At 36.6% G+C, this 101,367-nt stretch overlaps 9 protein-coding genes across 10 annotated transcripts; 6 read left to right on the top strand and 3 right to left on the bottom strand.

Moving 5' to 3' along the window:
• Positions 1-3,208: 3,208 nt before the first annotated feature.
• On the bottom strand, positions 3,209-6,474 carry LOC137735425 (probable phytol kinase 1, chloroplastic). The gene is given in 6 exon segments (XM_068474846.1): positions 3,209-3,986; positions 4,302-4,417; positions 4,518-4,649; positions 4,782-4,849; positions 6,056-6,445; positions 6,448-6,474. Coding segments are annotated over 6 exon segments (1,035 nt in total). The 3' UTR covers positions 3,209-3,684.
• Positions 6,475-7,608: 1,134 nt separating this feature from the next.
• On the bottom strand, positions 7,609-13,673 carry LOC137734612 (probable U3 small nucleolar RNA-associated protein 7). Of its 2 annotated transcripts, none has more exons than XM_068473852.1 (9): positions 13,589-13,673; positions 13,059-13,153; positions 12,664-12,732; positions 12,493-12,582; positions 12,084-12,216; positions 11,119-11,237; positions 10,393-10,460; positions 9,560-9,608; positions 7,609-8,842 (listed from the first exon to the last, which is right to left on the bottom strand). In XM_068473852.1, the coding sequence occupies exons 2-9, from the start codon at positions 13,110-13,112 to the stop codon at positions 7,805-7,807; spliced, it is 1,620 nt and encodes a 539-aa protein (XP_068329953.1). In that variant the 5' UTR covers positions 13,113-13,153; positions 13,589-13,673; the 3' UTR covers positions 7,609-7,804. The 2 variants fall into 2 exon arrangements, with proteins under 2 accessions (XP_068329953.1, XP_068329954.1); XM_068473853.1 differs by having other exon boundaries at positions 13,059-13,159; positions 13,589-13,664.
• Positions 13,674-13,863: 190 nt separating this feature from the next.
• LOC137734611 (SEC12-like protein 1) lies at positions 13,864-19,317 on the top strand. Its single transcript, XM_068473851.1, has 10 exons — positions 13,864-14,241; positions 14,405-14,505; positions 16,238-16,370; positions 16,486-16,577; positions 17,328-17,427; positions 17,548-17,620; positions 17,709-17,829; positions 18,255-18,374; positions 18,622-18,692; positions 18,785-19,317. Exons 1-10 carry the CDS (start codon positions 14,056-14,058, stop codon positions 18,979-18,981), a joined length of 1,194 nt encoding a protein of 397 aa, XP_068329952.1. The 5' UTR covers positions 13,864-14,055; the 3' UTR covers positions 18,982-19,317.
• Positions 19,318-20,238: 921 nt separating this feature from the next.
• LOC137734610 (exocyst complex component SEC5A-like) lies at positions 20,239-33,419 on the top strand. Its single transcript, XM_068473850.1, has 21 exons — positions 20,239-20,859; positions 20,950-21,107; positions 21,196-21,284; positions 21,418-21,612; positions 22,136-22,263; positions 22,358-22,516; positions 22,883-22,987; positions 25,142-25,216; positions 27,027-27,164; positions 27,258-27,443; positions 28,633-28,776; positions 29,293-29,419; positions 29,497-29,707; positions 29,856-29,971; positions 30,048-30,273; positions 31,018-31,111; positions 31,577-31,654; positions 31,757-31,813; positions 32,115-32,264; positions 32,593-32,805; positions 33,073-33,419. Exons 1-21 carry the CDS (start codon positions 20,422-20,424, stop codon positions 33,286-33,288), a joined length of 3,303 nt encoding a protein of 1,100 aa, XP_068329951.1. The 5' UTR covers positions 20,239-20,421; the 3' UTR covers positions 33,289-33,419.
• A 1,161-nt stretch (positions 33,420-34,580) lies between these two features.
• Positions 34,581-36,770, top strand: LOC137734609 (uncharacterized). Its single transcript, XM_068473849.1, has 2 exons — positions 34,581-35,032; positions 36,529-36,770. Exons 1-2 carry the CDS (start codon positions 34,676-34,678, stop codon positions 36,556-36,558), a joined length of 387 nt encoding a protein of 128 aa, XP_068329950.1. The 5' UTR covers positions 34,581-34,675; the 3' UTR covers positions 36,559-36,770.
• Positions 36,771-36,869: 99 nt separating this feature from the next.
• LOC137734608 (SWR1 complex subunit 2-like) lies at positions 36,870-39,785 on the bottom strand. The gene is made up of 11 exons (XM_068473847.1): positions 39,520-39,785; positions 39,347-39,416; positions 39,161-39,232; positions 39,015-39,061; positions 38,687-38,936; positions 38,480-38,555; positions 38,232-38,351; positions 38,028-38,096; positions 37,895-37,937; positions 37,711-37,776; positions 36,870-37,566 (listed from the first exon to the last, which is right to left on the bottom strand). The coding sequence occupies exons 1-11, from the start codon at positions 39,588-39,590 to the stop codon at positions 37,377-37,379; spliced, it is 1,074 nt and encodes a 357-aa protein (XP_068329948.1). The 5' UTR covers positions 39,591-39,785; the 3' UTR covers positions 36,870-37,376.
• Positions 39,786-42,623: 2,838 nt separating this feature from the next.
• On the top strand, positions 42,624-52,065 carry LOC137734178 (uncharacterized). Its single transcript, XM_068473488.1, is given in 16 exon segments — positions 42,624-42,681; positions 42,866-43,122; positions 44,360-44,446; positions 44,939-45,042; positions 45,210-45,260; positions 48,297-48,468; positions 48,590-48,759; positions 48,761-48,905; positions 49,214-49,417; positions 49,507-49,603; positions 49,606-50,003; positions 50,135-50,348; positions 50,380-50,503; positions 51,038-51,190; positions 51,294-51,375; positions 51,455-52,065. Coding segments are annotated over 16 exon segments (2,706 nt in total). The 3' UTR covers positions 51,845-52,065.
• Positions 52,066-60,678: 8,613 nt separating this feature from the next.
• Positions 60,679-64,896, top strand: LOC137735297 (uncharacterized). Its single transcript, XM_068474711.1, has 5 exons — positions 60,679-60,728; positions 61,846-61,996; positions 62,868-63,936; positions 64,312-64,478; positions 64,584-64,896. Exons 2-5 carry the CDS (start codon positions 61,863-61,865, stop codon positions 64,690-64,692), a joined length of 1,479 nt encoding a protein of 492 aa, XP_068330812.1. The 5' UTR covers positions 60,679-60,728; positions 61,846-61,862; the 3' UTR covers positions 64,693-64,896.
• Positions 64,897-94,868: 29,972 nt separating this feature from the next.
• LOC137733258 (probable 2-oxoglutarate-dependent dioxygenase SLC1) lies at positions 94,869-97,527 on the top strand. Its single transcript, XM_068472405.1, has 4 exons — positions 94,869-95,298; positions 95,604-95,851; positions 96,196-96,538; positions 97,264-97,527. Exons 1-4 carry the CDS (start codon positions 94,999-95,001, stop codon positions 97,516-97,518), a joined length of 1,146 nt encoding a protein of 381 aa, XP_068328506.1. The 5' UTR covers positions 94,869-94,998; the 3' UTR covers positions 97,519-97,527.
• The last annotated feature ends 3,840 nt before the right edge of the window (positions 97,528-101,367 follow it).

Here is a 101,367-nt window from a genome sequence, read left to right as displayed (position 1 = left end):
AGGAATCTTCAATGGTACCAGGAATCCTCCCACATAAGATTGGTCTCTTTTAATACATTTATGTATTCGTTATGTTTTCTGCATTGCCAAAACTTTTCATGAAAACTTGAAATAACAAAACGCATGCAGTACACATCAGTTATGAAGTTTGAAACTACACCAAACAACATTGCTGCATAAATATAAATTCATTAATGTGAGTAAGGATAACGTACCTTACTCCCACATTCAAACATGATCAAGGCATGTTCGCAAACCCATGCTCGCAACATGCCTTTGGAAGGCCGTAACATGTATTGCTTTTGTCAAAGGTTCTGCCACCATGACCTTTTGCCACTAATCTGGCTTTGAGCTTCTCAACATTACCATTGGAATCCCGTTTGGTCTTGAAAACCCACTTATTCCCTATAGGATTCATATCTGTGCATCCCTCAACTAGGGTCCAGACTCCATTCTTTTCCATTGAGCACAATTCTTCCTGCATGGCAGCATACCATAAAGAAGCTTGTGCACTTTCCATGGCCTCTTTATGGTTAGTTGGATCATCCTCATCTCAAATATCATACTCAATCACATTAAGATAAGTCACATAATCACTAGACAATGCAGATCTTCTAGTTCTTTGTGATTTCCTCAGTGTTGCAGTAGTGGAGGATGCTGCAACATTGGATGGTCCTGCATGCTCAGTTGATGTAGAAATTGGAGATGGTACTGCTGGTTCTTGTGTAATTGAAACTGGTGTAGAACTAAATGAAGGAAGATTCTGATCAATGAGTGCAGAAGGCTCTATTTGAGCTTGTGTGAATGAACTATTGGATACAACAGTTGCAGGCAAAGTTAAAACTGTGGCACCATTGTCAGTATTCATTTCCATTACATCCATTTCCTCAAATACATAACTATTTTTGGAATGAGAAAGCATTGATTGGTACTCTTCAACAAACTTTGCATTATTGGTTTCAACTAACCTGGCTCTGATACCACATGTTAGAATTTAGACACTTAAAGAACCTGATCAACCAGATCACTAGACTACATTTATATATTATATCGTTGTCAACATGTAGTATTAATATACAAATATAGGAAGCAAGACTTACTTGCAGGAATAGCCATGAGATCCAGGCAACCAACACAACCTCTAATAAATTGATTGTAAAATTGCTGTGGCAAAATAAAGTTGCATTTTTCGTGGGCTAGATAGTATTGTTGGAAGTGGCGGCTAGCCAAATTAGTATTTGGGTTATTTGACTAGCTATAATAATAAAAATTTAGCTAGTATTGTTAGAGATACTCTTACATAAATTTGTTTCAAAGGATGGAGAAGGTGATTTAAACTCGGAGCTTTTTTCAATGATTAAACAAAAACAATAAAATATCACTAAACCAAGTGCGGTTAAAAGGTTTGATTCCTAATATCTGCTTGTACAACTATATTCATTAATTAATCAACGAGTGCTGAACTAACTATGGTTTTTAATAATTTACTTAATGACTAATGCTAACATATCTCATGATAAAAAAAAATGATAACATTTCTCGACATAATTCTTTTTTACATGAAACGATAGAGTGGCATTTCATTGCTCAATACAAATAAATACAAAGGTGCTAATTAAGTAGATTACTTCAGTGACCAAGAAATTGATCTGTAATGAATTTGCACAAAAAAAAACAAAGTAGAATACACCCTTACATGGCTACCACAAACACGAACAAACAAAACACCACCAATGCAGATCTATCACAGATATGATAGTAGCAACGAACCCTTAGTGGCGACCACATAGGTAGGGGTGGGCACCATTCGATTCCGCCCGGTTCCACCCTCAAATCGGAACTGGAACCGGAAAATATCAAAGATTCGGTTCAGTGTTGTTCCGTTTAAAACTACTACTAAAACAGTACGGTTCGATTCACGATAATTTTGGTTCGGTTCATGCCGGTTTACGGTTCGGAATACTAAATCATTAGAATACCAAACCAAAATGGTATTCAAAGTCTACTTGTTTTTTGCATGCTTGCATTTAAAAAGTTACAAACAAAACAAATCATTTTCAGATACTAAATCAAAACGCAAATGTCCGGTCCATGCATATAAATAATTAATTAAATTTATTAATTGTACACAGATGTCACCAGGTGAGTGAACTAGAAAAATTCATATAAACATTTTGTTAAATGTGAAAGGGGGAAAGGGGAAGCCAGGACTGGCTGTGGAGGTTGAGTAGTGGTCGGTGGGTGACTGGGGGTGGTGTTTCCTAGAGAGGAATTGGGGAGGGGTCGAACACATTTTGTTAAATATGTGAGGATACTATTGCCATTTAGTAACCTTCATTAAGTGGTTACCGCTCATCCGGTTTTGAGAAGCTGCTTCGGCTTTTCTGATTATTTTGGCCCATAATTTTGAACAAAAGCAGATTTTTTCATTACCAAACTCATTTTGCAACCCAGATTTTTTTTCACAGCTGCTTTTTGAAAAATTAAGTAAATCCCAAACCAGTACTTAGTATTGTACAAGGAAGTAGCTTTGCTAATACATTACATTGTCGTTCTCTTAGTCACCTACTGTTGGATTTAATATCAAGAATTGAGAATAAAACATTAAAGCCCACCATTGATATTAAATTTAAGAACGAGTGACCGTGTATTTCTTTATCACCTGATTATCAAGAGAGCTTTTTTGTTTTTATTTCTTGTGATATAATTACTTTAAAGCTGGATTACGAAGATGAGAGAGTGTTTGACAGGACACGGTGGGTTAAAGATGAAAACTTTATCTATCAAATCCATGGACCACATGAGGAGAACATTTCTGTTTACTAATAATGTTAGAGATGCTACTTAGCATTACGGTTTAATATTCCTCTTCACTTGTAAGCGAGAGGTCTTAGGTTCAATTCTCTCCAAATGTGAATTTAAACCAAATTATTGCTAGTCCATTGTAAGGCTAAGCTCATCCATTCCCTTAGTGTAAATAATATTATTTGTTTTAAAAAAAAAATGTTAGAGATAAATCATGTTTTTGGATCTTTGGGCTAAGCAAAGCAACCCCGGGCTCAGGCAACAAGCCCAGCTAAACTTTGTAAGGTCAAGCATTGTGGGTCGAATGCTTCCTAAAATTTTTGTTTTATTCAAAACCTACTCGATCTATATTTATGTATGTTCTTGAGAATAAAAAAATAAGATGCGAGAAGATTTTCCATGATTTTTTCTTTAATACAAACGACATTTTTTTGATACAACTAATACAAACGATATTAGAGGTGCAAGAATTAGAAGAAAATCTGCTATCTGATCCAAACTTCTCGGTTTTGGAATTTTAGGATCCAATCCAACAACAACAATAAAGCCTTTTCCCACCAAGTGGGGTCGGCTGCCCAATCCGCCAAAATACCAACACCAATCAAAATTGATCGGACCTTGAACATACAGTATCCACTGAAAATTGTTAACAAAGACACTTACCCAAGTCAAAGCTGGTTGGTTTTGTGCTTTGCTGTATGTCTTTGCTAATGTGTCCATAGAGCTCAAGGAATGTGGCTTGGACTATGTATGCAGTCGCAGTCCCTGCAGAGCTCGACGACAGCTGCTCCTCTGCTCCTCTAATCTCCATAGTACGTAATGAATCATCGAACCAGATGATATGGAATTTGGGAGATGAATTGGAGTAGAACAAACAAGCTACAAAGAGAAACTCAAATATGCTGCTGCCATGCTTGCCAATGGAACAGATATGTTGTCATCTAATACCTCTGTAATTGGAAGAGACTCCACAAGTGTTGCCACCAAAGCAACGAACGCTACCTTTTCAGCTGTCTGGATCCAATTCAGTTCGAAATATCCCAGAAAGGAGTAATAATAGAGCATCCCCATGGAAATCAAGAACCCAAAAAGAAACATCGATATGCTACCAGCCCAACTCTTTTTTGGATTATAAGGGATCTTTATCGACCCAAACTTTCTTCCCATGATATCAGCAACACCTATAAAGTCAACAGAGAAATTGAAATGGTTATAATTGCACTAATGGAGGGAGGAAAATTAACAGGGGTTTTTCTTCCGCACCATGAGTAGTATACAACCACTCGTCTATCTCTCTCATCACATGAGATGTCCGGACCAGAGAGACAAGACCAAAACTTTCCAGCAACGGGTTCACTATGAGGGTTGCAGATATAGATAGAGAGAGTGGTAGTAAACCAGTTGCATGTAAGTTCTTCTTGAGAGACAGACACAATGGTTGTATGGAAGAATGTGTAAGAGACGGGTGAATATGATGGAGAAACTTGAGGAGTTACCATCCCCACCGCACATCATTGCCAAGGAGATCAGTCCAACGGGAGACTCACGCCAAAACACAAGAGCACATAAGATCAATATGAGAACATAATACAAAGGACCTCTAAGCAACTCCCTGCAGATGTGAAAACAGAAGTCAAAGCACACTACCTTTATGAAAATAGACATGATCAGCTTCATAGAATAAGGTTAGATATTTAGAAACAAAAAATTACTTTGGGTTTCCTTCTCTCGTGACAGATTTGACGAGTCCTTCATTGGGGACCAAGGAGAAGCCGTGAAGAAGAAGCCTCAAGCAATTGACAAGGGGAACCACAGAGGCAAAGTAACGAGCATCGGTTGAGGTGCTATTCTAGGATTAAAGCGATGATCAGCTCAAGTAGTCAGGGAACCTTGTAGAACTCACTGTCCACTGGTGGTATAAATTAATGAACAAGAAACAGTACAAGAGATTTTGTGTCAAAAGAGCAAAAGGATACCTGAAAATTGGCCAGGAAAGCATGAAGAATATCCCAGATAATATATGCACCAATTTTCTGCTTAAATTCTGCATTCAAAGTAAGCAAAGAAGAACTGTAAACAACAATGCATGCTACTAATGATTTAGGTGTACAATTTAAAGAGTAATGCTAGAAGGACGGGATCCCTCCATTGTCTCCAGCTCTCGTTTCGTCAAAATTTACTTCTTTGTTTAGTTAACTCCGTTGATTGATTAATTCCTTTATTTTCTCCATTGTCTAGCTTATAGTTTGGTTCACTCTTCTTGTATAAACATTGGGTTATACTTATGCCCCTTATGAACAAGACCGAAGTTCCTCCATATCTTAGAATTAACGTTTCTTATTGTCCTTGTTTGGTATTGGATTGAATGGAACCCACTATATTCAAGGTATGTTCAAGGAAGAAATGGAAAAGTTGTGCCCCACTCAATGGTAGAAGATGGAATACTCGTTAAAGAAACATTAATTTCAATCCCTTCCAAAATGAAAGGATTAGAACGGGTAAGTTTTCTTTACGTCTAATCCCCTTCTAAGCTTCTAATTCCCTCAAAAGGAAAAATCATTCACCTCTACCTTCAGTATACGTTAAATATAGTGAGTTATCCATTCCAATCCAATCATAGAGACCAAACGAGACAATTATGTTTCATTTGTTTGTAATTGGACTTACCCTAATATAAAATCAACTATATTCAACAGCTATTCATACAAAAATGAAAATCAATTTAAACCTCAAATGAAAATCGAAGATTATGCCATTATTTTTCTTTCTATTTTCATATTATTTTCTGACAGGCAAGACAACCATCCTACTATTCACTTGCTAAAAACAAACTAGTACCACGTTGTCGCCGGTAAAAACAGAAAGAGTGAGAGTGGATTGTCTTCCTTCCCATTTTCATACTCTTCCTATACTCTTCTTATATTCTCATGTAATGTGTGATTACGGTTAAACCACGTCAATAATTTATATTAATTTTTTATAAAAATAATAAAACAAAAAATAATAAGAATATAAAATATTAACATAATTTAATTATGATCACACAAATAACAAAACATGAAAAAAGTATGAAAATAAGAGAGCAGACAACACAATCCCCTCGTAGCTTCAACTTTTCAGACTTTTGAAGCTGTGTGCAACTGTGCATGACCAACAGTAGCAAAAATAAAATAAAAAATATTTTAAATAAAATGGAAAAAATAATGGTAAACAATACATGAAGAAAATTAATGGGAGGGAGCAAAATCACCTGTCGGAGAAGATTTCGCTGCGTGAGATTATCGAAGCAGAGGACGAGGCCGTAGGCGCCGGCGAGTACGACGGCGGTGGCTCCGGCGTCCTGCATGAGGCCATCGGCGGGGGCGGGTAGAGCGGACGCGGAGCGGGAGGGGCGTGGGGGAGGGTGCGGCGCACGGTAGAGGACGTTGAGAGGTGACTGTGAGAGGGTATGTGGTGGAGACTTGAGGGTGGTGGGGTTGTGGCGACGGCGCACGACAGAGAAAACGGAGAGGTGGCGGAAAAGAGGAGTTGTTGGGGTGAAGGATAAGAGATTCGTCATTAAACTAGATCGATCTATTTGGAATCTGGATAGCGAGACTGACTGACTAATTGTTGAGAATTTAGAGAGAGAGAGAGAGAGAGGTGAGAATTCAGTGTGGAGTGTTGCATTAAGCTCAACTGTCTTTACGGCGTAGGCATATAGTTTTAAATGATGAACCAACTTGCCACTAGCTGATGTTCCAGTAATAAATCACGGATTGCGAGAACTTTTTTCAAATTAAAAATTAAATGTTTTGGATTTGAAATCCGTAGTTAGTTAACTTTCGTATTAAATAATACTTTTTAATTTTTGAAAAAACTTAACCAAGGTTAGGTTAAGTAAAATGATACGTTGTAAATGATTAGGTGTATGATGATTATATATCTAAATGAGGATGGTGAACAAAAATGCTCTCATAATGGATGACAATTTATGTGGTGAGCAAAAATGCTCTCATTATGGATGACAAGTTATGTGGCACAAGGTCATCATCACAAGGTGTCTAATGCTAATGAAATAAAGGTACGGGGAAAAAAAACTTTATGTTTTTATTTCATTGACACATAATGTTACCATAGCGTTATACTCATGTTATGTAAGTCATTTTCGAAATCATGAGTCTGTAAACATGATTTGATCAGTCCTCGAATGAGAAGTCTGTAAACGTGATTTGGTCATTTGGGTCTTTCTAACTAGTGGAACGACAGCAATCTTTTTCTTTGTGTGCTTTTTTTTTGTTCTACTTTCTGGTTCTCCTTATCATTCTCCGACGATGCACCGTAACCAGTACCACAAACACTTTAAATTTGGAATGAACCATATGAATCCAACGGATTAAGCGCTTTCTGATTTGGTTCAATTTTGAGAAGCATACGTGATTGAAAAATAGCCCTGCATAAACCCACCAAAAGAACAGAGGCTAAAAAGATCAAGCAGGTGCAAAGCAGGTCAGAGTAAAACCAGACTCACGAATCAATCTGCAAAAATTCTACCATGCTCCGGAGTATAATATAGAATTTCGGAGGGTGGAGGATTTCTGTTTCTGTACTTGTTCAAAACGTCCAAAGACTCTAACGGTACCATGCTCCACAGTGCATAGCAGAAAAACCTTCCAATCCGAATAACCACCAAAGATTGACTGAATTCATAGCCAGCAAACATGGATTGAATTCTTAATTCTGCCTATCAAACATCTCTTATGTCTCGGGTTCAAATCATATCCCTCCGCTTAGTGTAGTTTAGAACAATAATAACACTTGTAATAGAAAACAAACATTCCCCTTGGGATATAGAATTTCGAATGTTTATCTTCTTACAGAAAAGGAGAAGTTTCCGATATATAAAACGAAAACAAAATTTTGCAACACATTCTACCTCTAATACAAAAAGAAAAATCATTGACGAGTAACATTGAAATAAATAAAATACAACATAGAAACGATACCTAGATTAGCACAGTCATGTAGCTGCTTTCTTGCGAACAAACCGTTGCAAAGCTGTTGGTTGTTCTACTTGCTCGCTTACTTTCTGCTTCTTCCTAGTAGCTTGTTCTTCCTCTTTCTTTTGTTGCTCCAAGAAAGGCCTCTTGGCACTCACAATCATCTCTTGCTTCTTCTTGGCCCTCTTACTCGGCTTATTCCTCCCTTTTGTTTTCTTCTTCGGTTCAATGCCCTTGACAGCTTCCAAAGCAGCTTCCATCTCTGCCTCTTTCTCCTCCTTTGTTCGCTTCTCTTTCCTCCTCTGAGTCTTCACAGTGCCAAGCTCTGTGGGATTCAACATGATTGTTTCAGGTGGGAGCTTGTCGAGTAGAGAGTGCACTTCCTTCTCTCTTCTCTGTTTAGATGTTTCAAATGGATTCGCCACCCAGGTATCAAAGTTGGGTTCCCCAGAACCAGGAATTAGAATACTAGACCACCCCATGGAGTGCCCTATGCCCAGAACATCTTCGTAAGGTCGAAACAACACCTTTCCTATTTGGTAACCTTTAATCATTCCATGGCCCATATAATTCTCGTAGTTCTGAGACCCAGAAAAATCTCCCAGGATCTGCACATATGAATTACATCCACGAGCAAGCAGACCTTTCTGACTGAAATCCAAAGTCGATGCATGGCCCGGTAAAGTTTGAATTGGCTCATCCTGAAGTTTCCTCAAATCCCAAAGCATGATTTTCTTCTCTTTCCCAGCTGTGGCCATGAGATGGCCATTAGGATGAAATGCCATCGCTGAGATGGGCCCCTTGTGACACAGCCTCTGCAGGAGGGGAGCAGAGCTTGTAGGTTTCCACATGGAAACTTTACCACCCGAATGACCCAAAGCAACAACCCCGTTGTAGGGGTTCACCTGCATCACATCAGTACGGCCTAAGCCCGTCCTGTAACTACCTATCATCCTGCCCATTGTTACATCCTGATAACGAAGATGCCCAAATTTGTTTACCGATGCCAAGAGGAAGTGGTTTTTCAGAAATTGAAGCCTTAAAACTGCGCCATGTTCCTATATGATAAGAAGTATGACTTTAGTTCCATAACAATGCATCTGAAATCATCCACTTGACTATAAAGGGAGACAACATGATCACAAGGAACTCTTTGGTCTGTCAGAATATTACATATATGAGGAGCACTGATTCCTAGAACTCAAGGTCCAGAGCACAATTACACATAAAATCAAGGCAAGTACGCAACTGACTTTAAAGACTCTGGCCCAGTTATGGAGGCTTCATTTCCTATTACTTGACATGTTTAACCTGATCTGCCTAAGAATTTACCTTAACCACTATATTAACAGAATACCAGTGCTTTTTACAGCGGCAAATCACAGTTCAGAAAATTTCTTTTAGTTGTGAACTGAGGACAGATTATGCATCTATTTATGAAAAGACAAGGAATCACAGATTATGGTTTGAGTGCAATCTTAAAATGCTTCAACTCTCACAGACCATCACAGACCTATCTGGAGAGCTTTAAAACTCTATTCCATCTATAATACAGACTCGTCAGAAACATAAGTCAAGAAATAATTGACTAGCTGGTTCATAATACATACATTGTAATAAGACAACTCAAACAGAGACATGGGAAATGAAAATTGCACTTGCAATATTTAGAGTAATTAGTTATGTGTTGCTAATAGTTGAGGAAAGCCTTTAAAACGATTGCAGGATTGTGAGCCGAGTGTTGAGACACAATCTATTCATTACTGTATACTGACCTTTAAGCAGTGAAGCTCAGTACCATCGCGATTATAAATATATGGATACCTGTTGTTAATGAAAATGGTTAGCCATACTAAATAAGATAAACATCAATCTTATGTAGCACAACAACATTCAGGAAAACTTAAGAAGAACATAAACTAGTACAGACTACAGATACCAATTACAAAATGCGGGCTGCTTATAAATCCAACTCTTGTAAACATTCATGTTGCAAGACAAAATAAGCTGTACATGACCCAAAAAAACACGATAGATTGTAATGGATTGTTAAGAAACATGAGTGTTATAATGGTTGAATAAGTACAGTAGGATGAGCCCTACAGAACTTTGTTTGGAAATAGAAGCAGAAGGATAACTACAATGACAAAATAGTTTTCAGCAACATAAACCAAGCATTGCACCTGTATCATGATTGTAGTAGCATTAAGTGCAGAGTAAAATATTTTAAGCACTGCTAATTAGCAAGAAGAATGCCTCTTTATGGAGTTCATCGGCCAACTCAGTGTATGTAAAACGGGAGTAAAATTCATCATCACGCAACCACCAAGAATAGAAAAATATGGTTGCAAAATAAATGTATAACTCACTGAACCAACATGTAAGTTGAAAGGTAGACGACCAGGTTCTAAAAATATCTGAGTAGTCATCCGTTTTTCTAAATAAAAATAAATAAATACAAATATAAGACAGGGATATTAATGTTTGGCAATACAATCACATGCAACGGAAGCAAATTTCCATTTATAACAGCCATTTCATAATCTACCCGTAAATGTTGAAAGATTACCAACATAAATAACATTAAGTGCAGAAAACAGTTTTATACTTTTTCTGAGCAGCAGCAAAGAACAATTCATTGTGCAAGAACGCCACATCACGCACTGTTTCTCTAACCTGAACAAAAACAATTGGGTAATCGGTCAAATGTTCCAGTCAAACCCTGAGTTACAAATAAAAGAAGCTCCCAACACTCCAGCATATTCTTAAACACAGAGAAAAACATGTTTCACACTAATCGATAGTTTGACTCAAAACGTAACAATCACACAACTTTCATGCTACTTTCACATTTAGACAGTAGAAACTCCAATGACATATAACCGATGATTTGACTCAAAACACAACTTTCACATTTAGACAATAAAAAACTCCAATGAAATTGAACCAATAATTTGACTCAAACCTTAACAATCACACAACTTGATAAGGTGCAAAGATTAATTGTTTAAAATATACTTGCATAATGAATTTCATTCTTTCTTCCCACTACTTTTATACAAACTACAGAAGGTAACTAGTTTCAACAAACAATAAAAACTTAAAATGCTTGTTACAAAGTTCAGCATCCTATCTAGGCCATTAAATTCACCACTAATATATTCAAATTTCACATATGAAGACTACGACATGGGATCACATCTAAATCAATACAGCAAGAGATGGACAATTTTGTGTAACACAAGGTCACAACATCAGGCTAAGAAAGTATCTGTACTGAGTGTCAAAACTATAGTTTGGCTATTTTATTTTGAACTCATACTGCCCAAGATACCTGAATCTCTCTGATCAGGCTCATATTTTTCATGTCTAGAATAGCCAGATGGCCCTTGCGTCCACCAACTGCCATATATCGACCACTTGAGGTGAAATCCAGCGTGTATGGACCGAGATCTGAAGTCAAGAGTTATGGTTCAGTTACACATATTAGAGTAATTTCAGTGATGTGGGAGCATTTACAAGGCATTCCCAAGACCTAGCGGGTAACCACCTTGGCTTGGGTTGTAGTCAGCTTCAGATTTTAGTTGCTTATCTTTTATTTGAATTTTTTTGCATTTTATATTCCGTTCACTATTGGAATTGGTAGATGAAAGTTATGTCCCTAGTAATCTTTTAAGCAGCCATGTGATAGTCAAGTGAGTTTTCAATATCCTGGACTGGCTCCTAATTAGGCAGTTCAAAATAAACAATTTAAGCACAGTTATCCAGACAATTCAGTAATTAATTTAATCTCAAGCCTATGGATTGTAAGAAAGAATTTGTCTTACCAAAAATAACAGTGGTTCAGGTGGTTCGTATTACTAAATAAATTGGTGTACAATGAAGTGAATTAGACAACGACAATAACATGAAATGGAGTCATCTGCATGATAAGAGCTAATGCATAAAAAAGTAAGGAACTATCTGAGTCCAAGTTCAGGTCATTCTAAACCTAAATTTTCTTCGGCCAGCTAAACCAGAATTTGCATAACTGATATGAGAAAGACACACAACAAGATATAGTACATGCCGCCTCTTAACTTCAATAAGGTGAAGAATAAAGTTTCAATGAAAAATTCAGACAGACTAGTTTTGTTTAGACCAGGTGAACCAAAATTTTCGTAACTGATATGAGAAAGACACACCAGATACAATCCATGCAAAATTTAAACTTCAATAAGGAAAACAACAAAGTTTTAATGAAAAACTCCGACCGACTAAAACATCATTAGAGATCAATAATAAGGCTTGGGTTTCAACCTGGTAAGACAATATCATATTGACTTCTTGAGCTTAAGATATCTACTTCACGAGCAATTGATTCTTGTTTGATCATCCATGTCTTCTCTATGCCTTCAGTCTCCAAATAGCCTCCCTCACTTGGTAGAAGCCACTGATAATTTTGATAAAAAACAAAACAAACATTCAAATCAATTGTTATCAGTATTACATGGACTAAAAGAACAGGGGAAGCAAGATTTCATGTAGAAGATCGCTTGTATAAACTAAATCCAGTAAATTAGAGAAAAATGTAATACAACAGTGCACGACTGGAAAAGAGAGTGTACAAAGTCCAGTCTACTGCTAGAGCATGACTCTATGTAAGATTCTTTTCCCTTCCGTAAAAGTTTGAACAGACCAACATATCACATTAAGGAAAACAAATCACCTTCTCAGCCTTGGCAGCAGCGTGTGCAGATTTTCCATACAATTCTTCTCTAACAGCAAGTTGACCCTTCAATTTCTTATCTTTCAAGCCCTGAAAACACAAAAAATCCAAGATGCAGTGACAAATAAACACACATAAGTTTCATGAAAACTCAAAGTTTCTAGGCCATACCTCCAAATTTGCTTCTGCTCCTCTAAGAAACTTCTTCACTCTCTTATCTAACTCATCAGAAATCTTCTCCTGCAAATTAAGGTACTGCCCATTTTATTTTCTCATTCCCCTTTTAAGAAAATTATGTGCACATAAGATCCTAGAGTTCAGCTCTCACGTTGGTGAGTTAAATAGTGCAATGCACAAAAGGTGAGGGCTTAATCAAGAGCCATCATAACTAAAATACCAAAATATCAAAACTCGAAAATCTCCAAATAACAAAACATCTAACAAACATATTCGATGAGATTGAGTAGAATCATGACTGCAAGCAGATCTTGTGGGACTGCTACAAAAAAAAATATAACCAGTTGATTTCCGTAATAAAATTATAATCAGTTGATTTTCACGCGTACCTGTTCCATTGCAGGCACAATGTCAATAGTGCCACCGTCTTGTTTCACACCCATCTAGCTTACAGCAGTTTCGTATCCTTCAAACGCAAAATACCCTGAAACTTGATGAGCAATACAATTCAACGACGACATTCAAATTTTATTTTTCCAAAGAAAAAAAATGATAAACTGGTGCACATAAATCTTTTAGCTTGAAAACCCACATCTTTCACGCGCCACACCCACAAATCAACCCAATTCAAATGGTGAATTTGTTATAAACGAACACCAAAAGCACGAGAAAAACAACGGAGTTTGAGATAATCAAATTCCGGGATTTTTCAAGCATCGAAGGAATAGAAACCTTACCCCCATCACAAACGTAAGAAATTAAACAGAAACATAAGACAAAGAACTACGCAACAAGACACTAGAACATAGCGAGCAAGCAAAAAACAAAACACCAAGATTGGAAATGTTGACAGGACATATCATCATCCGACAGTTGGTATGCATTCTCTGATACAACGTTGGATGAACAAAAGCAATACCTCTATGACTCTGCGATTTAGTTGTTGCTGCTCGAGAGGGAGAGGGAGAGGGAGAAGGAGAAACGGTAGGGTTTTTGTATCGGACTAGGGCAGGGGTTTTACTGATAGAGACAAATGTTAAATTGCCTAAGGTTGGATATGGGCCGTTCCCAAACTATCAATGGGCCTTAATTGGGCCCAAGCCCAGAAATGTGTAAGGATAAAAGGCGTAGAATTTTGAGCGAATATCCATTACCGATAATTGGACAAGGGCGTTGACATTGTTCCACTTCCACCAACAACTTTGTCATCAGCATCACCGCCGTTGATGTACATTCGTACGTAGGACCCACAACGACAACAACGTGATCCTTTTCGATTTCGACCTTTTCATTCCTTCTATAAAACGACGACAACATAATAATAAAACGAATTCCTGAATTCCTTCTTTGTTTTTCTGTCTCTCTCTATCTCGGAAATAGAATTGAATGGCGGGTGGTGGGTCCGATCAGCAGGGTCCGGTCACGTGCGGGTCGTGGATCCGGCGGCCCGAAAACGCCAGTTGGGTGGTGTTCGGGAGGTCCAGGCCTAAGGGCTCTCCTTCTTCTTCTTCGTCAGTTCTCGAGGTCTTCTCCTTCGACCCCAAGACCACTTCTCACTCCTCCTCTCCCCTGGTCTCTCTCTTTCTCTCTCTAAAATCTGTGTTTTTTGTAATCTCTGTGAATTGGGTACTTATTGTTTTGTTTGAGGGGTTAACATAAGAGAGCTCGAATGAAGGTTGGGTTTGACTTTTCTGTTGGGTGGGGTTGACTGTTTTGGTGGTTTGATTGTTTGTAGAGCACATATGTGCTTGAAGAAGTGGAGGGTGATGTAGTTTCGATTGCGGTGCACCCAAGCGGCGACGACATCGTCTGCTCTACCTCCAATGGTGTCTGCAAGTGAGCTTCTCTCTCTTCTACTTGTATTTTATATTTCCAAATTTATCAACTTTTTTGTTGCTTTATATCAATCCTACCGTTGTCGGTTCTGGGTTATTTATTTATTTTTTTAAGTTTTATAGTGTTATGATAATTAAATAATGATGATTAAATCTTGCTCTTAACTGTAATTAATCTTCAAATTTGATACTGAATTAGTATTCTTAGAATATTTAGGTTTGGTGAGTTGTTAAGATATTCAAAAGAGAAAAGATTGTGGGGTCTGTTCAAATTTAGTATGTTTCTTATCCTCAAATTGAAGGTTTACATGTGCTTATCTACTCTTTCCAGGCATTTCTCATAGCTAAAACTTGTATCGAATAAAGGTTGAGTCTACAGATATAAGTTTCTAGTCAGAAATCCATCGCTTTAATTATGTTACACAGTCAAGTGACTAATTAGTGGTAATTAGGACCTGTATGATGTGATTTTAAGCCAAAAGCGCTTTTAGATAACCAAAAACTCTTCCAACATTGTTGGGCAGCAAAAATTCAACGTGCTTATGGGTTAGAAAAGCACCTGGAATTGTTTTTTACCAAAGAATTTGAAATTTTATTAAAAATTCTGACGCGCTTATGATAGAAACACTTCAAATAAAAGCACTTAAGAGCAGAAGGGCTTTCTAGAGAAGCATTTCCAAACGGTCCCTTACCATGTTCACAATTCATGTGCAGAGGGATATGTCATTCTCGTGTGAGCATGAAATTTCCATTTTATGGTTCCCTTGGAGCTTTTCTTTTTCCTTGACATGTGACGCATGTGCGACCCATACAAAATCAACGTAATCTCTATCATTTTGTATGTCTAACGTGGTACAGGTTAAACAATAGTAGATGTTCTAACAATATGATATGCAATGTTGATCATCACTATAAACCAAGTTTGGATTGGGTCTTGTGATAGTTAAAGTGATCCTCTTCTCTCTAACCGGTGAATTTCTCAATGAAGCCTTCACATTCTATGGTATCACAAACCAGTTTGGAATCTAATTAGGGACTCAACTTTGACATGGAAATGCTGTCTGATGTTGTTGGGCAAACTGTAGCTCTCTGTTTGATTGTTAAAAAGTTTACCACATGATTCACAGCTTGAATGTTATGATAAAAGTCGGAAGTGATTTTCACACCCTTCTTTTTTTATGGTCATCGAATTGGATAAATCAAACGGAATCAACGGCCATGATTTAAGAGGAGTGTGTAAAAGGCTAAAAATGGTGTGGGAAAATCACTTCCCTTAAAGTATACTATTAGTGCTGCAAAAGGATTAACGAGGTACACCGATCTGTGAAATATATTCCCGCGTTTCATTGGAAAGGATATCTTAGTCATTTGAGCCAGTTGGAATTTAGAACCCAAAAGATAATTTGGTCTTGTTCTTAGCGATTCTGTATTGTCCTGATATATCTGCTTTTTTATTTTATTTTATTTATTTTTTATTTTTTGATCCCACTGAAACCGATGAACATAATTTTCATATGAATAGAGAATCAAAAGGATGATGATGATACTTTCTATGAATTTCGTGTCCAGCTTACTATTGTTCATGGACTAGTCCATCGTCTTCTCTTTATGCTCTTCCTCCTGTGTTAGCTTGTACGTTTATTGACATTTTAGCTGAAATTTTATTGACATTCTAGTGTGTCAATGCCTCCCACGCAACTAGCCATTGAATGAGGTTTTTGTGGTGATTGCAGATTGTTTGAGTTATATGGCCAAGAATCAACTGCAAAGCTGTTGGCAAAGGAACCACCTCCTCTGGAAGGAATCGGTCCACAGAAGTGCCTAGCTTTTAGTGTTGATGGATCTAAATTGGCTACTGGCGGTGTGGTAAGCAATAAACTTTAACTCCCCTATTGTTATAATTTGACTTCTTGTGCTTCTATTTTAGTTAATTTTTATTTTGTTCCAAACATGTTTTTATTTATGTCCTAATCAACTATAGGATGGGCATTTGAGAATTCTGGAGTGGCCAAGCCTGCGAATAATCTTAGATGAACCAAATGCGCATAACTCTGTGCGTGATATGGATTTCAGGTGAGAAACAAGCTTGTTTTGCTTATGCAGGACAACGCCTATAAACAAAAAAAAATTTATAAACTCCGATATTTTTTTTCATCTCCTTGCATTGGGATATGACTGTAAAAGGAGTTGAATATTTTCAACAACGTCAATGTAGTTATGTAGAAGAACACCATTATGCTTTCTTGCAGTACTTATTCCACTCATCAAAGAATCTCTGAACTCATTGTTGAAGCATCTTAGACCTGGTTTGGTACTGAGGTGATTCTGAAAAAAGCTGCTATCAAAAAAAGCTGGGAGCTGTTTTTGTGTTTGGTAAACACTCAGCTTCAGTTTTTTTTCACAGTTTTGGATGAAAAAAAGCCAAAAACAAGAAGCTGCAAAACCTAGCTTTGAAAAATCGGCTTTTTTTCACATCTGTTTTACATAAAAGTTTACCAAACACTCTAATACTGCTTTTTTTTTTTTAAAAGCACTTTTACAAAAAAGTTTGACAAACACTCTGCTGCTTTATTTCACAGCTGCTTATTCTCACAGCACAGCAGAAGCAGCTTTTTTTCAAAGCACATCAATACCAAACCAGCCCTTAGTCTTGATTAAATCTAGTATAAAAAATTACGAGTTGGTAATATAATGAAAAATAATAGGCGTTAACGGATTTCTTTTTCTTTTGTCTATTGACTTAATTTTATTTGTAAGACGACTTCCATACATGTCCTATTCTAGATTTTGAATATTCCGATCTATTTTCATATTATATTCTAGCCTAGACACCGAATTTTTAGCTTCAACATCTACTGATGGCTCAGCAAGAATATGGAAGCTGGAAGATGGTGTTCCTTTGACTACTTTGACCCACACCTCAGTATGGATGATTTCTTTAACTTTTGAATATATATTGTGGATTTTCTTCTATATTGGTATAATATTTGTTTTTTCTTCCTTTGGTCGGATCGGCCTAATGTTCGGGGTTTTATTTGTGCAGGATGAAAAGATTGAACTATGCCGGTTTTCTAAAGATGGGACAAAACCCTTTCTGTTTTGCACTGTTCAAAAAGGTTTACCTCTCTGAACTGTGAAGCAAATAATCTAGACTGCTATATTATTGTTTCTTGGCATCTAAATGTACTTGTATGAATCAAACAGGCGATAAAGCTTTCACTGCAGTTTGGGACATAAGTACATGGAGTAAAATTGGGCATAAGCGGCTACTTAAAAAGTCTGCTTCTGTTATGTCTGTCAGCAAAGACGGGAAATATCTTGCACTGTAAGCACTTAACTTTGCATTTGATCCTTTTGTTTATAGTACTAGGCTTTATCTGACAATTTGTTAGACAACAAATTTCTATGCTGGTGCATCGATTTGAAAGTTAAAGATTGCTGGTAGGTGGATACTTTATTGATGGTTTGTTGATACTTATAACTTGATACACACATATTGGTGTGGTTACACATGTATTCGTTCACTGTTCATGCACACACGTGTAAGAGGGAGGACAACGTATATTCAATTTTCTATTTATTTATTAAAACAAAGTGATTCATTACGTTCTTTCTTCAATTCTACGATGAGTAACAAAGCATTAGGAGACAATGTTCTGATGACTTGGTAAATTTGAGAATGCCGCGTGTGTAACATGGTTTATGATATCACTTTGGCTAATATGCACTTGTTTAATCTTAAAATTGAAGGGGAAGCAAAGATGGTGATGTATGCGTGGTGGAAGTTAAGAAAATGGAAATTTGCCACTGGAGTAAGAGGCTACATCTGGGAACAGGCATTGAAACTTTGGAGTTCTGTCCAACTGAAAGGTAAGGCTTTCCAACGAGTTCTACACGTCCTGATTCTGTTGGTCTTCGCTGAACAACATTTGTCTTGATTCTTGATACTTTGCATTGGAATGAGTACTAACCCTTGCTTGATACGTGTAATGAAATTCAACTTCGAGATGAGTCTTTGTAGTATATTCAGATATTGTATCTGTCACCTGGAAAAAAAAATTATCTGCAATTTGCTCCCCTTTTGGTTCTTTTAGACTAACATATTCCTTGGTTTCAGGGTTGTGCTTAGTACTTCTAATCAATGGGGAGCCGTGGTGACTAAGTTAACTGTTCCAGCAGATTGGAAAGGTATCTCTCTCCCTCTGTGTCTGTGTGTGTGTGAGCGTGCGTGTGCGTATGTGGTTGACAATTTTGTTTACCCTCTGTTTCAAAAAATGCAGAGTGGCAGATCTATCTGGTGCTGTTAGGGCTGTTTTTAGCATCCGCTGTCGCATTTTACATCTTCTTTGAGAACTCTGATTCATTTTGGAACTTCCCTCTTGGAAGAAATCAACCAGCAAGACCGCAATTTGGAGCATTTTTAAGAGAGTCTCCGTCTTCTGATGATAGAAATATTTGGGGTCCGGTGGATATGTGATGACTTATCATCCATTCTGTACAAGCCACAGGAAGTAGCAGCGGCGACTGGACACAAACTATGCCAGTTATTTGAGGCCCGCAGAATGTATTCTTGTAGTGGTCTATGCAGCATTCACAGAAACGGAGAAGAGAAGCGTCTAGCTTTTCAAAATGCACATTTGATTTGTATTTGTCTTGGGAATCCCGGGGTTCTGTGAATGCATTTTGTGTATAAACTTTTTTTCGTACAACTAAGAGACGTTCTTGATTACGAAATAAATTTTGATTTTTCTTCTCATATGTATAAGGGAGTGGACCGCGCACACCAGACTTCCCGATGATCATCGGGTTTTTACTGCCCTTGTGTTTTTTTCTTTTCAGGCTGACCTATTTGAATTGACAATAACAGATGAGAAGTAGTAATATTTGAGAAGATTGATGGTCTAAGATGTGGAGATTGTTTAAACACCGTATGATTTGCTACATTTTAAGTCTCTCAAATTTTAAAATTTGTTCGACTAATTGTTTTTGGTAATTTGAAAAAAAAAAAAAAATTGAGAAAAAAAAAAAGGGTCTTGTGACTTAACTTCAGTTCTTTTTAATAGGGTAGGAAACCAATTTGTTAACACGTGGAAGAGCTTCGTTATGAGTTAATTACACAAACAATCATTGAGACCGTCTTACACCAAAAAAAAAAAAAAAAAAAAGAAAAAAAAAAGAAAAGAAAACTATGAAATGAGCATGGCAGGTGCTATTCATACAACTTATTTGTATTTTTCACACATCTTTCTTAATTTTCGGCCATATGATTAAATTTATTAACACTGGGAAGTGCTTCGTTATGGGTTAATTACACAAATATTCCTTGAGATAGTCTTTTAAAAATAAAAAGAAACAAAAATAAACTATCAAATGAGCATGGCTGGTGCTATCCACACACTTATTTTTATTTTTTACGCACTATTCTCAATTTTCGAACATCGAATCAAATTTTTTAACACATGAATGTGTTTTGTTATGAGTTAATTACATAAACACTCTTTGAAACCGTCTTCAACAAAATTTTTTTTTTTTTTTGAAATGAGCACGACTGATGCTATGTATACTTATTTTTATTTTTTACATATTTTCAACTGTAGATGAAATGATTTAAGCAAAATCAATAAACAAAAATTAACAAAAAAAAAAAATGAAAAAAAGTTGAAAAAGGTGTACGAAGAGCAGTAGCTAGTGAGCATAATATATAGGCTAATTGTTTCAGTACGGAAGACTTCTTGGTAATTTGAACTGAATGCGAAGCGCTGTAAACACATGGCTGTGTGATGTTATTGGGTCTCAATTTTGTGCTGGGAAACTTCAGATCCTTCCGCATTCACAATTTTTCTGGATTTTTCAGAAATTCAGAATCTGAAATCTGAAATTGCGAAAGTGTGTCGAGGTAGAAGCAGAATCCGCAGCAATGTCGAGCGACGGCGACGACCTGGACGAAGACGAGCTCCTCCAGATGGCTCTAAAGGAACAATCACAGCGCGACGTCAACTACAAAAAACCCACCTCCAGCAACTCCCGCTCTGCCCCCGTCGCCAACTACGTCCAGCAGCCCCACCAACAACCGCCGCGTAAACCCGCCGCTTCTCCTGCCCCCAACCAAGCCACCAGAGCCAGCAACACCGGCAACAGGCGGCGTGCGGTGGAGGAGGACGACGAATCCGATGTCGACATGCTCAGCATATCCAGCGGCGATGAGGACTCCACCGCCAAAGATCAGCAGCGCGCGCGGTTCCGAGGAGGCAAGGCTGCTTCTGCTGCTGCCGCCAGACGTGGTTCTCGAGGAGATGATGATGCCGCTTGGGACGGCGGAGAGCCTGGTTGCTGGAAGCACGTCGACGAGGCTGAGGTATACATTGATACACATTTGAAGAGAATTGGTTAATTGAATGCTTTGTGTTTTCAATTTTGGGAAATGATTTGGGGTTTGTGTTGTCAGCTTGCTCGTAGGGTTCGTGAAATGCGAGAGACAAGATCAGCACCAGTGGCCCAAAAGGTTGAGCGCAAAGTTTCCACAGCGGGCTTGGCACGGAAGGGGCTTAACAATTTACAGTCATTCCCACGGGGCATGGAATGCATTGATCCCCTAGGCTTGGGGTTAGCACTTTATTCCGCTATTTTCCAAATTTATTTAGTGTGAGGGTCTCACTCTTCACCTACATTTGCATTTGTACTGTTCTTACAGGATCATTGACAACAAAACCTTAAGATTGATTACTGAGTCATCCGACCATTCTCCGTCCAAGAATGACAAACTGGATAACAACCTTCGTGGTAATGTAGCATCTTCGTTCTTGCTATGCTGCATTATCTTCTTACTCTTTGTATCTAGTCGACTTTCAAGTTTCTAGTACCACCTTGCCGTTTTGCTTAACAAACACTAATACATGAGCTGAACTATTTACAGAGAAGTTGTTGTATTTCTCCGAGAAATTTGATGCCAAGCTCTTTATCTCACGGATACACCAAGATACTGGTGCAGCAGATTTGGAGGCTGGTGCTCTTGCTCTAAAAAGTGATCTTAAAGGACGAACTCAGCAGAGAAAACAATTGGTCAAAGACAATTTTGACTGCTTTGTCTCTTGCAAAACCACAATTGATGGTAAAAATTGTTCATATCACTTGGGGGCCTGGGCCATGTGTAATATCTAGACATAGTGTAGTTAGTTACTTGTTTGAAAGGTAAAACAGAAAATAGAGAAACATTGTTTGGTAGTCTTCCTAATTTCAGACCCAAAAGAAAAGGTAGCTAGTTGTCATGATCACTATGTCAACGTACTCCTTTACCTGCATGTTAATCTTGTGGAGACATCATGTTCATGTGGTAACTATCCAATAGCATCTAGCTGTAAATTATCAGCATTTGTCGTGCATTTCTGGAATAGCCACTTTTGTAAATTGGAGTACGTTGGTGGAAAGCACATCAAAATACGACAGTTGGTTTACTTTTATGTATAAGATTTGCTTGTGAGCTTAGTTCTATTGGACTGAGAGACAACTGCCTTGTGCATTTATTTATTTCTTCCTATTGTATAAACATGTGAAAGCTCATAGAAAGCATAGATACTAGTTATACTTGGGATGTTTTTTTATTTCTGACATGGAAGATATTGATACTTTAACAGATATTGAGTCAAAGTTAAAGCGGATTGAAGAAGACCCTGAAGGTTCAGGCACTTCTCATTTGTTTAACTGTATGCAAGGAGTGAGTTCGTTGGCTAATCGTGCATTCCAGCCTCTATTTGAGAGACAGGTTGGTAATATGTAAATATTTTACCTTTGGAGGTTTATGTGCGGTTATGCAACTTGGATGATATAAGCTTCATCTAGTTTTTGAATATTTATAGGCTCAAGCTGAGAAGATCAGGTCCGTGCAAGGAATGCTACAGAGGTTCCGAACGCTATTCAACTTGCCCAGTACAATTCGTGGTAGCATAAGCAAGGGAGAATATGACTTGGCAGTTAGGGAATACAAGAAGGCCAAATCGATTGCTCTGCCTTCTCATGTATGAAACAATCTGTATTAACTTTGACTTTGTGTTTTTTTGTGGGTAAAATTAGACAATTTTAAAGCTCTTTAAGTCGCATCTATGCATCAACTAATGTATTTGTTGAAAATCATTGTACATATGTTTGGAAAGAAAGTCGCATATGTGCTAGTCTTGTATTTAGTTTTTAATTCTTATGTAAATATTTAAAAAGATACTGATAATAGTTGTCACAACACTCTACTGACAGCTGATTCATTCCACTATCTAATTTATTTAGATTAAATACTGCTTAGTCAGGCTTTTAGGTATCTCTAATCTGTTCATTCATTTGAGTTAGAGTGCTCTATTTCTACTAAATTAGATATACCTTTGCTATCGCAGGTGGGAATACTGAAACGGGTACTTGAAGAGGTTGAGAAAGTGATGCATGAGTTTAAAGGGATGCTTTACAAGTCTATGGAAGATCCGCAAATAGATTTAACAAATGTAAGCAGTATATATAAATCTCGGTAATGTTGAACTCTTATCAGTAATGAAGGTAGCATGAGCTGTTCTGTCCTTAGTAGTGTAGTCTTGAATTCCAAAGCACAGGTTCTTCACTGACAGATGTAGAGTTTTTTGTTTATAACTCAACCCTACTTCCACGTTTTTGGTCATTATCTAGTATATTTTAGGGTGCAGGACCCATTGCTATTTGGTTTGTTTTCAGATTAAAACCTGAAAGATTACAAATACATTAAAGATTATTGGAAAATTGTAAAATTGATGAAAAGCCTAAGTTATTTCTAGTCAATGAGGCTGCCAGTCCTCATGTTCTTGTAAGCCAAGCTTGAATTTATAAGTTAAAGATTGAGTTGTTGAGCAGTGATTGAGTTTATTCTGTATAATTCAGTTAGGTTAAACTTGTTTGGACCAGACTCGGCATCTCCTTTAAGATGATGTTGTTACATGTAGTACTGAAGAAGTTGTTTAATGGAAATCAAGGGATGGTCTGCACCTTGGTTACTGTGACTTAGTTGTTACTTAAGAGTAGACCACCTACCACTACTATTGTTGTAAATAATTGTTGGCCTATGGTTTGTAGCTTAAGAATAGTTTTAACCAACAAACTGTATCAGAAGAGTTCTGTTGAAACCCCTATAATTGCAACCTCCAAATATTAAGTTGAATTCCATATGTTTAGCTCTATTGGTGGAAAGAATCCCCCCTTATAAGCAACAACAACAACAAAGCTTTATCCCGTTAAGTGGGTCGGCTATATGAATCCTAAAATGCCATTGCACTCGGTTTTGCTTCAAGTTTTCCGTTAGTTCCAAGTATTTCATGTCTTTTCTTAAAGTCTCTTTCCAAGTCTTCCTAGGTGTTCCCCTACCTCTTTTGCCTCTATCTCATAATCTCATTTTCTAACCGGAGCATTTGTAGGTCTTCGTTTCTCATGTCTAAACCACCCAAACCGATATTATCATCTTATCTTCAATTGTGGCCACTCTTACTTGACCTCGGATATCCTCATTCTTAAATGCTTGACCGCCCAACATTTCTGTGCCATAAAGCATCGTTGGCTTTATTGTCGTCCAAAAAAATTTCCCCTTGATCTTTAGTGGCATACGACGATTGCACAACACACATGATGCACTCTTCCACTTCATCCATCTAGCTTGTATTCTATGGTTGAGATCTCCATGTAATTCTCCCTTTTTTTGCAAGATAGTTCTAAGATAATGAAAACGTTCATTCTTTGGTGCTTTGTGATCTCCAATCCTCATCCTTATCTCATTTGGGCCCCCATTCCCACTGAAATTATGCTCATATGCTTTTTCTTTGACCTACTTAGGTGAAGATCTTTAGATTCCAACACTTCTCGTGAATGGTTAAGCTTCGCAATTACTCCTTCTTGCGTTACATCTATCTACATTCTGCACTATATCATTTGTGAAAAGCATACACCAAGGGATATCATCTTGAATATGTCATGTTAACTCATCCATTACTAATGCAAAAAAAGGAAAGGACTTAAATCTCAGTTTGTCCTTCATGAGGTCTTATTGCAGTTCTTGCTCTATCATACATATCCTTTATTGCTTGGACATATGCTACTCGTACTCCTTTCTTTTCTAGGATCTTCTAAAGAATTTCTTGTGGGATCCTATCATACGCTTTTTCCAAATCTGTAAAGACCACGCACAAATCCTTTTGCATATCTCTAATTCGTTCCATGGATCTCCGTAAGAGATAGATTGCCTCCATAGTCGAGCGCCCTGGTATTAACCCGAATTGATTGTCTGAGACCCATGTCTCATGCCTCTGTTTATGCTCAATTACTCTCAGCCAAAGCTCCATCATATGACTCAAATCCCCCATGTAAGCAAGAATGTAAAATATAAAATGATTCTGGCCTACATCATAACAACTTAAGATTTTCGAAAAAGTGGTAAACAGAAGACTTTGGTAACCACCTATTATATTTTCTTTTCTTCTTTCATCTGTAACTTTTTGAGAGGTGATAGGGTGATTTTAGCTAGACAAGATGATTCACATGCATTAAAGAGAGCTGTTGCGTAAGACTCATCATATCTTGTATTAACATTATTGTTTTTTGTTTGAATAATTGTCTAATAAGACTTTTTATACTTAATGCAGGTTGAAAACACAGTGAGGCTGTTATTGGAGCTGGAACCTGAGTCAGATCCTGTATGGCACTATTTAAATATACAGGTTAGTTAACTATACTTGGGATTTATTTATTGTTTCTTTTTAATTCCCTAATTGTAAACTAAGCAACGCTGAAGGTGATCTTAATCATCATGTTTATTACCATTAAAATTCGAAATTGCAGTTGCTTAGTTGTTGAAGCCAGTTTCGTAGTGAGAGTATAAAATATTTGTTGTGCCACATTCTAATAGCTTAAGCTTTTGGAAATAATGATAAACCAACCAAATTTAGCATGGTATCTAAGCAGGAAGTCTTGATTTGAATCTTTGCAATTGTAATTCCCAACGTATATTAAGCACATATTGGGCTCTCTAGTGATGGGAAAGGCCCACAAACATGTAAGCGGCAATGTTAGAGTAGGAAATATATACTGTCTCCATATCTTTGAATGATCTGAACGTCCATTTTTTTACTTTTCAATTCAAGGATTATCTTTGCAAAAGTCAATCAAAACAGAACCACCATTTGATTATTGTCATGAAATTTCAGTGTTTACCGTTAATACCAAAAACAACAGCAAAGTCTTGCCCCACTAAGTGGGGTCGGCTATATGAATCCTAGAGTGCCACTGCGCTCGGTTTTGCTCCAAGTCTTCCGTTAGCTCCAAGTACTCCATGTCATTTCACAAAGTTTCTTTCCAAGTTTTCCTAGGCCTTTCTCTACCCTTCTTGCCCTGACCCTCTATCTAATAATCACATTCTCTAATTGGAGCATATGTAGGTCTTTGGTTCACATGTCCAAACCACCTTAACTGATTTTCCCTCATCTTATCTTCAATTGGGTCACTCATCCTGCCTATTCTTGTGTGCCCACACATCAAAGAAGCATTCTCATCTCTGCTGCACTTAATTTTTGCACGTGGTGATGCTTGACCGCCCAATATTCCGTGCCATAAAGCATTGCTGCCTTGTTGCCGTCCTATAAAATTTCCCCTTGAGCAATGGCACATGAGACGGTCGCAAAACACACTTGATGCACTCTTCCACTTCGTCCATCCAGCTTGTATTCCATGTTTGAGATCTCCATCCAATTCTCTGTTCTTTTGCAACATAGATCGAAGGGATATCATCCTGAATATGTCCCGTTGACTCATTTATTACCAATACAAAAGGTAAGGACTTAAAGCTGAGCTTTGTTTTTTTTATTTGATCACAGTTAGGGTAAGGACTTAAAGTTGAGCCTGGTTTATTTATTTGATCTCAGTTACAAGTTAGATTTGTATCTTGCACTATGAACTGGGGTGGGCCTACAAGCTATATTCATTTCTTGCAAATATATGGGGACCCCTCTTCTGCACTTTGCTTATATGCATTTAAAGGGTCCACTTGAATGGATTACCGTTTTGTTGCTAGACTCTGAATCTGGACGATAATGGCAATAATCAACCTGATCAAGCGTCTAGATTTACGTTATGGCGTTATAATGGGGTGGTCCATATTTATTTAATATATATTTCTAATTGATTGGTCTTACGTGTTAATGGTTGATATTTATGTTTTCCTCTTAATTTGTAGATATCTCATCCTCTTATGTATGTCACTCTTCTCCTTGTTATTAGAATCTCGTTTTTATTAAAAGAGAGGTTCAACCCTAGTTTGTTTTTCAGACACAACTAACAGCTAATGGTTAACAGTCTCTCTCTCCCTTCACACCACCAGACAAAAAGCTTTCAGAATAAAAACAGAGGACGTGTTTTGTAATTTCCTTCTTGGGGAAACACCCTGATACTGCACCTGAATGTGACTATGCATTAAAAACTAGAGAGGGGACCATTGTCAACATACTGAATTCTTTTAGTTCGTTTCTTTTTCAGAATAACAGAATTCGAGGTTTGCTTGAGAAATGCACATTGGATCATGAAGCTAGGATGGAGACTTTACATAATGAGTTACGTGAAAGGGCTCTGTCTGATGCAAGATGGAGACAGATTCAAGAAGATATAAATCAATCTGTAAGTGTGACCCTTAGAAGGATCATCTTACACTGATTAACAGCTAAAGAGTGGGTCAGTGCTTAACACTTTGTTCTTTTACACTACTGTCAGTCAGATGTCAACTATTCTCTTGGGGACAACCACCTTCCAGTAGATTCTCTGCCAGTGGACTTGACAGGTGAAGAAGTTGATGCTCTTAGAGGGAGGTATATTCGCAGATTAACTGCTGTACTTATCCATCACATACCAGCTTTCTGGAAAGTGGCACTTTCTGTTTTCAGTGGGAAATTCGCAAAGGTATGGTTAACACTGTTAACACTTTATTCTAAGCTTTGGCATTTATGTACGATCTACTCTTAATTGTTGATAAAATTTGTCTTCTAATGATGCTCATGCGTTTTATCTTATATACCTTTAATAATTTTTGGGGTCATTTTATTTAACAGTTCCAGAAATCATGTATGTACATGGACATAGTGTACACATGAATATATTTGGTCTTCCAATGCATTAGTATGATAAGAGATACAGTTTCATAGAATTGATAATATAGCATGGCAAATGGTCTGTTATTATACCACAACTTGACTTTTATCACACACATTGATACTACTATATAACGTCAACCGTAGGAGGTAGGCTGGAAGCTTTGACCCGACTTAATTTATTTAGAAAACCATCAATATAAGATGAGTTTATCAATAAACAGCCAGCGTAATTTGGTAAAGTTACAAAGTTCCCCAGCAAATGTTTATCACCCACTTCATCACTCATTTATTATTTTACCTTCTATTTTTATATAACTTCTTAAATTATATTTTTTTTGTTTTTATGTATCCAATTCCCGTTGGTGTAATATATTCATTCATTTAACATCAGACTTTTGAATTCAAGTGAAGAATGCAATGGTAGAATTATAGATTGTTCTTAGAATACCTAGTCAATAGCTGCTATACCATGGAGTATGGTCATCCAATTATACAAACCTTAAAATTACCTTTTAACATAAATAACTCAGAAAAGGAATGTAAGCTTCCAAACTGCATGAAGATTGATGCGCTGTGGGTTTCTTTTTACTATTATCTCAAATGCAAAACCTGAGTTCCTTAGCCTCTGCATAATTCCCTCCATTTGGTTTAATTATTTCTAATGCCAGAGGTTGATTTCTTTACCTCAAACACCGTCATGTTTGTTCAAGCATCATAATATGAGTGTCATCATATTTAAGCTGATACATATTTATGCTGGCTGCTAATACGTGAGAATATGCACGGAGAACTTTAAGCCTATCGCCTGTTCACTAGTGAGGGAAGCAGTGGCATGCATATTCAGTCAAGAAGAACCTTATTTATATTTATATTTGTGTTGCTATATTTAAGAAATGATCTAATTTTTTTTTTTGTGTTGCTATATTTAAGAAATGATCTAATTTTTTTGTTTGTGAGAGATGATTTCACTTTTATTCTTGTGAATCTCAATCTTTCAGTCGTCCCAAGTTTCTACTGAATCAAATGCTAACACTCCAGCAAATAAAGCTGAGGATAAAGTTGGAGATGGGAAGTACTCCACTCATTCCCTTGATGAAGTTGCTGGAATGATACGGAATACCATATCTGCGTATGAAGTCAAAGTGAGTATGCCGGCTGAACCTGCTTGTTATCATTTAGCATTACATAAATGGAAGCCTTAGGTCATTAAGCTTAAGTACATAGATGACTGTGGATATGTTTGAGTACAAAATATACCAAATTACTTTGTAATTTTTAGTAAAACTGAGTATTTTCTGTTGTAATTGCAGAATGACAAGTTGCCTTGATCAACTCTATTCTGCATTCGTTGATACTTTATTTAGAGATAAGGTTACCTGGATAGTTTAAAGGGAAATGTGAATTTTCAACTTCTAATTTAAGTTATATTTCTTTTTTGTTTGTCTTGTGACTCATATGGGAGATAGGGAGCCTCAAAAATAGCTGCTCGAATATAAAAGTTAAACTGTATTTTATTATCATCTGCTGTATTTATATGCTTCAAATCAAAATTTAATATCAGCTCATGCCAAACTGCATTCAACTGTAGGTATTTGCATATCTTCAGTCTAAACCCAAGGTTTGGTAGGTAGTTATAAATTTATTTACTCTTGATGCAGGTTTGCAATACATTTCGCGATCTTGAAGAATCAAACATTCTGCAACCGTATATGAGGGATGCCATAACAGAGATATCTAAAGCATGTGAAACTTTCCAAGCAAAAGAATCAGCTCCTTCTATTGCTGGTATCTTAGCGTTCTCTTAACCTGCAATGTGCTGATTTCTTAAAGTGTTCTGAAGGTTGGACTTATTTTTGTAACAGTAACTGCAACTCGAGCACTTCAGTCGGAAATTACTAAGATTTACATCCTAAGGCTCTGCTCATGGATGCGGGCATCAACTGCAGAGATTTCAAAAGATGAGACATGGGTTCCAGTGTCAGTTCTTGAAAGGAATAAATCTCCCTATACAATCTCTTTCTTGCCTCTAGCATTCCGTAATGTTATGACCTCAGCAATGGATCAAATCAAGTTGTAAGTCTCTAAACCCGACTTAAACAAGAGTTTTCAAGTGATAGACAGGCTCAAGATTTTATTAGTGTTCATTACCCTTTTCTCTGAAGAAATTCAGAACATTCACTCATTATTTATATATTCATCATTAACGGTATTATTATTTCAGGATGATTCAATCTTTAAGAACTGAGGCTACGAAGTCAGAGGATATGTTCATGCAACTCCAAGAAACACAAGAATCTGTCAGACTTGCATTTTTGAACTGCATGCTTGATTTTGCAGGTACGATGGATGAGTGGCTAACTCAACTTCATGTTGCTAGTATTTAGTGTTCAGTTATGACACTTCCATTAATCAGGTCATCTAGAGCGTGGTGGAAGTGAGCTTGCCGTAAACAAATCAAGCAAAGGAAGTTCACACGTACAAAATGGATATTCTCATACCCTAGCAGAAAAGTCTGATCTCCCAGGAAGTGTTGGTCCACATCAACAGTTGTTAATAGTCTTGAGTAATATTGGCTATTGCAGAGAAGAACTTTCTTATGAGTTGTACAACAATTACAAGCACATCTGGCTACAGTCTAGGTATGTGGCCACTACATTTCCCTTCATTGAACTGTAGAGATATTATCATGTTTCTTGCCCTCTTTAATCGGAGCAGTTGGATGTACTTGATATGTGAAATGCTTTATATAACCCACTGAAGCGGGAACCCAAGAACCAGAAATAATATTGGCTACTACCTTGTATCTTTCACATTCAAATGGCCAAGTCCAATTCAGTAACTATTTTGTTGGATAAAGAGTGACTGGATTTGTATATGAGCAGGCTTTAGGATATAATTCTTTTGTTTACAGATTCATTTTTGAAGCACGGGGCTTCTAGCTCAAATGGTTAGCTGCATTAACTCATCCACTCGAGGTTTTCAATTCCTCCTCCCCCAATAACAGTTATATAACATATATAAAAATTAAAAACTTGTTTGTTGAAATCTACTAGTTCATATGAAATTTTGCTCCACCTGTGATAAGAACGCAATAACGAACATGGTGTTGAATTTACGGTTAAGTAGATGGACCAATGGGTTTTCCTGGCCCGTTTGAATTGGAGGGTCTAAATGCCTCCTTGGGAGTTAGTCGGGTCAAAGATTCGGATGCTCCAGGTTAAAGAAAACCCAAACAAAAACAAAACATTAGACCAATTGGTGATATGCCTCAGCCAACTGATAGTTGACTCATGTTCACTTATTGATGGTTTAAAACTTTCATGTACTTATTTGCTGATGCCTATTTACCCTGCTATCTTCTCTATTTATATATTTTTTTAAAGGGAAAGAGGAGAAGAGGATGGTGACATACAGGACCTAGTGGTGTCCTTTTCTGGCCTTGAAGAGAAGGTCCTTGAGCAATATACTTTTGCTAAGGTATAGATGAACACCCCAACACAGACGCACATAGATCTTTTGTAGTTCTACTGTATTATCTTGCTTTCTCTTGTCTTTTTGTGTTTCTATGTGGGCATTTTCTACACTTACGGCCTTCTTGGCTCAGAAAATGTAGTTAAGTTATAGGTCCACCTTAGTTGATGTCCTCATATAACCATGTAAGTGCCACTGGCAGGAACTTTCTGAAAGAATCTCTTTTTAGTTTATCACAAGGCAATTCAGTTCTTTTGTGTCAAAGGGCATCTCCTCTCTCCATGATTATGGGGAAGGGGTGAGTTTGCAACTTTTCAGGTTCAACACCTGTTTCAAATAAAATTACACACAGCTGACATTTTTGTTGCTCCAATCATTTGTTCACAAAATTCAAGCGGACAGGGATTGGAGTTATGATGCACTTTCCTGTGGTCCTTTATGTGAAACATAACAGTTCACTTTTCCTCTCAGGCAAATTTGATCAGAACTGCTGCCTGGAACTATTTGTTGGATTCTGGTGTTCAATGGGGAGCAGCACCTGCTGTAAAAGTAAGAAACTAAAGAATTTAGAATTTGTAGCTGTCTTTATATTTAACAATTTCTTTTCAATGACCGAACTGGATGAGTTAATACAATGGTGGTGTCTTGCAGGGTGTGCGTGATGCTGCTGTCGAGTTACTGCACACTTTGGTAGCTGTGCATGCAGAGGTACTTAGGGAAAGCCATGTGTTATATTAAATTTTAATGTCTTGTAGAAGGATTTTAGTAGTATGCAGTTTTTAACTTCTGTTTTCTAGTTTTTATTTCACGATGACTTTCTTCTTTAGGCCATAGTATGAAATGAATCACATGATACATTGTTTGCTTGGCAACTTAGGTGAGCGTGTAAATATTTCTTTCTATTTTTATTTTTCGAGTGGTAATGCATATATGCATTTTCATATTCCTAGCTTTAACTTTTGAATCATTTTCTCAATAAACTTACAAGAAATCAATTTCCTCTTTCCAGGTGTTCTCTGGTGCTAAGCCGTTATTGGACAAGACACTTGGCATTCTTGTGGAAGGTCTAATTGACACTTTTATCAGTCTGTTCCATGAAAATAAATCGAAAGAGCTTAGGTCACTTGATGCAAATGGTTTCTGTCAGCTAATGCTGGAGGTAACAGATTTTTTGCAGTAGAAATGCTGTATGAAGTTTGATGGTTTTGAATTTGCATATGGCTTTGGTGATGAGCAACAATAAATGGCAGTTGCACCATATTCCTTGGGTGCCCGATGAATGTTCTGAGAGAGAAACGTTATGTCTAAATGCACCTGATTTTGATAAGATCTTTAATGTATCCAACACGTTATGCATATGCAAAGTAGAAAATTACGGAGTATTTGTTTCATGTGATCTCGTTGAGAGAGAACAAGTCATTACCATCATTAATCATGTAGAGTAAAATGTGGTTCTAAGACATTTGCCTTCTGTGTATATTATGCAGCTTGAATACTTCGAGACTATATTAAATCCATATTTCACTGCGGATGCAAGGGAGTCTTTGAAGTCCTTACAAGGGGTACTTCTCGATAAAGCCACTGAGAGTGTATCAGAAAATGCGGAGAATCCAGGGCATAATCGACGAGCAACACGTGGAAGTGAAGAGGCTGCTGATGATAGACAGGATGGGATGAGTGTGTCACCAGATGACCTCATTGTAAGAAACCTCAGTTCTCTTATGCTTTCTTCTTGTACATTGTTTAAAATACAAATCCCCAAGTTGACTAGTTGGTTATCGTGACAGTCATTGTGTGCATACGCATATTCATAGTCGACCAGAATAGTATATTGAATTGTAAATAGGATGAAAGAAATCTTTTACCGCGTCAATTGGTTCTCATGTTAGACCTTTTAGTGAAGTTCTATGCTTCTGGTTCTTTTCGTACAAGCAAATAACTCAGAAGTAATTTGTTGAATGCCTCAGGCACTTGCTCAGCAGTATAGCTCTGAATTACTTCAAGCAGAGCTTGAGAGGACTCACATCAACACGGCATGTTTTGTGGAGTCAATTCCGTTAGACTCAGTACCCGAATCAGCCAAGCGTGCTTATGCGTCGTTTAGGGGATCACTAGACTCTCCCAGCAGGAACTACAGAGGCAACACAGGATCCCCAAGCTACACTCGGAATAGGCGTCGATGAATTTGTAAATGACCCAAGGTTTTTTACTCTATTAAATTTTTACCCTTTATGTGCTAGTGTTGTGCTGTAATTAATCAGCTGAAACCCATATTCTTTTTATTGCTTAAGCCCTCTGTGAGCTTTTTGTGTTCTTTATTTCTCTCGTTTTACCTGACTGTCTCAAGCACAACTTTGTATATATTTTTTTCTTTTTGTCCATTGTGTTAATACCATACCGTTCTTTACTGCTGTTAAATGGTTTTACACCATCTTTTCTTTATACAAGCGATAATCGGGTAGAGGGGAATCTGAAAACAGGACCTCGACTGCAAGTATAAACGCTCTACAATTTGAGATATCAGTCTCTTGCAGTTTGAACCAATGACGGTAAATTTTGACCTTCACCCCGTCTTCATGCCGTTATGACGGATGTAATGGCTTGTTTGGAAATGCTTCTTTGAAAGTAGTTAGGTTCATTAGTGTTTTAGAAGTTATTTTTCCATTATGATTGGGCTTGTTTGAAAATGGTTATTTTACTGGTAGCACTTCTATGAGAAGTGCATATTCTTTCGAAAAGCAATTTCGTGTGCTTTTTTTACAGTGAAGCGGTTTTGGTTACTTAATATAAATCAAGAATTTATTGTATAGCTAACACAAATTGCTAATACTAATTTGTTAAGAAATAATCATATTAAAGTATCTTCGCAAAAAGTGTTTTTAGCTATTTTAAAAGCACTTTTAGACACAAATTGCAAACTTGTAGAGAGCTGAATTTTGGAAAAGAGACCAACTCAACATGTATGTACGGAAACTCCATACACGAGCCAAAATAGTTCTAGTTCCAACTCTTAAAATACAACCCTTGAGCTTGTTTTGAAATGTTTTTAAAATAACTGAAAGCATTTTTGAAAAAAATGTTTTTGGAACTAATCCTTAGTAAAAATATAAGTAAATCCTAAAAGAACACTTCAAGTGCTTCATGGAAAAAACACATAACTAATGCTTATTGCAGAAAGCATTTAGGGTGCTTTTAGAACCTCAAACATTTTCTAGATGAATTCAGGGTATTCACCGCACGTAGGCGAGGACTAATCCCTTGAATCGGGCCAGACCCCATTCTAGGGGCAAGTTCTCCTAATGCTGGCTTCTCCATTCACAAGGCTTGAACTCGAGACCTTGCTTAAGGGGAATAAACTCCTTACCTGTTGAACCATCAAGCATTTGTAACATAAAACATTTTCTTTAAAATATATTTCTATTATTTTAAAAGCGCTACCAAACAAACTAACATTACTGTGGAATATACTCTTGTATAGCATTTCTCAAACAATTGTTTTGTTGAGCCCTCGCTCGAGTAACCAAAACTCAAAACTATCAAAACAAATAAACTGAGAGTCAGTCGGATATCATGTTGAAGTTCCTATCGAGAGTGAGGATCGAGTTCAATGCCTTGGACCCTCGAACGGCGTCGTGTCTGGAGTTCCTGGCGCAGTGCAACGCCCGCAAGGCCAAGGAGTCCAACCCCTCCTGCGCTGTCCAAGTCAAGCGCCGCACCGACGACCAGCCCCCCAAGATCACCGTCACCTTCGTCAACGGCGTCGAGCAGGTCTACGACGCCACCACCACTCCCGCCCAGGACATCCGCAACATGATTCTCGAAAAGGGTCAGAGCCTCGAGACCGAGCAGATGTTCCGCGACGCCGGCGAGTCCTGGCCCGTTATTATCCCCGGCGGCGAGCTCCACCAACCGGCCCCGGGCACCAAGGTAATAGAATTTACATTTTGCTTCTCTCTCTAAGAGCTTAAGGCTGAGGGCCAAGAGCTTTTTTTTGTGTTAGTGATTGAATCCTCTGTCTGTCTGTGGCATTTCGTCGAACATGTAACGTGCATCGCTTGGAACTTGTAATTATGCTATTCTTTTGATTGCTGTAAATGTAGTCACCATTGTTGATTGCCATTCTCGCTCGGTGCAGTGCACAATGACCCTGTGCGTCTGTTGATATTTCCTTTTCAAAATCCGACCCTTTTGTACGCATGTATGCGCGCGCACACATCACATGTTACAGTGTATGTCTTTCACATTCAATTTCTTCACTTAGTTACTCAAAACTGACCCCCAGCTGCATTGATAACCATTCGGTTCTCCGTTTTCGCTTTGGGTGACCGTCTTTTTTTGCTGAATTTCAGATGAAATGAAAGAAAATTGTATTTAAAACTTGAAAATTTTCAATTTTTAAACCCTAACCCCCAGAAAGATAATTCAAAATTATGACAACCAAATCACACTGATATTTACATTTGTATAGCATTTTCTTTAAGATTTGTTTTAAAAATTGCGAACAATTCATGTTTTGCCGAAGTGTTGGGTCAGCTTTTGGTGTCATTGTCCTGCGTTTTTTATGTTCATGTACAAAAGAGATTTAGTGATCAATTTATCCATTTTTCTCCCTGTAAGCCATATTCAGTAAGATAAAGGTGATAAGTTTTTACATATTTTTTTCTTTCATCTCATGACTTGTTCAAGCTTCGGTTCGTGACTGATGCTTGTAGATTTCGATAATGATAGTACAGTCAGGGTCGTTTTGTTCTGAAATGGGAAGTAAGACTCATGACTCGTGACATGAGCCATGGACCGTGGTGATTGTGATGAATCATGATGGTAATACTTTACCACTGTCTTTACCCAAACAGTTGCTGATGCTTATATATGCCTTCATTTTGGTTCTGTGTTAAAGTTCAGGATTGGCTTCACTGGCCTTTCCTTGCTGCTTGATCTGCTTTACCATCAATTTTGATCACAGCTTTCATATTTTACGATTGGTGTGTTATTTGTTTCTTATGCATCAAATACCATTAGTGTCTACGATTACCTGAATATAGAAAATGCATCAAGATGAAGCAAGAATTTGGGAACCGGGATGTTGGGATTTGTTATCTAAAATCATAGTTGTTGCATCACCTGTTCACATCCAAATCCTTATTTGTCTGTCAAAATTGGTCAACATTTTATGGATTATTCAATATTCATCTTAAAGGCCATCGGATGCTTCGGCGGCATTTCCTTATAGTGCCAAGGGGACTTAAAATTTATGTTTCTTGCACTTTCTGTGTTTGTGTGTGCCTTTGCAGGTTTTTGAGAGACAATTCCGTAGCTTTTTTCTTTTTGTTATCTTAAATGATCTTTCACCTTCCGGCCTAGAAGGATTTATTTTGTTAAACTATATTATTTTCCTCACGGTTCCATTCGGTTGTTTCTTTCAGCCGAAGAAAGCTGAAGAGAAAAAGCAGTAACATGTGTTTGATCAAGCGTATTACTGGGGAGCGACGCTGGTCTGCTAGATTTCCTTTCAATGTGTCATTTGCAACACAGAGAAATGTTTTGGAGTTTTAATTTAGACAATTCTGTCTGTGTTTCTGCTGCAATGCAGAGGCATTTGATATATTGAGTTAACGTTGAATCCTTGCTTGGAGCATGAATTGAGGATGCTATGGACCATTCTTTTCTTTTTTTGACACTTTGGTTGGTTCTTATCGTCGTTATGAAATTGTTTGCACCCTGCGGACGCACACGCATGGGTTCGCATGATCAACTCGCTATCGTGCTCGGTATTAGCAACAAAATGGAGCTTTCAATGACCAACGTGACATAAAATGCAGTGCAAAACATATCATATAATACACTGCTTCCATCTGTTGCAACTCGCCGGCTCTTCATTCTAAAACAGTAGTTGGACATAGCCATCCCGCGAGTACGATCAAGTCTTGCACCATACAACCCTACTGCCAAACTAATTACAGAGAAATTCAATCATATATCTCAAACTTAGATAAGCAGATTGATTTATTTCAATTTACAACTGCACACGATCGAAATACTTACGCAACTTCTCCCCAGAGCTTTTATCGTCTTTCCTCGTGCAATTTATATCCTAGTTGTTCTTCAGTACCATGCCAACTAGGCCTCTGCCCAAAAACGTATAACATTTGTTACCTTTATAAATTGCGCAGGGTAAACAAATCCTTCCGAGAGTACCATGAGACATTGAGCAAGGGCTTCCTATGAGAATACTATCAGATTCAACATATACTCTTAGGATTACCATGGAACATTAATCAGATGATTCGCTTTCAAGAGCTGGAATTCTGCGGAAACGTGCAAAATATCGAGAATACAACGCATCAATGTTATTTGACGCCACTGATCTCTTCCCCCTTGCCGAAAACCCCTTACCAGCAAGTGAACCGTACAAGTCACCCAGGTCCATCTCTTTCCTGACCCTACCACTTTCCTGTAGAAAACTGAAAATTTACAACCAAAAACATATCAGGGAATCTATAAGTACAAATATAACTAAAAACGGGGATATTAAAACCACAGGATCGAAATATATGCTCATTGAAAGTGAATGCCTACAAAAGTAAAACAATGAATTTTGACCATACCGTTGCCGAATGATGTTAAAAGCTTCCTTTGTTGCATAAGGTAGCCCCGTCTTTGGATCACGGTACCTAAAGCATCAAATGAAACGGGATGGTCAGATAGGCACCCTAAACATCACTCCTCACATTCTCTATAGGCATTCTTAGCTGCTTGTCTAAACAACTACTCGGAAACCTAAACGCTTACTTGGCAGGTAAACCAGTAACAGCACAGACAGCTTTCTCAGGGTCTGGAAATAAAAATAGAAGCATCAAAACCACAGTTATGATACCTAGCTTTAAGAAACCCTGAATGTTACATTCATAAAACTACTACTTACAGGGAACAGGTGCGGTAGAGATTTCTGACTGAAATGACAATCCTTTGCTAAATTCCAGATACGAGCAGCCTAAAGGAAACGTAATTTAGATTTCTTTCTAGTAAACTGATATTGCCACGATAACAAAATCTGCATACGCAAACGGTAACTCTTGTTTTCTGAACAAACAAGTTTGATTAGAAAAGAGTAATGCTGAAAGCTTACCATCTTTTGAAAAATAACGTACTTGTGGACCAGTATAGACAGCCTTATGTACAATGGCTCTTTTCTTAACTTCTTCCTCCCTCGCTAGAACACGCTCCAAATTTCTCAAGTTCATAATTTCTGCAGATTTACAGGCAACAATTCAAGCTTAGTTACAGTCTCACTTCCAAATAAACATTAACAAGTACCACACAATTCACGTCACATACTAATTAGTAATCACTAATGCTGAGACATGAAATCCAAACCTGTTTGAGCTGCTTCTAAGAGCATCTCTTCTTGAGTCATCCTCTTCTCCTCGCCTTCCTTTTTTCTCTTAATCGGCTGATGAAAACCAAAATTGATATCCATTAGAAACGGTATGATGAATTCATCAACACATCGATCTCATAAACAATAAACACTAGATTTTCGATCTAAATTTGAAGTTCATTCAAGGCCTATTGAAAACTGACCTTCATGGTCGCTTGCAAGGCCGCACGTATTGCGTCCCTCTCAGCTTGACGGACAACCACTGAAGTTCTAGTAGATTTTCTCACAGTTCTCTCTGCTTCTGCTTCCTCAGGAGCATCCTGAAGTTGTTCGGGATGAGAAGACTTCTCATTTCCATCCTTGGATTCTAATTCCGATATCACTTTCTTCTTCTTCATCTTCTTCTTGCTCGATTGCTTTCCTGGATATATCAGCCGCTTCTTCGTCCTCACTCTATAAAATCACCAAACACAATCAATTCTGAGTAAAAGATATCTAAATGTCATTTGTTCAAGCAAAAACTCAACTCACCTCTCATCTGCGTCGTTGTTTTCCGCTCCTTCGTCAGGGTCTGGCTCCTACCAACAAATTAAGCAACTCTAAGAAAGATCGAACTAGTAAAATACTAACACTTAAATTGAACAATCCAAAAAAAAAAAAAAAAAAAAAAACCTCACATCTTCATCGAAATCGCTATCAAATTCGTCAGCAACCTCAGGCTCTGCTTCATAGTTTCCATCATCTTCATCCTACCACAATTTTAGTTTAATTTTCATTCATAAACATAAACTACAAATACAAAAAAAATCACTGAAAAATATATAAAATTAGTCCAAATATAAATATATTATTTATTTTTTCACCTCTTTGAGAGCCTCCTGATTCCAGAACATCTCATCATCTTCGATTTCCTCATCGAGTAACTTAGTCATCCTGAAAATTCATAAAAATAAAAAATAAAAAATAAAAAATTAAATTCTCAAAAATTGAGTCCAAAATCTCGATACTTCTCGAATGAATCGGTTAATTCAATTACCTCTTCCCTCTGGTGGCGCGTGAGGTCCGATCCAGAAAAACAGCCGGCGGCTCATCCTTGGAGACCTTCATGGAAAATCAAGAGAGATTTCGAGGACGAAACTACAAAAATCGATTCGATTTTGAATCAGCTAGACGGACTGTGCTGTGCCCGAGCTCTCCCCCGCCAAAGTTTTGAGTTAGGGAAATTTTGATAAATAGCCAGTTTTAGCCTACCTTCTGCTCCTCTAACAAATTTAACCAAAAATATATTCAAAATTTCTAAAACACCCAATTACCCTCCACAACTCGGCCCTTACATTTTGAGAAATTTATAAAAGTAGTCAATTTTGAATTTCATACCATTTTAATTTTATGATAATTGTAATTAAAATTTGATATAAAAGTAGTAATATACCCTTAATATTAGAATTTCTCACATTCATCAAAACACAACCTTTAAATTACCTTAAAATGTGACTGGTTGGGTACTGAGTAAGAATGAGTTGCAAAAACAATTAGTTATAATCACTGTTCTAAAAATCTCCGCTTAGTGTCGATTAGTGTCTAAGCGTTTAAAAATTAAAAAAATACGTCTAGATCTACGCCTAGCCGACCTAGGCACTAGCCTAAACCTTCCTAGATCACTCTTTACTTAGATAGAAAATCGATAAGTTTCAATTTGCATTTTATTTTTTCAATAAAATGTAATAAACTTGTTGAATACTTGGATGAACACTCATTCTATACATGTTCCCCATGTTTACAATATGTTCTAATATTTTATAATTTATGTGTCATTCTATTTGCAATTTATATATGTCAATTTAATTATGTGTGTGTGTTTTCAAGTATAAGTAGACACTTATTTATACACTATATAATAAATTTACTTAAATTTGTCTAGACGGTACCCGCCTAGCTGTCTAGGCACTAAAGAGCCTAAGCCCAACCTGCTGCCCGATTAGCGCCTAGCATTTTATAGAACATTGACTATAATTGCAACGAGAAAGAATTATGTGTTCAAAGTGGATAAACCAATCAAAACACAACCTTAAAGCCCCCTAGTATTAAGGTCCCCTTCATTTATCAAATCTCAAAAAACAAACAGTTATAAACTTACCTGAAATTTTGCGCTCAAAGTCCTTACGAGTCTTTGAAAAAGCTCCAGTCTTCCAGCAGCATTACGTGCTTGATCGACTACGATAGTCTTCCTTCTCTTCTCACAGCCTCTGGTTCAACGATTCTTTCTTCTCAGGTTAACTTGTAGTCCTGGATGGCCAACTTGAATATGCGCCCATGCGCCGGACCTACTCCAGCTAACCGAACCCATAAACTGGTCCAACGGCCCAGACGCTAGTCTCTAGATTAGACTCGATTCTAACCGGATTGGTAGGTCTAACCAGTGGTGATTTGAACTCGTTTTTCAACAGATTGCAAATATTGTCTTCTTTTCTGCTTGTTTTCCTTTTTGTTCTTCTAATTTCCTATAGTTTAACCCAAAATCAGAGCCCTAATTTTTTACTCACCCTCTCCTCTCTTTCCCTTTCCCTCTTTCGTTCTTCCCCACAACTTATCCTACAACACTCAATAATCTCTCCTTCATTTTGGATATCAAATTTGGTTCATGTAAATGCCGTCCATTTCAAAATCAACTTTTCACTTAAGCACGGAAAGGTGTGCAGAATCGAGATCGTCGTCTCTGTTTACGCTCAAAATTGTGAGGTCGAAGGCCAGTATGGTCAACCCTTTGTGGGTTTGGAGATCAAGACTGTAAGTAATGCACAACAAGATTTAAGTGGTTCACCTAAACAACTGAGATACGTCTACTGTATGCTTTTATATGATATAGGTTATAAGAAGTGGTCGACATTAGTCTAATCTTTGTTTCCTCTTGTGTGCCCGACCGTTTACAAGAGGCATCTATCCCCCTTACATAGGCCTTCAGGGAGCCTCAAAAGTCTAGAGCTTTCAAGTACTTCACCGCTGAGTATTAAATGAACCAAACACGTTGACATGACTCGCGCTATTGCTTCGTTATTCGATCGACATGTTGAGATGAAATGACATTTGTTCAAAGTTGTCTGCATGTTTTCTTGGGCCAACACGTATTGAGCCCCTTGCTCGACCTTGGGGTTTGAAGAAACCCACACCCAAGCTTGGTCTGACAGCCTTTATGCCCCTTCATAAGCTTTTGCTCTTGCAAATCGCTAATACATTGCTTAGAGTTCCAAGTAGGCCTATTTTTGGGTCTCTGTGCTATAAAGTTTTTAGTTTGCCAACTTGTCTCAAACGATCGGAAAGTACTTCATGATAAGATGTTTGGCCTAGAGCCAGACCACTGAGGGGTCACTCATAGCCCTCGAAACTGCTTCCTTTAGTTCTATTGGGCTGATTTATGGGCCCCTTGCCCTAGGCGTCTATTCTCAGGCTCGTATTGTTTCAAGGGTCGAAAAGTATCCTGCCTTAACAGTCAGTTTGGGCCATTGTACCGCCTCCTTCCACCACAATCGTTTTGTTGGTGGTGGAATTTTCAGAGTCAAGGCTTCGTTCTGGCCGGTCTTCGGAGGCGAATCTTGGATCAGATTTGAAGTACTGTTTATTATAAAGGTTAGGGATCTGAGAGGAATGTATGTTGTTGGTTGTGGTGGCTTGATGATATGCTTTTCTCTACATGGTTTAAATTTCCGACGTATTTGCTATTCTGGTGGTGGTTTTGGTGACTTTGAAGGTAGTTGGCCTGCTTTCATGGTGGCTGCTGCAGCAAACTGGGTTCGTTCATCAACATGAGCGTGTTTTGTTAACTGCATGGGCCTTGCGTTCGTCTGTTTTTATTTTTCACTTTGTGGCCGGGCCACCTTGCAAGCCTTGGGTAGTATTGTAATTTCCCATTCATCTAATGAAAGATTCTTTTTGTCAAAAGAAAAAAGTCTGCAAATCCTCTCTCTCTCTCTCTCTCTCTCTCCCCCCCCCCCCCCACCATGCAACCTCTCACGACCACGCCACCCCACCACCCCATCACCTCCTTCACTTTCTCTCTAAAGCTCTCGGAGGCTTCTTCTCGTCACTTTCCTGGGAATATAGCCTACGAGAACATTTTAGAGAAAATAATATTAAGTCCTTGCAATGGGCCGGAACTCATTGTCTCCTCCAGCTATCCTCGACGACAGTGGCGGTGCCGACGGTACCGAGCTCGGTTTCCACTCTATTCGCGATCGTTTTCCTCTCAAGCGGAACCCTTACCCTAGCCACCAGAAAGACCCAGCCAGGGGGGGACTTCACGGATCGACAACCGCTCCTCCGCCCCCGGCTGAGATCGCACCACCTCTTCTATCGCAAGGGCTTGCTGTGGCTTTTTCCCTTCAAAGGAAAGTCGTCGTTCTACGTGGTCCTCACTTTCGCCCTCTTTTTGTTCGCGGTGGCCACGTTGGTGTTGCAGAGCTCCATGACATTGGCCTTCAGGCAAGGGAGCGAGAGAGGGAGCTTGCTCAGGGAAGGCTTGAAGTTTGGGAGCACCTTGAGGTTTGTGCCTGGGAGGGTTTCGAGAAGGTTCGTGGAGGGTGATGGGCTTGATCTGGCTCGAAAGGAGGCGAGGATTGGTATTCGCCCGCCGAGGCTCGCTCTTGTGAGTGTCATTTTCTTGCTGCATTTGCTTGAATCTGAATTGTTTGTTATGAATTTGAAATTTGAAATTACATTTCGTAGTAATCGTGTTTATCAAGTGTGCTTGAGGTCTTTTAATTCATCACATTTATTCCTGATAGATTTTACATGGCGCATATTTCAGTTATTTCATTGTATGATACCTGCAAAATTTTGGGACTTTATAATTCTTTAGATGCCCCATCAGCTTCAACAATTTATATCTGCAGCATGCAGGTTCTTTTGAGAGCCTGTCAGTTTTGTCACTGCTGAATCTTGAAGGAAAGAAAGCACTCATTTTTTTTTTTTTTTTTGTATAAGAAACAGGTTAGTTCTATTAATAATCAAAGAGCACAGATAAGGTGGACAAGAAGTCCACAACTGAAACAAAAACTACCAGTAATAAGAGAGAATATAGAAACAACATCGTAAAATATCCTAACAGTTACACAACAGATGCACCCAGTCAATAAATTAATGGCGAAGGACAACTCTTTAAACTCTGAAGCAGCAGATGCCCACCAAGAATAAGCAGATTTTACAATGAAAAACTTCTTCTTCTTTTTTCATGGCATGAAATAGTCCTCAGATGCTTTGTTTTTGGCTGGACGATATATTTGACTATATTTCTGGTAAACCCTGGTTTGATGAATAGGCGAAATCCTTTGGTCTTGAAATCAAAATACAAACCTAGTCCTCTCATACTCTGTTTTCTTCTTTCATAATTTCGAAAACTAATTTGGCTGTTTGAAGTTGAGCTAGCCGGTTTATGGTAGTGTAAGGGGCTTTCAATATTGTCCCCTCTAGTAACTAGTAGCTCTCTTCTAGTAACTCACACGACCAGTATTATTTAAAGGGAAACAGTCTGTTTGATCTCTGTATGGTCATAGACTCAATGCTGCCTCATATTAAAGCTTAGAGTGGCTAATGGTTATGTACAAGGCACCTGGTCCCTCTCTTTCTATGTTTATGTACAATCTCAGAGTGGCTTTATTGTACATGCAATTTTCTTCCGAATATAAATGTATGGATGTTAGAAGTATCTTGTAGCTGCCAGGCATGGTCAAATTTTTATTTTCATATACTAATTAGAATCTGGAGGTGTGTGTGTCGATATCTTTGGCTACCATACTCACCAGAATAGGCAGTCTTATTTTAACAAGTTTTGTGCATTGAGGTGATTTTCACTTTTGGTTGTGCCTACTTTTGATATTTGTCAGATCTTGGGAAACATGAAGAAAGATCCACAATCTTTGATGTTAATTACTGTCATGAAGAATATCAAGAAACTGGGTTATGAACTTAAGGTCAGTTCTTAGTGCATTTGCTCATTTTTTTGTTTTTGCCATCTGATGAGAAGCAAAATATCTTTATGAATGCAGAATAGGAGGTCGAAACTTAGGGAACAAGCTGTTTTCTGAAGATAAATAAACAGCCTCTTTAATCCATTTTCTAGAACCGTGCATATAAATTTCTTATCAAATTATAGTTGCAAAACACTAAACAATATCGTAAGATACAGCTTCCCTTCCAATGCCCATGAATAAAGAAGAAAGGCCGATCTTGGAATTTCACAGGAAAACGAAGCCCACAACAATGCCCAAAAGAAAACAAATTTTCATGAATTTCTTTGCTAATTGAGGACTTTATGCTAATCGATTGGGAGAATGCAAAACTTTTATGGAATTGCAGTGTGTGATGGCTGCTCCTTTATATGGGAAAAGGAAGAAGTGCAAATTAATTGTGTTACTAAAATAAGTCATTCATACTTATGCTCTCTTGCAATGCCTATGTAACAGATTTTTTCTGTGGCGAATGGTAAAGCACATAAAATGTGGGAGCAACTTGGTGGCCAGATTTCGGTTCTAGCTCCGGAGTGTTATGGGCTTGTTGATTGGTCGATGTACGTTCGCCTCGTATTTTATATTTGGGGTTTTTACCCTAGTTTTTGTTTTGTTGTTTTTACTTGGACTGAAAGTTGTCAAAATTTGTTGATTCACAGGTAAGTTCAAAATTACCCTTACCCTTAGGTTTACTTGGCAAGATATTGACACCGGTTATTTTCTACAGTTTTGGAGGCGTTATTGTTGACTCGCTGGAGGCAAAAGAATCCATTTCAAGGTGGGTTTGTTTGACATTCCTTTTGTGGCTCACCGAGTTCTATGGTCCTGTAATTTAACTTTAGGAGGATCTCTCTTGCATGCACTACCTACTTCAGCATGGATCCAATCATATTCCATCTCATAAACCAAAATATTTTCACTGTTTGGTTGATTATCTTACTATCTGGAATGTTTAGACCTATTTGTTATTCAATTTATTTCAACCCAACTTGGGAGATAATAAAAAACATGGGGGTTGCTAATAATATGTCTAACATATTTGTTTATTTGGAGTTAGGAATGGATGTTAGAAGTGGTTGTAATATATTTAGAGAGCATTTAAACCATAACCAAAGTTTGTACCGTAATAAATTAAGTCACCTATTGTTTATTTATTTTTATAAACTTAAGCTATGGTTTACTCCATTAACTAATATTCACTTTTTGTCTGTCTTTAGTTCTTTCAGAAACAGTATAAATTTTCTCGTATAGAATTTTCCGCCTTCTCTTTTCTCATTCTTTTTCCTTTTATAACAGCAACTTACCCTAGTTAAGCATACGAAAGGTAAAAGTTAAGCATACGTGACACGCCCCGACCCCGAGGTCCTAGGGACATCGAGATGGTCACGTGCTGGCCGACACCTGAAGGGTGACGAAAGCCAATTAATTTAAACAAAAACTAAGAAATAATCTAAAGTACGAAATAAAGGCTAAATACATAAATAAAAGTTCAACTTCTAAGTATTAAAATTAGGTAAATACACAACACGTCCAGAGCATAAGTCTATCACAGAGTACAATCATAAACTAAGATAGAGAAGTGCTATTACAATAGATGAAAAAACGGAGCGAATATAACACAATATCACTGGTAGGGGAATGCCTCGTAGCTCAGGTCGTAATCCTCGTTCATAGGTCCTGAAGGGGGCGCAAAACAAACATGAGTGGACCAAGTTGATATATATATAATAAAACAGTTATCAACATACTAACCCCCAGGTTTTATGAAAACACATATATAATGAGAAACATAGGTTTTCCGAAATCTAGCATGTCGTGCAATGTCTCAAATCATAATTCGCATAAAATAATAAACACTAGTGAATGTCCGATATAACTCTTCAAGCCCCATGCCGGCTCCCCGCCTCTGAGCAGGCAATCAGAGGAAAATACACTTCAGGCCCATGCCGGCTACCTGTCTCTGAGCAGACAGTCAGAGGAAATCACATTCCAGGCCCTATGCCAACACCAAACCGTCGCCCGGGACGGATCAGATCTATCCTTACGTCCCGTAGCGGAAATGACCACTAGGTAGGTACAAAACCAGTGAACATACATATATTGAAAATCAACTTCATAGTATAAAGTCATCCATCATCTATACTGTAAAGAGGTGTTCTAAACATGTTCTCAATATCATATCATCATCCATCAGATATTCTATAAGAATATAGGTTATAGGAAAAATAGTATAATTCAAACTAGCCTCAATAAGCATGTTATCTCGTAAAACGTTTCATAAAACATAATCATCAAATCATGCTTTTCATGTATGCATTTCTACTATTGAAACATGCATTTTTAGAAGGGGTCCACTCACCGTACACCGATGGTGCAAGCCGTACCAAACAGGAATAACGGAAACATTGCTAAGAATTGCACCTAAACACACAATTGGTACTTTCAGTCAAACTCTACTCAAACGATTGAATTTGGGAAAACGGACATCGTAAATGGGTTTAGAACGTCGAAATTAGCCTAGGAGGGGTCCCGCACGAAAACTCAAAAAGTCAACGGTCAAAGTCAAAAGTCAACGTTCAAAGTCAAAAGTTAACGCTGACCGTTGACCCAGTCAACGGTCAAAGGGTCGAAGTCAACGGGTCAGGGTCAACGGGTCAGGGACAACCCGGTTTGTGGTTTGGGTATTGGATCCGGGTTTGGGCTTTAGGGTTTGGGTTAGGATAAATGGGTTTAGGCTTTTAGGTGGGCTGGGTTTGGGTTTGAAATCACACGGCCCAAAGGCCCAAAACAAAAGGGTATTGGGTTTGCTAACATGGCCCTAAGGCCTTTGGGTTTTTAAAGAAACAAAAATAAAAATAAAAATGGAAAGGGTTAGGGTTTTGGGCCGAAGACCAAAACAGGCCTAAGGCCCGTGGGCGGTGGAGACGGCCTGAAGACCTGGGTGCACCGGAGGAGGACGCAGGAGCTTTCACAGCTCCGGCCAACGCTAAACATGCAACCTAGACCCCGATCTAGGTACCAAATTGAAACACTAGATGAGAGGAGTAATTCTATACCTTTGGTTCGCCGTAAAACGGCCTGTGGTGGCCGGAAAAACCCTCGGAAACCACGAAACTTGCCGGAGTTGGGTGTGCCTCCACCCGTGCCAAAAACACTCCAAAACCTTGGAATTAATGAACCCAAACTCAGTAAACACATCTAGGCAACGTTTAACATGAATAAAAGGGAAGAAACAAGGCTTACCCAACCGGAAAACGACGAAACTCGTCGGAGGTGCTCGGTGTCCTCCCGGCGACGCGAGCAGGGGAGAGAGAGAGAGAGAGAGAGATGCAGTTTAATGGCGACGTTGGTGACTCTCCCTGAGCTGGTGCAACTGTGGGTGTGTGTGTGCACTGTCACGGTGTAGAAGAGGGAGAGAAATGGGAGGGTTTCGAAGGAGAGAAGAACAAGTGCAGACAAAACAAAACAAAAGAAAGGAAAAGAAGAAAAAGAAAAAGAAAGAAAGAAAGGGAGTCACGGCAGGTGGGGGACAAAAGAGAAAAAAGGGAAGGGAGTTGGGGTGCTGCCACGTAGCAGCCTAGGATAGGGTAAAAACTTAAATTTTCAGATCTTGATTGGCTGAAAAAAATTGAGGACTAAAGTGATAATTCTATAAATTTTTAGGAAGAATTACAGAATTATCCTTATAAGCAGGGGCGGTGTAACAATACGAAAGGTAAAAGAGTACTCAAGCTAGTACTTTCATGTAATGAAATGCATGTATAAAGTGCTTCAGTTGGACTTGCTATGATTAGTGAGATTTAGATTCATTCAGCCTTATGCAGGAGCCTTTTTGTTCAGTACCACTGATATGGATAATTCAAGAAGATACACTTGCGAATCGGCTTCCCGTGTATGAAGAAATGGGCTTGAAACATCTTACTTCTCATTGGAAAAGTGCTTTTAGCGGAGCTAACGTTGTCGTGTTTCCAGATTTCAGTCTGCCGGTAGATCTTGCCTTCTTTTGTTTTTGAAATATTTGGTTGCACCGTATTTCCACTTACCTTGCAAAATAATCGTTATGTGGTTTCTTAAATTGTCTTATTTTTTCTTTCCATCCTGTGTCAGATGTTATATAGTGTTCTTGACACTGGAAACTTCTTCGTCGTTCCTGGATCACCAATAGATGTTTGGGCTGCGGAAAGCTACAGAAAAACCTACTCCAAGAATCAGTTGAGGAAGAGCAATGAGTTTAGTGAAGATGATATGCTGGTTGTAGTTGTTGGAAGTTCTTTTTTCTAAGCTTTCATGGGACTATGCTGTGGCGATGCATTCTATAGGACCACTGCTAATAAAATATGCAAGGAGGGATGATGCAGGAAGGTTGTTCAAATTTGTTTTCTTATGTAGTAATTCCTCCGACGGATATGCTGATGCTTTCCAGGTAATTATCCTTAATCGATTATGCTGTTGTCCCGGTACTTATCACATATTTGAGCTTCTTGCATCTTATGTAAATGTATTCAAGTGCCTCTATTTTTCCAAAAAATGATTTTTGTGGCCAGTGGTAACTGAAAAAAAAAATTGCGATGTGAATCTGGTTGCTGACAGAATGATAACAGTGTTTGAAACTGACGTCCTTTTGTATTTCGTTGTGATATCTGGTTAATCTTCTGACTTGTTTTACTCATTCACTGGCATTTATTCATAGGACTATGTATGATCCATTTTGAACATTGATCTCTTGTGTAGGAAGCTGCTTCACATCTGGGACTTCTTCATGGATCTGTGCGGTATTATGGCTTGAATCGTGATGTCAACAGTGTGTTATTGATGGCTGACATTGTTCTCTACGGTTCTACACAAGATGTACAAGGTTTTCCGCCATTGCTTATCCGTGCCATGACCTTTGGGATCCCAGTTATTGGGCCTGATTTTCATGTCTTGAAGGAATATGTGAGTTCATTCAAATTCTTTGTCCTTTGTAATTTTCTTATCATGTCAAGGTGTCTGCTTTATTGTCTTTTACATTTGTGATATTACAGGTGGTTGATGGAGTTCACATGATATTGTTCCCAAAGCATAATCCTGATGCTTTAATGAGCGCTTTCTCGCTTATGATTTCAAATGGGAAACTTTCAAAATTGCTTCTTCTGGAAGACTGCTTGCTATGAACTTGCTGGCATCGGAATGCGTAACCAGTTATGCAAGGCTTATGGAGAATGCGCTAAATTTTCGGTCAGATGCTCTGCTGCCAGGGCCAATCTCTCAGCTTCAACAGGGTACATGGGAATGGAATTTGTTTGGGAATGAAATAGATTATAGAACAGGAAATATTCTGAACATTGACGAGCAGTAATCCTGGAATAACACTAGTGTCGTTAATGCCCTAGAAGAAGACTTGTTGGGTTTTGGTTACTCACCAAACATCTCTGATAATGTAACTTGGGATTCATCATTAGATATTCCAACTCAATTAGATTGGGATCTCTTGAAGGAATTTGAAAGCTCTGAAGTATATGAGACGTTAGAAATGGAGGAGGTATGTCATTTCCTGAAATTACAGAACTTGTGTGTCTCTAGTTCAGTCCTGCTTCTTCTTTCCCTCCCTTTTTATCTTAATGTGGTAGTTCTCAAAAGACGGCTGAAACAGGACATTCTTCTTGCTTGTAGCTATCAGAAAGAATGGAGAAAGATACTGGTTTTTGGGATGACATATATCGTAAGGCCTGAAAAGCTGAAAAGCTTAGATTTGAAGCAAATGAGAGGGATGAGGGTGAATTTGAGAGGACAGGCCAGACAATATGCATTTATGAGATATATAGCGGGTCTGGGACCTGGCCATTCTTGCACCACGGCTCTCTGTACCGTGGATTGAGCCTTGTGAGTTCCTTGCGTTTTGGAAGAAGCAATACAAGACAACACAAAAGGCGAAGTAATATACTTTTGGGGACGCTTGAACGTGAATGGTGGGGTGACGGGAAGTGAAGATGCACTCACGTTTTGGTCTGTATGTGACATCTTGAATGAGGGACATTGCAGGTACTTGTACAAAATATTAGTTGTAAATTTGGTGAATGAGTTATAACTGTGATTGTTGTCAAAGGTTTGGAAATCTAATATGTGATGCCATGCTCCACAGAACGAGGATTTTTTTGGTGAGGCAGCCGTATGCAGCCAGTCTCTCACAATGGTTGGGACAGTGGGTGCATAGGGCTGTCCAGTAGAAGAATTTGTCCTTTTAAACAATGGATGTTGTTATGGCTGGTATTACGAGAACATGAGGTTCCTTGTTGTCATCCAGTGCCAACGGTACACTTAGAACCAAATCCACAGAAGAACGATTTCAGTTGCGTTGCTCTATGCAATAAACTTTTGGTATACTGAACCCAACCACACACTTACATGGCTGCATCCGCAAAACGTTAATTCATATAGATCTTCACACAGATTTATGAGGCACTTACGGTTTATTATATCCGTAATGCGAATGCCATTGGGTCTGTGTTTGTCTTATAGTTATGAGTTCATTAATTCATCAAGATAAGAGTATAATTTTTGTCCACTCGAATGCAGAAACGTTTTTGAAGATGCATTTCGCTGGATGTATACCTTGCCATCTAATACAGAAGCTCTCCCTCCCATGCCAGAAGATGGTGGTCACTGGTCTGCCTTGCATAGTTGGGTGATGCCAACTCGCTCCTTCCTCGAGTTTATCATGTTTTCTCGGTAATCTAATCACTATGGTTTCTGTTTTATTCTGTCACAGCTCCTGACAGAAAAGGAACTTGCGGATGGTTATTGTAACTGAAATTTTGTATTTGAGCTACAGGATATTTGTTGATTCTCTGGATGCATTGCACGCCAATTCTGGCAATAGAAATATGTGTCTGTTGGGTTCCTCAGAACTTGAGGTACGTTATTTAGATCACGGTTTCTGGTGATCACTTGGAGTTATACATTCATCACTTACATTTTTAACAATGTCAACAGAGAAAATATTGTTACTGTCGGGTATTAGAAGTCCTTGTGAATGTCTGGGCTTATCATAGTGGACGAAAGATGGTTTTAATAGATCCAGTTTCTGGTTCACTGGAAGAGCAGCATCCAGTTGAGCTACGGAAAGGATTTATGTGGGCCAAGTATTTTGATACTACATTGCTAAAGAGTATGGATGAAGATTTAGCAGAAGCCGCAGATGACGGTGATCATCCAAGGGAGATGTGGTTGTGGCCACTCACCGGGGAAGTGCATTGGGAAGGAATTTATGAGAGGGAGAGGGAAGAGAGATATAGGCTAAAGATGGACAAGAAAAGGAAAACAAAAGAAAAATTACTCGAAAGAATGAGGCATGGATACAAACAGAAGACAATTGGAGGATAGAAAGGATATAGTTTTAGTTGAAATTGTCTAGTTTTCGTCACACTCGAATTGCGCTACAGCAATTTCCCAACCCTGGAGTGGAAAAAAAGAACTCTCGAGGATTGAGGACGAGCTTGATTCTTTCTAACATCGACAGCGTGGTCCGTAAAGACGAATTTTGTAGGTATTTTTCCTCTGACTGAACTGAACTTAGATAATCAAAGTGGATGGAAGACGGTAGCTTTTCCGGCAATCGCAGCTCACTTAGCATGCGAGGCGTTAACCTTCGCATTTCAAGTCGCACAGGGATATCAAGTTTCTTAGCAGTACACACGACATTCGTTGAAATTCTTTTTCATAGTTGAAAACATCATGTATTCTTTTGGCAATGTTGATGGGAAGTTTTGATCAAAATAAAGCAGTTGCTGGCAGTTTCTTGCTTTGAATTTTCAGACACTGAATCAACCAGCGATTTTATTGTTCGATTAGGAGAGTGCTATTTCTTGGTTAGAAGTGTAATAATCGTATCATTTTCGCGTTGAAAAGTCATTTGGTTCCAGAGATACTCTTTTACAACCAATAATATATTGTTTCAGTAACACTATTGATGACATCGATGCTTGTCATTTTTCATGTATTCAAATGATACAATATCCGTTGGTTGCAAGGAGAATCTCTCATCCCAATGGAGTTGATAAAGGTGCAAGTAACTAAGGTTTCTTACGCACTCCGTTCGTCGACTTTCATGTTCTTGTAACGCCTATTTTTAGCTATGCTCACTGTACTTCACACAAAAAATCACTTCATCCTGTACACTCTATTACGTCTGAGTTGACCCAAATCAAATTTACAATCATGGGTGCCATTTGCCCTTCGTAGAATGACAATCCGATGCGACCCTAATTGAGTATTTATGAATTGGAAAATGTTAATCACACACTTATTTTTACTTTCACACATTCTTGTTAATTTTCTGTTGTTGATTTTTTTCAATTCATTCGATCCGAATGCTAAAAATTGAGAGGGGTGTGTGAGAAGCAAAAATTGGTGTGTGGATAGCACACCCCAATGTTTGTAAAGACGCTAGGCTAGTCGGGTGGCTAGGCAGCCTCTAGGCAGATAGGCGGATTTAAGTAAATTTAGTATGTATCGTGTAAATAAGTGCCTATTTATACTTCACAAATACATAATTGTATTGGGATATAAATTGCAAAATAAAATGACATATAGATTATAAAGTATTAGAACATATTGAAAATATGGGGAACAAGCATACAATGAGTGTTATTCAACAATTCTCTTACATTTTATGGAAAAAATAAAATGCAAAATGAAAGTTATTGATTAAGTAAAAATCGCAACCTAGGCAAGTACCTAGGGGATTTAGGCGGGTTAGGTGGATGTCTAAGCAGGTTTAGGTGCACTATATTAATTTCAAATGCCTAGAGACCATCAGAACGGTATCCAGCAGCTTAGCGCCTAGGGCCCCAAGCAGAGATTTTTAGGACAGTGGCACACCCTTATGAATTTACCACTTACTAATTACACCTCTGCATTTCGACCTCTCAAAGCCTGACTAATTACAATGCTGCCACTTAATCAACACGCTTTGCCTTTATATTTATCTAATGGGAACTGTTATTAGCACTCTAAAAATCTCATTGTATACTCTTGTATTTTTCTAATTATTGATGATAAAGATGATTGTCATTTTTCATGTATTCATCCATCGGTTGCAAGGAGATCTCTCATCCCAATGGGGTTGATAAAGTGCAACTAAGGTTTCTTAGGCATTCCATTAATATACTTTTATGCTCTTCTAACGCTTAATTTTAAGTATACTCATTGTATTTTACACAAAATTTCACTTTACCTTTTACGTTTAGTTGGGTCTCAATTGACCTAAATCAAATTTACAATCATGGGTTCCAATTGCCCTTTATAGAAAGATAGTCCGGTGCGACCCGAATTGAGTATTTATGAATTTTCCAATTACCACCCCTTCCAAATTCCAACTTAAATAATTACACACCTGCGCCGTCCGGCCTTTCAAAGATTGAGACCATCTCCAACTGAAGGGTCCAGAGGGTCAGAGGGTCAAAAATAGTTCGAAAACCGTCTCCAACCGAAGGCTAGGCCAAAGGGCTTGTGGGCCCCACTAGACAAAAAAGGGCTAACCGGTCGGCCCACACCTAGCCAGCCAGCCAACCCCGGGATGGGCTACAATTTGAATGCAACGGTAATTAGCTGACGTCAGATAGCTGTTATTTTTTTTACAAAATTAAAAAAAAATTTTAATTCTATTTTTTTTTTCCTATAACTTCCTAAGACATTAAACGACATTAAATAACATTAAGTAACATGAAACAACATTAAACGACATTAAATAACATTAAGTAACATGAAACAACATTAAAAAAAAAAACATTTAACAACATGAAACTTAAACAACATTTTTAAAAACATTTAACAACATAAAACTTAAACGCCTACTCCATGCTTTTTTTGGCCCAAAGATGTGCAACAAGATCTTGTTGTAGGTGTGGCACGGGAACGTATAATCCTATAATGCATCATGTACTCATTTAAAGAGATACTACCAGTTCTTGGATTGAAAGGCAAATTAGGCTCATCATATATTTTTGCACTAGCCCTTCATGACCTATTTGGATCCTCTTGGTCGTCATTAGACTCTCCATCAATATACCTATCTCGCTCATCCTCCACAATCATATTGTGTAACATGATGCAAGACATCATGATGGAGTCCAAATTTTCTTGACTCTACCTTCTTGCCGGTTCCTTGATGATCTTCCACTATGCTTGTAGAATACCAAAAGCTCTCTTAACATCTTTCCGGTATGCCTCTTGGTGTAAGGTAAAACACTTTTCGGAGTCATTTGCAGGGTTTAGAATTGTTTGGACAAGTGTCGCCCACTTTGGGTGGATGCCATCTGCCAAGTAATACGCCATATTGTATTGACTACCGTTGATGTCGTGGTCAAGTTGAGGTGATTTACTTTCCGTCAGGTTATTGAAGATGGGTGAACGCCCAAGAACTGTAATGTCATTTTAGGATCCAGAGACTCCAAATAAAGCATGTCAGATCCATGTGTCATACGAGGCAACCACCTCTAACACAATAGTTGGCTTTCTTAACCTTCCGCTAAAGCCTCATTGCCATCCAGTGGGATAGTTCTTCCAATTCCAATGCATGCAGTCTAATGACCCTATCATGCCCGAAAAGCCACGGTCTTCAGCTTTGCATAGGAGCCGATCTAGATCTTCTTGATTTGGCTCATAGAGGTACTCCTCTTTGTAAAGATGAACAATTGTGTCACAAAATTTAGCAAGAGTATCAAGGCATGTAGACTCAAACATAGCGTATGTATCATCTATCGCATCAGTTGGGGAGGTATAGGCCATCATTCGGAGTGCAATAGTAACCTTTTGATGAGGTGAGAAACTAGGGTGGCCTATTTTTTCCAGCTTCTGTCAAAAGTATGGATTGACCTGCTGGACATCATGAAGTAAATGCTCGAACACATGACACCTCATCTGGAAACGACGTCTGAAATCCTCTTCTGTGTACACTGAGTTAGGGATGAAGTAGTTGTTCATCAGATTGGCATGCATCATTGCTCTGTTTCGTGGTTTGTAAGAGCGACCAGCAACAGAGCCACCCCATTGAGGTTGTTCCTCAGTTTGCTGACACAACATGGACACAACCATGGTTGCCATATATTGTGTGTCGCGCCATGCTTCATCTTCTTCATCAGACTCCTCATCTTCTCATCTCATATGCGCCTATGTTTCTTCTAATTCAAAATTGGATGAGGAACCCCAGTTAGAATCCGAAGAGGATCCAAAGTTGGAATTCATTGCAAACTTGAATTGAAAGAGATTGAATTCAAATGTGTGTGAATTATAGCCATATTGAATTCAAATGTGTGTGAATTATAGCCATATCCACCTTATTTATAGCCCAAAAAAATTCAAATCCAACAGCTAGATGACGTCAACGTGTCACTAGCTAGCTGACGTCAGTTACTGTTGGATTTGAATTTTTTTTTTTTTGCCAAATTTTTTTAAAAAAATATTAAAAAATTCTCATTTTTTCCTATGGTCCTTTGGCCTTCGGTTGGAGATGATTTTTTGTGACAGGGCTATGTTTGGCCCTATGGTCCTCAATTGGAGATGGTAAGAAATATGGTTATGCACTGTTCATTAAAATATTAATTTTTTGGAAGGTCAGAGGGCTAAAACGAGCCATTTGGCCCTCATTCAATTGGAGATGGTCTAACTAATTGCAATGCTGCCACTTACTACTCAACAGTCTCCTTGCCTTTATATTTACATTATACTAGCCTTCATGCACGTGCTCACACGCGTGTGCAGAAGAGATTTTTTAAATCACGACGGGCTACGCGTAACTTGCACGTTTGGCAAAAGAAAAGTCAAATATTTGAAGTAAATGAATAATCTTAGATTGTGTTAGAAGAAACCCCTCATAAACCAATTAAAGTAGCTGAATTCACATAATAAAATCGGTGTTTATAGAATTTACATAAAGAATAAAGAAAATAATATTTAATAAACAATTGATTGAATCATATTATTGCTAGCTCATTGTGAGGCTCAGCCCACCCTGTCCCCCTTAGTGTAGATAATATCATTTGTTAAAAAAACAAAAACACCAATCATTTGACAACTAATTTAATCACAATATTACCCGCATGCGAAAGTGTCACATCCCCGCCCGGGACGGATCACTTCCCAGGCCCGCTCCACCACCGTAGCACGATATTGTCCGTTTTGGGTTTACCATTCCCTCACGGTTTTGTTTTTGGGAACTCACGAGCAACTTCCCAGTGGGTCACCCATCATGGGATTGCTCTAGCCCCCTTCTCGCTTAACTTCGGAGTTCCTACGGAACCCGAAGCCAGTGAGCTCCCAAAAAGCCTTGTGCTAGGTATGGATGAGAATATACATTTAAGGATCACTCCCCTAGGCGATGTGGGATGTTACAATCCACCCCCCTTAGGGGCCCAACGTCCTCGTCGGCACATACTCGGCCAGGGTTAGGCTCTGATATCAATTGTCACATCCCGGCCCGGGGCGAATCACTTCCCGGGCCCGCTCCACCACCGTAGCACGATATTGTCCACTTTGGGCTTACCATTCACGGTTTTGTTTTTGGGAACTCACGAGCAACTTCCCAGTGGATCACCCATCATGGGATTGCTATAGCCCCCTTCTCACTTAACTTCGGAGTTCCTATGGAACTCGAAGCCAGTGATCTCCCAAAAGGCCTCGTGCTAGGTAGGGATGGGAATATATATTTAAGGATCACTCCCCTGGGCGATGTGGGATGTTACAGAAAGGCCTTTTTTAATAACCAGCATTACACATCTCTTAAGATGTTTTGAACGTGTTTTAAAATATAAAAAAATAATATTTAATAAACAATTGATTGAATCACATTATTGCTAGCCCATTGTGAGGCTAAGGTATGGTTTGGCATTGAGGTGCTTAAAAAAAAACTGCTTATTTTCAAAGTATTTATGTTGAAGGTGTTTGGTAAACTAAAAAAAAAAGGGATTATTTTGCAAGCTGATATGATTGATAGCTAAAATCATCATAAAAGCTGAAGCAGCTAAATGCTACTTTGAAAAATTGGCTTTTTTTTCAAAGCACACGGAGCTACATTGCATCTTTAATGAAACTTTCTAAAGTCCAATAACACCCTCGAACCAGAACGTCTTTGACGATCTCTATCCTTCGCCGATCTCCATTGTCCCTCAAACCAAAAATGGCTCCATCTGCCATCTCTAATCACCAAACCAGAAACGGCTTTGTCGATCTCTATTGTCCCTCGAACCCAACCCTTTCTTTGCTTCAAATTGATTTCTCTCTCTCCTACGAGACCCGATGGATCTGTCTCCATCATCCGACGCATGAACCCACAACTTTAATCGACTCAATCTTGTTCCCCTGCACAAGAAATGGAAACCCAAAAACCCACCAGACTACCACAGCCAAAATCGATAATCGCAAAAAAAAAGGCATAAAACTCTCATTTTTCCTCTGCTACTTCAAGAATCTGCAGACAAAAAAAACAACAATTCAATTTCTCATTCTTCAAAGTTTACAACTTTGAATTTGTTTCAAATCAGAAAAAAGAAAACGAGGAGGAGGTGGAAGAGATAACCTTGAGTTGTTGCTTGCGGAAGGAAGAGAGGCTGGACTGGAGACAGCGAAAAGCTTGTCATTGTCGTCGGTCAATCATTTTGAAACCCTTTCATTGTCTCTACAGAACTACGAGATCATTTTGCTGAGGACGTCGTCAATCTGCTACAGCGGCTGTTGATGTATGAAGGACGAGATCGATTCGTCTAATAGCCAAAAGGATGAGATTGACGAAAGCCCGCAAAGGATTGGAGGAGCAAAGCGAAGCGGTCTTGCTCCGATGGTAGTTGCCATGGTCGGCTAGATGAAGAAGAATGAGGAAATTAAAATAAAAAAGATGAAGAAGAAGCAGAGAAAAAAGTAAATAAAGACAGAAAATTGGGGAGTGGGGGAGAGTCAGGAGACTTCTACATAGATTATTAACAAATGAAGATGGATAAAAGAAAGATAGGAGACTTCTAGAGAGACTATTAATAAATAAAAGACAGATTATTAATAAATGAAGATAGATAAAAGAAAGATAGGGCTGGTTTATTATTTTACATTTAACATTATATTCATTTTATACCTTTTTTGATCATTCCACACAGTTACAGCTGTTTTACTTAAAAATTTACCAAACACTATTACACTGTTTTTTTTTTCTTTCCCCAAAAGCAGTTTTACAAAAAAGTTTTACCAAACACTATGTTACTTTATTTCAAAGCTGCTTATTTTCATAGCATAGCAGAAGTAGTTTTTTTTTTCAAAACACAACAATACCAAACCAATCCTAAGCCCACCCCTCACCCTTAGTGTAGATAATATCGTTTGTTAAAAAAAAAAAAAAAATCATTTGACAACTAATTTAATCACATTATTATCCGCATGCGAATGACCTTTTTTATAACCCGCATTACACGCCTCTTAAGATGTTTTGAACGTGTTTTTAAAATAGAGAAATTGAATCACATTATTGCTAGCATATTGTGAGGTACTAATTAAAAAAAAAAAAAACAGCACAAAAAAACTAATTAAAATGACGAAGGCATTTTTGAATCACAGCATGCTACGTGCGACTTACACATTTAAATGTATTTATATGCGTAAATTGACAAAAGAAAAGTCAAATATTTGAAGTAAATGAATAATCTTAGATCATGCTAGAAGAAACCCTTCATAAACCAATTAAAGCAGCTGAATTCACATAATAAAATTGATCTCTATAGAATTTACATTAAGAATAGAGAAAATAATATTTAATAAACGATTGATTGAATCACATTATTGCTAGCCCATAGTGAGATTAAGTCCACCCACCTCTCCCTTAGTGTAGATAATATCGTTTGTTAACAAGAAACAATCATTTGACAACTAATTTAATTACATTATTATCAACATGTGAAAGACCTTTTTTAGAATTGGCATTACACGCATCTTAAGATGTTTTGAACGTGTTTAAAAATAGAGAAAATAATATTTAATAAACAACTGATTGAATCACATTATTGCTAGCCTATTGTGAGGCTAAGCATACCCCCTTCCCTTAGTGTGGATAATATCGTTTGTTAAAAAAAAAAAAAAAATCATTTGACAACTAATTTAATGTAATTTAATCATATTATTATCCGAGTGCGAAAAACCTTTTTTATAACCAGCATTCATGCTTTTTAAGATGTTTTGAACGTGTATAAAAATAGAGAAAATAATATTTAATAAACAACTGATTGAATCACATTATTGCTAGTCTATTTTGAGGCTAAGCCCACCCTCTCCCCCTTAGTGTAGATAATGTCGTTTGTTAAAAAAAAATAATCATTTGACAACTAATTTAATCACATTATTATCCACATGTAAAAAACTTTTTTTATAATTGGCAATACACGCCTCTTAAGATGTTTTAATCGTGTTTAAAATAGAGAAAATAATATTTAATAAACAACTGATTGAATCACATTATTGCTAGTCAATTGTAAGGCTAAGCTCACCCCTCCACTTTAGTGTTGATAATATCGTTTGTTAAAAAAAACAAAAACAATTATTTGACAACTAATTTAATCACATTATTATCCGCGTGCGAATGACCTTTTTTATAACCAGCATTACACTTTTTTTAAGATGTTTTGAACTTGTTTAAAAATAGAGAAATTGAATCACATTATTGCTAGCCTATTGTGTGGTACTAATTAAAAAAACAAACAAACAAACAAACTACAAAAAAATTAATTATTAAAAAAATACTGTTAAAATGATGAAAATGCCCTTACTTTATTTGATGCATTATTTTAGAATGTCTTTGAAGTTTTTTGTCTTGAGAGCATTTTTGTTCAAATATTTTTGTTGTAGTTTGGTGTTACCAAAATTACTGTTCATTTTTTTCATTGGCTTTATATATAAAAGATTATATAAGAAATATATATGTACGTGTGTGTATGTATGTGTATGTGTGTGTGTGTATATATATATATAATTATTATTAGCATTTTAAAAATCTCATTCTACACTTATCATAAGTGTATTTTTCTTTCTAATTATACAAAGTTTAAAATGCCAAATGAAATTTTTGGAGTGCTAATATCAACAAATATATATATATATATATATATATATTTTTTTTTTTTTTATGGGACTTTTGGTTTCTTCTTTTATCTCTCTCGCTCTCTGTCATCTCTCACTCTGTGAGTAGTAGTAGGGTTTTGGAAAAACCCCAAAATCTAATCCTTCCCCATCTCTTCAGGTGATTCTCTTTCTCTCTCTCTGCTTTTCATTCTCCCCATTATTTATGCTTTACTGTGACTGTAATTTCCAGTTTTTTTTTTTCTTTTTTGTAATCTATTTGTTGGAATTTATGCATAATTAGTGGCATGGCAGCTGCAAATTCTTGAGTTGTGTAAAATCCATGTTTTGACTTGTTGGGTTTTGTTGATATAGAAGTTTTCTCATGTGGGTTGCTCTTGGATTTTGTTTCTGTCACTGTCTGTTGATTTTTCCTCCTCAAATTGTGACTCTTTTGTACACATATATACAAACACCCACAACACCCGTTATAGTGTATGTTTTTCCACTCAATTTCTTCACTTAGTTACTCAAAGCTGACCGTGTAATCTTTCGGTTGATCGAAGAAAAGATTCGTTTGGATTCTTTTTAATTTTCCCTTTGGTGACTGTCTATTTTGCTGAATTTCAGATGAAATGACAGAAATTTGTAAATATTCAAATTTTGAAACCCAGAAAGATAATTCAAAATTATGATAAACGGAGTTTATAACCCTTGAGGAGAGGTACTTACACTTCTATAGCTAAGATCTTGTTTTGAATACCAATATCTTCGTACCATTTGAAAATTGCAAACGAATCATGATTCCCAGGAGCGTTGGGTCAGTTTCTGGTGTCATTGTGCTCACTTTTTTTTTTTTGTTCATGTGCAAACGAAATTTTGCCATCGATTTTTCGCTTTTTCTCCCTATAAGCTGTATCGAATAAGATAAAGGTGATATAAATTTTTATGTATTTTTTTCTTTCATCTCATGACTCAGTTGAGCTTCCATTCTTCACTAATGTGACTCATGACGGTTTCTGTGTTAATGTTCAGGATTGGCTTCACTGGCCTTTCCTTATTACTTGATCTGTTTTGTTTTATATCACATTGTTTCTTTTCTTTTCACAATTTCTTTTGTTTCAGTTTTACTGGTTAATACTAATTACGTAGACATCTTCCAAATATCCAAAAAGATAAATATGATTTTTGCATATCAATTTTTTCAATGTCAAGTCTTAGATTGTTCGTGTCTGTTTTCTCATGAGCATTTTTTACATGCAACTTTTCTTTATCTCACAAAGGTTGTGCATGTGCAGGTTTGAATTTCAGTGTAATGCATTCTATAAAGGGTAGTTGGGTTGGGCAGACATTTGCCCTTGCTAAAAACAATGAATCTGAAGGAAGAAGGACCAGAATTCGGCGTTCAAAGGAAGAGAGGAAGGCAATGGTTGAGTCCTTTATAAAGAAGTAATTACATCATAGTTTCCTTGTTTAAAATTTTCTACTATCGTAACTTATGAGAAAAAGAAAAGAGAAGTCACGAATCTTGTAATCAATATGGTTCTGATGAAATCTACTAGGATTACGGGCACTAATCTTCTCCTACCCTTTACTCAGGATAATTGTATATAAATGAATTCTATATGCTTGTATGAAATATCTTATTTTGAAATTTGTTGATCCAGCATTACCTCTCGTCCATCATGATTGTTTCTTTGTACTCTTGATATTGTAGTTGAGTAGGATCCTAGTGCATCTGTACGCTTTTAAGGTATGGACAGTTTCTGGATCCCTGTTTCTAGCTTCCGGATAAGCTTGTCAAAATCTTATTTAAGCTATGATTTTAGTCATTCTATGTGGAGTTTATGTAACTATTGTGAATACTGAAGTGGATATACTTCACTTTGAGATTTTGACCAACTTTTGAAAATTAATGCTTTCTTGCGATTTATTGCCTGCCAAATTGATTGACGTATGATGCTTTGATATATTTGTTTTTGTTCACCAGAATGATTTAGAAAATTTATTCTGTTGAAGCACTCTTTTAAGAAAATTTTATGTTTGTGTTCTTTACAGTCCATTTAACCGAAGAAAATAATAATAAGGAAACTAATAAAACATATGGTTGTGTAGCACTTGTGTTTAGTAGAACCAACTTTTGATAGGTATATGCAGTAGGAGAACTGTTCCTATTAGAAGTTGATGGGAGTAGTTTGAATCGTAATATTGTAGTGTTATTGTGTATTTTCTTGCCACTGACTTCCACATCCATCTTAATATTTTTGAATTTCTGATTTCTGAAAAGAATGTGCAGCCTGTCTAATGGTCTTGCTTACAGGTACCAGAAACTAAACAATGGGAGTTTCCCATCACTTAATCTGACCCATAAAGAAGTTGGTGGATCTTTCTACACAGTACGAGAAATTGTCCGAGATATAATCCAGGAGAATAGAGTGCTTGGTCCTGCTAAGTTTACTGTAGAGGAGCAGACCGTTGATCAGTTCTGGGAACACAATCCATTGGGAACCATTGCTGCAGAGCCACAAAATTCTTTGTCAGTGTCATCAAATGAATCACAGTTTGTCACCAATCAAAATCAGGGTGCAATTGAAGAACTGGTTTTCGCTTCTGATGGGCATTTAGTTATACCTGAACGCCAGATGTTTGAGAATGGGCGAATCATCAACAGTACTCAAGTAGAAGTGAATGACAGAGAATTTAATGAACTGAAAAGTACAGATTTAGAAGTAAATGGACCAGTGGAAATAGAGAAGCATGTTGCTGTTGAATCTATAGTTTCTAATGGGCATTGTACTGAGCCTGAATGTCAGAGTTTTGAAAGTGGACAAATCAATGGCAGCGAGGTAGATATGAAAGTGAAAGAAAGGGAGGAACAAACATGTACAGAGCTGCAAACAGTTGAACCTTTGGAAGCAAAGAAGAATGGTGAAGAGGTTCTGGCAACATCTAGGCCTAAGGTGACTCCTATAGCAGCAGATGTAATGGTAGAGACATTCCCATTAAAGCCGGTAACTAGGAAACCTGGGAGCTTGGATGGAAGTTTACAAGTAGTAACAGATTTGACTAAGTCTACTGAGGACAAAGGAACTAGAGCGTTGGAGTCAGCTTGTGTTGATAGTTCGCCAGTGGATAGATTAAGTTCCATAAAGAGCATGGATGATGCAGCGATAAATATTTCAAGTCCATTGGTTGAAAACAAATCCAGCCCGGTGGATGAAGCACTAGGACATGCCATAGATCCATCACTTGAAGGCTCAAATTCCTCAACCTTTAATGAAGGTATTGTGCATGAAAAAGGAAGCACAGACCTTAGTGTCAAATCACCTCATAAAGATGTTCCAACCTCAGAGATCTTTGAACAAAGCCAGCTGACTGAGGGATCTAAGGTAGTTTTAAATTGGAATGTCTTCTTGTGTAGATTTTCATCTTTTTTTGTCATAATTACCAACCAAACTTCACAACTGAACTGTCAATATTGTCATGTTTTTGAATTTTCACAATTGTGGATTAGACGTGTTCAGTATCAATATTGTGATATGTATTATCTAGTTCTAGTCATGATGTTATTACTGTTGTAACATTGTCTCTTAGATTAATAGCAATAGCAAAAACTTGATTGTCCATACCGTGTTGAGTGAAGAACTCTGTTTTCCTTAACAATGATATGAAGAATGGTATACCTATTATTGTTCAAAACTTGTTAGAGTGGAAATTTCAGATTCATTGACCAAAAACGTTAAATTGTTGGTGCATATTTACAGGCTGATAAGGCTCCAGATAGTTTACATGCAAATAATATCAACGGTACCAGTGGTAGCAGCGAGCTGTTGAAAACCAAAGAGGTGCTTGTGGTTGAAGATGAAGTTGATGTCCAGACCAGCGGCAGTTTGACAAAAGGAAGCAAACCAACTTTAGACAGAATTAATCTGTAAGTATATGTTGTAAACCCAGTTCAGTTACATCACATAACTAGGAAATTTGACAAGATTGTTCAGGATGATTAATTTTTCTTGTCAATTGTTTCTTTGGGCAGTGAATCATGGGAAGGTGCATCTAAAAAGTCCAAAAGACCAGAAGGTAACCCACTTTGGGATGTATTTAAAGTGTTTTTAGACGCCTTTGTGAAATTCTGGTCTGAATGAACTTAAGAGTATAGTTTCAAATTTTGCTAGTGATGAGTGAGCAAGGAGTTATGTACATGCCAGTCATTTGTGATTTCATCCTTACTTAATTGTGTGGTCTTTCTCTAGATTATCGCTTTATCTTGTTCCATACTTGACATGGTTCATGTGTTGCTTCATCTTTTCCTCGACAATCTAAATTTCTAATTATCTCTTGTACATTACTCATCAAACGGCGGCATCCATGTTGTTTTAGAGAGACACTGCTGAATTAAGATTATTAGGTGATGGGTTGTGCTATAATTGCTTGTACTCTGCATACTTAAATTCGTAAAATTGCGGGATGGTCTTTCGCACAGTTGCACTCTTGTGATGGTTAAAGAGTTGTTCTGGTGACATTTTAGGGATTCACATTCTCTTGTAAATATTTGCGATCTGATTCGTCATCCATCAAGAATCAGGTGTTTTTAGTGTGAGAATGTGAAGGACAGTCTCACATCGCAAATGGATTAAACCTTGCATGGGTTTGGGTTACTCTCCACATTGCCAGTTGGTTTTATAGTAGAACCCAAATTTTCATCTACCACCATTTGCCGAGTTTCTGGATGGATGTTTTAGTTTAACGGCAGTTGGACCTTGTTCAAGCATTTTATGGTCAGCACTATAAAAGTATGGCTACGAGATCGTAACGGCTTGGAAAACCGAAACAAACTCCTTTTGATGTGTTTGGGTGAAGTGGATGAGCAAAACTGTTGGTTTTCAGTAGTGTTTCGTGCTTGGCATAGGTAAACAAAAGTACATGTGCTTCTTCATGAAGCGATTGCAGGTGAAAGCAAGCCTCGGATTTAAATCTTCATGCAATTGTACAAATTTTATACACAAAAAAAGGTAGTATCCAATTTTCAGTTTTCAAAGCAAGTGACCATTTATTATAGTGGTGGAAAGGAGTTGAGCTCTTGCATGATGACGTGAGTTCGATCCAGTCAGCGGCTAATTGAACATCTAAACTAACAAAATCTAGCGGCTAATTTAACATCTAATCTAACAAATTCTATCGTTCTACAAATTTTATTTTATTTTTCAATTTTCAAGGAAAGTGAACAAAAATTGAAAATAAAATGATTATCAAACTGCAAAGTCTATACCGCTATCGTTTCAGTTAAATATGCGTCTTTAAAAAAATTGAAAAAAAATCCCTTAATGTTACACCATTGGTTCCTGTATCCATTTAACTCAAATTAACTTTTTTACATACAACATGGATACTTTTACTTACATGAACAAATGAATTAATCTCAGTGAATTTATGCGGTACAAGTTACCTGACTTTTGTATTCGAGTCAAAGTAGACAATAAACTAGTCCCTCCCTCCCCCTTTGCTAATTGACTTAGTTTTCCTTAACAAAGTTGATTAATTAAATAAGGCTAAGCAGAATTAGATAGAAGAAATAACCTTTGCTCTACAGCTTTCTCGTGACTATATTTTGTCTACTAAATGGAGATGTATCATGCAACATATGGGTTTCTTATTATTATATATATGTGTGTACGTAAAAAGTCATACGTACTGAATATTTAAATAAAATAATATAAAAAAGAAAAACTTAACGAAGTAAGATTGGAACCACCATGGAGTGATCCAGTGGTTAATGAGAAGTCCAGATCATGTTACACATGCCACGTCCTCGGTACAATTCTTGACACTCGTAAATTACACGACGATAACCAGAAGGCTGAAATGTCTCTCTAAGTCTTTCAGCCCTTGAAAGAATGGACTACTGATGAAGACCACCGACTAATCTCTTTTTAAATAAAGAACGAGGCAAGCTTCGGAATATTGTTGTCTTAGTTTAATTACCTCATATGATAAAACTTTGCATAGGATAAAATTATGATTAGCTCTCTACACAGCCATTGTACCGTAAATATATGCATGATTCAGATTGAGCGTTTATACTTTATATGTATGGCCATTAGGACAACCAATTTTAGGGGATCAAATAAGTATTACTTTTCTAGCTAGCATATATAAAGTAAGCCATGTGAACGCTTCTTTGGATTCGATTTATATAATTGTAAGCATTACACGTATTTTTGGATTTTTTTTCAATATTAAGTAATATAGAAAATAATTGACTAAGATTAAAAATAAAGGACCTAATAATTGTAGAAATCAAATCTAATACCTAAAGCACTTGTAGCTGTAAGTGCTATATATCATTAAGTACTACGTAACATTGAAGCCACACTTGTACGTATTTTTTACCTTGAGAACGATACACAACCACACTCAAATACCTACATACAATCTCATTATTATTATTGTCCAAATCCACCGTTCATAAGATCTGAACTTGAAATATTCTAACAAATTTAAAGATTGAATGTGGCTAATCCAAATAATTGTAGACACACAATCTCATTAATTATATATTAGCAATACTCACAAAACAACAATTTTAACTTGACAACACCCTTTTTTTATTTGGCTACCAATTATAATAATAGCCATTAAAGTCCAAAAAGTTGAATTAGTGTTAATGTACACAATGACTAATGGTAAAAACACCATACAAGACAATTCCAAACATTCGAATCTCATGAATTGGATCTCAAATTATGACAGTGCTTACGTAGTGCATGTTTCATTTGTAGGTAGCTCTAAACTCATTTGAATCTAAACTATTAAGATACATGCATGCACCATATCATATCATACAAAAAAAATATAATATTACTTTCGGGAACATTCGGCAAAAATTGGAACCATGTTATACAAATAATTAAAATGTAGGAAAATGTATGGTACGTAGTGAAGGGAATAATATTTGCATGTTCATGAGAAGTTTCTGATGTTAAAGAGATTCTCTTGCAAATTGGACTCTCCATGGATTCTTTGTTATCTCGTGTTTTTAACACAATGTTTATAATATTGGAATAAGAATTAACATTAAATTGTGAGGTATAGTCAGCAGAAAGTCTATAAAGAGTCTCACTTTGAGAGAGTCTCCTTAGCATTTCTCATATGAATAATACTTGGCTACTCAAAGAATGAGTAGAAGCTCTTACTCAAAACTGTTCATTTCTAATTCATGGAAGCTTGTGTTTATGATCTGAACGTTCATATTATGAAGCACTTTATAATCATGTTAGCAAATCAATTAAAACTAAGATCGTTTTGACATCGAATTGTCTATGAACAAATGGACGGAAATGATAAAAACATTACAAACTATTTATTTATTTACTATAGTTGATTGACTTAACGACCTTAGTTTTAATTTATTTTTGATAAGATGACCTTTATATAGTGATTTATAATATGAATGGTTCATATTATAAATACAAAATTCTGTAAACAAAACATGAAGATTACTCCTCTTTAAGTAGCCAAACATTATTCTTCTCATATGTCAATATATATCACTTTCGTATATAGATTGACGGTGAAAACCAAGCAAGGAAGGGGACACTTCACGTGGAAAAATTCAATATCACGACGGGTTGGTATTTGGTAATCCTAATCCACACTTCATATTTTATACTCTTTTTTTTTTTTTTAGATTTTAATAGTATGAGAGAGAGAGAGAGAGAGAGAGAGAGAGAGAGAGAGAGAGAGAGAGAGAGATCATGCATGTTTGGTAGCTGGTAGATAAGCGTATTCAAGGCTCTTTGCATGGAATCCTATGCTGCTGCTGCTGCTCTGCTGGACGCACCGTTTCGATCGATCGTCTTATACGATTGCTCTGTTTTATTAGACTTGGCTAATATATATATATATATATATATATATATATATATATATATATATATATACACACGCGCGCGCACATGGTGGGACTGAACACAATCGATGAGGCCAAAACATATAAATCTAAAAACATTTCAATCAATTATTATGTAAACGTCCAAAAGAAAAGATCACCTATTAAAGCTAGGCTACTTAATTATATTGGTAGGTATCATCTACCGTAAAGGATAAAATGCTCCAACTCCAAGAGTATACCTGTTGGTGGGTGAAAATGCTATGATTTTTTTATACACTACTACTCACATATTTAATGAGGTGAATAATGATACCCAAGTCTTCCTGTTTATGATCAATATATTTTTATCGGACAAATATCATAATCAGAATCGTTCATTCTCTTTATCATCATTTAAAAATTACATCTGTAAAAAATTATTCCATTTTAGAAACCCCTTAGCCACCCCTACATGTCAAACCAATCAACGGTTTGGGTAACAAGCAACATCCTCATGTTGAACTATCCATTTGTTTTGATGCATGTGAATGGCTAAAATATCTCCATACTGAATGATCTTTTGCGCATTATATCTTTAATGATAATAAAGTAATGAACAGTTTTGATTACAATATTTTCACAGTAAAGATACGTTAATAATAAGTGTGGAGACAAGTAGGTTCTATATGAGGAATTAACACAAGTATTTTATTTTTTTATAAATTTGAATCCATGTACTTCCAAAGTTTACATAGATACTACCACAGCATTTGAATATTAATTGTAAAAAAATTAGTATACAAAGTAGTGTAAATTTATAAGGGTCGGGCAAAATTTTAGGTTCTAATCATAGGGGTGGAACTAGAATTTTCTAAGGGGTTGGCTAATGTTTGTTAACAAAAACAAATTAAACTAAGTTACTGGGTATGTTTGTAATTGCTTCTAAAAGAATATTTCTGCTCATAACATTTCTGCTAGAAGTGGCACCATAAGCACGTCGAATTATACTTAAAAACTTAACTGATTCTTGAAAAAAAGCACATAGTAGAAGCTTTTCTCTCAAAAACACTTATGGGTGAAGTAAACTGGCAAACACAATTATTATCACTTGTAATTGTTAGAAAACGTTTTGTTGGAAACAATCCAAATAGATCCTAAATTGTTAGAGTCCAAAGATGCAGTTAACATAATTTGAACTAGATACATATGATTTTTGCGTACCAGGGATGGTCTAAAATGTAAAAAAAGTCTGAAATGTATACTTCTAAAATGTCAAAACCCTATAATTATATGTAGTGAAAAAAGTTGGACCAAGTTGGGTTGGCTATCCTTATTTAAGTTTATTTTTCTTTTGAAAAAAATTTGGTCTGTCCATAAGAGAACCACTTACATAGTATGCGTATATCACTACGGTAGTATACCATGCTAATACACGTCATACATAGAGAAACTTGCACATATAGTTATACCATTGGTACAAGACATTACAGTAACATGATACACGTACCATAAGTAACTCTTGATTATAGACCAATAAGCTCTCCACCCTTTAATGTCTAAATATATATTAACACGAACTATGCAATAATCAAAAACGAGAAAAATATACCTGTAAATTTTACGAAGTTCATCTTAAATCATAAGTATTTTATTTATGAAATAAAAGAAATTGCGGATCCGTTAAACGGTCTGCATGCACGGAGCATGAGTATCGTGCCGGCTGCCAAAAAGAAAGAAAAAGAAAACGTGAGTATCATGTCAAAGCCCCAGCTTTGGCAGAGAGTGGGATACACCATCTTCGAGGGCGCGTCGTTATAACCTAAGGCTTTTGATTACCACCTTTTGCCCCTATCGTAGGATTTACGTTAACATGTCGATCCAAAACAAAAGCTAAAAAAATTAAAAATTAAAAAAAATGAAAAAAGAAGCAAGAAGAATAAGATCTGATTCCCAGAAACTCGATGCTTCTATTGTACAGCTATATCGACTAAATTTCTAACTATATATTTGATATTTCTTTGGTAGCAAAATCTTTTACCTCAGTTACTTTCGCTCCATTTCTTCTTTTTCGAATCAAAACGGTAGCATTATATTCACAGTTAAACAACACAATCTTCTAAAAGAATGTCACGGATGAGATGTCTTCGGTTACTTTTGAATTAATATTTTCCATCAATACTTCTTTTTCAGTAAACATATCTAATTGGCCATTACCGTTTAAGAAACAAATTAATTAATAACATGACCGGCTCACTTATGTAACTTAAAATACTCTTTACGATATTAACACATTACCATAAGTTTGACAATTTATAGATAGAAAACGATAATAATGAAGGTAACTTTAATGCCAAATATCTAACCCCAAAAGGAAATTAAGGATCGATATTGACATGACACCAGATGCTGATAAAGCTAAGATGATCAAGATCAGCTAATTAAATCTCTAAGCTGCCTAGCTACTTGTTGGTTATTCATTCATTTCGATGACCTAAAAGAACATTCCATGTAATAACCCTCACAACTCAACCACTCAAAAATAGAAACTAGGCCCAAAATTAAACAAAAATGTTACAATTATTTTCTTTGATGATATAGATATATAGATACTTCCTAATAAAATTTCATAAAACGTTTCACAATACCATACAGCATTAAACCCAGTATCTTTTCCTGCTCACAAAAGGTCGCATGCTCGGAAAGTTTTATGAAAATTCAATTTTTGTTTTGTTGAGACACACACATTCTCTCCTTGACTCTCCAAGGGTGAGTATGTTTTTAAAGTTAAGATTTTATAATTTTGTAAATGTAAAGTTAATTACTTGAGAAAGATTGGTAATACGAAAATGATTTTCGCAACCCTTGTCCTCCTTTTACATACCCCTATTTATTTATGTTCCTTAATTTTTCTTTGATTTATCCAATTCATATACAATCAAGCAACAAGAATGCATGCAAAAACAATGTGGTTGGAAATCCTTCTCAAAGCTAGACAAAGAGAGAGGAATTTGGTAATAACTTATTCAACCCATATAACTATTTTATTTCCTAATATAATTTCATTAAACGGTTCACAGTATCAGACAACACTAAAAAACAGTAATTTTTCCAGCTCGTTCAAGGTCTCAAACTCAAAGAGTTTTATGTGTGAATTTATTTATTGAGAGAGAGGGAGGGAGAGAGAGAGAGAGAGATTGGTAATATGTATTGGTAACATAGTGGTTGAGGTTAAAAATGAGGGTAAATTTGATATAGGAGGGAGAAGATAAAAGAGGGGGAGGGGGGGGGTCATTTTCCAAAGAGAAGGCTTGTAGCTAAAAGATAGAATAAAGAAGCATCAATGACCTTTCTTTCTTTGTCTCTCTCAGCTGTATTACCTTCTAACGCACGACTTCCCACTCTTTAACACGTTGTGATGAGACCTCTTTATCCCTCCCTCCTCCCATCTCCCTCAATCCATAAATATATAATAGCCCCACAAAACATACATATCGCTCCCAACAAAAACACCTCTTTATATATATTTGTCACACCATCTCCTACCTCCTCCATTTCTCCACTTCAAAAACCACCATGGCCACTGGTCTGGACTTCTGCCAAGACCTCCCAAATCCAAGACTCCCCACCATCAAAATCTCAGCCCCGCATCCACGACCGCAACCATCGCCATCTCATATCGACGACAGCGTTGTCTCCGAGTGCCGCACGCCAACATCCAAAGAGAACAAAATCCCCACGATTCTTACATGTCCGCCTGCGCCGAGAAAGCCGGCCAGAAGGGTGGGTTCTTCATGCAAGAGGAAACTGCAGTTCTTCGAGACCAAGAACAGCGAAGAGGTTGAAGATATGTTCAGATCGAGCTTTATGATCAACTCTCGTGCCAAAAGGAGCTGCCCATGTACATAAATCAAAGCTGCTTCATGGATCGGTGCCAATTCAATTCAACGGACTACTATTATTACACCTTTTTTCTTATTTATTTTTCACGATTTTTGGTTTCTGGGTTTTATATATGTGGGATAGGTACTGTCCAAAACGTGGCAATCACGTCCGTATAATTTGTATTACAAGTTCATGGACAGATTCAAGCCTGCTGGGCAAGATTGAATTTCCAGATTATATATAGGAGGGGTACTTGGATGGGTTTTTCAGACAGTTGGATCTGGATTTATATTTGTATTCCTTCATCATCTGTGAGTGTGAATTACTTCAATTCCTTCACAACTAACCAATTGGTAAATTCTGGATGTACATCTTTTGTTTAATTATGTTCAATCAATCATATGAATTACCTTTCCTACTAGCTAGCTAATTGGTATTCTTTGAATTCTTATTATTTAGGTTCTTCATTGGTATAATTTGACTTTTCTTTTTCATTTGGATTGAATTTTCTTCTCTTTATTTTTTATTATGAGTAATGAAAATAGAGGTTAATACACAAATGTGATTTTTTACTCTCTTTTTTTCTTCTTGCGCATTGCTATTTATTTTTTATAGTTCGTTAGATTGAATAATTCAATGCAAGTGTGTGGATGAAGAAAAAATTATTTCATTTTATATATATATATATATTTTTTTTTTTGACAGGCATGATGAACGAGGAGAGAGAGAGATGGTAGATGAGGGGTTGGTGTGAATATTACTTTGTTCGTGTTGTTTGGAAGGAAGAGGATAAGTTAGGATTAAGGTAGCTTTAGGTGGGTTTATTTGTGGCGTAATTTAATGGCTGTTGGTTAAGATGGTTGATCTGTCCAGCGTTTGACATTTCAAGTTGAGTGATTGACACGGCTTTGGGATCCATAAACTCTGATTAACTAGATTAATCAGGTCCTTCTTAAGTTTTCTGTGAGATAGTGTGTGTGTGTGTGTGAAACAAGAGAGAAAGAAATTTAGGTCCTTCTTAATCCACTCTCTTTTTCTTTGGGACAATGAGAGATTTGTACTGTTTAACAATCCCAAGAATGATCCATATTATGGGGTGTCATAAACCATACTAGCTAGTATTCAATGCATGTTCGTATCTTATCTGTTTTGACGACTGTAGAAACATATATACATATAATATACAAATTTTTCTCCACAAGATAATAAGATCATCTCCAAAGGAAATGTCAAATTATAAGAGTCAAAATATAATTGATGATTAATGTGGCAATCTGAAGACTTATGTCAAATTTTGTAATTCTCCAACCGAATTGTCAAATATTATTTATTATTTAAATAGAGATTTAAATGATTGTAATTATTAAAAAAAAATGTTGAAATAAATTTTTTATTGGTTGAAATGTTAGTGGAATAAGGGACCAACTATTAAAATGAATTAAAAATAAAATTGACATTGATGTCAAATTTGACATCAAATCACTAAGCCTTCAAATCCAATAAGCAAATAACACTTCAGTTGGAAAGACTTTTGATGTCAAATATGCACAGTAACATTCTACCTAGGATTTTGACATCTCTTTTGGAGATGCTCTAAATGCACACATGATCATACATGATCTTTCTTAGTTTTCATCTTCTTAACTAAAAAAATTATGGTTCTTCGGAACATCGATTTAATATCCTTAGACAAACGATGCTGTTAATGAATTAAGGTATTAAATGTTAGCAGGAATGAAAATCGATAGGGATTAAACCTTCACCAAAATATTATTACTTTCTGCCAGTAAAGCACCGTATGCAATTTTTTTTTTTTTTTTTTCAAATTGCCGTACGTAGTTTTTGGTTTTCGTTGACTATTAATGCTAATAGTTTTTTCATTGGATTCTATTTTGAGGAACCCTCAAACCTAACATCGTATCTCATCACGTATCTTATCTATATATATATATATATAATAAAAGTTGAAAAACCCTTCGGGTTTCAGAAAAGGCCAGTGTTAACTGTCTTATCATTGTAAGCAGTGCACAAATCAATATCTTTTTCTGTTTGTCTGGAACATGAATAACATTACAAATATTCACTATCTATAACATATAGATTATTATGTCCGTGTATTATATGTGAATTGAAGCGATATTCATACATATATCGACTATGCTACCAATTTTGGCTATCAGGAATTTGAAAAACAAAAACAAAAATAATGAAAAAGAATGATGATTCTAATTAAACAAAAAAACAATAATTAGTGCAAGGGATTTATATATTAAGTAGTTTTTCTCAATACAATCGAAGGTAGAGAAATTCAATCTCTGAAAGAAGCTATGGATTATTGATAATGAAGGTTAATTACTGGTTAATATAACTTGCGAGCAATGGATTTATTCATTAAGAAAGATACCCCATGTGCCAATAATATCAGGGAAACTAGTTAATCACCTAAAATAATGCATGCAATAACATGCACAAAGGCCTCACGTCCAGCCGGGACACATCAATCTCTGCAAATATTGACGACAAGGGCCATATGCACAAGATCTAGATCGATCTCATGCCTATTATTTTAATCCTAAAATTAGGGGCTGGCTTGAGTTTTACGTGTTCTAAAGTTGTCATAAAAGATAGGGTTCGTAGACCATATTATAAAATTGACAAGAAGGGAATCATATGATCGCAAGAGGAGAGCTTAGATTATAAGCTACTCTTTCTTTCGCAGTTTCTTAATTTTGACAGCACAAATTAAAGGGCAACTATATAATCCTACTTTAACGACGGTAAGAAGGGTGGTTGGTTAATTAGAAAGATGAGCATAAACTTTACGATGTGTGGTTCCTTTTTTTCCTCGTCAGAAAGATGCCCAGCTAGCTAGTTCCTCACTGTTAAGAAATAATGACTGTCCAATCACTGGTACGTAAGTTTGGCGGTGTCACTGCCAAAGACAAAAATAGGAGGAGATCATCATCGGGAATTGGGGAGGCATCACAATGTCAAATGAGGGTTCTCTTTGTGAGGATTCCGAAGATCTTCAAATCGTGTCCGTTCATTGTATATTATGCGCTCATTTTTCGTAAGATACTATATTTATGTTTAATTTTAAATAAAAATATTTAAAATAATTTCTAACTGCATGATATATGATAAATGGACACGATTTGAAAATCCCAAGAGGATCCTCATTCCACAAGTTCAGCAGTCATCAGTATTAATGTTCTTAAGGCTTCAATTACCAAAAAAAAGATATTCTGTTTAAGAGGAAACTAGATGTTGCAGTTTTGCAAATAGTCAAGTATATCAAAATTTTTTAGGTCCCTCTTCAAATATAATCTCGGTCAAAATCAACGAAATATGATATCACTCAGTCATCAAACTGTCATTGGGTATAGAAAGATCATGATTTCAATTAAATACTTAAATTATGAAACAATAATTACATGGTTAAATGAATTTTCATTTTGTTGATTTTTTGCGTGATTAAATTTAAAGGATGACCTAGAAAATAAACAGTTTATCAAATAGTATTGCGGAATTTAAAGGGCTACTTAGAAAATTAAAACTGGCGACCTAACAAATATCCATTTTTTAAGACATTAAGTTATTAATTGAAATGTTTTAAAAAAATCAATCGGTAGTTATTCATATTTACTTCATATTTTTTCGGAAGATATACAATATTCCTTACTAATTCATTTCAGTTGTCTTGATATATATATATATATTTTTAGGAAAGAAAGTGTGGGATATTGTCTTGGTGCTTCATTCTTAAGTCCTAAAGTAGCTTGAGAGCTTGAGAATATTAAAGCTTTAAGGAAGAGGAAAAGAGAGATGAGTCTACCGTCCAAAAAACGTGTTGTTAAAGCCATCACACCAATAACTCTGCTTTATTTACTTTCAGTTTCCCTAAACAGAGAGAGTATCCAATATCTATCGTCTGCAATACGTATTGCTTTCTCTTATGCCAAAAGGAATCAAAATCTCAGGCAAAACCAGGCAAAAGGGAGACCAAAGGAAAAGAAAATCAAACAGAAATGACAAGTTGGAAAAGAAACTCGTGGAAAAGTGAAAGAAAAGGGCTCCTCGTAGATTAAGACCAACCATTTTGTACTTCTAGTGTTTGTTCGTTTTCAATATTCATAGGGTAAGTAAGTAGGGTAAGACAGGGGTTTTTATAATTGAAAGGTTAAGAAGGAATCTTGCTTCTTGGGAATTGAGGTAGTATAGTAGACTTTATACTACATCATCATGTTATTCTGGCAAATAGGGAAAAGAATTTCCTGGGATTTGGAATTGCCTACCTAGAAAGTTGCATAAAACAAGGAGGTATTTTTGCTCACCACCATTTATTATGATGTATGCTCACCATCCTATTTATCATCGTTAGATGAGTTTGAATTTCGAGATTCATGTAGTGAATATGCGTAAATGTCAAAATTCAAACTCATCTAATGATGATAACTAGAGTGGTGAGCACTACCACCACTTGAGGGTGGTGAGCAAAAATGCACTCATAAAACAATATATTAGCACAAAATTACAGTTAAATCATGTCTCACTTCAATCTACTTCCCAAGATTTATACTTTTATGTTTGGAAGTTATAAATGTTTTTCAAAGTAACTTAAAAGACAATTAAAAAAGGAAACTGTTATTAGTACTTCAAAATCTCATTCTACACTTCACACAAGTGTACTTTTCTTCTCCTAATTATATAAATTTTGGAATACCAAATGAGATTTTAGGAGTGCTAATAACAATTTCCTTAAAAAATGGTAATTTAAAAGACCTCTCTTTTTATTTTATATATATATATATATATATATATATCTTTAGTTGGTAACCATTTTGTTTTTATTTTAATTATTTATATTTATTTACATGTGCAAAGTTGACGTACACATAAAAAAAAATCTGGCCTATGATTTTCACCTCATCAATAGTTATTTATTCTAGAAAATACTTCAAATGCTTTTTTGAAAGGGCAATACTTGGGCACTGACTGTTTAGTGCCACAAGTATACTGACTATGACTTGGCCCACTAACAATGATACACGTGTATAATTTACATATATTAAAATTATCAGCTAACTCTTGCAACCAAACATCTCGCCTCTCTGACTCCACTTTCATGTCCTTCCTCTTTGTTGCCCATATGCACCATCCATCTCTTAACAACCTCTATGGCTATAGATCTCAGTACTACTTATTAATTTTTCCTTCACAAGCAATAAGGTATATTTCCAGATCAAGGATGGAGGTGACGAGGTCTCCGGCAAAGGGAGAAAAGTGCTCGGTCGACGGTGGGGATGGGTCTTCCTTTCTCCATGTTTGTGGGGTTAGGAATGGAATTTATGAAAGAGAATTGGAGATGAGATTGGGGTGGGGACGACAGAGAAGGGGATGGGAGTGGATCCACGGGGGAGGGGATGTGGTTGGAATGGTGGTCGGAGGAGGGGTTTGCGGGATGAGATTGACGGAAATAGGTGCGGGACACGGGGCATGGGAACAAGCAAGGAAGAATATGAGTGTTTGGTTATGGGTTTAAGATGAAAGTGGGGTGTTTGGTTAACAAGACAACGAGTGTTTGGGGAGAGTTTAAATGATCACTGGACCATGTCATTGGGTCAGTGTTTTGGGTACTGAACAGTCAGTACCCAAGCATTATCCTTTTTGAAACTCATAATCACATCTAATTTTTCTACCAAACATGATCATAAGTGTTTTTAATTATTTAAAAACACTTTTTATTTTAGCTTTTGCCACAGTGATAAATTAGCTCGTAATGACAACGAAAAATGTTAAACACAAAGGGAAATAAATTAAAAATCTCTAAGGTATACTTTCAACTCATGCCTTCTTTGACATGCTATAAATGGGACTTATCCATTGGTTATTGTATATTTTTTAATGAAAGTATTTTATAAATTAATCGGTGAAATGTTAGCCAAAAAGTGGGTAACAATAAGCTTAAAGTAATCTTATTCCAAATTTTTATGTAGCGTTAAGAAAATAATCATATATTAAAAAGAATATTTAATTTGTTGACATTTGTCTTTAACACTGCTGAAACTGGCCAAGCCAGTTTGTGACAGAACCCAGGACGTATGCAGTGGAGCAGTTGACTGGACAGTCTGTTTCGATAATAAGGCATCCTGAAAACAAAAATGACTTGGCTAACAAACCTACATACTCTGAGAACTCGTGTTCCTTATTTCTTTATCTCTGCAAATTAATTACAGTCTTAAACAGGAAAATTAACTTATTAAAACCAGTCCACTGTTATCTTCTCAACTGGAGAACAAGAACAAGATATAATAAACTTTGAGTTGGACTTTCAAATTCTCAAGCTTCATAACAATTATTTATGCATTCTTTTGAATTTAGAAAGATGAATCAACAACTTAGTATAATCACAGTGATATTATTTCAATCCCAACCCTGTATCTTCCCGTCGTGTTTGGGTTTTTCCATCGATATCATTAAAAATGAAAGTATTCTTTGTATATAATTTATTCAAAGAAACTTTGAAAGAGGAGAGAAATGACAAATGGAAACAGATTCCCGTTGATATATTGTCTTATAGCACAACTCACAAGGTATTGTGTTTGATACTGTCTCTTGTTGTTACAAATGGATATTACACGCCATGCTCACGAATATGTTAAAGACCAAACTCTGCCCTCTGAACTTCTACCAATAACTTTCTTTCCCATGAACAATAAAATATAGAAAAAGTCTAGGTCTTCCAATATTTTTATTAGATGAAGGATTATATTTTCACAGCCCTTGTTTTGGTCTGGAGGAAAGCATATATCCGAAAGGATAATACTAAGTTCAAATTTTTAAATTAAATTTTCATACAAAATTATATATCACCAATAAAAAATAAGAAAAACTAATGAAAATGATTTGAAAACTTTGAATTTTAACGATAAGGACAAAATAAAGATGGGAGATTTTCATTAAAGTGAACAATACTGAGAGATTTTTGTTAAAGTTCCCTAAAAAAATAAGCACGTTAATCAACATTTAAGTAATAAATTAATCATTAGCATCCACATCATTTGGTTTACAAAATTTGGCTTAAAAACTTGGTCTTAACATTACCCTATCCAAAAACACACATACACTTTTGACATATTTTGACACACGTTTAGGCACTTCGTACATATATTTTAAAGATTCAACAATCTATTTTTTGTGTCTTATCTCAAAGATCATGTATAACAAAAATGAAACTATATGATTGTTGGATTAAATTTAGTATTGGGTAAATCTCAGTTTACTACCCTTAAGTTTTGTGGTTTTCAACATTTAGTACATGAAGTTTTTTTCGTCCCAGAGTTGTACTTAAAGTGTTAATTTTGGGACAATCTCATACATCTGTTAAGTTTTTCGTAAGAACTTCTGTTAACTGATAACGTGGTGTCCACATGGACAATTAATGGGCACCACGTGTCAATATGGGCCCACTTCAATATTAAAAAATTAAAAAAAACTTAAAAAAATACAAAAACACAAACAAAACAAAAAAAACACACCCATCTTCTACCTCCCCCTAACCATGTCCCTTCATTTTTTCCTCTACAACCCCTACCTTTTCTTCTCTCCTTTGCAACCCCCACCCACCCTCCCTTCATTCTCTCTTCTGCAACCCGCACCACCCACCCTCCCTCATCTCCCCTGCAACCCGCACCACCCACCCTAATTTCGTATTGGGAGACGACGATGATTCGTCTGAGAGCCTGGGTGCGATGGTTGATGGGCTGCGAAGGTTGAGGGTCGAGGAGCTCCGACGCGAGGTTTGCCATCGCGACATTTCGATCATGTAAATTTCGCTGCCCTTGCGAGAGATCTGAGTGTCAGGCATCGTCGTTTAATGATCTTAGATCTGAGAGTGTGTGGTTTTTTATAGGTTGTTGGAGTTGAAGGTGAAGAGGTTGGAGGATGAGAGGGAATGTGTTTGAAGAAGGACGTCAAGGCCAACCGTCCGAGAAAAGATCTCAATTGCAGAGGAGAAGATCGACGGGAAAGTTCGCCGGAGAACCTCGTCAGAAAAATGAACTCCGACGAACTTGTCCCTACAGTTCAGAGCAGTGAAGAGCGTCGTCGCTTTGGCCCCAACCTCCAAGGCAATGGAGTCCCAACTCTAGGTGTCATGACGGTTCATGGTGCAAATGAGGGTTTTTGGTTTCATCGTGTTCCCCATCCATGTTCCTCTCATTTCATCATGTTTTTTTTTTTTTTTTTTTTGAAATTAGGGTTTTGGGTTTTATACCAGCCAAAATCTTCGAATTCTTTCTTTGACAGTGGATGATAGATGATGATGAATGTAGAGGAGATGGGAAATACCATTGGTGTGAGGTGGGTGAATGGACTTTTTTTTAATAGTATTTTTAATATAAGACTTTCAACTTCCTCTGGAGCAAAACATGGTCAAATGGATGAATTTTGGAGTAATTCCACTCGAAGGACGTTCGTGAGTCACTTGGCTTGATCATATCAAAATTTGGAATATTTCTACGTAGCGGTGATTTTCTGGCAATAAAATAAAGGAGCGATGTGCAGTGCTAGAATAGTGACGTTTTGGGCTTGAATTGCATTTTTGGAGCCCAAGATGACCTTGGATAGGTTCATGGCCGTCTGAAGATATGTTCAGAACGTCCTGATCTTCAAAACAAGCTATCATGGGCTGGATTTAGAAGATATCTGTGGCTAAAACGTGGCTGGACAAGTACTTGGCAGATTCTCCTAGCATAATTAGGACTTTATTTTCTAAGATATTTTATTTATTATTTGGTTTCCTAGTTGGAACAAAAGACTATTTTCTAGGGATTGTGCGTTGGTTTTTGGCGTAGGGTATAAGGCTTTGCTGGTCTCAGTTTTTTCTGTACGGTTTCTTTTATGCAAACTTGGAGACAGAGAGAATTGCTAGGGTTCTCGAAGATTTTCTACTTTAAGGTGTTTTCATTCCCTTTCTTTATAAGAATAGTTTCTATGATTTTAATTACGAATATGCGTAACTAATTCGTTTTGCTAGGGCGAAACCTTGAGCCTTAGCATGAATACGTAATTTTTATTTAATTGCTTATGATTGATTGCATGCATACTTTGAATTATTGATCACTGTGATTAAAACTATATAATTGTCTTAATACCTGATCACCATTAGGATATTTAGAAAAGTAATTTCATGCAATTTTGGTCAGAAGGTTCCCTGAAATTGATGTTGGCTTTTTGTGATTAATAATTGTAATTTCACTTAAGATGAACACCACATCTTAAGGGTTACATGGTTTTTCAAAGGGTTTTCATAAAGAATAATGAGTCTCTTATGTTCAGATTTGATCCAAACGTACGGACGGATTGCATGTTAGATATACGTTCTATGTTGGAGGTTCCAAGTAGAATATAAATTAGGAAAACCTAACCTTTAAAATGGTATGTGTAGATCATAAGTAATAGATAAGAATTCATAGGATTGCTAGGTGATGGTGAAACCCTAGTGCTTTTCTAAATTGGTATTTAAAACTCTTTTCTTTTATCATATTATTTTTAATTAAAATTCGTTTTTAATATTATCCAATTCCAAAAACTTTTTTCTCAAATTTTAATTCTAAATTGTTGATTAGGAATTGTTTCTACATAAATTATTCAAATAGTCCTTGAGGAGAACGACCTTGCATGAGCATCTATACTACAACATCCTTGTATTCTTGCAAGTATTTCATGTGATTTTGATCCTTTTTGCATAAATGGTAAAATCGCTATCAGGGGTTGCAGAGGAAAGAAGGAACGGACGGGGTTGGGGGGAGGTAGAAGATGGGAGGGTTTTTTTTTTTTTTTTTTTTTTTTTTTTTTTTTTTTTGTGTTTATGTGTTTTTGTGTTTTGGTATTTTTTTTTTTTAATATTGAAGTGGGTCCATATTGACACGTGGCGCCCATTACTTGTCCATGTGGGTGCCACGTCATCAGTTAACAGAAGTTCTAATGGAAAACTTAACAGATGTATGAGATTGTCCCAAAATTAATACGTATGACTCTGGGACAAAAAAAATTGCATGTACTAAATGTTGAAAACCACGAAACTTGAGGGTAATAAATTGAGATTTACCCTTTAGTATTTATTTATAGAACCGTATTTGTTTATTTTCTTCACTATAAATGAATGTAAATCGTTTTGTAATGGACCATACAAATGGGTGTCAAAATGTGTATCAAAAGCGTGTCCCCAAATCCGTTGCACCATTTTGAATACAACTTTTGACACAACTCTTAAGCCATTGAGTGGATGAGATTGAATATGACATGGCAAGTTCAACTTTTATTGTTTCAAATAAATAAATTTTGAAATAATAAATATGGACTTGACATACCCGGACTCAGAAATCCACATGGATACCGAAACAGAAGCATGTTGGTCGATAACTGAAAAGTGATGAAGCCATGACATGCAAGTGATAATGTGTAAAAGTACAAATAAATTAAATAAATTAAAGTAAGAGTACAAAAATAGAGTAGAGTGCGCATTGAGTGTGATGAATCTTGAGTGTGATGAATCTTAAATTAAATGTAATAGAAATCAGAGTATCTAAATATCTACAACGAAAGTATACAATGTAACACATATGAAGATATTAATTAGAAATTATTAAGAATAATCCCTACACTGATGAGGGAAGATTATGCCACCATTCTTGATATCAAAAGCTTCAAAGTCTACTAGATCCTAGAGGGGCATAAAACAAAAGATGTGAGTGGGTAAAAATAAAAATTTTGAACACACTAACCCCTTGTTGTAATAACCCACCTAATAGACAAAATTATACTACATCGTAAGTACGAAAAACAAGACAATAGCGAAAAATAATTTATTTCTAGAAGACGGGTAAATCTCGTAAATTCTCAATTTAAAATCATTCTGAAGAAACTAACAGTTATAAATCGTCTCAATATAATATCATTTTGAAGAAACCAATAGTTTCAAATCAAGAATCCCAAATATCTTGTTGTAAATTGTAATAAATATGTAATATCATGGCATCAATGAAAAGCTGATATTCCAAGTAAGCAGGTAGATCACAAATCATCAATAAAATGTAAATGATTTATCTGCTCATCGTGTATGTTTACACGAAGACTATAGAAGGGGCCAAGACCAACTTCACATGCATGTATGTTTACATGCACTGTTACGTTTACATTGGACCCATTACGTACGTCTGCTTAGTCTCATTTTGGTTCAACAGTTTTTGGATCCTTGTTGATTTTTTCGCCACAACGAATCCAATACACAATCTGGGATTTTGACAAGTAATCATGAATCGATACTGTCAATGCAAATTTCCACCATCTTCAGTCTTGACGAAAATGCACTTGCAAAACAATCAACATCTTTGATCAAGGATCTAAGCCTTACACGCCCACGAGGTGGGGGGGGGGGGTTAGGTCAACGGATTTCTGATGCCTAAGTTAGTTTCTCTAAGAGAGTAAAGTGTTTAGGGCTTTTTAGGGTTGCCAAAAGCTCTGAAAATTTGGTAGAATATGAGGTATTTATAGGGTTAGGGCCGACCATATAGTGTTCAATGGAGAGATATTCTCTAAATATTCCCAAGATATTTAATAGGAGATAATAGCGTAATTATCCCTAATTGATTTAAATTAGGATTACTTACTTGATTGGAGTCAATCTTCAATTATGAATGTATTAAAGATAGGATTTGGGTAATTAATCCTTATCTTTAATTCCTTGTCAATGGTAGGTGAGCTATGGGCAGTTGTGTTCAGCTGATGAGACCTCTAGGGGTGTGAGCTGCGTGTGGGAGTATCTGAGAAGCCTGCCCATTTATTGAGGGCAATATTGTTTTCTTTGAATAAAGGTCCACGTGTCACCTCTAGAATATTTTGGATTATTTTAGGCTCCATATATACAACGAAAATTTATGTTGGATTCAATGGCAATGGAGTTTGATAGGATTTTTACCACAAGCAAAAGGGTTAAAAACACCTATAATTTTTGTAAAAACCCTCTGAAAAACCATGCAACCCTTAAGACGTGGTATTCATCCTAAGTGAACTTACACATATTAACTACAAGAAGCCTTCATCAATTTCAGGGATCGACCTTTAACCAAAATTGCATCAAATTACTTTTGTAAACATCTTAATGGTCGCGAATCATCAACACACTCAGATAGTTTAAACTGATGATTAATAATTCAAAACCTGAATGCATATGATCATAAGAAAATTGAAAAGAAACTACATATTCTTACTAAGGCTCGTGGCCTCACCCTAGCAAAGAGAATTCATTATGCATATTCATAATTAAAATCAAAAGGAATTTCATTAAAATAGAAAAAGATCGAAAACACCTTGAATGTAAAGATCTGAAAATCTCTAAGCTTTGGCCAAATTCCTCTCTTAAATATCGCATAGAGAAGAAAGAACTAGGGCCGGCCAAAAGGCTTATTTATGCTACTATAATTAAATCCTCCTAGTGAAGGGTCTTAGAATAAGACTAGGAAGCCAAATAAACTAAAATAAAATAGAAAACATATGACCAGTAAAAATCGTTCAAAGTCTGCACACCCACATTTTAGACCCATATCTACTCCAAAACCAGCCCAAAGTACCTGGATTTAAAGCTTGAACTATTCTGAATACTTCTCTAGAAGGCCACAAATCCATCAGAGATCATCTTAGACTCCAAAAATAGCAATTAAGCCCAAAAACGTCACTTTCTAGCATCACGCACTGCTTCTTTATTTCATCGCCAAAAATAACCGTTTGGTAGAAAAAAGCCAAAATTTTGATACAAACAAGCCAAAGAACTCACGAATGTCCTCCAATTTGAATCACTAAAAAATTCATCCGTTTGAATCACTCAAAAGTTCATCCGTTTGATCATATTTTTCTCCAGAGGAAGTTGAACGTCCTATATTGAAAATATGAAGCAAAATATCAAAATTCTACCAAAATTCTTGACGTGTTTTGTGGCACTACAAACATTTGACATTGCCTTACTTAATGACCCAATTGATTATCAGCCATGATAGACATCGGATGGTGCGTTTTTGGAATCTAGGTATTCTCTGGAGCAGTTATACGATGTGGTTGCTGCGGTAGACATGTGCTCAGTAGAATGAGGTTTAACATCATAGCAGCATCCACACCAGTTTTCATTTCAATGGGACTACATTTTCATTCTTAAATAGGTTCCGTCGACGTTATTGTGTTCTTGATTCATGATGGTGACTTCAATCCCTATCTAGTTCATTCTTGTTTGCCAATCACAAAAGTTTCTTCAATTCTTGGTGATGAGCACATTGGTTTCAGTAACAGAGATTCTTATAACCACTTGAGGAATGTTCGGCACAAGCAACTAGATGGACATGACGCTCAATCAGTCCTTACTTGAGATAAAAGCAAGCTGAGAATCCTAATTTTTTTCTATGGAATTCGAAAGTGATGAAAATGAAAGGGCGGCTAATTTCTTTTCCCATTCACCAGAGTACACCACCATTTACAGACAATACAATTCGGATTTTCTCTTCTACAAGATGAGACTAAGGTGACATTTTTGTGGTTGTTTGACACTTGGCTTGAAGCAATGGCAAGAAAATGTGTGGCTACCTCAAATATAAGAAAGAGGTAACTCTTGGGTTCCTGTATATAATCTGGCATATTTTTTACAATGATGAATACTACTGGACGAAGTGACGGTATTAATTCGTTCTTTGCTGGGTTTGTAAGATCAACAACAAAATTTTGAGAGTTCGTTGTGAAAAATGAAAGACCACTGAAGAAAATTGTGGAAAGAGAAAGCGATGAAGATTTGAATCGGAACATAAGCCATCAAATTGGTGAAGGTGAACTCACTCCTGTTAAAACATACTGCTCCGTTGTACACTAGAAATGTTTTCAGAAAGGTTAAGGATGAATGGAGAAAAGTCAATTGATACAAAGTAGAAGAAAGGCCACACATACCTAGTGAAAACAAAATTTGGAGAACCTGAGGAGTTTGGAGTTAAATTTGTTTAGAATTTCATCAGTGCGTCATGCATCGGCTTTTCCTCAAAGTCAAAACAATTGCATAAATTTTTCGATAATTCAAATTTCATCACATTTCATCACAAGTAAATGAACAAAACTCTAAGCCTTCAAACAGTAGATTAGATTATGGTGATCGTGGATGTCATCTTCTTTCCTCAGCAATGGCATGATAATACCGTTGCGCCTTGTCCAAAAATCACCTTGAAAAAAAGTTGAGGTAATATCATAAAACTAATTAGTAATATAAGTAGTCCAATTACTTTTTGGCACATGTAAGGTCCTCTATTTTCCCGATGTAGGATTCAAGCCTAACACATGGGCTACATAAATTGAGCTACGTAGAGCATATGTGTGACCGTTAAGCTTCACATATAGGACAACCTGTTCCGATACCATAAAAAAAATAGAGAACTATAAAACCAATTAGCAACACGAATGAATCTTTTAACACATGGATATAACAAGATAATATTTCATGCGTTGACCTGCTCTCCACTTTCTTGTTCTTTTTTAATATTCATAATGGTTGACATCCATCCATGTTTTGCAAACAAACATATCAACGGCGACCCAATTCACATTGCCTGGTTGAAAACTTCACCATGCTGATAACCTGCTTGATTAATTTGATTAAATACAATCAAAGTCATAGGTTTGATTAAATACAAACATAGCAATGGCGACCTATTTTACATTGCCTTGTTGCACATGCTTAATGCAATCGTTTTTCTAGCAAAAATAGTATGATTAGATTATACTGTTTTGTGTGTTTTTAGTTTCATTCTTGGTTGAGGAACTTCTATATAATGCAGAACATATTCTATATACGTGATTGTGAATCTCTTAGATGAATTGCTTATCACTTTTTGGTTAAACTCCTCCATATGTATAATCATCCACACGCTTAAAGCTCTTTATAACTTGACATAAAATTCCCTATTGTTTCAACTTTCATGGGAGAATTCATACTCTAGCTAGACCTGAAATTTCATTATGTACATATATGTATGTGTATATATACAGTTCTTTTCAGTTGAGGGATCCTCCAGAATAGTGTGGCCTTTGAAAATGTTAACTTATGCCTGTCGAATTGTACTCGAGAAAATATGCGTTTGCAGGTGAAAAAACTCTTGAAAATTGTACTTCTAGACTTGTTATAGAAAAATAAGTGACGTAGAATTGGCTTCAAGATTTCTAAGAAGTCCAGTATTTTCTATTAAAAGCCCAAGGCAGCATTACATGAAATTTAAATATAAAAAAGGCCCATGACTTGTAACTTGAGTTTGAGAATCGATCGCTCTCCCATAATATCAATTTAGGATAGTGTTATTCACACACTTATTTTTACTTTTCACATGTTTTTGTTAATTTTTTATCATTGATCTTCTTCAGGCCATCTCCAACCGAGGGCTGGCCAGAGGGCTCGTTTTAGCCCTCTAGCCCTCCAAGATATTAATATTTTAATGAACAGTACATGACCATATTTGCCTCCGTCTCCAACCGAGGGCCAGAGGGCTCATTTTAGCCCTGCCACAAAAAACCATCTCCAACCGAGGGCCAAAGGGCCAAACATAATTTATTATTTAAATTTAAAAACTACAACTTATATTTAAAAATTACAACTAAAATTTAAAAACGACAATTAAATTTAAAAACTACAACTTATATTTAAAAATTACAACTAAAATTTAAAAACGACAAATTAAATTTAAAAACTACAAATTAAATTCGAAAACAACATTAACTTAAATTTAAAAACTAAAACAACTTAAATTTAATATCCATAATCAACATCATCTTCATCATCCGCGATCGTAAGAGTATAGTCAGAGGTGAACAACTGCCGTCGGCTCATAATTTCTTTTTTTTTCCTATCAAAATAGGCCTTACTCATTGGAGTGTAATTCGAAGTGTTCCTTTCCATATTCTTATCATCCATCTCTTCTTGTATTTGTTTTGCCCGTTCTTCATGCCTACGCTTCATTTCTTTGGCCTCAAGGGCATTTTGCTCCGCCAATAATCGCAATGAGGCCGCCACTTCATGTTGAGCAGTGTAATTATCATTTGCCTTGCCCTTTTCCTTCAACCTTCGCGCCTTGTTTCGTCCCATAGCCCTAGGTATGGAACCTTCACCCGAAGACGGATTTTCTAACCTTTTTTGTTGAATGGTTGGAGATCCATCTTCATCCATATCTACAGCTGAGAATGCAGTTTCGAACACCGGCGTAGGAGCTCTCTTTGGTGGATCTTCAAATAACACCCACCCTTTACAAATTTCCCAACAACTGTGAAACTGAAAGGGTTTCGAGCTGCTCTCCATATACAATTCCTTTGCTTGGCGTACCTAGAAAAAAAATTAAAGGAAATTAATTTATGAAATTAAATGTAATATAATTAAATATTTAAAATAAATTGTGAAAACACTTACTTCGTCGTAGTAATTAGCGCCGCTTTCATGTCTAGTTGCGGCTGCTAACAATGCTTGATGCCATTTGTTCAAACTTGGCTGAAGATGTTTCTTCCATCTTGAAGAACAACTCTAGTGGTTTCAAATATTCACTGGAGTGGTGCCTTCATAGAACTCTAGGTATTTTTTGGACACACGAATCCAAACACCGTCATTTGTTTGACAATTCCCCCTCACACCATCTTCCAACACCCATCTATAAGCCTTGCAAAGAGATTCATCTTCTTTTCGGGTCCAAGCCCTACCTTCCATTGCAGAAGAGGCCATTTCAAAATTATTAAAAAAATTGAAGGATAGATTTTTGAAAGAGGAAGGAAAATATGAGAATTGAAATGGTAGGAATGGTGAAAATTTTGTGAGGAAGGTATTTATAGGAAAAAAAATAGAATTAAAAAAAAAAAAAAAAGTTTGAATCCAATTGTAACTGACGTCTGCTAGCCGTTGGATTCAAAATTATTTTTAAAAAATCCTGTCGGTTATAACCAACAGGAATACATTTATATTAAATAATATAAATGAAATCCTATCGATTATAACCGACAGGATTTCCAGTTTTTTTGGCCAGACCCGGGCTAGCTGGCTAGCTGCTTGCAGCCAGCCCTCCAGCCCTCTAGCCCTCTTCGATTCCGTGGGGCCCTCTCAGATTCCAGAACCCTCTGGCCTAGCTCTCGGTTGGAGACGGTTTTCGGGCTATTTTCGGCCCTCTGGCCCTCTGGACCTTTCGGTTGGAGATGACCTTAATTCATTGATTGATGACTAAAAATTGAGAAGGGTGTGTAAGAAGTAAAATTGATAGTGTTTGTATTCATTTGCGAGTCATATCTTATGTTGGAGAATAAAATTTCATATAAAAAAACTTTATAGAATCAAATTATAATTTACACTAAATGGTACAATTCCTAATTGCACCAAGTCAATTTGTAATAAAATTTAACATGTGTTGAATGTTATTAAATTAAGACAGCATTTAATGTAATTAGTTGTGAACTGCTGACTCTACATCTAATGCATACTTGCAGCGATAGAAATTGAAAGAATATTATGGCAAGGCTTGGAACTCCTAGTAGGATTCAACCGGAAACGGCCACGTACGGACAAAAACTAAAGAAAAGGTCCACGGCCACGTACGGACAAAAACTAAAGAAAAGGCGTCGGCCCTCAAAAGTACTGATGGCTTATGTGCAAACATTTACACTGATGAGATTGGGATTACACTTGACGTCAACAGAAAAGGAAAAAATAAAAAAATAAAAAAATAAAAAAAGAAAAACAAAAAACAAAAAAAAAAACTAATGTGTGCCTTAAAATTAACACAAAAATTGGTGTCGCTTTGTTGGTGGAGGTGAGACGCATTAATTAAGAGATTTAGTTTTGTGATTGTAAATCAATGTATATCAGAAACGAGAGAGAGAGAGAGAACTAAGAAGATTGTATTTTCATTGATTGATATCTTAGTACATACACTATCATTTATATAGTTGTTATTCATTTGCGACTTACACAAGAAGATACAACAATAATTATAACAACATTTCCTAACTAAGACAACCGTTCTTTGACAAGTGGCACATTCTATAACCATTGGATTACTATCCTAAACATCCCCCCTCAGGTTCAATGGAGGGAGTTGTTGGATTTATTCCGATGTAAATCAACCTTAAATAGTTTACAACATATAATAGGAATGTAATATTGGAGATTAGTGTAGATACTGTGATTTGATTTCCTAAATATATCAATCCTATATTAGGTGTCTTGTAATACAAGTAAGATTGATGGATTCCTTGATTTTATGTGATTATGATACCTAACTGATAGGCTAAAAAGTGGGATTTGAGATTCCTTTATGGACGGAACCTTAATGCCTTAGCCAATATAAATACTAAGGTCCCTGCAAACCCTAGATACACAACAAACACTTCCCATAAAGTAGTTGTATCCAGCTAGGTGGTTTGTAGAAGACTTTGGTGTTGCTGCATCCTACATCATTTCGCTTGGTATCCAATGACTATTGCTTCACAATTGATGAGCACATATTTTACTACTTATTTTACTTTGAAAGCTACATTTTCTTGTGTTATGTTTGGACTTAAACGAAAGAAATTCATGGTTTTATGTTTTGATGGCCAAATTAAGGAGATGAAATAGATCCTATTATTTTCCTTTTTTGTTTGTCACACATGTTGGCTGGCATATTGTCCATATTGTGATATGTTTTTATCATAATAATGTTATGTAGTATGACAAATTAAGAGAAAAGTAGAGCATTTGTCTCACATAGGATTCTTCCTTATTCTTTTCATCAACACGTGACTAGCACAACTAAGGGCTGGCCTACTTTTCATTCAAACCGACATAAGAGAGGCAAGTCCATCTTTAATATAACTTTTTTGGACCTCCAGCCGCCAACACTCTTGCAGCAGAGGAAGAGATTTCAATCGAGCAAAGATCAAAGAAAGATGGAAGATCAATCTCTTAATTTCATCTTTAAGTTAGGGGTTTTCACCAAGAGTATAAATATGAGAATTTGGATGCTAAGTCGTTTCAGTTGATGTGGGGATCTGATCACTTTCAGAATTAGAGGATATCCATTTGGGAAAATACGATTACCATTTCAAAACAACCAGGGAATGGAAGAGGGCAATATGAAGGCTATGTCTGCAGCGATTAAACCCAAGAGGCACAATGTAATAAATCGGTGATTAAGTCTTTGTCAGTTATGGAAAGTAAATGAATCAAAAGGGGGAAGAGAAAGGAGCGGCTGCTTGGCATTAATTTGGCAATATTTTGCTGATCATTAAGGATCATTGAAGAAGGCATCGGTAGGAGAAGAAAGAAAAGAGAAAAAAAAACAGGGAGTAAGGGAAGAAGGCAGACTAGAGGTACGGCAAAGCAGGGGACTTTTCAGGCCTTTTCTAAACTAAATTTTCTTCTTATTTCTTATGGATTCAGAACCAATTTCAATTATGTTTCGGAACTAATTTCATTTTGCAAGGGCTACGATGTAGCCTAACCATGATTGCTTAATATTTCAGTTTAATTATCTATGAACTTGCATTCCCTTGAGTATCATTTTGTTGTGGATATGAACTTGATTTTAATTCTTGTGATTAGCTACCACTTGGGTTTAAATCGAGTGTATGTGATACAAGTTAACGCATATGCCATGTTGTTAATTCGGTTTTAGCGTTTTGCAAATGGTACCATGAATTCCTTGTTGTAGATGCCATAATAATATATCATCTCTCACTCGTCCATCATCTGTGTCCTATGGCCATAGACATTTATACCCATGGTGTGCAAATGTGCCGTATGATAACCCACTAGGTAAGTACCAAAAACATATCTCAAAATCTCGTATCAATCATCGTAGCTCAAAAGCTTAAACCTCATCTCATAAATCCATGAAAGATAAATCACATTCGCAAATCCATAAAATAATTCATATTCGTTCATAAAACGTAATTTCGATAAATTATAAATATTTCATAAACCATTAAATATAGAATTCTATAAGGCATATTATAAAACATATTTAAATCATGAAATATGAATGCATGCTAGGCTAATATTTTATAAAATATATAAGTTATGAAGGGGTCCACTCACAAGTACTCCACTACCGGAGAGCCACTCGAACTAGGATGGACTGTATCACCTTCAACCGATGCACCTATACATAAAGAGATTACATTTAATAAAACTCTACTAAAACGTTGGAATTTGAGAAAACGGAGCATGGATTTGGAATCATGACGTCGAAATTAGTCTAAGAGGGGTCTCGTCTAAAATCTGAAAAGTCAACCCGAAGTCAAAGGTCAACGATCAATGGTCAACGTTGACCAGTCAATGATCAGGGGGTCAATAGCCAGGTCAGGTCAATGATCCAGTCAGGTCGGATCAATGTCGATTCAGTCCGGGTCAATAGTTAGTAGGTTGGACCGGTTTAGGGCTTTTGGGTTTGGGTTAGGCTCGGTGATTAGGCTCGCCCAAAGGTTAGTGAGATGGTTCAAGGGTTTAAGTATAGGCTAGGGAAAACGAGCTGGCCTAGGTTAATGGGCGACCAGGCCCAAAAGTTTGGGTCTGGGTTAAAAAGGTTAATGGGCTAAGGCTAAAAGGGCTAGGTCGGTTCAGTGGGTTGGCCCAGTAGCTGGGTTGGGCTCCCATTTAGGCTATGGGTTAAATCTGCCCAATAGTTTCACGGGCCGCCATAACCAACGAAGAAGGACATTAGGTTTTGGGGTTTTGGCCGGGAAAACTTTCCTGGCTCCAATCTGGGGTCAAACCTTAACCAAAATCTATCATTCAAAAGCCAAATTGAAGGTAAGAGAGTAAAGATTCGAGTCATACCAAGATGGGATGGAGTTGACGTCGGGATCAGGCGGAAAATGGCCTGCCAGCCACCGTTTTCCACAGAAAAATTGAGAAATGTCTCCCCTAAGAATTTTTTGCATTAAAACACTCCAAGGTTCTCAAATTCAACCTGATCTACTCTAAAACACAAACTAAAGGGTTATAGAAACTTACCTGCGTCGAAAATGGCGAAGATTCGATGGGACTAGCACAAGCAGAATGAGCTATACCATGTAATAAAAAATAGGAGAGGTGGATCTCTGCCTAAAATTTGGGTGTAGGTCTTAAAGAGGGTAGTGGTGTTGATTAATCTAAATGTGTCAAAGTATGTGTGTGTGTGTTTGGTTTGTCGAAGAGAATAGCACAGAAAGAGAAAGAGAGATAGGGAGAGTGAGAGAGAGAGAGAGTTCCAAAGGTCAAGGGAAGGGGAAGGAAAAAGGCACCAAACAGTGGGTGCCACGTGCCACCCATGTAAAGGTCCAAAAGTGGAGAAAAATCTCCACTTATGAAATTACCGAAATGCCCATACGTTTAAAAATTCGTACGAGCTTCGTTATAACACCGAATTCAATTTCGTTCGTACGTGCACGTTTGTATCGACGAGTGCTATAAGGATAAAATATGAGAAAAATTCTATTATGTCGGCTAACGAATGACAACAAATGTCAACCATTCCATAGTTAGGGGTATTTTCGTAATTTTAACTAATTAAAATGAAATTTTCGAAACAGGTCATTACAATCTACTCCCCTTAAGAAAATTTCATTACCTCAAGGGCGTCATTAAATGCCTTCCAAAATTTGGAAGTAAACCTCGGATCCCGATCCGATACAATAGTAACCAATACGCCGTGATACTTGACAATGTTCTTAATAAACAGCTTTGCTAATTTCTCTAGTTTATAGTTCTGCCAGACAGGTATAAAGTGAACGGATTCAATCACTCTATCCACGATCACCCAGTTGCCATCAAATTTTGACCAAGTCTTCGACAACCTATAAACAAAATCTATAGTGATATCTTCCCATTTCCATGCTGGAATTGGAAGGTTTTGTAGTAATCCACCCGGTTTCTTCCTCTCTACCTTAACCTGTTGACAAACTATACACTTCCTCACATAGTCGGTGATATATCATTTCATACCATACCAATAATAATAGGGGCGGATGGTGTGGTACATTTTCGTGCTACCCGGATGCATAGCATATGCCAACTGGTGCGCTTCATTGAGGATCACCGTCTTTACTACCTCATTATTTCTAGGCACAATATATGAGAAAAATTCTAATATGTCTGCTAACGAAGGTCAACAAAAGTCAACCATTCCATAGTTAGGAGTATTTTCACAATTTTAACTAATTAAAATAAAATTTTTGAAACGGGTCGTTGGAAACATTGAATTTGTAATTCTACGCGGGCCATGTAGATAGTCGAAGTTCCTCACCAGCTCCACCGCCTCAAGATTTGACTCAACTTTCGATCTTTTTGCTACATATAAGGTCAGACTAAACTTGGTCAAAGGTCTCTATGCACAAGGAATATGGCAATATATATATTTTTTATGGGACCAGGCTGTGTATAAATCTCAAAACTTGCTAATTCTAATAAGTCCATTCTTTCCCTCCCTATAAGTAGTACACCACCTTTGAAATTATTCTTTAACTTATTGCCTCTAGTGCCACCCCCCTTGGTTCCCAGCCACCCCTTTTCTTCTCCACACATCTCTGCAAATAAACGGTTCAAAGCCACCCAATATTTTTCCTTCTTGTCATCCATTGCTTTGCTTTGTATGATAAATATATTAACTCTCTCTTTGATAATATCTGTATGTTACCTGACATGGGTACAAATAGTACTGCTGATGGTACAAACCATATCGAAAATGAAGAAACAGAAATCCAATACCTTCAGAAGGGAGTGAGACATTTATGTGAAAGAGGGCTGACTAGGGTTCCAAGCAAGTACATATTGCCCATCCAAGGACGACCCAACTTGGGAGACACTGGGAATGCTAGCAAGCATAACCTCAAGTTGCCAGTTATTGATTTTACTCAGTTGCAAGGGTCCAAAAGATCCCTAGTAATACAGTCCCTTGCAAACGCTTGCGAAGAATTCGGGTTTTTTCAGGTTGATGTTCAATCGTATGCATGTTCCTTCCTTCTTTAATGTGATCATCATCTAGTTCATATTGTTGTATAACTGTCCATATGCATGTCATATAATTCTGCTTCTCTAACGGGATCCCGCTTGGTTTGAATAGCGCATAAATTTTTGTGAAAAGGAACCCTAAATATATATATAGGTCCATATGCATAACTAGTCATATGACAAAACTTATGAAACTATATATATATAGGTCCATATGCATAACTAGTCATATGACAAAACTTATGAAACTAAATATAAACCCTTAATTATTTTTATTGCTGCAGTTGATAAACCATGGTATCAAAGACGATGTTATTCTTGAAATGATTGATGTAAGCAGAAGATTTTTCGAGCTCCCTTTCAATGAGAGATCAAAGTACATGTCAAAGGATATGTCTTCCCCAGCTAGGTATGGAACAAGCTTTAACCAGAACAATGATAAAGTATTTTGCTGGAGAGACTTTCTGAAACTTAGCTGCCATCCTTTACAAGACACTGTGTCCTGTTGGCCTTCTTCTCCAGCGGACTTAAGGTGATTCTTCGCTTCTCTTCTCACATATATATCTCAAGTTTAGGGTTCTGTTAGTCATCGATGAGTAAAAATTTCTATCATGAGCTGTATTGGACTATTGTATTTCTCATCAAGTGACCTAGCATGTGTTCAAAGAGATCAGCACATAGTTATACAACAAGTGATTGTATTTTTTTGGTCATGCATCGACTTGCTACCGTAACACACAAATTTGGATATTCAATTTGTTTTGTTTACTTATATTGATTTTTATGTACATCCTAATAATATTTGGATGCAATCACTTGGATTTTTAATCGACTTCTAATTTGAATTTTATACATCATGTCATTATATATGCATAGGGAGGCAGTGGTGAACTACTCGAAGAGCACAAAGTTTTTGTATCTAATGCTAATGGAGGCAATCATGGAGAGCCTAGGATTGGTGGAAACTACAAAAGGTGGTGAGGCTAAAGGCAGTTTGGAGGAATTTGAAGATGGAAGCCAACTCATTGTGGCGAATTGCTACCCTGCGTGCCCTGAACCTGATTTAACACTAGGCATGCCACCCCATTCGGACTATGGCCTCCTCACTCTTCTCCTTCAAGATGAAGTTGAGGGTCTTCAAATACAGAATCAAGGAAGTTGGGTAACCGTGGAACCACTTCCAAATTCTTTTGTTGTCAATGTTGGTGATCATCTTGAGGTTGGTAATTATCAATTAATTAATCATGGAGCATGCATGTGATATTGAATAGGTGCTTCATATATCGTATTGATCCTTGCTTTGATCCCTTGTACGATTTCCAATTGTCATACCAATCATAACACAGTTTCTTTCAAGCTCTTTGAGACACAGAAACCTTATCAGCTAGTTACAACTATTTGGCTGGACATGACTAATTTCCCCGAAATAACCTATTAGTAAATGAAACCTAGCTGAATCCAAAGTGGTGAACGCTAGGCATAGTTTACGTGTTATAATTTGTATAGATTTATAGTACCACGTCGACATACGGTCACATGTACACAAAAAATTTCTTCTTTGAGTTCCACAAACATAAGCTGGTTACAAATGTTGGCTTGCTTCATTTACAACTATTTTCCAAGAATTTAAACTTTTAAATTTCATGGTTGTTTAACAGATTAACATTATTACTAGCCCTCACTCCCACTTTTTTGGGTTGAACGGTCTTCCAATTAAAAACACTAATCATGTCATAATTAAGCGCATATAAATATATATATATATATATATATATATATATATATATATATATACACGGATCCTTTAACAAGAGGGATCCCCATTTTTCACACCCTCTTGACTATTGGATTGGCTTTAATGAATATATACATATATATATTAATTAGTAAATTGAGTTTGATATATATGTGTGTGGTGAACTGTTGGGGATGCATGCAATGCAGATATTTAGCAATGGGAGATACAAGAGCGTGGTCCATAGGGTTCTGGTCAACTCTCGCAAGTCTCGAATATCCGTAGCTTCATTGCACAGCCTGCCATTCAAGAGCACAGTTCGGCCATCACCTAAACTCATTGACGAAGTAAACCCTACACGTTACAAGGATACAGACTTCGCCAGTTTCCTCCAATACATTTCTAATTCTTCCCACGACGAAATGGACGCCAAGACTTTCCTACAGTCCAGGAAATTGACTTGATCGTTTACCCAGAAAGTAGATTTCTCTAGATTATTGGCGTATTGACTTCCCCATGCATGCATACGACTTCATATGAGACGAGTTTTACTAGAAATATTGAATTTTTTTTGCAATCTTTGACTTTTCCCCTTTTATTGGACCCCATACTTAATTCGCAGAAGTTATCGAAGATCACCAAGCTAACTTGAGATAATCATCCAAGATCACCAAAAAGGGATTTTCTGATGCATGGGATATTAGATACTTTGAATTTTTTAATTGTTAGATATTTAGTTAAAATCACAAAATTATATTGTAATAGTTAAAAAGTTCAGAATATCTTACACTCTGAAGTACTATAAAATTTTTCAACAAAAAACAGAAAAACCGAAAATAAGAGCATAAGTACAACTCACCCCTTCGAAAGGCCTACCGTATCTCTTGAGTTTTCTAGGGATCAATAGTCTCCATTACAGGCTACGGCCTCATTGTCAAACAACCTTCTAAAAAAGGCCTTAGAGTAATGCAAACAAGGCATCTTCTAAACAAAGGGCTATCTTCATGCCAAATTACATAAAAATCTCTTTTGGCTTGTTTACTAATTCGTGATAAAAAATAAAAAATAAAAGGCATTAATGAGTTGAAGAGATCAATTGAGGAAGAATGGAGATTATGAGTTAGAATCGGATTCATATTGAAAGTGTTTATTAAAATGTTATGAGTTCGTGGTAGGAATGGTGCTGATTTATATAAGCAGGTTATTAATCTAATATTAATTCAAATAAAAACCAATATGATTAAAATTCCATTTGTAAATAAATTATATGCTAATTATTGGAAAATTTAATAAATTTATTTTCTCACCAATAGTAAACCATTTTTTTTAATACATATGATATTATCTACACTAAAAGTCAGGAAATTGTCTAAACTTGACAATGGGCTAACCATAATAATTTGGTTTGAATTTTTCTTTGGCAAGAATCAACCATACGACCACTTACTTATAAGGAAAAAAAAATATCACTAGAATATAGTACTAAGTGGCCCAACACGCTTAAACACACTACAATATTAAATTTTAGGAATTATTGATATATCTTAGGTTTCATTAGTAATTACTGATATATTTAATTTTAGAAAATTTTTATAAGCACTCCAAACCAAAAACCTTAATGTACACTCTAAATCTTCTATGTTTAAAATAAAATATTGTAAATTTTTAGATGCTAATATTAATAGTTCCCTAATGAAACTTTAATTCTTTTAATTTACTTTATTTTTTTCTGAAAATATGACTTTAGTCCCTGAAACTTAATTTTCTCCACATAAAACCCAACATAAGTTTTTTACTGGAATAAAACTCATTGACTAGATTCCACATCAGCAAATTCATTAATTATATTTGACTTTACACATTTAAAAATTTTCAATACCCAAAACACCCATATTTGAATGTTTGATGTACACAATTAATTCCATACAAATTGTAAGGGAGAATTAACGATTTTACAAAAATAAAGAAAAATAATAAATTCATTGCATAATTGTCACATCCCGGCCCGGAGGGGACCACTTCCCGGGCCCGCTCCACCACCGTAGTACGATATTATCCGCTTTAGGCCCCGACCACGCCCTCACGGTTTTGTTTCTGGGAACTCACACGAGAACTTCCCGATGTATCACCCATCCTGGGAATGCTCTCGCGTGCTACTCGCTTAACTTCGAAGTTCCCATGGAACCCGAAGCTAGTGAGCTCCCAAAAGGCCTCGTGCTAGGTATGGATGGGAATATACATATAAGGATCACTCCCCTGGGCGATGTGGGATGTCACAATAATATATAATAACAATAAAACATGCCTAATAAATGTAGTAATACATGCTTAGTTAAGTCAATAAAATTATATTTTACATATAAATGTAGGTAAATTATTTCACACACACACACATATATATAACAACAACAAAAAAACATGCATGATATACATAAAAATTCATGCAAAATAATTTACCTACATAATAAAGCAAACCCAAATATATGCGGAATAATATACCTACATAAAATATGTTATTATTTTATTCAATACTAGTTTACCTATTATTTGTACATATAATAATAAAATGTGCCCAATATATATGATGATACATACAAAATAAAATACCTACATAATGAAGAAATGTTTTTTGATTCAAAATTAATTTACTTGCAAAATAAAGCAATTGTATTTTATTCAAGATTAATTTACCTATTATTTGTACATATATCTTATAACAATAAAATGTGCCAAATATATGTAATAATACATGGAAAATAAATTACCAACAAAATATATGTTATTTGCTCATCATAAATTTAAATATAGGTAGATTAATTAGTTTAATATGTTTGATCATATATGTAGTACTGTGCATGTATGTGTGTGTGTGTGTGTGTGTGTGTGTATTAAGCTTATGCTAGTAATATATACATTTGAAGTATATATGTGCGTGTTAGGGGTAATAATATGTGCAATAATTATATTTTTTTTATTGTAATTAAGGTGAGTAATAACATTGATTGATTTTATTTTGAATATTGTGGTACAAATTGTAAATATTTTGTAATAATAGGTCAATTACTTCTATACTTGGCAGTCATTTTTAAATTTGAGTTGTGTTTAGATGTTTATAACTAGGTGGGTTTTTGTCTAGGAAATAGAAGTTGCAAGAGTCTATATCTAAAGAACCCTTATTCTTTTTAAGCGAGAAAACCCCTAGATTTTTTTTTTTTTTAAATTATTACCCACCTATTTACTTTTAATAAACTTTTAAATGATTACCCACAAACCCGGGTGGTCTTAGACCCGCCGGAGGCGGGGGAAAATTGCTTATGAAAGTCAGCCAAGGACCCTTCGGAGTTCGAATGTTGTTACTGGACCCTTGCGTATATAATAAGTGTTGGATGAAAATACATGTTAAGTATACCTCGGCGGGATGCGTTGACAATATTAATGGGTAAGCCTCAATAAAACTCAAGGAAATCGATAGAATTGGTCAGGGCCTCTTAACAACGCTCAACAGAGGATGACATGCACTCGAAAAAAATCCTCCACTGAAATTTTTTGTGCATACTGTCTATTAAAAAAAAAAAAACAAAAAAAAAACACAAATCTTTTACTCTAGGAACTTCGAGATTAGAATCATGAATCAACCACTGTTACATTCCCATGTTGAATTGTAGAATGAACTTGCACGAATAACGAATGCTAGAGGAAACTAATAACTCTCAAGGAGGAGGTGGAGTGCATAAAGAAAACTCAAACTCTTGATGCGAAGCTAGGGAAGAAGATACAAGTAAAACACGACCAAAATAAGTCTAAGAATGCGGGTTTTCCTCGTGTGTCTTAACCCAAAACCATAAGCTCTTCAATCGATCCAGTGCTCCCACAGTTTATGCAGTCTCATTTATCTAGTACGATTAAAAACAACACTAACCATTCGTATGGGCTTATTTTAAATTACAGTGGAATGGTGACACGGACATTTTTTTCATCCAGTCAGAAACTGAAAGTAGAAAAGGATGAATTGCAGAAGCATCCAGATTGTCAATACAAGGTAGGCACGGAATACGTTGCGTAGATTAGTGACTGTTTGTGTTTTGGTTTTCTCTTATGCGCGACTCTTTCCGATTCTGGTCGGTAATATGCGGCAGCATGGCGATATTCAAAGTTCTCAAGCCATAGGAACACATCCTAAGGACATCTCCAATGGAAAAGGCTAAATATAGTCCTATCTAGAATTATAGCCTTGCAAAAAATTATTTTTTAAGGAATACTGTCAGACCATACTCATGTATCATATCCAACCGAATGAGTTAAACATAGCCCTT

This window comes from Pyrus communis, chromosome 5, assembly GCF_963583255.1.
Source record: "Pyrus communis chromosome 5, drPyrComm1.1, whole genome shotgun sequence".
Classification (NCBI taxonomy): Eukaryota; Viridiplantae; Streptophyta; class Magnoliopsida; order Rosales; family Rosaceae; genus Pyrus; species Pyrus communis.
Note: the sequence above shows the minus strand (reverse complement) of the source record. Positions and strands in the feature narration are given on the sequence as shown.

Coding starts and splice junctions, on each gene's coding strand:
- LOC137734612 (XM_068473852.1), bottom strand. CDS start 13,112: ATGGGTGTGAAACAAGACGGTGGCACTATTGACATTGTGCCTGCAATG. Junction 12,217..12,492: donor CTGCTGCCAAGGCTGAGAAG/GTGATTTGTTTT, acceptor CAAAATTATCAG/TGGCTTCTACCAAGTGAGGG. Junction 8,843..9,559: donor CTGAGCTTCACTGCTTAAAG/GTCAGTATACAG, acceptor CTTATCATATAG/GAACATGGCGCAGTTTTAAG.
- LOC137734611 (XM_068473851.1), top strand. CDS start 14,056: ATGGCGGGTGGTGGGTCCGATCAGCAGGGTCCGGTCACGTGCGGGTCG. Junction 14,242..14,404: donor CTCACTCCTCCTCTCCCCTG/GTCTCTCTCTTT, acceptor GATTGTTTGTAG/AGCACATATGTGCTTGAAGA. Junction 16,578..17,327: donor GTGCGTGATATGGATTTCAG/GTGAGAAACAAG, acceptor ATTATATTCTAG/CCTAGACACCGAATTTTTAG.
- LOC137734610 (XM_068473850.1), top strand. CDS start 20,422: ATGTCGAGCGACGGCGACGACCTGGACGAAGACGAGCTCCTCCAGATG. Junction 20,860..20,949: donor AGCACGTCGACGAGGCTGAG/GTATACATTGAT, acceptor TTGTGTTGTCAG/CTTGCTCGTAGGGTTCGTGA. Junction 22,517..22,882: donor CGATTGCTCTGCCTTCTCAT/GTATGAAACAAT, acceptor TTGCTATCGCAG/GTGGGAATACTGAAACGGGT.
- LOC137734609 (XM_068473849.1), top strand. CDS start 34,676: ATGTTGAAGTTCCTATCGAGAGTGAGGATCGAGTTCAATGCCTTGGAC. Junction 35,033..36,528: donor AACCGGCCCCGGGCACCAAG/GTAATAGAATTT, acceptor TGTTTCTTTCAG/CCGAAGAAAGCTGAAGAGAA.
- LOC137734608 (XM_068473847.1), bottom strand. CDS start 39,590: ATGAAGGTCTCCAAGGATGAGCCGCCGGCTGTTTTTCTGGATCGGACC. Junction 38,556..38,686: donor CCTTGCAAGCGACCATGAAG/GTCAGTTTTCAA, acceptor GGTTTTCATCAG/CCGATTAAGAGAAAAAAGGA. Junction 38,097..38,231: donor ACGTTATTTTTCAAAAGATG/GTAAGCTTTCAG, acceptor CGTTTCCTTTAG/GCTGCTCGTATCTGGAATTT.
- LOC137735297 (XM_068474711.1), top strand. CDS start 61,863: ATGCATTCTATAAAGGGTAGTTGGGTTGGGCAGACATTTGCCCTTGCT. Junction 61,997..62,867: donor GTTGAGTCCTTTATAAAGAA/GTAATTACATCA, acceptor TCTTGCTTACAG/GTACCAGAAACTAAACAATG. Junction 63,937..64,311: donor AGCTGACTGAGGGATCTAAG/GTAGTTTTAAAT, acceptor GCATATTTACAG/GCTGATAAGGCTCCAGATAG.
- LOC137733258 (XM_068472405.1), top strand. CDS start 94,999: ATGTTACCTGACATGGGTACAAATAGTACTGCTGATGGTACAAACCAT. Junction 95,299..95,603: donor AAGAATTCGGGTTTTTTCAG/GTTGATGTTCAA, acceptor TTATTGCTGCAG/TTGATAAACCATGGTATCAA. Junction 96,539..97,263: donor ATGTTGGTGATCATCTTGAG/GTTGGTAATTAT, acceptor CATGCAATGCAG/ATATTTAGCAATGGGAGATA.